The sequence below is a fragment of the Globicephala melas genome, chromosome 1, assembly GCF_963455315.2.
Source record: "Globicephala melas chromosome 1, mGloMel1.2, whole genome shotgun sequence".
Taxonomy (NCBI): domain Eukaryota; kingdom Metazoa; phylum Chordata; class Mammalia; order Artiodactyla; family Delphinidae; genus Globicephala; species Globicephala melas.
In genome coordinates this window covers 31,839,529-31,954,708 of record NC_083314.1, presented here as the reverse complement: position 1 = coordinate 31,954,708, position 115,180 = coordinate 31,839,529, and the positions used below count along the sequence as shown (strand labels likewise).

Sequence of the window (115,180 nt, the reverse complement as noted above, 5' to 3'; positions counted from 1 at the left end):
CGTTGTGCAAGCATGGGGTTGCACTTTCATTACAGACATTGAGGCAAACATTTCACTCCTGGTGATATAAAGAGACCTCCCTATTTTTAGGAACTTACAAGAAACATTATTGCTTGTCCTTACCGGCCAGAAGGAAAAGCGGGAGAACGAGCACACTGCAGTGAGCCCCCATTTCCACTAGATGGCGGTGTACATCTTCCTCAGAAGCCAGGCGGGCAGCGCTCTGGGCAGCTCGTTGGCCTAAGTAAGACAAGGGCCTCTCTTCTTTTGGGAGACAGGCGTCTCCTGTCATTGTCGGCACAAACAGCCCCAAACAATTGCACTGACCACGCAGCCCTAAGCCACGTTCCCGGGCACTGCCGTCTGTTCAGGAGTGAATGCTGGGAAAATGAACCACGCTAATTTGTTTGATTGGGGGCAAAAATAAGATCTCAAGTGACAGTGGGTGTAATTTATTTTTCCAACAAGAATAGGGGCAAAGCCATTTCATCCCCCCCCCCAACTGCTGCCATAAATGAAAGCAATCACCTAATTAGTCCTGAATTACTAACTGGCAGGGTAAAGACCTGCTGGAAATCAGATATATATGGGGGGAACATGGCGGAAGAGTAAGACGCGGAGATCAACTTCCTCCCCACAGATACACCAGAAATACATCTACACGTGGAGCAACTCCTACAGAACACCTACTGAATGCTGGCAGAAGACCTCAGACCTCCCAAAAGGCAAGAAACTCCCCCATGTACCTGGGTAGGGCAAAAGAAAAAAAGAAAAAACAGACAAAAGAATAGGGACGGGACCTGCACCAGTGGGAGGGAGCTGTGAAGGAGGAAAGGTTTCCACACACTAGGAAGCCCCTTCGCGGGCGGAGACTGCGGGAGGCGGAGGGGGGAGCTTCGGAGCCGCGGAGGAGAGCACAGCAACAGGGGTGCGGAGGGCAAGGCGGGGAGATTCCTGCACAGAGGATCAGTGCCGACCGGCACTCACCAGCCCGAGAGGCTTGTCTGCTCACACGCCGGGGAGGGCGGGGCTGCGAGCTGAGGCTTGGGTTTCGGTCGGAGCGCAGGGAGAGGACTGGGGTTGGCGGCGTGTACACAGCCTGAAGGTGTTAGTGCACCACGGCTAGCCGGCTAGCCGGGAGGGAGTCCGGGGAAAAGTCTGCACCTGCCGAAGAGGCTAGAGACTTTTTCTTCCCTCTTTGTTTCCTGGTGCGCGAGGAGAGGGGTTTAAGAGCGCTGCTTAAAGGAACTCCAGAGACGGGCGCGAGCCGCGGCTAAAAACGCGGACCCCAGAGACGGGCGCGAGCCGTGGCTAAAAGCACAGACCCCAGAGACGGGCGGGAGACGCTAAGGCTGCTGCTGCCGCCACCAAGGGGCCTGTGTGCGAGCACAGGTCACTATCCACACCGCTCTTCCGGGGAGCCTGTGCAGCCCGCCACTGTCAGGTTCCCGGGATCCAGGGACAACTTCCCCGGGAGAACGCACGGCGCGCCTCAGGCTGGTGCAACGTCACGGCGGCCTCTGCCGCCGCAGGCTCGCCCCGCACTCCGCGCCCCTCCCTCCCCCCGGCCTGAGTGAGCCAGAGCCCCCGAATCAGCGGCTCCTTTAACCCCGTCCTGCCTGAGCAAAAAACAGACGCCCTCCAGCGACCTACACGCAGAGGCGGGGCCAAATCCAAAGCTGAGCCCCTGTGAGCTGTGAGAACAGAGAAAGGGAAATCTCTCCCAGCAGCCTCAGGAGCCGCGGATTAAATCTCCACAATCAACTTGATGTACCTGCATCTGTGGAATACATGAATAGACAACGAATCATCCCAAATTGAGGAGGTGGACTTCGAGAGCAAGATTTATGATTTTTTCCCCTTTTCCTCTTTTTGTGAGTGTGTATGTGCATGTGCAGGTTTTTATGAGGACATAACTTTTCAGTTCCTATGGGTAAATACCAAAGAGCATGATTACTAGATCACTGTATGGTAAAAGTATGTTTAGTTTTGTAAGAAACTGCCAAGTATCCTCCTAGCAACAAATGAGAATTCCAGTTGTTCTGCATCGTCAACAACTTTGGTATTTCAGTATTTGGATTTTAGACATTTGAATAGGTGTGTAGTGGTATCTCATTATTGTTCTAATTTAAAATTCGCTGATGACATGGAATGTGTAGCATCTTTTCATACACTTATTTGCCATGTGTCTATTTTCTTTGTTTAATCATAGTTGTTTTGTTTTGTTTTTTAACCAATGCCTACTAACTGTTGTCCTCCTGTGTCTACTTATATTGTCTTTTTTCTTTTTTTTTTTTTTGAGCTTTTGATCATTTAGTCTTTTTCCTGGTATGTCCAATTATTTTTTATATTAAAATGGGGCTTAACTTATTTTAGGAAACTATAAAAATGCCTCCACATTCCGGATGTTGTTATCGTTCTCTTGAAAAGATTTCCTTTTGCCCATGGCAGACAGTTACTATAGGGACTGGAAACCTTAGTCCATTCTCAGTTTGAGCTCATTCAAAGCCGTTTTTCAGTCTGTGTGACGGTTGCTCTATTTCTGTCTTGTCCTTCCTCTACGGGTGTTGCCCTTTGGGATTACCATGTGAACGTTTGGATTCTCCCTATTCCCAACTACCCTTGTATTTGTTAGGCTTTAAATGTAATGGTTCCCCCAGCCCTGTGAGACTAAGGATACGTGTAGCTTGTCATTCCATTAGTTGTTGCCTTCAGCTTGAGCTCTTGCCCTTTGGCTTCTGTGGTTAGAGTCTTCTGAACTCCTTGGCTTTTCAGCTCCTAGGCTGTATGAGTTGAATCAGCAAATGCCCCAAGGAGAAAAGCTGCACCAAATGTCAAGCTTGCGTCTGTGTTTCCCTTCTCTCCAGAACTTGGCCCACATGTCTCGGTGTCTTTCTAACATTCGGATGCTGGCGAAGAGATGTTTTCTTACTTTATCCAGGTTTTCTAAAATTTCTTTAGACTTCACCTGATCTTATGTTATTATTGAAGTATCATCTCAATTATCCCTAGGAAGAAAATTTACAATTTTATGTTTTATTATTTTTTCTATATTACCTCAGTTTCTGTAGAAACATTTTACCTGATTCTTCAGTCTAGTTCCTGTGTTACCAGTAAGATGGAGATAGGTGGAGGCTAAGAATATTGGGGGGAAAATCACTGATGAATGATATGTCTTGTTCTTTTTGTTTTTCCTCTCCTTATTTACTCTGGCAGCCTACATTTGCCCTTCTTGATTTAACCCAGTTGCCCAAATAAGCAACCCACTCTGGCAAAGACCTGACTTAACTCTCATAAATGTCTGCATGTTAGGATTAGCTATATGATGAACACCATGCCAAAGCTCTTTGTGTGACCAGTCAGAATGGCCATCATTTAAAAAAAATCTACAAACAATAAATACTGGAGAGGGTGTGGAGAAAAGGGAACCCTCTTGCACTGTTGGTGGGAATGTACACTGATACAGCCACTATGGAGTACAGTATGGAGGTTCCCTAAAAAACTAAAAATAAAACTACCGTACGACCCAGCAATCCCACTACTGGGCATATACCCTAAAAAAAACATAATTCGAAAAGAGACATGTACCACCATGTTCATTGCAGCACTATTTACAATCGCCAGGACATGGAAGCAACCTAAGTGTCCATCGACGGATTAATGATAAAGAAAATGTGGCACATATATACAATGGAATATTACTCAGCCATAAAAAGAAATGAAATTGAGTTATTTGCAGTGAGGTGGATGGACCTAGAGACTGTCATACAGAGTGAAGTAAGTCAGAAAGAGAAAAACAAATACCGTATGCTAACACAGATATATGGAATAATCTAAAAAAAAATTGTTTTGAAGAACCTAGGGGCAGGACAGGAATAAAGACGAAGACGTAGAGAATGGACTTGAGGACACGGGGACATGGAAGGTTAAGCTGGGATGAAGTGACAGAGTGGCTTGGACATATATACAGTACCAAATGTAAAATAGATACTAGTGGGAAGCAGCCACATAGCACAGGGAGATCAGCTCAGTGCTTAGTGACCACCTAGAGGGGTGGGGTAGGGAGGGTGGGCGGGAGATACAAGAGGGAGGAGATATGGGGATATATGTATATGTATAGCTGATTCACTTTGTTATAAAGCAGAAACTAACACACCATTGTAAAGCAATTATACTCCAATAAAGATGTTAAAAAAAATTTAGAGAGTAAAAAAATTCAAAAGAATTGGCCACACTCCTCCAACAGATTCTAACATTTAGCAGAACAGAATTCACACTGAATCTGGTTTATGAGTAAAAGAAAAGTCAAGTTTAAAGTGGATCACAGATGACAACATTTCTTTTCCATGTGCCTGCTTTGGAGCCATATTTCTGCTGACCACTCAAAACCTTCCTCTTGAGTATTCTGTGATATATTAGAACCAGGAATAAGGGATGTTAGTGCTGGAAGGGTCAGCCAGTGGTCTGTGATTTAATTCACATATCCTTTCTGCACCAGACTCTTTAAGATCATTGAGTTAGCCTAAGAATTTTGAAGCTGTAGAATTCAACACAGTACATTACAATATGCCAATATTACTATTCTCCTGCTCTGACATTCTCCACTGATGGACAGATGAAGGAGAAGGAAGGGCAGTCACCAGTAACTGAGAGCAAATGAAACTGGAATATTATAATTCAGTATCATTTGAGTGACTGAATTGGCTGGCAGAGTGTTCTCCAGTTAAGGGTGAGGAAAGATTAATTCTGCACATGACACCACTACTGTATTTATACAAGTCTACTGGGACAGTTGTTTGCCTTGAATTGTTTTCTTCATTCATTTCAGTCAGACAGTTGTGTTGACTGATTTTCCTTTTTGATGTATGAAATGACTGTTTGACTGAATTTACCATTTAATTTCCACTAATGCACTGTAAAAACAATACATTAGTCAAATTGGATTGGCAGGTATGAAAATGTTTACCCCAGAACTAGACAGAAATATAGTATTGCCTTCTACAGAAATGTAAGTCATATGTCCTGGATTTTGGGGAAATGTTCCAATTTTAACTATTTTGCCACATTTCAAAAATGTAGGGTCACTGATCCCATAGTAAAAATAAGATCTGTGAAGTACAGATAAAAATAGTTTTGTGTGACTCTGACAATCACATAACACAAAAGAAAAAACTATTATGAGATAAATTTTACTGAGTTTCATACTTATCAAGAGGTGTTTCTATGTTAAGCTTTTGAGTCTTATTCTAGAAGTTCTTTAGGAACAAACACTTCAAATATATTCATAGAAAACCCTCTTGATTTATAATTCCATTCTTCCAATATTTATACTTACTACGACAGGCCATTTCTCCATGTCCCATCCCATGATTCTCTGCTCCTACTGAACATTTGGAAATTGGTGGCATGAGCAGGAAAGTGAAGCAGTTTTTGAGATTACTGAATAATGCTGATTTTATAAAGACTGCTTTCTTCCATAGTTGACAAACTTATGATGGTACCGATGGTTGGATACTACTCTTAGAGATGAAAAAGGTCTTAAGGAATCTTCCGTATTCTATTCACCAATCTGTGTTCTTGTTCAAAGCAAAATTAATTCCTTTCAAAATTAACATATTAGCTTAATAATAATTTTTAATCTTAAAATAATCTATCTGTGAGAATGGGAATTTTTGGTAGGAAAAAGTGACAGAAGATGGGACAAAAAGAGAATTCATAGAAAGACAAAACAGAATTTTTAAAACAGTGAGTACAAAGTTCTGTTTCCAACTATATCAGTTTACCTTAGGAAAACATACTAGAAAGGCCAGATAAATCATAAGCAACATTTGACTGTGAGCGTTAGAAAGCTACTGAGGTAGCCATGACCTAGGAAAGTAAAATAGAGAAAGAGACTCACTGAAGTGAGAACAATATTCTGCACATGGGTTTCTAGCCCAGTCACTTAGAAACTACTGATGAAGAGCAAAAGTCTGAGAAACCAAATGTGACTCCTAAGAGGTAGAAAAGCCAGTAGATCTTAGGACAATGTTATAGGACTAAGGAAACCAGAGTTGGAATTGAGAAATAACAAGGCAGCTAGAATTTTAAGGACCAAAATCACAGAGAGAGTAAAGATTCAGAGAATGGAGCTGGATTCAGCAACAGTGTTCCCCTGCAGTATTTTCCATGTATAAAAGGTAGACAAGACAAGATGCTAAGAAGTCAAACAAAAGCTAACTGAAGTCAAAGCAAACACTTAGTTGGCTCATAATGCTGAAGAGACAAAATTGGGGTTCAGAACCTATGAAAGATTTGTGGCCCAATAGAAAACTAATGATATGAATTAGGACATTGGAAGTCTCTACATATATGTGTATGTGTGTGTGTGTGTGTGTCTGTGTGTCTGTGTGTTAGGAAGGTTGATGCAACATCTACATTGAACCTTATAAAGAAGGAAAATGAGTATGAAGTTGGTCCAGTGACTGAGGTGATCTTCCCCTCTCCTCCCTACCTAAGAATAGGAAATTCTCTCCTCAAGAAAATACAGTTGACCCTTGAACAATGTAGGGTTTAGAGACGCTGACTCCCTGTGCAGTCAAAAATCCACATATAACTTTATGGTCGGCCCTTCTTATCTGTGGTTCTGAATCTGAGGATTCAACCAACCACAGATCATGTAGTACTGTATTACTTATTGAAAAAAAATCCATGTATAAGTGGATCTGTGCAGTTCAAACCCAGGTTGTTCAAAGGGCAACTGTAATGTCATTCAGATTCTCTACAACTTGTCATATCCCAAGTCTGGTATTCACTGAAGAACCACCAAGACTACCAAGAAAAGGAGAATTAGAATAAAAAACAAAACAGAATCAGAATCATAGATGACCTAAACATTAAAGTTCATACATATTTTGGTAAATATTATCAAGTTCAAGAAAATAGATGACAAGGTGGAGAATTTAACTTGACAACTAGAAAACATAAACTGATTGAAGTTGAACTGATAGAATTAAAAATTATATGAAATTTAAAACTCGGTAGTGGATTGGACACAGGTAAAGAGAGGTAAGTGGACTGGAAGATAGAGTAGTAACAATATTAAAACTAAAGCATGGGAAACGAAGAGAATAAAAAGTACACAAAAGTGCATTTGAGACATATGGGCCACAGTAAACATTTTTATCATATGTGTAAACTGGAATCCAAAGAAAAAAGGAGAGAGAGATTGGGATGAAAACAATATTTCACAAATGTTAACAGCTGAGAGTTCTCTAAAACTAAAAGGAATATATGGAGCCATAAATTCAATAAGCACTAAAAACATGCAACAAGAACAAATACAAAGAAAACCACACCTAAGATCACCACAGTACAATTTATGAATAGCAAAGAAAACATGACATCTTAAAAGCAGCCCGAGGAAAAAGAGATAGATTACTTTCAAAGGAACAATAGGATTAAGATTACAGCCTACTTCTCAGCGAAACTGACTGGATACTAGAAAATAATGGAATAACATTTTTTAAGTGCTAAAGAAAAGAACTGCCCATTGGGAATTCTAGAGGCAGAGAAAATGTTGTTTGGAAGGAAAGATGAAATAAGGAAATTTGCAGACAAGCAAAATTTAGAAAATATGTTCTCATCAGAACTGAATGAATTAAATTATAAAGGGAGACACGCAGGCAGAAGGAAGATTATCACAGATGAAAATACGGACTTTATAAAGAATTATGTATAACAGAAAGGATAAATAAGTGGATAAACCTAAATAAAATCTAACTGCACAGAAAAGTAATAATAAAATATATCAAAAATTAGAATGCATTAAAACAAATGGAAGAGGAAAAAGTAGTAAAAGAAATTTAAGATCTCAGCATTGCTTGAGAAGCAGTAAAAGACCTAATAAGTCATGGTACATGTGTAACAGCTACTTATGTAAAAACAACAAGCTAATACAAGGGAAAATGGAATTTGAAGGAATCTCAAAGGAAGAAAGAACAGCAAAAGGAACATAACAAGGTGGGACAAATAGTAAACAAGGAGTAAACGGTCTATAAGAAAATACATTAACTGTAAATACTCAAATTAAAGGACAAGGATTATTGAAACAAACAAAAAACCTAATTCTATGCCACCTACAAGAGACAAGAGTCAGATTGAAAATGAAAGGATTCAAAAATTATGTCATAACAACAATAAGTAAAATGGAAGATTTTTTAATGTTAACGTAGATTTGAAAGCAAAAAGTATCACTGGCGATAAGGCAGGATAATAAAACCCACTGTTACTTTACAAGGAATACATTATAAATCTAAACTTCAATGCAATATATGAAGGGAAATTCCAAAAAACTAAGTAGAAATAGAAAAATCTAAATTACCTAGATCAGTAACATAGAATCACAACAAGAAATCAGCAGATTAGAGAAGATCTGAATACCATCATTAAAAACTTTGGCCTAAATTTACATAAAACACTGCACCAACAATGATGGAATATATATATTATGCAGAAATTTTTAGGCACATGGCACATTTATAAAATTGATTATATTCTGGTTATAAAACAAGACTCTGAATAAGCAAGAAATTTAAAATATATAACCAATATTTTACCAAAGAGTTGGATATTAAAAACATACTTCTGATCATTATGTAGGTCAAAGATAAAGTCGCAATGGGAATTAGAATTTTATTAATTGAATGATAATGAAAATATGCCATAACAAAACCTGGGGGTTGCAAACAAAGCTGTGGTCACAGAGAAGTTTATGTATTCAAATTATATTCTCTAAATGTAAAAGGGAAAGGAATAAAGCAACTAGAAGATAACTCATCACCCTGAGGTGGGCAGATTCTGAACTGTACCTGGTGGGGAAGGCAGGGCAGAACTTCAGGAGGCCAGCTGAGAGCACGGTGAACACCTTGTCAGGAGCAGTCTCCAAGAAAGAGCATTTAATGTACAAAGGGATGACTAAAATATATTTAAAAGCTAGCACCCTGACTCCTCTTAAGGATGACTTACATTGCTGGGGAAAATATAAGAAGTGCTCGATGTAGAAGGTGAATAGCTTTATAATTCCCAGGAGAACCTTCGTACCAGAACCACACAATGAAGAACTTGGAGTCCCCGTGGCTAATCCAGCAGAGAGAAAAGGAGAAACAGAGATGCGAGAGAAAATAAATGGAACTCTTGGTGCTGCTGCAGGCCCAAGTCCAGGTATGTGCTCTCTATCTCCACATCTTAAATAAAAGCCACCATGTTCCTCAGTCTTTCAGGTACTTAGAATTTCTCTTTAGAACCTGAAAATGGGGTCAGGTTTCCTGTCTGCATTGCTACAGTACAAAATAGAGGCAGGATGTTTGAAATAGTTCTCCATCTGGCAGAAGAGGCCTTAAAGCTGTGAGCCACTCACTGCAAACCAGCAGGACATGAAGGATTCTTGCGCAGATCTGAAGCTACTGGGAGGCCTTTGAGGAGTTAAATCCCATAGTAAATACTGTACCTTCAATGGCCCCTTCTCCCTCTCTGTCCAACCTTCCTCCACTCCCGTGGGGGCCCAAAGGGGTTAAATGAGCACTCTTTGACTTGTACTTGGTGGTCCCAGAACTTGACGTGGGCTTGGAGACTTCCATGAAATGTCTGCCTTCCATCTACTGGCTTGGGTTTCTTGGTCTCTCTGCTCCAGGCGAATTCCTTCAACCTGCTTTTTCCATTTCTGCCAATAATCCCCCTCTCCAGACCTTCCTAATGCTCTTCTGGGGCGGGAGGAGACTTACTGAGGGCAATGTTTATTTCTAGAGGGAGAGGTCGCCACATGACTTCACAGTGGTCGTCCCGTTGATTATTCAGTTTCTGTCTAGATTAGTTGTGGGTGTTTGTGCACCCCAGCCTCACCCCCAGGAGGCTTTAGAACACTGTCCTTATCTCAGCCCTGAGCCTCTCTCTAGCCTCCTTCCCTCTCTCTCCTTACCCATCTTTACTCACAGACTCGCAGGCTCTCTGGACCTCTGAGGAGGATAAGCACTACACAGAACCTCTGCTACAGAACCAAACATATTGAAATGACTCTTTACGAAGATACTGAAACAACAGACAAAGAATACATGACGATTGTTTCTCCTGAGGGTTCAGTTACCTAGGGGGCCTTTAGCAAACTTTGATTGATAAATCTAACCTTTCCTTCCTTGGCAATAGTTGATCACACTGTGAGGAAAACAAGTTAGAGAATGGAAAAATAATATTTGGATTTCAACGAAATAATAAAGATGCAGGGACTATCTTTGACTTTTGCAAGGTGAGAAGAGTTTTTACATTTTGATTATTTGATGGCAGGAATCCCTTTTAAAACAGGGCCAGTCTGCATGATGCATTTAAAAATCAACCTTTTCAAATATAGCCATAACCCCCACGAGATTTCTTGATTTCTCTGGGGTCAGATAAACCATCACATTTCACAGTGGTGCCCTGTACATGAAAGTGATAAACATAATCTGGAAGCACGGCAGTGGCTAAAAATATGGAGCTGGTAGCCATTCGTTGAAATGATTTTTTGCTTTTAATTCATTGCATAAAATGCTAATGTCCAAATTCAGGCAGGTAGATCTTACCAACCATCAAGAGCTTCAACCCTGCTAACAGCTAAGTATGCACTTTTAAACCCAACTTTGACTGTTCCAGAAACTTACTGGGTTTCTTTAATGCCTCTGTTACTATTTCCTTTGTGTCATTTTGTTTTTCTTTAAACACATAGCTGTGTGATCTTGGGGAAGTTATATTATTTCCTTGAGACTTGGTTGCCTTCTCTGTGAACATCTGGGTATAATTTTAGTATTGCTCAATAGAATTTTTGGTGATAATGAAAATATTCTATATCTGTACCATGCATTGCAGTATTCAATAGCTACATGGAGCTAATAAACATCTTTGAAATATGGCAAATGCAACTGAGGAACTGATTTTTTAATCTTATTTTTAAATTTCTTTAAATATAAATAATGCCACGTGGCTAGCATCTGTTGACAGTACAGATCTACGTAATATTTTAAGTACACTCTCCACTCAAAAACTCTACCATTCATTAACTCAACCTAAATATTTTTGCCCTCTGACAAACAGAAAATAATTTATGCTTCCCTTGAAATTATCTGTCAAGACCTTTATCAGTTTGGGGACATTATATTCTTAAAATTGACTTTGCTTTATGAAACTTTAATAATGTTGGAGTTCCCTGCCCTTGGTACCACCTTTGTGATGATGGGAAATATTGTGGATGATCAAGGACCATTTTAAGAGATCATGGAGAGAAACCTCCTTCTGGATTTAAATTCATTATGAGGATGTCAAAATGCTAAATTACTTAAAATAAAACCCATACCGTTTTTATGCTAAGTTACATTCTACATGTAGCTGGAAAAATGTTAAAAAGATTTTTAAAGAACTGCACATCTATTTTTGAAGCTGATTTGGCTGTTCAAGGCTTGCTAGCACTTTATCCATCTCAGTACTATTTCACTTAGTAAACAAATGCAGTTGCCATAATTGCTGCATATGTGTCTGTGTTCCCTTCTAGGCTATATGTGTTTGAAGTTAGAAACTATATTTATATCACAGCCCCTATGTATAGCACAATATCCATTGCTAATTCAGATTGTGTTTTAAGATATGAGACAAAATTTAAGATTTTTATTATAGTCATAAACATCTAGCAAACCAACCAGAAAGTAAAAGCTAATTTTCAATTGGTTGGCCAAGAACAAAAAAGAGAGGAATACCTAGTGCAAAATCACATCTCTAATATCTACTGTTGGATTTAGAGCACACACATGCTAAACTTATTTTAAAATATCTTATTATCAAAGATTTGAGGTTGGACCTGAAAAAATTACATCAGAAGCGAAAATAATCATGTGGTCTGACCAGCCTGAATCACACAAAGTAAGTGTATACTATATACAAAATAGATAAAGTACAAGGTCCTACTGTATAGCACAGGCAACTATATTCAATACCTTGTAATAACCTATAATGGAAAAGGATCTGAAAAAGAAATATATGTATCTGAATCACTTGGCTGTACACCTGAAACACAACATTGTCGATCAACTATACTTCAAGTAAAAAAAACAAGACAAAACAAAGTGTAAAGGGAAGTATAGTTTTATAAATTCACCTCTGATATCCAATGGACCAACTGAAAGACAACAGAAACTACAACTTTCTAGGAGACAGGACATGGCCAGCAAACTAGGCCATCACCCTCGGTAACGGTCATACCTGCCAAGAAATATACAGACTAGGCTGCATTCATGAATACATAGGAATTCTTCATTTATCTGGCATTTTTAGGCAATGAGGTATTGTATGTTAGGAGTTTTTTTTAAATGACAAATTTAAGAGGAGTTATTTTAACCTTCACTCGGTAATTTTTTTCTAAAATTAAGAAATGTATCTACTGGTGTATCTAATGTTTCCTTGATAACTCGGGGTCATCAGTTCCATCAACTTTTGCATGAATAATGTGAATGGAAACAAGACCGGCATGCTTACTGAAACTGAAAATGACATGGCACTGGCTGGAGTAACTGATGAGAGAGCAAGAAAAAAACAAAAATGAAAACAAACCGTGATCAAGAAACAATCAGTCAAGTTCTGACTTTCTGTACTTAGTTTCAAAAAGAGATACCACAAATCCCAGCGAGAGACTCCAGCATCATTAGCTGTCTTTCCCCTTTGTTTCCACCTTCCTTTCCTTTTCCTTCTACCCTAGATTGTTCCAGGAAATGTTTATAGCTGCTTGCCAAGACAAATTCTAACACTTACTTTCTCTCACACAAACTACACAATATGTCCATGTGATAAATAGTGTGGAGATAAAAGACAATTCATCACAGGTACATCTCCTATGAAACTAAAATTAGAAACTAGCTTCTAAACATGCAGAGAGAAGGGCGTGGTGTCAGGCACAAATTTCTTTGCGAATTCCTCTCCATTTCTAATAGACGTTCTTCTTTACCAAGATCCCTTTTTATTGGTGTCCTATTCCAGACTGCTCCACTCCACCCATCCTCATGTGTAAAACACATTCACATTCTTTTGTGACCCTACTTATTTGCCCATTAAATAATCAATCATAGAACTGTCGGAATTAAATATAGAGTGAAATTAAAATACTGGAGTCACTTGGAGGGTTTAGCAGCTCCACCAGAAAATACTGGGCATGGATTTAAAAGAGGCTGCGTGGGACTTGCTCTTGTCCAAGTTCTTTCTCAAGAAGTATCTGAAATAAGCCTAAATTCAGAGTTAATCAGATTGGCCTGCTTTCTCAGGTGGACTGGAATTCATTGCTCTTTCCCCTCAACTCTCTGATGTCAGTGGCACTTTCCGGAGATGAGGTGGACTTCTCTGCCTACTGCAGAAGCGCAGTTCCCCCCGGGCCCACTCCCTGTCTGAATCTCACACTTGAGGCCAGATGCCAGCCTTCCCAGAACATTCGTGGTCTCCTTTCAGTCTTTGACCTGCTCAGGTCGAGTTCCTGTAGTCTCTTTCTCAGCTTGAAACCTGATCTTCCACACCTTTCCCTGACCTCGATGGTTACCTTCCTACTTTAGGCCTCAGGTGCTTTACCTATAAAATGATATATTTTCCCTTAATTCTAAAGTCTTATTTCTAAAGCTCTACAATGTGGTGGCTCCTTGAAAATGTTTCTCTTTGCTGGTTTTAATTTTGTAGAGAATTAAAACCCCAGCCACTCTAAAAGACAGTAAGTTACATTGGATAAGGAAAGTGTGCGTTTGTAGTTAGATTAACAGGGGTGGAAGACGACTTAGTATGTTTTAAGATACTCATGATCCATTCTCGTGAGAGTCGGGGGAAGAAGGGGAAGAGAGTTAATAAAATACCGAACGATCGTGACAAATTAAGTTCACCAAGATGTAGCTGATTAGTTACTACTTGAATAAGCCACACAAATCCAATTCAAGTTGTCCTTTATTTTTCTAAGAAGGATCCCAGTGAACTGAGTCCCATGTTCAGTAACTCCACGTTCAATGGCTTAGTCTTTAAAAACTGTTATGTTGCTGGAAGAAGAAATATTGCCCATCAGTCCTAATTGATGTTTAGCTATCACACACATTTGAAATAAATTTATTACTTTGCCTGATCTCAGTGTAATACATTCCAAAGTGGCAAAGAGCACACGAAAAGTTATGGAGTCTCCATCTTCTACACTAAAGTGTGCAATAAATTACATATTATTTGGTCGTGAAATTCACAAGCCATAGAAACACACAATTAGCAATGTATACAGTGGTAAACAGCAGGTAATGAGAATGATATAAAACAAAACAAACTGTGTATGTTGGCACTGCTGCCAATAAAACAATCATTAAATGCATTCAGATGCATCTACGCCAGGTAAGCTCTTTGAGGGCAATGAATTCTACATACCTGTCAGGATATTATATATAGACCAGTTTCTATGGCCTTTATTCAAAGACTCTGAGAAAGGGTTACTGTGGGTAAATTCAGACCTTTTCTCAATATAGAATTTAGTCAACATGCATTCTGAACAGCAAAATTTCACACTGCTTTCAATTTTCCTACACTAATTCCCACCTCAACAAATGCAGGATTAAGTATAATGGATTATAAGAAGTTAGAAAGGAAAGATGGAAGAAAAGAAGGAAGGTAGAAAAAAGGTGGGTATGGAATACTTCAACATTAATGTAAAGAGTGGACCTAAAACTAACCTGAGGTTACCCTAAACTATTAGCATATGCTATAGAAACTTAAATGAAAAAATAAAAAAACCCAGCAAGGGAAACTCAAAGATTTAGTTTTTTCACTTTACTGCATATACACGTCCATCTTAAACAATCTATGTGCTTATATCCAATAAGAGAGCATTGTTTCGCAAGGCTATTTGGGTTCTATCAGCATGTAAAGGTCGGACAACTCAACTTTAGCAGAGTCAGCCTTCAGGTGAATAATTGCTTCTCTCAGGTTGTGAGCATTTGAATTTTCCAGAAATGTTTCCCAAAAAATGAAAACTAAAAGAGTCCTAGGACAGCGTCCTTTAGTTTTATAGTATCAAGGTTTTTGGAGGAAGAGTATCCTTGTCGATTATCAACACAATGATTCCAAGCAGGTCAATTTATGCTGAGAATATTACATAACAGAACCCACTTCACCTCCATTATACTGACAATGATCTTCCTTACTTCAGCCTTGTGCGTCTTAGTAAAGTTGAAAATATTGAGCCAAGAACAGACTGTGACAATGCCAGAGACTCAGATGTACCTATAGGTGCCTTCAGACAACATCAGCCACCCAGGCTAAAGTTCTGGTTTAAAACATCCCAACATGAATGAATCTCAAAAACCATGTGCTGAGCAAGTGAAGCCAGATCAAAAGGGCACCTACTGTATTATTCAACTTACATGAAATTCTAAACTGGGCAAAAGTCATCTCTAAAGATAAAAAACAGATCCGTGGTTGCCTTGGGGTGGGAGATGGGGATACTTTGGCAAAAGCCTAGGAGGAAACTTTCTAGGGTTTGAGAATTGTTATCTATCTTTATGGGGGTGGTAGTTAAACAAATGTATACATTAATTACAAGTCACTGAACCGTTGACTAAAAATGTCTGCATTTTATTGTATGTAAATGATACCTTAATAAGGTTGATTACAAAATGAACCAAAACCAAAACAAAGCAGAAGAAAAACCTCAAAGGAAATACACTGTTTTCTTCCAGGGTACCAGATTGGAAATGAGGCATTGGTCTGTTCTACCCTCAGATTATCCCTAGGATTATCTAGTCTATTTTAAAGCACTAGAGTCCCCTATAAGGAAAACTCACCTCATGTTTAATTACTTTGATTTCTTCTCTGCCTCTTCTCCCAACACAGTGAAGTCATTTACGGAAGAAAAACCAGCTTTTTCCAACTTTGCATCATCGCATATTCTTTCCAAAGCTATTATTTATGGAATAAAATTTGGCTACACTTTGTAAAAATCTAGCTTTTTGAGCCTTACAAATCTTAACAGTTAACCTATTGCCTCCACTGGAATTTATAAAAAAATTATTTTGAAAATGAATAGCTGAGATTTGACATTTTTGTTTCTTGTGATTTTCTCTTCCCCTAAGAGAGAAGTGAGTAGGAATGAGAAACACATACATAAAGAAAAAAAAATTATCTTGCTGCCTTTCCATGGTTATAATTTATAGGAGGCCCTTTTCAACAATAATCTGTTATCAGAATCAATAAAATATAATCTCCATGAAGGCCAGGCCAGGATATTTGTCTCTTTTTCAGCAGATTGCAATACGAACCACATTCATGGATATGCTTTTTGATGATCTTTGTAATACTGTAACAGTTGACCATTTCCTCATGCCTCTTCACCTTAACTTAAACCTGGTTTTTCACCAATGACCTCACATTTCCTTCTCTATCACTTGGTTGTGGGCCTCTTTTCCAACTCCAACTCCAACTCGCATTTCACTCTGGAACCAAAGGAAGACTCACACCTTCCTCCTTTTTAGTGATGCCTCAAGGTCATTACCATATTGTGATCACCCTGAAGAATAGCCAGACAATTGTTATTTCAGAGCCATCTGACAGTTTGTAGCTCTAAAAATTAACTAAGGACCGCATTTGTCAAAAATATCCTAGTTTAAGATTTTGGTAATACAGCAACAGTAATTCCGAAGTCATTTATGACAATCAGTGTGGGAAGCACCCTCCTTCAGGAAGACCCTTTGCCATACAATACTCTTTCCCTGTCAGGTAATAAGGAAGCATGGCCGTGGAAAGTAACCTTTTCTGTAAAGAAATACTTGGCTTTGAGAAGGCTTGAAGTTCATACATTTTTCTTGAATTAGATTCTCCATTAATTACTTTATCCACAAAGAGGTAATTATCAGAGTTATGTAAGCAGTTAAGGAGATGCTACTCCACATTCTTTCAGCTTGTTGACCTTTCTCATTTTATTCCATGTGGCTATCTGAAACATCAGTGATTTACATGCCTTTCTTTTTTTTTTTTTAACAGATTTCTGTGTGTGTGTGTCCCCATGATGAAAACATCATTAAAGTAAAATATCATGAATAGACTCTTAAGAAGCAGAGTCTACTTAAAGTCCTGGAAAATATGAAAGCACTAATATTCATGGACAACTCTACACTCTGAAAGTTACTCCAAATTTTGTTGATCTCTATTTTGTCTAGGAGTTTTTCAAATTTCCTACCATGATCATTTGTTAGTTTTATAATTACATAATAAAGGCATTACATCATACAATCTTTTGTTATCCATTGCAGTTTTAAAACTATTCCTTTCCTTGTCCTCAGCAGATATGTCATAGATTATTAGTACACAAGCAAAGACTTTCAATGTAACAGTACTTTATAGTGAGAAGAACTATACTGAGCTATCTCTATCCTAAGACAATGCACTAGGAAAGCACTAGGAATTCTTAAGCACTAGGAATACAGAGACGATCAAGGGGCAAGTTCCTTGCCTTCGAGTATACATAATCATTATAGCAAATGTTTAAATAGCACTTAGTATATAACTCACCACAGCAGTCTTATTATCCTCCTTTTTAATAGGTGAGCAGAGGAAGCCACAGGGAAGTCATAGGGTAAAGCCAGAATTTGAACCTAGGTAGACTAGTACACTCTCCACGGCTTTAACAACTAAGTTAAATATATATATATATATATATATATATATATATAAAAAACTCCAAGTATTCCAAAGTTACCACTTATCTACCAAAACTCAAAACGGAGCATACAAACTTGCATAGAAAATAAACACGTAAAAGTTCATAAATAAACCACAATATAACCTGCTCCACATAATATACTGACTGCAGTGTCCTGGGCCTCTCCCATCCTTAGGTAGCCAAAAAGTACAACAAAATAATACTTTTCATCTTTGGAAGCCACACCATCTCTCATACCAACCAACCAATTACTTCCTTAGAGAGAATAGGAAATTAACCTGAATATCATTATATATATATATATATATATATATATATATATATATATAGCATTAGTGATGTAGAATCTTTGTTTAAAGACAATAACTTCAATAGCAGAGGGAACTTTACCATTGCAGCCTTCAGATAACCTCCATATTTCTCAGATTTCATGCTAAATCATAAAATGTCATATTGTGTCTGAAGCTATTTTTTCAATAGTCCATTTTCTTAGATGGACTAGCAAAGCAGCAAATACTGAGGAACATTTTGGCTCCCAAATCCTAAAGCCATTCTGATTGTGCCTGGGTGATCATGGGGACGTCATCGGAACTACCAGAGGACTGGCTGAAATACCAGTGTTCTGGCCAGCAAACAAATTAGAAATTATACAGAATCCAATTTTATTTTTTTGTTATGTAATTCCTATGAGGCTTTTGGGATGTCAATGTAAAGTCCTTTCATGTGTAATCTTTATCCATTAGATAGGGAACAATGCCAATCCCCGTCATAAGTACTTTCACAATCTGACATTGAAAATCCACTGTAGGGCATAGGACCTGCAAATAGGATATGAATCACACACATCCATCCACTCATTCAGACAATCCACAAATATTCATTTTTAAGTCTACTATATGCCAATAATGTACCGGCCTCTCAGATGCTAAACCATGCTAAATGCTGAAACAGACATACTCATTTCTGGCCCTCCTGGAACTTATTACCTACAGAAGTGCCTTCATTGTAAATGGTCAGGTCTCAGCCAATGCTATTATCATCAGCAGGTGACCAAATGATAGAGCTTGCTTTCTAAACAAGCTCCACACTCTGCTTTCAACATTTTTGCTTTCCTTCAAGGCATATAATCCAGTGGTCAATTTCTCCCGGTTAGTGAGGTTTGGGGAAAATTTACCCAGTGAACAATTCCTTGTAGCCTCACTCTTTCCTCACACTCTCCTCTGTGCTCTTGAGCTAAAGAGACCTGGATTAAAGTCACTTGCTCTAACCTTATTATTTTAAAATAGGGCTGCTCCTGCTTTGAGGATTTCCACTGGACCAACACAGCAGCAAAGCAGCACTGAATCAGAAGCAGGTAAATTTCAAAATGACAGCTCTAAACACATCCACTCTCCTTTTGTTCTCCTCCCATCCCTTTGCTCTGAACACCTCTGCCCTGAGGCTTTACCTTTACCCTTCTCTGATTACTGCTCCAAAAGGGTTTCCAAGAGCAGGGAGTTTTAAGGTTTCATTTGCTCCCAAGTCCTTTGTGGAAAAGGATACTTGCTTCCTGATTCTTACTAATTCCACACTCACATCCTTAACACAAAAATCATCATTTAAAAAAAAATTTCCTCAGCTTCATATTTCTTCTGGGCCAACACTGAAAGAATATTTTCAAAGAAACAATATCTTCTCTCCTTTGCTCTTCTGAGCTTCACGTTCTTACCTCCAGTCTCATTTTCAACCCTTATTACGGGATGCATCACAAAAATAGAAGAAAGTTCTTTGTGCTTTCCCTGTACCAGGAGATTATTCTCATTTGTTCTGTCTCTAACGAACAGAATGTGAAATCAACACAAAGCCTGATTATGCGACCTCTTCCAAGGGAAAGGTCTGAGAGTTGTCTATTTACTAATGAAGCTCTGTGTGTATTAAGGGTTGACTGAAGCAATCATCAGGAATTTTCATCCCTTAAATTAGTGCTTTCCACCAGATGCATATCTTTCATTTCGGATAATATAACTTTTAAGTTCAGGATACAACTGGACAAAAGAAAAGAAAAAAAGGTAACCAACACAACATTTGCAGTAATAACACAGTAACAGCTATTATCCTTCCCTGAGGAATTCAGCCTACTTTATGGACACAATTTAGTACAAACTCATAAGAAAGCTAACAAAGCCCCAAACCACTTCACAATAGCGTAGAGAGGTAAAGGTCAGAAATTATTACTGCCAGACCCAGCAGACAATGGCACCTACCGGAAAGAGCACAGGACAGGAAAACCTGGAAGCCTGTGTTCCAGTTTCGGTTATTCCTGTAAGCATTAGTACGATCTGAGTGAACTCAGCCTGCCCTGCTTTTTCCGTTTATAAAAACCTACGTGTTGTTCCTTCATCTGCTGTGTGTTTTTCTGTCTTCTCATTTTGCTTATCTTACTGTGTTTGGGGTCTCCTCTTTGCAGGCTGCAGGTTTGTAGTTCCCACTGTTCTTGGTGTCTGTCCCCAGTGGCTAAGGTTGGTTCAGTGGGTTGTGTAGGCTTCCTGGTGGAGGGGACTAGTACTTGAGGATATGGGGAGGTGGAAGGGTAAGCTGTGACAAAGCGAGAGAGAGGCATGGACATATATACACTACCAAACGTAAAACAGATAGCTAGTGGGAAGCAGCCGCATAGCACAGGGAGATCAGCTCGGTGCTTTGTGACCGCCTGGAGGGGTGGGATAGGGAGGTTGGGAGGGAGGGAGATGCAAGAGGGAAGAGATATGGGAACATATGTATATGTATAACTGATTCACTTTGTTATAAAGCAGAAACTAACACACCATTGTGAAGCAATTATACTCCAATAAAGATGTAAAAAAAAAAAAAAAACCTACATCATCCTCTCAGTAGAATGAAATGCCACATCTGAAAAGTTGCAGATCTCTTTAGGAAAGAAACAAAACTCATGCTTTCCAACCAAAATGGAATAATTCAGTCAATGGAGACAATAAAAATCTGCCATAAAGCAATTGTTTACTTGAAATCTATCTTTTGTGGTATATTTATTGGGGTAAGGAGTGTAAGGAAATCATAATTAGGGTTACCAATTATTCCAGAAATCAAGGTCATTAAGTTCAGATTCCAACTTTGACCCTGACCCAGGCTTACATAGATGTAAGATGTCCCAATACCTCATATCCACCATACATGGGAGAAACAAGGTATGCGGACAGATCCTCTTATAAATATCCCATATGTAGTGGTTTTAATACAGGGTCTCAGATTCATTGCCATTCTTCGCATCCAGCTGTGGGCATTTTCCCTTGAATTTGGGCAGGCTTTCCATGGCTTCAAACAATAGAGCAGGGGTCAGTAAATTATGGCTGGTGGGCCAAGTCTAGGCCTCTACCGGCTTTTATAAATGAAGCTTTATTGGAACACAGCCATGTTCCTTAGTATATGTATTGTTTGTTTCTGTTTTCACATCACAGCAGCAGAGCTAAGTAGTTGCAAAAGAGACTGTATGGCTTGTAAAGCCTAAAATATTGACTGTCTGACACTTTATGGAAAAAGATCTCCAATGCCTGCAACAGTATATAATGAAAGTGATGCTATGTAACATCTAAGACTAGGTCATAAAAGGTCATGCAGCTTTTGCATGATTCTCGTGGAATGCTTGAACCCTGGACACTCATTCTTGGGATACTCTATCTTGAATCCTAACTACCACGTTATGAGAAGTCCAAGCCACATGGGCAGCCATCTATAGGCACTCCAGTCAACAGTCCTTGTTGGGCCCAGTCTTCAAGGGCCAGACATGTGAATTAAAATTATCTAGATGATTCCAGACCCAGCCATTTGAATCCTCATGAGCTGAGGTTTCAGACATCAGTCATGGAGTAGAGACAAGCCATCTCCTCTGTGTACTGTTTGAATTGCTGACCCACAGAACCTGGGCACATATTAAAAATTTTGTTTATTTCACCCCTAAGTTTGGACTTCATTATTATGTAGCAATAGATAACTATAGCACTGTGTCTGTACACAGATCTACATTTCATAGAGCACACTTTTAGATGTGAATGTTGACTGCTCAATTTCTAAGAAAAACGTATACACACATATAGGTACAAAATGTTTATGTATATGTAAATATTAGACCTATATAAACTAATCTATGTTATCCATAAAATGAGGGGGCCTTGATAATGGCTAACATTTTTTTTCAGTATTTATTGTGTTCCAAGAACTGATAAATTCTTGCATTGTATGAATTTTCTTTTAACCCCCATAGCAACTCCCTGAGAGAAGTAATGTTATCTCTATTTTATAGATGAGAAAACTGAGGCAAAAACAGATAACATGCTCAAGAGCACTCAACAAGTAAATTTTAGAGTCAAGATTCGAACCCAAGTTCTCAAGTTTTATATCCCTTACTATTAGTCACCAAGCTATATACTGAGGAAGGGGATGAAAGCTGAAGCCCTTACCTCATGCTCAAAATGTTAGACAGAAGCTTAGCAGGTATGGTTGAAAGAAGATAGGACTAGGAGTTGTAAGTCCAGAGCCTGAGTTATGAAATGAATTCTCCTCTCATCTAGATATAGGTTTGTTTTTAGAAAATGAAGAAGAGTATGCATATTTTGATTGTTAATTTCTGTAATTAATGATTACCAAAGAATGGAATTTTACCAGGGAACTATTTTGCAATGACATAATATATTGATTCAAAATCAAACCTTTATTATAAATTATTGATTCAAAATCAAATCTTTATTAAGTCTCCATTGCATCAGAAGTCTTTCCCACTCTTCATTTCTTTTGAAACCCTTTCCTGTCTACTCTTGCCCAAAGCTTGAAGCCTAATTTAACATTTGGAAATAAAATAATGAAATAGTCATAACACAGCAATTCCAATGCCTACTGAAATGGAAGCTCTAAATAATTTTTCAGATAATTTAGGAAATTAAAAATATTTACATCACAGATGCAAAGACAGACATTACTTGTGTAATAAAATAAATGGTGAGACAAAAAGTTATGGTCAAGTAGATTTGTTTAAATATGAACACTAATCTGAGTTCTACCCCTGTGCTAAAACCCAGTGACAGGTTGCCTACAGCTTCTAAAGGGATAGTTCAGTGCATTGGGCCAGATTCATGCCATAAAATGTGGTATTATTAGTAGTACTAGAAGACAGAGTGTGACTGTCTTCTTTGGGACATAGATGAAGACCCCAAGATAGACAATATCAAGGACAAATTATGTAGAATAAGATATTATCTCAGTCCTTGGAACATGTCATCCAGGATAGAAAAAGAAGTAGATTTATTATCAAGTACATGAAGCCAGAGACAGTAAGCAATGAGTGGTAGTTGGTTAAAATAGACAGGTTTTAGAAGTAGAGGCACGGACGTAGAAAACAAACTTAGGGTTACCAGGGGATTGTGGCGGGGAGGCTAACTTGGGAGATTGGGACTGAAATATACACACTACTATACATAAAATAGATAACTAATAAGAACCTGCTCTTCTTATTAGCACAGGGAACTCCACTCAATACTATGTAATGGGCTATTTGGAAAAGACTCTAAAAAATAATAAAAGTGGATATATGTATATGTATAACTGATTCACTTTGCTGTACACCTGAAACTAACACAACACTGTAAATCAACTATACTCCAATAAAAATTTTTAACAAAATAGGTTTTAAGAACCATAGTCAGGGAGCAGTGTGGATTGGAAAGACCAGGCAAGAAATATTTCTGCATCCTCAGACAATGCTCCCCAGGCTGGCTATTGCAAGGGTGAGCATTTAAGAGATCTTTGACCTAAGGAGGACATGAGATTAACAATCTAACTCAATGTGCATGAATTATTCTCCTCAGTGCTATCAGAAGTCAGATGGCATCCTAGAGCAAGGGTCAGCAGATCTTTTCTGTAAAGGGTCAGATAGTAAATATTTTGGATTTTGTGTACCATATGTCTCCGTTGCAACTGCCCATCTGCTGCTGTAGCACGGAAACAGCCACACACAATACGCTAATGAATGGGTGCAGCTGTGTTCAAGCAAAATGTTATGTACAAAACCAGGAGTCAAGCGAGATCTGATCAGTGGGCCAGAGTGTGTGGACTCCAGTTCTGGGTCAGTGTTCACAGCTGAATGAGTCATGAGGCCTTAAGTTCCAGTTCTCATTGTACTACTTTCTACCTGGGTGAACTAGGGTTCATCCTTTTATTTATATGGGCCACTGTATTAGTCAAGGTTCTCCAGAAAAACAGAACCAACAGCATGTGTATACAATGTGCCCATATATACTGATAGATATAGATCTAGATATTGATATTGATACCTATATCTATATCTATATAAAGATAGAGAAAGAGAGAGTGAGATTTTAAACAATTGGTTCACACAATAATAGAGGCTTGGTAAATTCAAAATCTGCAGGTTAGGCTGTCTAGAGACTCTAGAAAGAGTTGCAGCTCAATTTCTGTAAGTCTTCTGGCAGAATTCCTTTTTGCAACAGGGAGATCTTTGTTTTATTAAGAGCTTCAACTGATTGGATGAGGCCCACCCATATTATGGAGGATAATCTGCTTTACTCAAAGTCCACCACCAATTTAAATATGAATTTCATCCAGAAACACCATCACAGGGACTACCCTGGTGGCACAGTGGTTAAGAATCTGCCTGCCAATGCAGGGGGACACGGGTTTGAGCCCTGGTCTGGGAAGATCCCACATGCCGTGGAGCAACTAAGCCTGTGCACCACAGCTGCTGAGCCCGTGCACCTAGAGCCCATGCTCTGCAACGAGAAGCCACCGCAATGAGAAGCCCACGCACCACAACAAAGAGTAGCCCTCTCTTGCTGCAAATAGAGAAAGCCCACGTGTAGCAACGAAGACCCAACGCAGCCAAAAATATAAATAAATAAATAAAAATTAAAAAAAATACAAAAACACCATCACAGAAATATCCAGAATAATATTTGACCAAATAACTGGGCATGGTGGCCCAGACAAATTGACATGGAAAATTAACCACCTAAGCCATAGTTTTGTCATCTTTTACTGGAAATTTGACTTATCTGAACTATTTTGATACCTAGAAGATACCTTCTAGAGGTAACACCCTCAGGTTTTTACATGGTAGGCAGCAGAGGGAAAGAGCCCATTTGCCCAGTCAGATGACACCTAAAAGGATAAAATTCTGTCTTCTCTCTCCAACCCACAAGGATGAATGCCAAAAATACACCACTTATATCTGCTTTAGCTAACATAGGATAGGTCTGGAACAGATCTATGCTCCCAGTAAGTCTCATGAAATGCTGTTTCATTAAGGAGACTTTACTTGCTAAGATTAGAAGCAAAAGAGGGTGGTGGATGAAAAACTGCCCAAGGATATAACTTCATGCAAGGAAGCAGGAGAGAGAATGGGTATCCGAAGATGTGCCCTCTGAGCCAACACTAATTCCACAGCATCAGGTTGTAATTCAGGGAGCCCAACTGCTGGGGTTCTTTTCCCCCTCTTTTTTTCCCCCAAAGAGGGACAAATCAAGCATACTGACGAAGGAAGAGCATTAGTCACCATAGATAAATTCCTTTTTAGAGGTGATCTCGCAAATGATTTGGCTCAGTGTAGACTGATTTGGCTCCAAAAACCATAAGCTAGAGCATTTCATTCCAGGTCCCTCCTCAAATATCAATGATAGGTAAAAATTTGGCATCAGTAGTTTTTGAAATCTCCCCAGGTGATTATAATATGCAACCAGGGCTGAGGATCTGGAGATGTAGAGAGAATTTAAATTGAACTTTAGTTAAACAGTAAAGCAAGCTCTGACTCTACTGGCTGGAGCTGGACAAGGGATTTAGTGGGATGAGAAGATAAAGAACACCAGGGAGTAAATCAGATGCTTTATACCTGTGCTTAGCTAATTGTTACTCAGATAATTCAGACAATCTTACAGCACCTGAACCCTGAAATTCCTTAGTTCTGTTTTAAAAAAAGTAACTTTTCAAGTAACTGAACGCTGAGAATCATGTAAATCATAAAGAAAAAGAAGAAACCTTATTTTTTGAATTAGTTGATTTCATATATACTCTTTCACTTTCATGATATTAACTAGTTATCTTTCTTTCCATTTTATGTTTGAGGAAAGTAAGGCTTTAAAAATCTCAGTAATTTGCTCAAGGTCACTTGTTAAGGGTGTGGGAGGCAGCATAATGGCTCCTAAAAATGCCTTCACCCTAATCCCTAGAACCTATTAATATCTTACCTTACATGGTAAAGAGGACTTTGCAGATATGACTGAAGTTATAGACCTTGAGATAGAAAGATTATCCTAGATTACCACATGGAACAAATCTAATTGCATGAGTCCTTAAAAGCAGAAAACCATTCCCAACTGTAGAAAGAGAAAGAGAGAGATGTCCTAATAGAAGCAGAATCAGAGAGATGCAACATTTTGGGTTTTGTAGGTGGAGAAAGGGGACTCTGAGTCAAGGACTACCAGTGACCGCTGGAAGCGGATAAAGTCCAGAGGACAGAAACACCCCTAAGAGCCTACAGAAAAGAATGTACCTCTGCCAACACTTTTTTTTTCTTTTTTAACCATCTATATTGGAGTATAATTGCTTTACAATGGTGTGTTGGTTTCTGCTTCATAACAAAGTGAATCAGCTATACATATACATATATCCCCATATCTCCTCCCTCTTGCATCTCCCTACCACCCTCCCTTCCCTATGTCACCCCTCTAGGTGGACACAAAGCACAGAGCTGATCTCCCTGTGCTTTGAGGCTGCTTCCCACTAGCTATCTATTTTACATTTGGTAGTGTATATATGTCCATGCCACTCTCTCACTTCATCCCAGATTACTCTTCCTCCTCCCTGTGTCCTCAAGTCCACTCTCTATGGCTGCGTCTTTATTCCTACCCTGCCCCTCGGTTCTTCATAACCATTTTTTCTTTTTTGATTCTATACATATGTGTTAGCAGACGGTATCTGTTTTTCTCTTTCTGACTTACTTCACTCTCTATGACAGTCTCTAGGTCAATCCACCTCACTACAAATAACTCAATTTCATTTCTTTTTATGGCTGAGTAATATTCCTTTGTATATATGTGCCACATCTTTATCCATTCATCTGTCGATCCTGCCAACACTTTTACTTTACTCAATTGAGACCAACATCAGACTTGTAAGGTAATAAATTTACATTGTTTTGAATCACTAAATTTGAGGTAATTTGTATGAAAGCAATAAAAAACAAATACAGAGGTCATACAAGAGCCAGGCTATATATTTATACTTAAGTATTTCTGAAATGAATTTAACCTTGTGATTGACAGCAGCAGCAGCAGCTTCCAAGGGATCCCACCACACACCTGAGGCAAAAGCAGCCTAATACAAAGCAGTGACAGCAGCAGGTCACTGTCCCACACTTGGGGTAGAGGGGGACTTGATCTACTATAGCAGCAGCATAGCCTGAATGGGAACCCATCCTCCTGTGGCACTAGTCCCATCAACATCAGTCTAATCTGCTAGCATCTGCTGTGCCAACAGGCCCAACATATACAAACCCTCCAACTCAGTAGCATTAAGTGAGCCAGGCTCAGTGTTTCCTGAAACCCATATCCAATGGCACTGGAAAGCCCAGATATCACCTACTGTTATGAAAACATAAAAAAACAATAACAGAAGACTGGGAACTTCAGAAAGAAAAGGGGAACAATGGAATGGGTGTAAACAAATGGGTAAATATAAGAGACTATCATTAGCCTCATGAGTTTCTTAAATTCTATATGATTGTCAAAGCAAAAATGATGACACCATCTGATGGGGTTCTCAATGTAGAGAAAGGAAATACTACAAAAAAATCATACTTTAAAACTGGCAAATATTAAGAGGCCTAAATGGAAGTAAAATTTTGAAACTTCACTTGAAGTAATAAAACACTGATTCCAGTAGGCTATGATAAGTTACATATGTATAGTGTAATGCCAAAAGCAACCACTAAGAAAACTATACAAACAGTATACACAAATGATTCTAAATAAATTAAATTAAATGGACTTATTAAAAAATGTTTAAGTAAAATCCACAAGAAGGCAAAATAAGAGACACACAGGATTGAGAAACTAAGGTAAAAGACAAAACAAAAAATAAAATGGTAGACCTAATCTTTAACATAGCAATAATTACATTAACTGTAAATGATCTAAATAACCAAGTGAAAGACAGAGATTGGAAGAGTAGATTAAAAAATCACAAGCATGATCCAACTATATACTGTCTATAAGAAGCTTACTTTAAACATCATGATATAGGTAGTTCAAAGTAAAAGGATGAAAATGATATATCATGTGAACGCTAATCAGAAAAAGCAGGAATGCCTATATTAATATTAGATAAAGTAGATTTCAGAGCAAAGGAAATTATTAGGGGCAAAGAGGTTCATTACATAAAGATAACAGGAATAATCCACCTAGATGACCTAGTGATACTAAATGTGTGTGCACCAAACAACAGAACTTCAAAATACATGAAGCAAACACTGAAGAAGATTACAGGAGAAAATTTGAAATCCACAATTATTATTTGAGACTTCAACACAGCAATTTATAGAACTACCAGAGAGAAAAATCAGCAAGGATATGGAAGAACTGAAAACATCATTAATCAACAGGATATAACTGACATTTAAAGAACACACTCAATAAGAGCAGAATACATATTCAAGCGTCCATGGAACATTCACTCATATACCATATATTGGGCGATAAAAAAACATTAGCAGATTTAAAAGAATTAAAATCATAGAGAGTATATTCTCTAGCCATAATGGAATCAGACTAGAAATCAATAACAGAAAGACAACAGGAAAATCTTCAATCACATAAAAACTAAACATCACAATTCCAAATAACTCATGGGTAAAAAAGACAGTGTCAAGGAAAAATTTTTAAATGCATATAATAAAAGAAAATGGAGATATAACAGATCAAAGTTTGTGGAATGAAGTGAAAGCAATGCTGAAAGGGAAGTTTATAGTACTAAATTGGGAAAGAAAATATTTCAAAGCAATAATCTAATTTTCTATATTAAAATAGTAAAAAAAAAAAGGAAGAGGAAAAAACACTAAACAAGCAGAAAGAAGGAAATAATAAAGATGAAACAGAAATCCATAAAACTGAAAAGAGGAAAACAGGGGGCAAAAAATCAATGAAACAAAAGGCTGGTTCTTTGAAATAAACAATCTAATCAATAAAGATCTAGCAAGACTGATAAAGATAAGAAGAGAGATGGCACAAATCACAGATATCAGAAATGCAACCAGGGATACCATGACGTATCCTGCAGGTTAATAAGGGACAAGTTATTATGAACAAGTCTACACTATAAATTCAAAAATGTAGATGAAATGGACCAATGCTTCTACACCCAAAACTACCAAAACTCAGCCAAGATGAAATAGATAATCTCAATTTTCCTGTACCCATTAGCAACACGGATTTTTCATTTAAAAACTCCCAAAAGAAATATTCAGGCTTAGATGTTTCACTTTTACCCAAGACTTAAAGAATTAACACCAACTTTACATGATTTGATAAGAAATAGAAGTAGAGGGAACAGTTCCTAATTAATTTTATGAAGCTAGTATTACCTTGATACCAAAACCAGACAGGGATAGTATAGAAAGAAGAAAACTACAGACCAACATGTTTTATGAAATTGGCTGTAAAAATCCTCAGCCAGATATTAGCAAATTAAATTCAGAAATATATAAAAAGAATAATATACCATGACCAAGTGGTATTTATTCCAGTTATGCAAAGTTGGTTTAATACTTGAAAATCAAACAGTGTAATCCACCATATCCAATAGATTAAGGGGGAAAAGTCATGTGATCCTATCCATTAATGCAGAGAAAGCATTTGACAAAATCCAATCCCATTCATGATTTTAAAATAAGAAGAAAAAGAACCCCAAGCAAACTAGGAATAGAAAAGGAACATACTGAAAGTCATAAAGAGGATCTACAAACAACCTATACTGACATTATATTTAACTGTGAAAGACTGGATGCTTTCTCTGTAAGATCAGAAACAAGGCACCGATATCTGCTCTCACCACTTTTATTAAATATATTACTGGAGGTTCTAGTAAAAAAATAAAGCAAAAATAAATAAATACATAAATTTAAAAGTTAAATTTTTAAAAAGTTTATTTAAAAGATAAAAGGACTATTCCTACTATGTTGAATAGGAAGGAACATATCCTACTGAATGTTGAATAGTAATATATCCTATTATATTGAATAAGGAAAAGTAAAACTGTATCTGAAGATGAGATGATAATCTAAATGGAGAAAATACCAAGGAATCCACAAAAAGCTTGAGAAATATTAGTTTGTAAATGTTTTAGAGTACAAGATCATCACAATTTTATCAAATTATATATTAATAACAAATGTGTAGAAGCTTAAATAAAAGTATGTGATGTCATTTATAACTGACCTAAGTAAATACTTAAATATAAGCCCAATAAGACATTTATAGGACCTCTACACTGAAAATTACAAAATGCTGATGAAGAAAAATTTAAAAGTCCCAACAAATAGGGAGACATATCTTGTTCATGGATTAGAAAACACAGCATAATAAAGATGTCAATTCTCCCCAAGTTAAGAGGCTTAACACAATTACTCTTAAAATGCCCTCAAGGTTTTTGTGGATATAGACAAGCTTATTCTAAGATTTATATGGTAAGAAGAGGCTGAAGAATAGCTAAAACAATTTGTAAAGGATTAAAATGGGAGGAATTAATCTACTCAATTTCAAGATTTTGCAGTAATGATGCAGGGTAGATACATAGATCAATGGAATGGAATAGAGAACCCAGAAATAGACTGACATAAATACATTTAACTTGTTTTTGACCGCAGTGCAAAAGCTATCAAGGAAGAACAGACTTTTCAAAAAATGGTACTGAAACAGTTGGACATCCCTCGACAAAAACAAACAAACAAAAAATGAACCTTAAGCTAAACCTCCACACCTTACACAAAAATTAAATCAAAGTGGATCATAATCTTAAATGTAGAAGCAGGACATTTTTAGAAAAAAAAATAGCAGAAAATCTTTGGCATCTAGAACTAGGTGAATAATTCTTGGATTTGACACCAAAAGTATGATCAATAAAAGCAAAAACTGATAAATTGTATCTCATCAAAATGAGTTAAAAATGCTTCATAGAAGATCCTTTTAAGTGGATGAAAACTCAAACTGCACAGTGGGAAAACATATTTGAAAATCCCATATGAGACAAATGACTTGTATCTATAATATACAAAGAACTCTCCAAACAACTTTAAAAAATCCAACTAGAAAATAGGCAGAAGACAGGAACAGACATTTCATGGAAGAGAATATACACATGGCAAAGAAGCACATGAAAAGATGCTCAACATCATTAGCCATTAGGGAAATGCAAATTAAGACCATAATGAGATGTCAGAGAACAATTAAAATTAAAGTATAGTGACAACATCAAATGCTGGCGAGTACGTAGAAAAATTATATCACATCACTGGTGGGAAAATAAAATGATTTAGCTACTCTGAGAAACAGCTTGACAGTTTCTTTTAATCCTAAAAGTAGATTCACCCTACAATGCAGTACTTGTACTCTTGAGCATTTATCCAAAAGAAACAAAAACTTAATTAAGTTCCCACAGAAATTTACACATAAATGTTCATAGCAGTTTTATTTATAATAGCCAAAAACTGGCAACTACCCAAGTTTCTTTCAATGGATGAATGTTGAAACAAATTGTGATAAAATCTTATGATAGAATACTACCAAGCAACAAAAAGGAACAAATTATTAATATATGCAAAAATTGAAATGAACTTCAAGGGAATGATGCCGAGGGAAAAATTTTAAAAAGCCAATCTCCGAAGATTAAGTAATTCATGATTATGTTTACATATTATTCTTAAAATAACAAAACTGTGGAGATGGAGAACAGATTAGAAGTTGCCAAGGGTTAGAGATGAGGGTAGAAGGTAGAGCGGGGGAACTTTGTGAGGTTTTTGTGGTCGCAGTACAAATAATACTGCAATCTTGGTTTTAATCCCTAAAGATTTTTAAAAGCAATTCCTAATAAGAGGTGTCCAGATATTCATCAATGGCAGCAGATTGGAGGTATAGCTCCCCAACATGACAACTTCAAGAGATCGTACTAATTCAACGCATATGTTAATTTAAAAAACGCCAGTCACAATACTTAAATGGTATATATCTTAACGATATTATGCTAAGCATCCAGCTATACCAGAAGGACTAGCAGGATTTTCTGTACATTCAATCTTATTTAAGACAGTAAATCTTATAATAAGACAGTTAAAAAAAGAAAAAAAAACAAAACCTCAGCTACAGTTGGATATTCTCATAGGAAGATGAGGTGAAAATATGTAGCAGCGGTTCAAAAGCTTAAGCAGTGGCACCTAAATTTGGTTGCGCATTAGAATCATCTGAAGCACTTTTTAAAAACCCTCACACCAACAGTTGGTCATCCTAGACCAATAAAATCATTTTAAATCTCCTCAGATGATGCCAGTGTCTAGCCAGAACTGAGAACCAGCGGACTAAGAAGAAGGGGATGTTTCTACAAAGATCTCTTAACAATAAGTCCTTTCACCCAATCAGATTTACCTCCCCGAAACTGGGTAGAGAAGGCTAGATGTTGTCCAACTTGCTTAGATTTAATTAGCACTTGTGACTTGCCCAAAACCTAGATCATGTTTCCCCTACATTTCATGTTATTCTCTAAGTTTTTCAAACCCAGGGCTAAGGGGTTTGCCAGGATGAGATTTTAAGTGCTCACACAGGGGAAGTCCCTGGCAAACCAGGACAGCGGTCCCTCTACATTGAAATGTAAAGCATCCTAAATAACCCTGCCACTGCTCCCAGATCCTAGTCTGTGCCAACCAGTGGAGAAAAGGCATTCTCCGTTACTACCACGGCAAATGCTGCTGTACTTGCCTTGGCTGGTCCCTATCTTTTCCAGGCGCCACTCCCCTTCACCTGCTGGTGGACGCTTTGGCCAGCTGACAATGCAGATATTTTCAAACTTTAATGCGAATAAAAATCATCTGGAGGGCCTGTTATAACAGAGATCACTGAGCCCCACCAGAGTTGCTGATTCCATAGTGCTGGGACAGGGCCCTAAAACTTGAATATCTGACACATTATCAGGGGACGCTGGTAAAGCTGGTCAGGTTGTTACCGAATGCAGGTTCGTGTGTCTGAAGCACAGTGAGGCCAAACAAACCTAAAGGTTGGAGTCTGGAGCAGAAAAAGGTTTATTGCAGGATCGAGCAAGGAGAGGGGTGGCCCGTGTTCCAAAACACCCTGAAATCTCCAAAGGATTTCAGCAAAGCATTTTTAAAGGCCAGGTGAGGGAGGGACGTCCCAGGGAATGTGATCAGCTCGTGCACAATCCTCTGATTGGTTGATGTTGAGGCCACAGGGCAGATAACATTATCCATCCTTAGGTGCCAGAAGGTCTGGGGGCTACGTGCTCATGATCATCAAGGAGTTAATTTCTTCCACTGGGTGGTGGTTTTTAGCATCTGAAAACTCAAGAAATATGCCTGAGATATTATTATCTGAGTACTTCAGAGAGGAACTACAGCAGAGGATATGGGGGATGGGTCTGTCCTAGGAAGGCCCCATAGGGTTCTGCTTGGTTACAAGGTGACCATACGTTGAGAACCACTGCTCTAGTGGCTTGGAATGTTAAGAAAGTAATGGAAGAATCCCTTCCCAGATCTAGATTCTAGTATCGCCAGCTATTTTGGTGGGGGGAAGGGTAAGTTTTGTCCTTTCTTGGACTTCTCGTTCATTTATATCAAAGCCTATTTGAGGCAGTGCGCTCGGCGATCCTGCAGATCTGTCTTTTGCTTCAACAGTGTTTGGAATGAACAGACCCAGGGACGCTCCTTGCTCCAGCCCCCGACCACCCTTCAACCTTTCTTCCTGTCACAACCTTTGGAATCAGCCACTCAGCTATCCAGCCTCCAGGACAGACCAACACCGTTTTTTTGAGATTAGCTCCTTATCACTGATCAACCATGAGTTCCCAGGTTCGTCGGAATTATTCCATCGAGGTAGAGGCCGCCGTCCACCGCCTGTTCAACATGCATCTGTGGACACTTACCTCTCTCTGAGCTTCTATTTCGACAGCAACAATGAGATTCTGGACAGTGTGGGCCACATTTTTCGCCAACTGGCTGAGGAGAAGTGTGAGGGTGCCCAGCGTCTCTTGAAAATGCAAAACCAGTGCTGCGACCGCGCCCTCTTCCAGGATGCGCGGAAGTCTTCTCAAGATGAGTGGGGTAAAACCCAGGACGCTGTGGAAGCCGCCATTCTTAGGGAGAAGAACCTGAACCAGGCACTATCGGATCTGCGCGCCCTGCGTTCCGCCCACGCAGACTCCCACCTCTGTGACTTCCTGGAGAGCCGCTTCCTGGAGGAGCAGGTGAACCTCATCAAGAAGATGGGCGACCACCTGACCAACCTCCGCAGGCTGGCTGGTCCGCAGGCTGTGCTGGGCGAGTATCTCTTTGAAAGGCTCACCCTCGAGCACAAACAGGAGTCTCTGAAGTGCAGCGGCCTCTGAGGAGCCCCTCTGGCGTCAGAGCTTCTGCCTGATGCCCCGCTCTGCAGCCACTAGGCAGCTTTGTAACCGCCCTGGAGCCCTCTCCCAAGCCTTGGACCAAATGGAGACAACGCTTTTTGCAGAAGAAAACAAAAAAAAGCCTATTTGAAACACAAACAGAATAAAGAGTAATAAATAAATAAATAAATAAATATATTCATGTTCTTTTAACATATGAATTGCCCCACTTTATCTGTGTGAAATAAGTTTGTTCCCGTTATTGTGCTGGTTCTCAAGCTTTGCTGCTCGTATGAATCACCTAAAGAGCTTTTAAGAAAAACATTGTTGTCTGGGTCCCAGCCCCAGAGATTTTGATTCAGTAGGTCTAGGGAGGAGCCTGGGCACGGGGAGGTCTCAGAGTTCCCCAGGTGATTCTAACGTGCAGCAACTTTGTGAACCACCTCTTGGCTTCAATCCAGCTAGTGATCAGATATTAAATCTAAGACACATGGGCTAGTGCGTGAGCTCTGTTGCTAGGTGTATTCCATTTTCTTCCTCCTGGAAGATTCGTGCCAGGGAAAATGATTGATAGTTGTGTTACTTCTCTGAAATGGATTGAAATTTCCAATTAGCGTGAACAGGGGAGGGTGAGTGGGTGAATGCAATAAGGTGTATCATTTACGTATTGCCCTATGTGTAAAAGGTTTTTGCAACTGAGGTCTGCCCTACTTTTCATGCTAATGGTAATGCTTGTCCTCCTAATGCAGCTGTAAACTTTAAGCCCATAGGTAGACAGCATCACAAAATATTTACCCCTCCCCACTGGCCCACTCTCAAGCTTCACTCCCCTTCCCCAATACACAAATGTACATCAATGCGCTTGAGACCAATAGCAACATATTGACCTTCAATTCTTCTACTTTGCAGCTTCCCTCTTATCAGGAGATGTCAGCATTTAGTGCAAGGACCAATGCTTGCCTCTTGGTGAGTAATGTAGACAATGCCTCCAAGAGACAAACAGCCCTTAGGGAGGGGGAAAAAGTCTTTCAAAAAGGTTGATGCCCAGAGGAGGCATTTCCAGTCATCTCAGCTTAGAGGTCAAATATCCAAAATAAAAAAAGGTTAAAAAAAAAGAAGAAGAAAGCAAGGAAGAAAAGAAGGAAACAATTTTCTTATCTCATAGTAATAAGGCAGTTTTCCTTAAAAAAAAAAAGATTTAAGTCTTAAATTCTCTTTCCTAATCAAAATGTGCTTTTCTGTCTTTAGACTATTCCTCTTATATCCTGTATTATTCATGATGTGTAATTTCTTGAAATAGCACATGGCTGAAAACAGAAGCTAACCTCTTGTCCACTATGAATTAAATCTTCTTTTCCTAGGACCTGTCTACAATGTACAATTTGGGGTTTGCCAACATAATTATTTTCTCTGAAATAAGTTACAGCATTTTGCCTTTTCACTGTATATAGTTATACAATATATTGTTAACACAACATAGTTAATATTGTCAATATAGTAAATACAACTATAACACACATGATATGATGCCACTTTGGTGATTTTCTTCATCCATGTAATTCTGAAATTTGACAGTATAGTTTTCATATTCTAATGAGCTGAGTATTACCTTTGCAAGGATAGAAAAATAAAATAAATTCATAATATTCTTGTGTGGTTTGCCCCTGGGGTGGATTACCATAATGGGGGATACTTGAGCCTTTCCCCAAGTCATTAAAAAACCTGCAGCGAGCAGCCCCTTGTCCTCTCCAGGGAGTGGGGGAAAGGATCTTTAATCATAATAATTCTGGGGGGAAAAATCTCGGAAATAAGACATCTGCTTCTGTGCCTTGTTGTTTTGCAGAATAGCAATGATTGCTTTAGCAGCTTCTATTGCCATATGTGTACAACAAGTAAATGAACATAAAATTGAATGAACGCATAAAAGAAGGATAAACCCACCCAGCTTAACAAATCCACTCTCTCACCTGCTGTGCCCTGAAACATGAAAGAAAGAATCACGGGATCATAAGGATTAATAAAATAACAGTCTCTCTTAACAATATTGACAGGAGGTATAAGGATAATTTGTCTGATGTGGGACCAACAGCTTAACTGCTTAATTCTTTTTTTTTTTTTAAGGGCAACTCATTCATTTATAGTTTAAAGATTGCAAGACAACATCTGAACTTCTGTAGCACAATTTAAATGTTTTACTTTTTTGATAAAGCAGAGTATAATAGAAAAAACAATTAGTTTCCAGTAATATCTACATCTCTATTCAGAATTAAGTCTTCCACAGACATGTTACCTGGAAACAAAAGCCTGCTACAATAAGCAAAGCTTCAACAGAGCTGCTACTTTTCGGGCCAGGGAAAGGTTCATCCCTATAGGAGGATGATGTGCTATGTAAAATGGCTGCAGGTCACAGCCTTGAGGGCGTTGGAAGTCTATTATCCTATTCCACATTAAGTAGTTTGGTGAACTTCAAACGTCTGTTCATCTGCAAACAAGCTGGCAACTTTTAACTGATATTTCAAGCAGATAAAAAATAAATTAAAAGAAATCCCTACACTGATGTTCCTTGATTTACACTTTAAATGGTACATTAACATGTAATTCTGGCTAAGAATTACATTTGAGACTCCTTGCTCAGGTTTTGGTTAACAGTACAAATCTTTCAGAAATTCAAGTTCTTATTAATCAATAATTTGTGAGCTAGGATATATTCAGGCATCAGCTGCAACTACAGAATACGTGCACTGCCTCCACACTTTGGAAAGACATAATCTAGAACACTACTAGCAGGCAAAATATCTGTTAGTAGACAGCATATATGCAGTAGAGCAAGACAAAAACATATATTCATATGTTGGCTTGTTTAAGCCTCAAGCCCTCCATCCTTTGTTGAAATACAATAATTTCATTCCTATGGTTTTCAATACCAAAAACTCAACCTCCAGGAGGGCTAAAGTCTAATTTGTACTCCAAACCAAGTAGCAGTGCAGTTCGCTACTACTGAGGCTGAATCCATAAAGACTTCAAGACCACGTCCAGAAGACAAGTTATTATATATAATACCCTAGAAGGTCTGAAACATAATTATCATATACATAGCTGGTCCTTCAGAGCTCTTTACCTATAACTGTTTTTTGATGAAAGTTATTTAATGTACTGGAGATAATTGTGACTTACAGATCAAATATTTGAATACTTATACTTACCTGGGATTTCATTTCTGCTGAAAGAAAAAGGAAGAACAGGACTCACTTAAAAAAAACCAAACTTTAGAAATGGAAGTAAAAATCTTATCACACACTATCACTTTTGGAAGCAGCATAGAGGGGCAGTCAACGGTAAAACACTGGTGAAATAGGTCAAAACTCTAGGCCAAAAATCCATTATTATTATCATCAGTGACAGTACCACAACTGTGCCCTTCGTAATTAATATTCACTCCTAAGAATCTTCATTTGGCACCAGATGATGTGTTTAAGAGAAACACTCTGGGAGGTTTTGAATCAGACTTGGTTTTTTGTTAGCCAAGTTACAGGAGAATTTTTAAAGTGGGGGGAAGGGAAGAAGGAAGCAGACCAGGAAAAGAATTTAAGCCATCATCTATAAACCAACAAAGCACTGATAGTTCCAAACATTATGTCAGACACTAAAATGACTGATATAGGCTCAAGTGGTTTATAAAACCTATAAAAAGACTACACCAGCAAAGTCCCCGTATCTGTAGAGTTCAGAAACTAAAACAAGAAATATTTTAGCTTAAAACCTTATCTCAAGAGAATCATATACACTTGACATGAATAAAAATATCTGAAACCAAACATTTTTAAAAGCTCCAATACCCAAAATATAAATAAAAAATTTAATTCAGAAGACTCAATCAATTCATGATAATCACAAAACGGCTGGGCAATCTCTATCTCCCGTCCACACTAACCATCCGTCCCATGGAAGACCAAGGGAGATCAGACCTTCCAGACTTACCTTCCAGACCTTCCAGACACCTGGCTCCTGCAAAATTCTATGGAGACTCCTTGTGGAACAGCAGTTTCCCATCTCTTGTGTCTCTCCCTATCATGATCATGCAGGAAGCAAGTCTGGCTGTGCTATTTCTTATCATTGTCTGTCACCCATCTGCAACATGGTATTGTACAGATAAGGAAAAAGTAGTTCCCTTTCCCCCAGAAGGTTGAGGCTCAGGTACAGGGGTAATTCTCCTGTGCACACAGTCATTATTTAGGCCGACTCAGTGACTTCAACAGGCTTAATCATGTGATCAGGTTTGTTGCCAGCTGCATAATGCTCCCACATCTGTAGATAGAGCTGCTCTAGTTCCATTGTATATTGTTTGGTGTTGAATAGAGGGCTAGATGTTCTCTGCTTCCAGACTTTGCCACGAATTTTCTTCAGGTATTCTAGATCAGTTCCTAGTTTCACAGCTATGTCTTCATATTCTTGTCTATTTTTAGCAATAAGCTCAAGACAGCCTAAACAAGTGAGCTGGGAAGCTGCAACTCGGGAAGCAAGAGTCTCTCCTGGCATAGTCACCATGGGTGTCCCTGACCAAAGGACATCCATCCCTGTGGTGTGTCCATTACAGAGTGGAGTGTCCAAGCAGACATCAGCCAGCTGGCCTCTCCGAACATGTTCCTCTTTAGGAGCAACAGGTGAAAAAATGATACGGTTCAGGGGAAGGCCCATATTTTGTGCATACTGTTGGATATTAGGTTCTCCTACTGCTGGAAAACGCAACAGCCACAGTACACTATTGGGAACACGCTTCAGAATATTTGCCCACATCTGCAAAGTAGATGGATCAATTTTATATAACTGATTGAAGTTACAGTACACAATGGCATCTTCCGGTAACCCGTACTGAGAACGTGTGGTTACAGTAATGGTACGGGGAACCTCTTCTCCAGTGGCAGCCTTATTGTTGATCAGAGTAGTTGCCAGCCCATTGCTAATACTGAATCCATTAATTGTTATCTGAATTTGTCCTCTGTTAATCATTTCAATAACTGCTTCTGCAATAGTATTCATTGGAATGACAGGCATATTAAGAGCTGTATTACTGCTGTCTGCGTTGTGCCCTCCATCAGGATACTTCATCTTGACAATTTTCACATCTGGCAGACTATCAAGAAATGCTTTGAGGTCGATGCCATTCAGCACAATCCGATTGTCATAAATGTGCCCATTGGACTTAAAATCGATGACTGCTTTCTTCTTCAGGTGAGGGAACATATTAGCATGATCACCAATAAAGAAAGTATGGGGCATATAAGCCAGTTTCTCAGAATACTGCTCAGCAACTTCAGCAGGTGAAGTTTCCTGATCAGTGATGATATAATCCATGAAAAGCACACCACTGGTCCCAGGGTAGCCCAGCCACATTGCCTGAATAGGAGCTGGCCTGAGAGCAAAGAGTTCATTTCGAGCACACTTGGTATAACCATTCATATTTACAAGGATGTGTATACCATCTTGATGGATGTGATCAGCTGCTTTCCCATTGCATGGAATCTGAGAAAGATCAATGAAATGATGGGCTTCTGCCATCACCTTCGCTCGGAAGTTTGTGCCATCATCTGGGCTCAGGGCATAACAGAATACCTCAAATTTATCAGGATTGTGCATGCCTGGAATAGACTGCATAAGATGAGAAGTAGGATGATTCCCAAAGTCAGAACTCACGTATCCTACACGCAGTCGACCATCACTGAGCTTCAAGTCTTTTGGATGTTCATACGGTGGTTTATGAAGGACATTTATCTTATCCAAGCAGAGGTTCCCATGCCGCTCAGCAATAGCCTTCCTGAAGCCATGAGAAAGAGGATATAGCATACTATGATGAGGCTGCACAGAAGGCAACCTATTCTTCTCCAGCTGGTCAGCCACAATGCTGACCAACTTCTTCATTCGCTCATCATAGTCTGTCCAATCACAGACGATCTGCAGGCAATGAGCCAAATTACAATAAGCGTCAGGAAAATCAGGTTTAAGCTTCAGAGCAGTGCGATAAGAAGCAATTGCTTCTGGAATATTCCCTGAATCCTTGTGAATGGAAGCCAGACTGCTGTGGGCATCCGCAAATGCAGGGTTAATCTGAATGGCACGAGTATAACACTGCAAGGCTCCCTGAACGTCCTGCATCTCCTTTAGAGTGTTTCCCATATTACAGTAGGCATCAGCAAAGGTAGGACTGATTCGAATAGCCTCCTTATAATGCATCAGAGCTTCCTGCAGTTTTCCCTGCTTCTGCAATACACTTGCTAAATTTGAATGGGCAGCAGCAAACTCTGGGAAGACTTCTAATGCTTTACGATACAAGCAAACTGCCTCTTCAATGTTTCCCTGTTCTCGGTTGATATTGGCTAGGTTATTCAGAGAGTCTGCATGGGTGGGACACAGCCACAGAGCTGTATTATAACAGTCTTCTGCTTCGGCAACACTGCCCTTCTCTTTGAGAGCATTGGCTAGGTTGCAGTAAGCATCAGGGAAATGTGGTTGCAATTCAATAGCTCGCCTGTAGGTGTCTATTGCCAGATCTATCAGGCCTTGCTCATAGTATACACAAGCCAGGTTGCCATGCACCACTGCATGATTTGGACTCAAGCTTATGGCACGAAGGTAAGCTGCCACAGCTCTGTCAAAAATCCGTGCCTCTTTCAAGACATTTCCTAAATTGATATAAGCATCCAGAAAATTGGGGTCAAGGTTGACAGCCTTTTCAAAGTGATGAATTGCAAGCCAAATCTCCCCTTGTGCATTGAAAACACAGCCAAGATTACTCCAAGCTACTGCAAAGTTCGGTTGCGTCTCAATTGCTTTCACATAACATGCTTTGGCTTCTTCCAACCGACCCAGGGCTTTGAGCAGGTCCCCTAGGTCACTGCAAACACTGTACAAATCAGGATTGTACTGAAGGGCAGAGACGTAAGCTTGTACTGCCCCTTCCATGTCGCCTGCTGCTACCAAAGCGGCTGCCAGGTTAATATAACCATCAATGAAGTCTGGTTTGAGACGCAATGCATGCCGGTAATGCTCAACTGCTTCCTGCAACTGCCCTCTTTCCTTGTACACATTCCCCAAATTCGAATAGGCTTCTGCCAGAAGAGGGTTCTGTTTAATTGCCAGAGTACTAAAGTGGGCAGATCTGTCCAGCCTTCGACACTGGAAATGTATAGATGAAAGTAATAAAAGTACTCCAGTACTGTCTGGCTCTTGTCTCCACAGCTGCATGCAGTGTCTCTCAGCTGCCTCAAAATCTCCTGCCTGATATTCCTGATGTGCCAACTCAGCTAACCCTCGGAAGGAAAGCATACGTCTCGTTGGTTCTGTGCTGTCGGCCACGTTGCCCACAGAAGACGCCATCTGGAGCTTCTGGAGAGAGTGAGAAAAGGGGGTAATTGAGTCCCGCTGCCGCCACTACTGGCAAGAATGTTTCTAGAGGTAGCAAACACAAGCGCAGCAGCCGTACCACTGCTTTGGCAGGCTTAAGCGGCGGCGACAGTTACAGGCACCGAACCTTAGGAACTCTGGTTGGCCATCTACCTCTCACGCTCTTGAAATCTTAATTCTTAACCCTGCCCTCTTCCACCATTTTTCTCCTAATAAGGGAATAAAAATTACCTATACATTTGCCTTAGAAGAAATCAAAAGTCAGTAGTCCAAACACTTTTTAAAATTTTGTTTTCTGTCCAGTTGGAAATGAAATACATGATTGAGTTTTCTTCATTATTCACATAGTCAATGTGGAAAACATTAGGGCCATGAATTTCAATACGGTAAGATCAGAAAATTTTAAATTGGCCTTCCCAAACCACTAATAAGTAACCGATATTGTATATAATGCTAAAATCTTAGAGACTGAGTTTGATATTTTAAAAGTTCTGAAAACATTAGCTAATTTCTCCTCATCATATTTCTCATGCCTCAAACCTGAGTATTACTTTTTTAAAAATAATTTTTATTTATTTATTTATTTTTATTTTGTCTGCGTTGGGTCTTCAATGCTGCGTGCGGGTTTTCTCTAGTTGCGGCGAGCGGGGGCTACTCTTTGTTGTGGTGCACGGGCTTCTCATCACAGTGGCTTCTATTGTTGTTCCACAACTCCTTTTAAGGTCCTACGAAGAACCCTAGAAATTAGTTCATGTAATTATAGGTTTTTGCAAAATTGTCAAAAGTGAGATATTTTAACTTCCATCAGGTAAGACCAGTGTCTCTTTCTTTGCCAATTTTCCTTCTATTATATTCCACTATGTTGGATCATATTGGAATGGCCACAGGCTTTTTGTGAAATCTGGCTAAGGAGATGTTTCAAGTGAGGCTATTATGTGATTTTCAGACATCACCATATGTAATTGACTATACACTATCCCATTACAGGAATAACTTCCAGTACTCTTACTGACTACTCTACTGACTTAACTAGCACAAGACACAGAAGCGTAAGGACAAAAACCACCTTACAATATAGCCATGTCTTGCACTTCACAGCTCTTAAAGCATGTGTGTTTGAAGAAGAAAAAAGAACTGAAATGTATAAAACCAGAAGCTATTATACTGTGGAAAATGATTTCAATCAACAGGCATGTGAACGATAAGTCAAAGATTCAGTTCTCGGGATTCCCTGGTGGCACAGTGGTTGAGAGTCTGCCTGCCGATGCAGGGGACACGGGTTCATGCCCCGGTCCGGGAAGATCCCACATGCCGCGGAGCGGCTGGGCCCGTGAGCCATGGCCGCTGAGCCTGCGCGTCCGGAGCCTGTGCTCCGCAACGGGAGAGGCCACAGCAGTGACAGGCCCGCGTACCACAAAAAAAAAAAAGATTCAGTTCTCATCAATGCTTAGTCAAAACGGAAATTTTCTTCTGTCAAGAATATACTCCAGGGGCTTCCCTGATGGAGCAGTGGTTAAGAAGCCGCCTGCCAATGCAGAGAACACGGGTTCGAGCCCTGGTCCAGGAAGATCCCACTTGCAGCGGAGCAACAAAGCCCGTGCGCCACAACTACGGAGCCTGCGAGCCACAACTACTGAAGCCTGTGTGCCTAGAACCCGTGCTCTGCAACAGAAAAGCCACCACAATGAGAAGCCTGCGCACTGCAACAAAGAGTAGCCCCCACTCGCTGCAACTAGAGAAAGGCTGCGCACAGCAACGAAGACCCAACACAGCCAAAAATAAATAAATAAATAAATAAATAAACAAATAAATAAAAGAATATACTCCATCAACAATGTGTGTAATGGAATGGTGTGAATATTTTATCAGAATTCCTGTAATGCACAAACCTATAGTAGTACTGAAATCAGTAATGCATTTATAATACTAAATATTCATGAGGAAGTAATCCATAGAGGTTTTCTCAAAGTTAACAATGAAAATTAATATGGCGTTATCAATAATAAATTGTGAAGCTGAAATAAACTTTTCTAAACTATTAATAACTAAAAGCAAATTCTAATCAACTATATTAATAGAAATCTATGTCTATAAACTACAAAGTTTATTTCTTAAAATTTTATTTCTAAAATACATCAACTGTCATATGAGGAGGCAGTTAAAGAATATATAGCTAAAAGAGTAGGGGAAAAGTTTTATAGAGACACATCTGGCAGTAAATTTTTAAATGTCATTTTTCTAGATTTTGTGACACCCATAGTATTGATATTTGAATGCATTTAAAATATTGTAATTTGAAGATTTGCTACTTCCAGGTAGAATAAAATATTTTGAAGCAAAACAACATTTCCACTGAGAAAAACAAAAAAAGCCAAATAAAATAGCCAGCATTCAATCAAAAAGTTCTAGACAAACCAAGAGATAGAATCATATGACTAAAATTCTAAGAAAAGAACAGATAATACAAAAATATTTATATAAGATATTGTGTTTCTTTATCAGGAAAAGTCTTTATTAAGAAAAGACTTTAAAATCATCAGAATTAATATTATATTTTATTTATTTGTATACTTTATTTATATATTTATGTAAAGAACTTAAAGATAAAGCCCTAGTTAAGGCAGTGACAATAGTAGTAGCAATGAGAGTGAAAAGAAATGGTTATATTCAAGCATATTTTGTCAGTAAAAGTACAAGATCAAATGTCTGACTGCATACATGGAATGGATAGACAGAGTGGGAAAAATCAAAGTTAACTATAGAGGTTCTAGTGAAGATGGGGTTGCCACCACCCAACCCAAGGGGTTGCGATCATCCCCAAGGTCTAGGAGACTCAAAGGTAAGGTCATGGTCAGAGGAAAAGTTAATTGGTGGGAAGATAAAACTCCCAGTCTCTCCATCTCCTTATACCAGTTTTTTTTTAACATGTTTATTGGAGTATAATTGCTTTACAATGGTGTGTTAATTTCTGCTTTATAACAAAGTAAATCAGTTATACATATAAATATGTCCCCATATCTCTTCCCTCTTGCATCTCCCTCTCTCCCACCCTCCCTATCCCACCCCTCTAGGTGGTCACAAAGCACCAAGCGCATCTCCCTGTGCTATGCAGCTGCTTCCCACTAGCTATCTATTCCTTATACCAGTTTTGTTTTTCTGCTTATATACGTAGCAGCACTTCATTCAAGGGGAAAGTCATTGATCTGACTGGTCAAATTAAACAACATAGTTCAAGGCACATTTACAGTGGTTAGTTCCTCCACAATTTAGAAAGTCACGTTCACAATTTCCCTCTTCCTACACCGCGGAACACATTGGCCATTCCTCCAAAGTTTCCACTCCATAGAGCGGACCAGAGATGACATTAGCCTAGAACTGAGAGCTTGGCATGAGATGGTGTCAGCCCCACGTAGAGCTCTGGCATAAGTTATAACCCAACCCAGCTCTACAGAGAGCTCTGCATGGAATCCTGGGAGTAAACTCAGCCATAATAATGGGATTCTGTTTTTCATTTGCTTTTCTTCCTTCTTTAACTTTCCCTGGCCACTCTGACAAACAAACTTTCAGGCATTCCTCGGCCACTCATTAATTTTATTCCATTTAATGTCATCCAGATTCCCAAGAAAATTACTAACAATAAGGAGGGAAATTTGGAACATGGTGAGTTTTAGATGCCTGAAATATACAGGTAATTGAATCCAGTTAAGTAGCCAATTATCTGGATCTCAAATAGGCCAGTAGAATAGCAGACTAAGCTCAATTTAATGTACTCTTACTGGAGACACATGTAAATTCTGGGTCAATTTTGAAAAAGTTAAAAGCACATAGCTGAGATTAAAAGAAAGAAAGGAACACTTGCATGTTTCAGAAAGTAACAGGGAAATTAAATCCAGAGAAAGAAGAGCGCACTGATGTCTGTGGGTTCCGTTCCTTAGTATAGGCCTTATGTAAATAGGGGCTGGAGCTAGAAATCTAACATTACCTTGAGGCCAGGAATTTAGACTCAGGATGGAACAATATTGAGAAGTTGGTACAGATATCCTACAGAAATTTCATGAGGAACTGCTTAGTCCATTAAGAGGGCCAAGGGAGGTGGTGAGAAAGATTGATATCTCTTGAAAACCTTCAGGTACAGAAAACATCAACACCTCTGAAAAGTAGGCCTGTCCTTCCCAGAGTTGTGATGGCCAGGTTGTCACTAACCTGTAAAGCCCTGTATGAATCAGCAACTGCAAGGAGAGTAATTCAAAGAAAAACAGATGCAGGATGGGTGTGGCAATAAATCCTAGGACCCTATCAGAAACAAAATTAAAACCACTCTAAAGGGAAATTTTAACAAACCAGAGCAGATAGTATCCTAACCAGAATAGAATAATGATTCTGAGGAAGTTACTTTAGTTATTTAAGTAATATTCAATGCATTTCCATGGCCAGGCCTTTTTGAAGAATTCTAAAACATATACAAACAATTCATTTACATCTTATATATCCCACCATCCAGAGCAAAATTCACTTAAGTACTGTACTGGTGGAAATTAGGCAGCACTATGGAGAAAATAAAAAGGTGTTTACCATCAAAAAATGTGAACATAAGAAAAATAATGTCTAATTTTTAATTATCTTGTGGTTTATTGAAATCTTTTGGAAACCCAAAATAGAGAAAACCTAGGAGGCAATGAAGACTTAAATCTTTAGAGATTTATCAACTCATCTATAAAAGCTTTATTAATCTCTTCTTTTAATACCATTCCTGAGAGGTATAAATGTGTCCAGTGATAGGGTTGAAGAAGCCTGAGAGAATTTCAATTGTTTACTATTCTTGGTCAGCTATTAAGACCTTTCAGGAGCATCTTGATTTTCATGGCATCATCCAACAAAAAGCAGGATATTTTACAGAAAGTCCTGGTCCACTTTTTGGCTTGCTTTTTTGTTTATGTTTTTGTTTTTTTCACATTGGGCGGTACATTAGGCTACCTATTGCATACTCCCTCATTCATGCATGCATTCATTCAAAACAATATTTACTGAGTTGAGATATTTAATTAACACTCAATAAATGATGTTTAGATGAATGAATGCGCTTTTTATCAAAGTGTAAGTACTGAGAAAAATTACAGAATGTATGATCCCAGCCCCACAAAAGTGTATAATTGTGTTGAGGATATAACATATGCTGATGAAATAACTAATATATCATATTGGACAGTTTCTAAGTTCAAAAATGAGTTTTTATAAATAATCAGAGCCTAAGGAGGACAAAGAAGGGACAGTTCATTATGGGTTGAATCTATCAATAAATGTACATTTCAGATGAGATTTGAGATTGACCTTAAAGAAAGAAGAGGACTTAGATATATGAACAGAGAACAAAAAAGGCATGGTGATAGCATGTGCATAGATAGTGTGGCCAATATTTATGTTCTTCATTAAAGATAGTCAGAGATAACCCAAATGTAACTGTTTCCATGGGTCCATTCTCAGTATCCAAACAAAACGGCAAATCCTATCTTAGTAAAACTAATGAAAAACACAGTCTTTAACAAAGACATCGTGAAGGAAAGGGGGAGAGAAAGGCTTGCATCCCACACCACACAACAAAACTTATTTAATTATTTGTTTCATTTTCTCCCTCTGAAAATTTCCTCTCCCTCTCTCTGTATGTCTCTCTTCTCCTCCATCTGGCCACACTCTACCAACCATCTTTCCAAATCTTTCCAGATCTCTCCATCCTAGTTTCATTATGCCACAATTTAAACATCGCACAGGTCTCCAGGATGCATCCCCATCACTTATTCCACAAAGACAGACAAAGGACACTTCTCAGGATCACGTTTCTTGAAAGGAAGAGGTCACGAGGAGTGATTATAAATAATATAAGGTGGAGAGCAGTGACTTAAAATACCATTTTTCCTCTTAGAATGTGAATACAGGGAACTTCGGGAAACTAGAAAAGCTAGAAAGGATTCATTGATAATTATTTATTTTCAATGAATAAAATAAAATGTAATAATATGGCTAAACTCTGACAGATTAACTTTTTCAAAAGTTGCTTTCACACACCTTCACTATTGGGATGTTTGATAAACACATCTTTCCTTCTTTACTTTTTTCTTTCTTTGCAGATACTGGCACCAAATTTTCAAACAATAAGAACCTTCCATGTGTATGTGTAACTGATTCACTTTGTTATAAAGCAGAAACTAACACACTATTGTAAAGCAATTGTACCCCAATAAAGATGTTAAAAAAAGAAAGAAAGAAAAAAAAAAAAAAGAACCTTCCCATAAGTCCCTTGCCAGGCGAGATTAAGGTATAACAATCCAAACAGATTTTTGAAGAAGATAACTGGTTGAAAACACAGGAAAAGAGCTGGGTTTCTCTTTTTCAACAATCACATAATGAGTAATGTGGGAATTGGTTTAAAAAGTCTCTCTTCATGAGGGGCTAAGGTTAAGATTAGAACTTCTGAGGCCAGAAGAGCAAAATAACTACAACAATCCACATATTTTCAAGAGTTGCCATTTGGATGTGAGGGATTGATTTTTCCCACTATTTTTCAGCAGCCCAACTGGTGTCTTTATTAAATGACATAAGAGAATACAGTGTGGCCAAGAAGGCTTAGATTTCCTTAGCCTCAAGTCAGATATTCTCAATTGACTGTCCACTCAAATTAAAAAGAGAGATTTACAAGAGGAAACTGGATTCAACTGAGTGTACTTTTATTTCAACCCTTTACCTGAATTTTTTGTTTTGTTTTCAATTCTCTGCTGGAGTGCCTACATATATATATATATTTTTTTTTTTTTTTTCCACTTCGCGGGCCTCTCACTGTTGTAGCCTCTGCCATTGCGGAGCACAGGCTCTGGACGCGCAGGCCCAGCGGCCATGGCTCACAGGCCCAGCTGCTCCATGGCATGTGGGATCTTCCCACACCGGGGCACGAACCCGTGTCCCCTGCATCAGCAGGCGGACCCTCAACCACTGCACCACCAGTGAAGCCCTACATTAATATATTTTTAAGAACATTTCCTTAAGTTGAAGTATGCATTCAGTATATTCATTTACTATAATTTAGAAAAGCCAAATGACTTAGGCAAATTTGTTTCTATATTGCCACAGCAGTGTACTGTGAACTAAATGACACCTGGCAGTTCTTTACTCAGATACTAACTCAATTAGAAGGCAGAACAAGGATACCTATCCATTCAGGGAAGGAAAGGTCACTTAGCCTCTGTAGCCGTCTTAGGTCTCTTAACATCACAGTAACAAATTGAAGACTAAAAACCATATGATCATCTCAATAGATGCAGAAAAGGCTTTTGAAAAAAATTCAATATCCATTCATGGTAAAAACTCTCCAGAAAGTGGGCATAGAGGGAACATACCTCAACATAATAAAGGCCATATATGACAAGCCCATAGCTAACATACTCAATGGTGAAAAGCTGAAAGCATTTCCCCTAAGATCAGGAACACAACAAGGATGCCCACTCTCACCACTTTTATTGAACATAGTTTTGGAAGTCCTAGCCACAGCAATCAGACAAGAAAAAATAAATAAATAAAAGTACTTCAAAATGGAAAGGAAAAAGTAAAACTGTCACTGTTTGCAGATGGCATGATACATAGAAAATCCTAAAGACACCATCAAAAAAGTATTAGAGCTCAAAAATGAACTTGGTAAAATTTCAGGATACAAAATTTATATATAGATATCAATTGTATTTCTATACACTAACAGTGAACTATCAGAAAGAGAAATTAAGGAAACAATCCCATTTACAATGGTATAAAAAAGAATAAAATACATAAGAATAAACCTGCCTAAGGAGGTAAAAGACCCGTACCCAGGAAACTATACGACACTGATAAAAGAAATTAAAGATGACACAAATAGCTGGAAAGATATACCATGGTCACGGATTAGAAGAATTAATATTGATAAAATGACCATCATACCCAAGGAAATCTAGGGATTCAATGCAGTCTGTATCAAATTATTAATGGCATTTTCCACAGACCTAGAACAAATAATTTTAAACTTTGTATGGAAACACAAAAGATCCTGAATAGCTAAAACAGTCTTGAGAAAGAAGAACACAACTGGAGGAATCATGCTCCCTGGCTTCAGACTGTGCTACAAACATACAGTAATCAAAACAGTATGGTACTGGCACAAAAACATCGACCACTGGAACAGAATAGAGAGCCCAGAAAGAAACCCATGCACTTATGGTCAATGAATCTATGACAAAGGAGGCAAGAATATGCAATGGAGAAAAGTCTGGGCTTCCTTAGGGATGGTTTCATCAATTAATTTGTTTTCTTAAATGGACCATACTTTTCCATGTTTTGTATACCTTGTGGGTTTTTTTTGTTGAAAATTTGGCTTTCAAATATTATAATGCGGTGTCTATGGAAATCAGATTCTCCCACTTTCCCAGGGTTTTCTGAGCTTTTGATTGTTGAAGGCTGTAGTAGTCTGTTTGTTTAGGGACATTTCCAAACTATTTTTGCAATGACTGTATTCCTTATAGTCCTTATAGGAACTATATTATAGTCCTACATTCCTTATAGGAACAGACACTGAAGTCTCTGTTTCTTTAGCTAATGTTTAGCTTATGTTTTGACAGAGATTTCCTTGAATTTCCTTGAATTCCTGCACCTAAAACAAACAAAAATATACACAAGCACATCCACATGCACACTCAAAACCACACACCTCTCCCCATTGTGCAGATTACTGGATCATTCCAACATTTAGATGACCTGCACTAAGTTCAGAGCTCAGCCCATGGTAAAAGCTTAGAGACTCTTCTGGTGTTTTCGGAACATACATCTTATCTTGAGTATGCATGTGGCTTTCTTAATTTCTCTGGACACGTGTACTTTTTGTATGTTCTAATTTCCCAAAGAATCTCCCCCAACTTTTGCTCCTGCAATCTTAGGTGGTCTATTGTATTTCAGTGCACAGTCTTCTGCCCCAGCCATCTATGCTTTGTTCACCTTGCACTTTTTTTGAGCAATGACCGCTGCTTTTCAGACTGTGTTCCAAGTTAGCTAAGACAGAGATAAGCATCTTGTGTCAGGCCTTCACGTAGCTCCCAGACAGGTTAGAACAGATACACATAATAATCTGAGAGTATAGTCTCTTCTGCTCCCTCCTGAAGCAGGATTGAGGGTCCCATACTAGGAATGGTCTGCCGCTATTTTAAGACTATCACTGCATTAAGACTCCACCACTTTAAGACCATCACTACACTAACAGTGGATGGGGCAAGGGCAAGTAAAAGTGCCACAAATCTTCCCTGCCATTTTCAAATTGCCTCTTCCCTGGTTCAGTATGTGTTTGGTTGCTGTAAATCTTTGGCTGATTTCAGGACTAAGAGAAACTCAAAGAATCCCACAACAAGAAACAGTATAATCAAACTCTCAGAAGCCAAAAGACAGAGAAAGAATCTTTTCTCCCAAAGGAGAAAGAAAAAAGAAATTTGTTACAAAGCAGGGATCCTCAAAAAGATTAATAGCTAATTTCCTATCTGAAACCACAGAAGCAAGAGGCCAGACATATTGAAAGTGCTGAAAGAAAAAATTTGTCCACCAAGAATTCTATATTTGGCCAAACTGGTTTCAAAACTTAGGGAGAAATTAACACATTCCCAGATGAACAAAGGCTGAGGGCGCTTGTTTTACAACTTCCTACCACTGCCCTTTGAGAAATGCTAAATTGAACCTTCAGGTTGAAATGAAAGGACACTAGGCAGCAACTCCAAGCTGTATAAAGAAATAGAAATCTCCAGTAAAGATAAATACATGGACAAATACTAAAGCCAGTATTGTGTTATTGGCTTGTAACTCTACTTTTTATTTCTTACATGACTGAAAAAACAAATGCATAAAATAATCATAAATCCATGTTATTGGGCTCACAAAGTATAAAGGTGTAATTTGTGACAACAATAATGTAAAGAGGAGGAATGGAACTGTAGAGGGACAGAGTTTCTCTGTGCTATTGAAGTTGGTTTCAAATTATATTGTTTTAACTTTAGAATGGTAAATGTAATCTTCTTGATAACCACAAAGAAAATATCAATAGACTATATGCAAAAAGAAATGAAAAGGGAATCAAGAGTTCACTACAAGAAAATCAGCTAAGCACAGAAGAATTCAGTAATGGAGTAAATGAGGGGCAAAAAAACTCATAAGACATACAGAAAACAAGCAGGAAACAGACAGAATTAAGTTCTTCCTCATCAGTAATTTTTGAGAAAGTAAGTGGATTAAGCTCTCCAATAAAAAGATAAACATTGGCAGAGTGCAGTTTAAAAACAACCATAATCCAAGTATATGCTGTCAGCAAAAAACTCACTTGATTTCAAAAGACACAAGTTGATTGAAAGTTAAAGCATAGAATATAATATCCCATGCAAATAGTAACAAAAAAGAAAGAGAGAAAAAGAAAGGAAGGAAGGAAGGAAGAAGGAAGGAAAGAAGGAAGATAGATCTGGGATGGCTACATTAATATCACAAAAAATAAACTTTATATCAAAAACTATCACAAGAGGAAAAGGAGGCCACTATATGTTGATAACAAGTTCAATCTATCAAGAAGATATAACAACTATAAACATATATGTACCAAACAACCCCCAAATATGTGAAGCAAACACTGACAGAATTGAAGGAAGAAATAGATAGTTCTAAGATAATAGTTGGGGCTTCCCTAGTGGCGCAGTGGTTGAGAGTCCGCCTGCCGATGCAGGGGACACAGGTTCATGCCCCGGTCCAGGAAGATCCCACATGCTGCGGAGCGGCTGGGCCCGTGAGCCATGGCCGCTGAGCCTGCGTGTCCGGAGCCTGTGCTCCACAATGGGAGAGGCCACAACAGTCAGAGGCCCGCGTACCTCAAAAAAACAAAATAGTACATTAAATTAAATAATAGTTGGAGATCAATACTTTGCTTTCAATAATGGATAACACATCTAGACAGAAGATCAGTAGAGAGGAAGGGGGACTGAATAACACATTTAACCAACTAAACCTAACAACCATATATAGATCACTCCACTCAACAACAGCAGAATACACATTTTTCTCAAGCGCACATGGAACATTCTCCAGGATAGACCATATGTTAGACCACAATACAAGTACCAATACATTTTTAAGAAACTGAAATCATACAAAGTATCCTCTTTAGCCACAGTGAAATGAAGGTAGAAATCAATAACAGAACCATTGGTAGCCATTTCCCATCATGCCTGCCACACATGAAGGGAAAAACATAATGTACCATTTAGAAAAGTGGGAAAGAGGACTTACCATTGACACAGACTGTGTGCTGTTTCCTGTTGTCAGGGATATAAATAAATTAGCATCATTTATTCATTAGTGTGTTAATTTCTTGGTCAGTCACTGGGCAGCCAGTGTTTCTGCCTGATGGGAAGATTTCCTATACTCAGTGTTGAGTGGAGCCAACCTTGAAAGGGACATTTAAAAGGATTATACTGTGATGGGCTTCACAGTACCCTTCCTCCTATGCCAGTATTTAGGTTGGGGTGTTTCCATGCAGTGTGTACAATCGTAGGCCCCGGGTCACCAGAATTTAGTTGGATTCGTTTTGTTAATACATTCCCTCAGTACTTTGTCTTTTATTTCACTGTTGCATTTACTTCATTCTTTATTATCACTGCAAAACAACTTTGTTTCCTGTTCAGATGCCAAAAAGTGGATATCAATACCTCCTGAGTTTTACACATCACAGATCAGTTTTAGATATCAGGGACAGAGACAGCAACTATTTCCAATGACTTTGAGACATACTTTGAACATGTGATTAACATGTTGAGTGTTGAAATGTGTGTCGAGCTCATTATATTTGCTCTAAAAGGTTTCAAACTGCAAAGATTTAAAAATCTTTATCTTTGAATAGTTTTCCTGTGCTGTCCCTTTGTGTCAGACTGTTAATGTGCAGTCTGGCACCTTCAAATAATGTGGCTTTGTAACCAACTATTTACATGTTGTTTTATCCACAGAGAATCTTTTTTTTTTTAAATAAATTTATTTATTTTTGTCTGTGTTGGGTCTTTGTTGCTGCACACGGGCTTTCTCTAGTTGGGGCAAGCGGGGGCTACTCTTCATTGTGGTGTGCAGGCTCCTCATTGCTATGGCTTCTCTTTCAGAGCACGGGCTCTAGGCGCTGGGGCTTCAGTAGGTGTGGCACGCGGGCTTCAGTAGTTGTGGCTCATGGGCACTAGAGCACAGGATCAGTAATTTTGGCGCACGAGCTTAGTTTCTCCGCAGTATGTGGTATCTTCCTGGACCAGGGCTTGAACCCATGTCCCCTGCACTGGCAGGCAGATTCCCAACTACTGTGCCACCAGGGAAGTCCCCACACAGAGAATCTTAAGGTCAAGACATACACCTCGGTTAACTACATTCCTCCTGTTCAAATTTCCCTCATCTTTACTTCATCTTCTGTCTATGTTTCCTTGGCCCTATTTATATTAAGTGCTTTTGCCATTATATTTGATTGTGTGTATTCCAGTGAGTTACCACAATGCTTTATGAGACATGGTAGGATATAAATGCATTTAAGTAATATATATATATATATAGTTTGCTTGAGTGCAGTGTTTTTTGTTTTCTGTACTGAATTCATTAGCATGGGTCAGTATAAAATTTAGCATAGGTCTATACGTAATTTGTAAACTAATGAAGTCTTAAAAGTGAGGAATTAAGTCTTTTAAATTTAATTATTTATTGTAAAGAGCAGAACAGCATACATAAGCAGGTGCCTAATGAAAACTTGTATTCTAATTTGGAACTCTCATGAACACCTATTTTTTTGTTCTTCTAATGGTATGATTGTAGGCCATATGATTATTTTTATTTTTATTGCTTTAACTTTAGAACAATGAAACATTTGTAAATTTTTAAAAGTATTTTTCTTTTTTTGATGGGGGTGGGATACTGGAGAAATGAAAGGTCAAACACCTATTGAGGAATCCATACTTGTCTATATATTGTGTACTTTTATTTCAATAACTGATTTAAAATTCCTAAAAGGATGTTATAATAAGTTATTATGCCATTTTACAGACTGAATTAAGTGAATTTCAGGGAGGTATGAAACTTGCCTAAGGCTATCCAGCTGCCAAGCGGTAGGAGTGAGAATTAAATCCAGGTATACCTATCGCCAAAGTTTCTGCTCATCCCTTTACATCATCCACTTTTAATAGCCAATGCTTTCCTGCTTACAAATATGACTGATGTTTCCAGATAGTCAACATTGCTTTTTAACCAGATAGAAAAATTACTGTTGATTCTCTAAAGACATATTCCATTAAGTGACTTTAGTTGTTCAAATAATACTTCCAGACAGTAGTAATCATACAGTTGGAGACTAAGAACAGAACTCAGGGATGTGTCTAGCAGTCAGTAAAGACCAACTGGGCTCACTGAATGATATTTACGGTCATTTCCTCTAGACTAACATAATCTTATTAATAAGACCCTAATAATTCACAGTACTGCCCTTACCTGATCGTTTGTTCTTCTCCCTCTATCACACTCTCTTTCCCCATATTATTATTATTTTTGACAATTTTTGGTGAATTAAATTTAGGGATTAGTATTCAGGACTACTAGTCACAAAAGCAGAGAATACTAGCTCATACCAAAGGAATAAAATAGAGAAAAATTATAAATTATATGAATACACACATGTACCAACTATATGTTGCACTTCTCCAAAATCTATTCGGTATCTGCACATTTATTGTACATTAGCAGTAAGACTAGAAATGAGCGTATCACTCTGTTAACAAGATACAGAAAACAGACCCAAATATGGAAATTACTAGCAATGAGAATGGGGAAGAAAGACTATAACAAGGAATGTACATGAAATTTTTGTTTCCTAGCTATGATGCCAAATATTGAACTTTCAACTTGAGAAAAGGAGGCCATAAAAAGTTGTATTAGTTTCCTAGAGCTGCCATGACAAAGTACCAGAGACTGAGGAGGTTAAACAACAGAAATTTACTCACTCACAGGTCTAGAGGCTAGAAATCTGACATAAGGTGTCAGCAGGATTGATTTCTTCTCAAGTATCTCTTCTTGGTTTGTAGATGCCACGTTTTCCTTTTGTCTTCACATGGTCTTCTCTCTGTGCATGTCTAAGTCCTAATATTTTCTTTTCATAAGGACACCAGTCATATTGGATTAGAGCCCACCCATTTGACCTCATTTCACCTCAATTACCTATTTAAGGGCCTTATCTCCAAATACAGTCATATTACGAGGTATTGGGGGTTAAGACTTCCACATATTAACTTGAGCAGGACACAATTCAGCTGATAATAGAAGATAAGAGTAATTTAAACAAGTAAGTAACTATTGTTTACAGTGAGTTGCTTAAGGATATGAATTTACTCAAGAAAAACAAGAAGAAATTACATAACACTGTACATTATACAAAGATATTAAATTAATCATCATAACATCCTGTGAGATGGGCATTAAATTAGACTAAGCAAGATGAAGCAACTTTTCCAGAATTGCATAGTTGGTACTTTCCAGAATTTAAACCAGGTATTTTCCCAGTTCCATTCTACGTTACATATTCATTTCATTATTTAAAATGAATTTTGAGTCTTCATTTTGCTTAGTTTCTGAAGTTATATGGGGATAGAATGGAGTTGGATATTTTCAGTGACATTCACACATGGGGAAGGAAATTGAGTCCAGAAGCTTCAGCAATGTTTCCATGGAGAATGCTAACAACAGAACCAGAAACACTGTTATCCTTTTGGTTCAGTGATCTTCCCTAAAGCACTACAAGAATCAATTTTAAGAAGCCCAATGTTTTCCAAACTTTCACCAATGGGCTCTGTAGGGTCCTCTAACAATATCTAAGAGACTAACTAGTTTCACATTCCAAGCCACTTAAGACAAGGAGTTCTGATTGTTCTCTTTCAGGAAATCATAGCTGGTAATTTAGGATATTTTCTTCAGGGCCCAGTCAAAACCTAATACACAGTAATAATCATTGTTAACGGCATCTTTGACAACGATTAATCAGGTATCAAAGAGGTCTATAAATTCGGAGAAATTATGATCAAAGAGAAACATAGACCACAGATATTTAATTAATGCTCAATTATTTATGAGTTTAACTTTGGTTAACCTAATTTTCCTTCTTCTAGACAATTTCCAATTCATCTCCACAAAAGACCAGAATAATCACCTTCCAATACAAGATTTATTGTGTTCCTTTAATTAAAAGCATACAGTGACTTCTACATTCACTCCACCAAGTTTTGCTAGGAGAGAAAAGGAGACATTATATTTTGTCTTGAATTAGATATGCCACCATACTTGACTTAGCTCATCATACTGGAAACATTTTGACAGCAGATTCTACAGTCTTGTCTTACATCCTCTACGGAATCAAGCCAAGGGAATCACACACAGTTACAGCTGGAAAAACATTTGTTCTGGGTTAACACTTTTAGCCTTTACCACCAAGACTTTATCACCAAGATCTATCTTTACAGTCTCTAAACAGGAGACCTTCTTGCCTTCCATTTTCATATTGACTAGGAAGGTAAAGGGAAGAACTGAGAAGTACCCAAAGGCAGCCAGCACAGATAAATCATCTGTGGAGATATTGTTTCTTTCAAAAGATATAAACATAAGAGGAAGTCCTAGTGTTTGAAACAATTGTGCATAATAAAATTCCATGAAAACCTAGAAATCCAGATGCAGATCAGTAACATATTGGTTAAATAAGCTGTTATGTTCATGCAATGGACAAGTGTACATACATTAAGAAGAACGAGATACTCTTTTCTATGAGATTTTTTCACTGAACTCATCAGTGCTGCAAAAACAATGTTATATAATACTTTTTCTTTAACATTATATCAGGCATCTTCATCTTGTCCTGCATTTATTGCCAGTGTTACTGAAGTTTATCATTTACCTCTTTCTCTTTTAGACATATAATTTCTTTTTATTTTGGAAGCATTCATCAATCCCTATTTTACTCTTTCTTTTAAATTACAAATGAATATTGAATTTTATAAAATATTTTTTGGGGAATATTTCAAGTGATTGTATAGTTTTGCTCTCCTTGGACCTTGTTATATGGTAAATTATATTTTGTTATTTTATATTATGCTATTTATTATATATTGTATTATGTTTGCTAATTACATTTATTATATAATTACATTATAATTAAGGTAGCATTTTGTTTTAGATAGACAAAACAACCAGTGGAATAGGAAGCATCTTAAAATTAGATGCAAGAGCATAAGGGAATTGAGATTAAAATAAAATTCACGTTTTGGATCAGTAGCAAAAATTATTCAACGAAAGTGGGAAAATATGGCTATCATTACTAAATTCTAGATACAGCAGCTAGTTAAAAGTTAAAAAAATAATGAAACTGTAGAAGTATCAGAAACCTGGGAGACTTGAAATAAATTATTCACGAGGAATACCTTTCTAAGATACAAAGAAAAAAGGATACATTTAATTATATAAGAATTAAATTTTTCCCCATGGCAAAATGCACTACAAAGGTCAGAAAACAAGCAAAAGAAGTTGGGAAATATATTTAGAAATGGATATGCCTTCTTTACAACTTTTGAGAGAAGCACTTGTTTCTTTTTCCTTTAACCTGTTATGTGGGTATTAATCTATAATGTAAGTGCATGGTTCCTTTCCTTTAACGTGTAATGTGAGATTTAATCTATATGGTAAGGGCATGGTTCCTTTCCTTTTATCTGTAATGTGAGTGTCAACACGGGGCACTGTTTCCAAGCATAGACTTTGGATGTTCCTGTACTGGTCCCATCACTGACCATCCACAAAAACTTACAAATGTTGCTTTACTTTCCTGGGGGTTAGAGTCTTAGCTAAGAAATGGAAGGAAAATAGAACTTTCCCCCAGGGGTGATAGAAGGTTTAAAGGAGTAAATATGTAAGTGACTTAGCACAGTGCCTAGTACAAGAGAGATCAATATAAGTACTTATCAATTTTTTAAAGAGACAGATGAAAGAAACAAAGTGTGGTGATTTCAATCTATTGATATATATTCTTTTTTTTTTTTTTTTTTTTTTTTTTGCGGTATGCGGGCCTCTCACTATTGTGGCCTCTCCCGTTGCAGAGCACAGGCTCCAGACGCACAGGCTCAGGGGCCATGGCTCACGGGCCCAGCCGCTCCGCAGCACGTGGGATCCTCCCGGACCGGGGCACGAACCCGTGTCCCCTGCATTGGCAGGCGGACTCTCAACCACTGCGCCACCAGGGAAGCCCCTATTGATATATATTCTTGACATTAAGCTACCTTTTCATTCATTGGATGACCTAACTTGCTCATGCTTTTTCTTACTCTAGTGAACTTGGGTAGCTAATATCATAGTTTAAAATTTTTCCTTTTATATTTACAAGTAAATTTGACCTGTAAATTTCTTTTTCCTTACAGTCCTAATCTATTTTCAGTATTAGGATTATATAGACTTCATAAGATGAATAAAGGAGCATTCTTCCTTCACTACTCTCTAGAAGTTTTTCTTTGTTAATATTGATGTTATCTGTTTAATAGAAGTTGGATAGAATTCACCTCCCAAATGATCTGGCCGGGTCTGGTATTTTCTTGGTGAAAGACTGTAAACTATTGACTTAATTCCTTTACTGGTGAAAGAACTCCAGCTATAAATTTCCTCTTGTGTCAGTTTTGGTAAATTTTAGGAGCTAGGAAATTGTCCACTTTACAGAAATGTTCAAATTTACTGGCATTTCATATATTCTCTGTTTGTACTCTCTGCTATAACATGGTCCTGATTCTTTCTGTATATTATTTACTTATGTTTTTGTTTTGCTTAATCAAAGTATGTTTTTTAAATCTTTTCAAAGAATATTCTTTTGACTTACTAAATCACCTCAATTTTATACTTTTTTCTGTTTTATTAAGTTCTGCTCATATCTTTATTATCTATTTTTTCTATGTTCTGCAGCATTTATTGTTTCGCTCTTCTGATGTCAATTAAAACACTTGGTTATTAATTTTAATAAATCTTTTTACTTATAAATAGTTGAACCTTTTTGAAGATTCCAGCTTAGTTGTAAGTATCTAAGGGTCAGCTCCTCCTCATAGTTGCTGGCCTAAGGCTTAGTTCACCCTATAGCAATGTATATATTGACATTTTTTCCCCTCGACTTTCTGTGTTTTGCTACTTCTCACTTATCTTTGCAGAGAAGCCCTTTGAAATAGCCTTAACTTATTTTACAGTCAATAAGTCTTTAAAATAATGTATTTTTTAAGATAAATCTACTTATATAATTAGGCAGAAAATCTGATCTGCCATATTTTTAAAAACAGCATAATTTCACTCTTCTCCATGATTAATCTGCTGTATTACACGACCTTCGAGTTTTTAGCTTTATCAATGCCATGTACTTTAAAAATGTTTTAAAGATCCTACCCAGTCTTTTAAAACATCCTTGCTCCTTGTTTCAGTTCTAGTTTTATGTATATTTTCTGCCTGGCACCTGATTATTCCAATATCTGATGGATGGCCTTGGGAATCTAATTCTGGTATTGATTGTTTTTGCTGATTCTCTCCACTTGTAGCTGATTTCTTCATTATTGTGTAAATTTAGATCATGAGCTCATGTTTAGCTAAACTTTATCTGTGGGAACGCTATAGGCCTGTTTTGAAGGTCTACCTCTCCAGAAAGGGTTTAGTTTTGTGTTTGGAATACCACCGATTTGGGAGCATTTTAAGTTAATTTCTTAGCTTCTGTTTGCAAGATCGCACATAAATTTGCAACCCAAACACTGTGAACACAGATCTGGGGTTTAGAATTCTCAAGATTTCCTACCTGTTTCCTACCCAGAGCAGAGGCCAAGAGAATTTGGTCTTAGTCTCCCTTTGCCAGCAGATATTTTTTCTTCTGGCACACCCTTTCATTAAAGGTGAAGCTAGGGACAGATAGGTTTCTAACTTCCCATCTAGTAGGGATGGAGTCTTACCTCCTGCCTCCCATGTGGTCATGGCCATTTAAAAGCAAGTCTCTATACCAGGTGTGTCATTCAACTACGGCCTGTATTCCAACTCCAGACAGCTGCCTATTTTTTATGGCCTATGAGGTATGAATAATTTTCACATTTTAACTGGTAACATTTTAAATGGTTACCTAAGTACCTAAATAATATCCTCAATTTCGCCTCTTTGGTCTACAAAGCCTAAAATATTTGCCATTTGGCTCCATAAAAACAGGATTTCCAGCTTCTGTTCTAAGCTATCAAGATCTTCAATCCACTCTTAATATAGCTATAACTCTCACACATGTACCACCCTTCTTTCATGGGTCCTGGAAATTTCTACTGCAAACTTCAAAAATCAACCATGCACTTAAAAATAAGTTGTGTACATTTAACCTAGCATACCTAGCCCTTTCCTTTTAGGAGACCTTTTCAAGTAATCTTGTCCACCGTATTCTTCAGAGCTCCATTAATAATGGCAAAAAATTAAAACAACTTAACATTCAACAAATGGGAATTGTTCATAACAATTATTAGAAGCACATAGAGTAGAAAATTATAAACTGTTATTGAAACAGTGAGACATAACTAGTTTTATTCTTAGAGAACTATGTTTATTTAGGTCCCTTCTGTTTAAATAAGTATATTTCTGTGTATGTATGTATATAGTCATGTATTTATACACACATACATTATTTGTATGATATATTTATATAAACATATGAAATACATATCTATACACATACCTTTGATTTATATTTGTATACATACACAGGAATATAATTATATGTATTATATATATACATTGAACTGAAAACTGGTATTATACATATATATCATTTATAAATGTGTGTATATGTGTATGTGTAGAAAAGCAGGTTGAGAGATATGTAAGCATGAGTTAGACAGGGTTCAAGATTTTAAAACTAGTTATGTGTAGGTAGTGAGGTTAAGGCCCATTTGATTGAAAATATTGCATATTTTTACATCAATTGTTATGATGAACAGATTCCTATGTAAATAAAATTATAAATAGCTATACATACTCATATGTGTAATATATAATTAAAATATATATAGTTTTATATATGTATTATATGTATATTATATAGTACAATTGTCTTATACTAATACATTATATATTGTGTTATATAGAATATATTAACTATAGTGTATTATATCAGATAATAATAATTACATATTTATATATTATGATATAATTGTTTTATAATCAATATTACAGGATATATCATATTAATATTATGAACATATTAACCATATAAATACATTTCATTACTCATATATTTTGTATATAATATATGCCAGGCAAAAATATATATTAATATAATACATAATTGTTATACATTAAGGTAAATATTAATATATTATATTTATACATCAATATAATATTTAATATTGGTATATTTATATTATATTTAAAATATACATAGCTAATGCTCTTTAAAGCCATCTGCTACAAGAAGTAGAATGAGACCAGGAGTATGGCCAAAGCAAATTCTAAAAATATTAGATTACTTATATTCATTTATATGTCATTTTCCTGGAATGTGCATCTGGCTATTAGAGAGCACACACAGCAAAATCAACAAAAAGTGCCCAAGAGGACATAGGATCCATTATTTATTGGAACCTCAAAGGAAACACAGTGTTATTCAGTCCCCCATCAAAGAGCCAAGAGCAAACCTTGAAGCACCCAGTAAAAGCCAATTCAAACAAAAAAGCTTTTCCACTTAAACTGGAAAAAGTTAAGTTCCCAAGAGACCCCCTACATCAACCACCGAAGCTCATTTGGCAGTAAAAACAATAATGTTCACCGAACAACAAGAAACCCAAAACAATAGTTGTTTTACAAAAAACAAAAAAAAGCAGCTAATTAGTGTCTTTACTGTTTGAAAGAAGGGGGTGGGAAGTGGGCAGAAGACCTGACAGGAAAGATAAAAAGAAAAGGAAAAGGAAAATAAAAGTTTCCAGTTTGACACTCAAGCTGTCTTCTGCATCCATTTCGTCAAGACCACCAAGTCAATGTGGAGGCATTTCCTCCTTCCCTTTTCTTTTCATGAGACTGATCACAACCAGCACTACATGTGTGAATGAGCTGTGAGTAAAGTACTGAAGTAGAGGAGACCTAAAGTGAAACGTCCTCATGAATGTCCATGTGGCTGAGCAGGAAGTTAACCTTTCATAGATGTGCTAAAGAAGAATAGCTGGGTTTTATTTTATTTACTTTTCCCTGGACTTTGTTGAATGACTGTCATCTACAAGTTCAGGCTACTTTTTGCTGAGGATTAATGCACTGGGAGAGCTGAGAGAACACTGAACAGTAGAGCTGTCTTTTTCTTGACCAGTTCACCTTACTTTTCCAAACTCTAAGTCTTTCCCTAATTCTTTCTCCTTTTTATTGTAGTAAAATGAACATAACACAAAATTCACCATTTTGATCATTTTACAATTCACTGTACCATTCAGTGGAATTTAGTACTGTCACAATGTTGTGCAACTATCACCACTGCCTAGCTGCAAAACATTTTCATCACCCCAAGAGGAAACATACACCCATTTTAAGGAGTCATTCCCACTTTCTCTCTGTTCCAAACCCCTGGCAACCACTAATATACAATATTTTCCGTGTGTATGGATTTGTCACTGCTGGACATTTCGTATAAATGGAACCATACAATACGTAGCCTTTCGTGCCTGACTTCTTTCACTTAGTTGCATCCACGATGTAGCATGTATCAGTAATCCATTCACTTTTATGGCTGAATTCCCTGATCCTGTTTTCTTCATACTGTTTGAATATAAAATTAAAAATATCTTGAGAGTGAAGCTCTGTTTTAATGGCACATCTATGAGGCCAATTCATTTAAAGAAGGTGAAAATGGAGATATTGTTGTGAAATGATAATGGTTGAGAAGCCTCAGCCAATTTGATAATGAAAAGTTTGGGAAATGTTGCAAAAAATTATCTGCTTTATATTAAAAGCCTTTTAAGCAAGGATTCAGGAGATTGTCTTTTTCTTGCAGGTAACTTAAATGAGTCAGAAGGAAGTAACTGCCCTTTAAAACAGATGTTGAAAGGATTCTATTTATTCTTAATAGACGAATGGCAGTACAGGTAGTTCACATCCAATATGGACTCCCTGTCCAAACACTGTTTATCGTTCTAACCACCATTATCGAATTATATTTCTTGAGAGTAAGGCAGCTCAATTCCTGCATATTACTTTTTAAAATTCATCTATCAAATCCATTAATACAGTATAAACAAGAGATGTTCATGCTTCAGTGCAGTTCAAATATCAGGTATAAAGAACCCCCAGTAAGAATCCTGTATCACTTGCCAGAATGTGGTCAGCTCAGGGGTGCTTTGCTAGCTGAAAGACACTTTCATTATTAAGAGGATAGAGGCTGTTTAAGAGGGATGAGAGCCAAAAAACGTTAACTACATGTATGTGTTAAGAACAGTGCCAGGTTGTCTCATATTCTATATCAGTCAAGGCTCACCATTTCACATATGTGAAAAGCAAAGTTAAAAGTGTTTTAGTAGGGCTTCCCTGGTGGCACAGTGGTTAAGAATCTGCCTGCCAGTGCAGGGGACACGGGTTTGAGCCCTGGCCTGGGAAGATCCCACGTGCCATGGAGCAACTAAGACCATGCGCCACAACTACTGAGCCTGCGCTCTAGAGCCCATGAACCACAACTACTGAAGCCCACACACCTAGACTCCGCGCTCAGCAACAAAGAGAAGCCACCACAATGAGAAGACCGCGCACCTTAACAAAGAGTAGCTCCCGCTCACCGCAACTAGAGAAAGCCCGCACATAGTAAGGAAGAGCCATCGCAGCCAAAGATAAATAAATAAATCTATTTTTTAAAAAAGTGTTTTATTAACTTACTAAAAGGCATGCAATCAGTAAATTTGAGCAAGAATTCAATCCCAAATCTGTCACATTGAAGTTTAAGCTAATACTTGAGATTAATAAAAACAGCACTAAATTAAAAGTTCAGAGATATTTTTAATTTCATACTCTTTCACTAACACTCTTTGGAGATAAATCATTTCTTTTATATGGGCCTTAGTTTTCACAACTATAATAGTTGGAAGCTTGACTAGATGATCTGTATGTAGTCTTCCAATTCTAAAATGTTCCACTCATTTGGATTCCTACAATAATTGCCCTTGCAATACATGCATGCTGCCACCAAGGAGCCGTAGAGACTATTAGTTCCTTTTATATCCCTAGTGGGGAGTGCATTTTGACATCAGACTTACCGGTCAATAGTACAACCTGTTAATATAACTATAAAATAACAAAATAATCTGGTATTATTTCCTGTAAAGCAGAAGCTTTATATTGTCTGTGAATAGTATCAGAATCACCTGTAGGTTTGTTCTGTTTTGTTTTGTTTTTAACATCTTTATTGGAGTATAATTGCTTTACAATGGTGTGTTAGTTTCTGCTTTATAACACCTGTATGTTTTTAAACATAGAGGAAATCCAGAACCCATTAAATGAGAATCTTCAGAGACAGGACATGGGCATCTGGATTTTTGGGCTCCCATCATCCGTATATTTTATTTTATTTTATTTTTTGCCTATGTACAATATTTGTCACATCCTCTTGAATCTTTAAAAGTTTCTTTTTGTTTTAAAATTTTAGAATATTCCATAATCTTCACCTACTTTTCATAAGGTATTATCTGTTTTGTTTATTCGATCTTGTGCTTCTCCTGGTTAAGACTTTTTTTTCCCTTTTGTTTTTTTGGGGCCCTGCCTCATGGCTTGCAGGATCTTAGTTCCCTGACCGGGAATTGGACCCCAGGGCCCCAGCAGTGAAAGCGCCAAGTTCTAACCACTGGACCACCAGGGAAGTCCCAAGACTTCTGTTTTAAATGACTTTTTTTCCCACTCTAATTCATTCCTGGGATCAGTTTCATGTTTGAACATTAAACCAACCTTGCATTACTAGAATAAAGCTACTTTGACTGTGATATATGATTGTTTTACATACCATGGATACAGTTTGTGCTTCCGTTTACACATTTTGCATGCATGTTCAAAAGAGAAACTGGCCTGTGATTCTATTCTTGTAATATTCTTTTTAGTTTTGATCTGAAGCTTATGTTGGCCTTATAAATATTTTGAGCAATATATACTTTTCTGTTTCCTGGAAGATTTTTATGTAAGATTACCAATATTTCTTCCGTAAATATTTGGAAGAATGTACTTGGAAAGCCATTTACCCCTGGAAATCATTTTCTGTAAAGGCACTTAATTATACAAACAACTTTTGGAGTAGATATAGGATTTTTAGATATTTTTTTCTTTCTTGGATTAGTCTTGTTAGCTTGCATTTTTTAAGAATTTGTCATTTTGGATGAATTTTCAAATTTATAAATATAAAATTATCATAATTTTGACAGCTTTATTGGGATGTAATTTACATAACATAATTTCAACACTTTAATGTATACAATTCAGTGGCTCTCAGTGTAACCACTAAAAGGCTTGTGTAACCATCACAACCCAATTTTAGATTTCTGTCCCCCCACAAAAAACCCATTACACATTAACAAGGTTTTATCATTCTCCTCAACCCTCTCAGCCCTAGGCAACCACTAATCTACTTCCTGTCTCTACAGGTTTGCTATTCTGGGCATTTCATATAAATGGGACCATACAATATGTGACCTTATGTGAGAGGCTGCTTTTACTTTACATAATGCTTTCATGGTTCATCCATGTTGTAACATGGATCAATATTTCATTCCTTTTTATAGCTGAATGCTATTCTATTGTATGGATATTCCACATTTTGTTTATTCATTTATCCGATTGACATTTGAATTATTTCCACCTTTTGTTTTTAGAAATATGCTTCTATGAACATTCACGTACAAGCTTTTGTGCAGACATAAGTTTTTATTTCTCTTAGGTATATATTTAGTAGTGGAACTGCTGGGTCATAGGATAACTCTATGTTTAACACTTGCAGGAACTCTCAAGCTGTTTTGTAAAATGGCCACACCATTTTACATTCCCACCAGCAATGTATGTGGGTTTCAATCTCTTTTCTTACAGCCTAGCATGTCATCTATGCTGGAAAACTTTTCACATGTAGTTGAGCAGGATGAGTATTTTACTGTTTGGTTGAGTGTTCTGTAAACATTTATTAGGTCTTGTTAATTCATAGTCTTGTCCAAGTCTTCTATATCGTTGTTGATCTTCTGCCTAACTGTTCTATCCATTACTGACCGTGGAGCACTGAAGCCTCTACCTAATGTTGTGTGCAATTATCTATTTCTTCCTTCAATTCTTCATGGATTTTGGTATTTTCCTCTTCATGTATTTTGGTTTTATCTTATTCAGGGAAAATATGTTAAAAATTTTTGTATCTTCCCTTTTTTTTATCATAAAATGTCCCTTTTCATATCTAGTAACTTTTTTGTTTGTTTTAAAGTCTATTTTTCTGGTATTAGTAAAGCCACTTCAGCAATGCTTACGGTTGCTATTTGCATGATGTATATTTTTTCATCCTTTTACTTTGTACACCTTAGACTTTTGAATCCAAGGAGTGTCTCCTACAGAAAACATTTTTTTAAACCCAGTTTGACAATATCTGCCTTTTGATTGTATTGTTTAATTCATTTTCATTTAGTTTTTATTATTGATATGGTAGGATTAATTTATGTCTATCATTTTACCTTTGGTTTTCTACATGTCTCATGTTTTTGGTTTTTTGTTATTGTTGTTGTTCCTCCATTTTCCTTTTATAGTAAGTAGATATTTTCTACTGTAACATGTAATTCTTCAATGATTTTTAACCACGTTGTTTGAGTAATGGCTGCACTAGGGCTTATGTAATACATCTTCTCAGAATCTCTTCAGATTTTTACTAGGTTCATTCCAGATAGAAACAGAAACTGTACTTCTATAGAGCTGTATGCCTTCCCTCTTTTTTGTTTTTATTACATTTTTATATGTTACATACTTAACAACATATTATTACAATTATTACTTCACACGCTTATTTTTTAAAGGAGCTTAGAGAAGAAAGTGTAGCAAATAAATATTTTTGAGTTTGTTGGGTTAATCTGTTTACCATTTCTGGTTCTCTTCTTTTCTTCCTGCAGATTCAGCTTATGATCTACTGTCATTTTTATTCTAACACAGCTTTGTCAATTCTCCAGGAATGTTCTGTAGAATTCTAATGTTAATGATGAATATGTGAATCCCAAATCTTTCATTTGTATTGACCTTATCTCATTAATTCTTCTCCCAACAATGCCATAACTAGAGTTGAGTTCTAAAGTGTACCTTCCTCTTTTCCAATAGAAATGGTCCCACAATTTCAAAAAGTTCTCAAAGGTGAAAAAGCGCACACGTTTATCACGTTTGCAAATGCCAATGAAAATGCTACGGTAACACTGTCCAAAATGCAATATTCTTCTGTGAGAGCACCCAACTTTAAACAAATACACATATTCTAAATACAGCTTAGATCTGTGACATGTTTTGGCCAATGAAGTGTGAGCAGACATGAAGGCCTTCAATGAGCAGCAGAGGCCTTAAAAGGGCTTGTGCGGTTGGGCTCACCTCTTATGTTTCAGTGAACTTTGTGAGAAGACAGGGCCTGGGAGCTGCAGCCTCACAGTTGGGCTGCAGAGGAAGATGTGTGTTACAGACCTCAAACTGACCCAAAACACGGAGCAAAACCAGCCATCTAGAGGTCTAAAAGAGAGCCACTGCAGCTAGCCCATGGGTCCAAGAAAAATAAATTTTTGTTTGTGTAACTGAGTTTGGCGCAATTTGTTCCAAAGCATTATCACAGCAAGAGCTGACTAACACAACATCCTCCAAATAATTGTTATGTAAATGGCTGCCACCATGCCTACATGTAAGGCAAACTGTGTGCTCAAATCGCAAGAATTCTTGAACTCTTGGTGCCTCTCCAACACAATGTACATGGCTAAATTTCCAAAAATAAGTTCACGAATATACCACAAAGATCTCCCTAAACTTGTATTAAATGTAATGCAAAGTTCTTCCTTTTCATTTTCTGCTTCTACATAATTAAAATGTTTTTTATCAATGTAAAATGGCTCTTGCCCTTTGGCTTCTGTCGTTAGTCTTCTGAACTCCTTGGCTTTTCAGCTCCTAGGCTGTAAGATATGAATCAGCAAATGCCCCAAGGAGAAAGGCTGCACCAAATGTCAAACTTGCATCTGTGTTTCCCTTCTCTCCAGAACTTGGCCCACATGTCTCGGTGTCTCTCTAATATTCAGATGCCAGCGAACAGATGTTTTCTTACTTTATCCAGGTTTCCTAAAATTTCTTTAGACTTCACCTGATCTCATGTTACTATTCAACTATCATCTCAATTACCCCTAGGAAGAAAATTTACAATTTTTAGAGAAAAGGGAACCCTGGTACACTGTTGGTAGGAATGTAAACTGGTGCAGCCACTGTGGGAAACAGTATGGAGTGTCCTCAAAAAACTAAAATTAGAACTACCATATGACCTCGCAACTCTACTCCTGGTTATAAATCCAAAAAGAACAAAAACACGTGTTTTCAAAAAGATGTATTTGAAAAGATACATGCACCCCAATGTTCGAAGCATCAGTATTTACAATTACCAAGATATGGAAGCAACCTAAGTGTCATCAAGAGCTGAATGGATAAAGAAGATGCTGTACATATAACCAATGGCATACTACTCAGCCTTAAAACAGAACAAAATTTTGCTATTTGCAGCAAGACAGATGGACTTGGAGGGCATTGTGGTAAGTGAAATAAGTCAAACAAAAACCAACACTGTAGGATATCACCTACATATGGAATCTAAAAAATACAACAATCTACTGAATATAACAAAAGAGATGGAGAGTCACAGATATAGAGAACAAACTAATGGTTGCCAGTGCAGAGGAGGAGGAGGGTGCAATACAGGGGTGGGGAAGTGAGAGATATAAACTACTGGGTGTATGATAGGCACAAGGATGTATTGTACAACACAGGGAATATAGCCAATATTTTGTAATAATTGTAAATGTAAAGTAACCTTTAAAAAGTATATAAAAATTGTTTAAAAAAGAAATCATACTGAAAATTGGAAACAATTTAAATGTCCATCAACAGGAAAATGCACATATAAATTATTGTATTTCCCTTCATGGGACTCCTACATGGTGAGGAAAGTACATGAACTAGACAGATCTTTACGTGTCAGCATGGATGAACCTAGCAAAGATAACACTACATAAAGCAAATAACAAGAGAAAACATAGACTACTATATGCAGTTTAAGAATACTTAAAAAGATAGCCTAAATAGAAAGACATCCATGCCAGTGATGGAGACCAAGTTCAGAAGAGTGGTTACCCAGGGTCAGCTGGGGAGTGGCTGTGTTTGGGAAAGTGGTCACACCAGGCTCTTCAACAGGAATGGTAATGGTTAACTTCACATGCTGGCTGGAGGACAGAGGAGTGTCTGCGATCTTATAATGTGACCACGCTGCATGTAAAAGCCATTGCTGACCACATCTAGGGGATCTGATGCGCGGTAGCTGGTAGTGGGTGGAGGCATCCAGAAGGTGGTGGTAGAAGAGGAACGTTGTACACGTAACGCCTAAGGCCTGACCAGAGGACGACCACTGTTCTAGAAACTGGACACAAATCCAACTTCTACGGCCAATCTTAGAAGACAAACTGAGGCATATTTAAAATTTTAACACTTTATGTGAGCAAAAATAGATTCAACTCAGGCACCACAAAGCGGAAGAGGTGAGGAGCAGTCCAGCCACAGGAGCTGCAGAGATGTTTATTTTAAAAGGACAGAAGCAAAGCAAGGAAACGAGTGATTTGCTATGGCTTTAACGCCTAGTTGGTGGTTTGTGACTGGGTGTCCTCAGCGGTGTTCGTCACCCTGGGGCGTTGACAGACTTAGATTTTGGTTGGTTTACGTAGGCGGCCACATCACTAGAGCCACCGCAGGCTAACGGCCTCCTTGCAGGGTTAATTTACTAACACCAATTGTCTGAGTCCTTCCTCTTACTCAGTCACTTCACTTCCTACGCCTCAGTTTCTCTTCTGTAAAGTGGATATTCAGTAGTAAATTCTCTGTGGAGTTGTCAGTACAAAACAGTGATTATTAGTAACCACGATCATGTTCTGAATGCATGGAACACGTCACCATTTGCCAACCACCGTGTCAAGTCAGCAGAAACTACAGAAATTAAGAGCTCTCCGCAGAAATTCACACATCCGTGCACCAGGTAACGGACCACAGGCAGACGTTCACTCAGCCTTTCATGTGTCCCTCAGAGAGTGCACGCTCTCGTCTGGGCGGGGCGAGCACAGACACTTACCGGGAGTTTACTTTTAAAATGAGTTGATACAACCATGTCTCACTTTTGTTTGGATGAGTCAGCAAACGGTTTTTGTTAATCCCAAATTCTCCACACCTCCTACCTTTCACGCTGCCCTGGTCTCGAAGCTCCCGCCCCTGCTCCTCAGGCCGCGTCCCCATAGGAGACGGAATTGCGGGCAGACGTACGCCGTGCGGGCAGACGTACGCCGTGCGGGCAGACGTACGTCGTGCGGGCAGACGTCCTGTAGCCCCGCCCCCACGGGCCCGCCCGGAGGCTTAAACCGCAGCCCCGCTATACGGAGGGCCTTGATGAACGCGCCAACACCGGGCCGTGCGGGGGCTCCGGAGCGCGGCATGGAGCGACCGGCCTAGCTGGAGCCCGTGGCCCTATGTCTTCTGGCTGCGACACGGGTCCTGCGCACGCTACAGGGCCGCAGCTGCCGGGCGGTGGGCGCCCGAGGGTCCGGAAGGCGAGCCAGGGCCCCCAGGCGGGTGTGGGCATCGTGTCCGCAGCCAGCGTCCCCGAGGCCGCGTCCGGGCCATGATCACTCGGTGAAGCTGCGCCGGGACAGCGCGGCCGACTCCTTCTTGCGCTCTGAGGACCTGTGCGCGCTGCAGGGCTCGGTGCCTCTGTCCTCCGTGCGCGCTTCCCTGCGGGAGGGCCTGCTGGACTTCAGGCCGACCGCCTCCGGGGGGCGCACTGGGCGCCGCTCCTGAGCACCCGCTGCCCCTGATCTGTATCCAGAGCTTCTTCCAGCCACGGCTTGTCGAGACAGGTTTGTACTTCCCGCTTCCAGAGGGCCTCGTGTGGGCGCTGAGAAGCGGGGTTTTAAATGCTGCAAGGTGGAGGGTGGGCACTAGAACCGGTGCCCAGTGCCCGGGTGTGCGTGCACTAGACGGGGCGTGCGGCCTAGGACTCCTGCCAGATCGGTGACCCCGGCCGAGTGCCTTAAGGCTTCAAGGTCTCAGTGTTCTCATCTGTAGCATGGGCTTAACAGGACCGTCTGTGGCGATTACAAGGATGCACTGTGTTAATGCTTCTAGACTCTACAAAGTAGAACACTTAGCACAGTTTGGAGCATCGTTAATTGTTGCACAGATGTTACCTGGTCTGTTGAATGACTTTGCCTGGTACACACCAAAGCGATTAGGAAATGGATATATCCCAGCTTCACTTCCTTTCCATTCAAACAGGGCTCAGGAAAAAAAAAATTTTTTTTCAATAGTTGTATCATATATAGTGGAAAGAGCACCGGTGTGAAGGCAGCTTAGGGTTTGAATTCCAGGACTTATGCTCTCTGTGGCCTGCGCAGGTTTCTTTTGCACTACATTCCCCACACTTGTAAAATGACATTAATAACCACTCTTTCTGTGGGTTCTTAGAATTAATTAAGCAGGTTATGTGTGTAAAGTAGCCTGGCACTTGAATGAGTGGTCAGAACCAAGGGCTGCTGGAGACGATGCTTCTGCCCTAGGTAAGCTCCCCTTCTACTGGGTGACAGGTAAACACAAGCACAGTAGTCAGTGCTCTGGAAGAAGTGAGTTCTGGTGCTACAGAGCACAGACTCTCTTTTTTTCTTTAATTTTTATTCTATATTGGAGGATAGTTGATTTACAATATTGTGTTAGTTTCAGGTGTACAGTAAAGTGATTCAGTTATATATATATCCATTCCTTTTCAGATTCTTTTCCCGTACAGTTTGTTACAGGATATGGAGTAGAGGTCCCTGTGCTATGCAGTAGGTCCTTGTTGATTATTTTATATATAGTCGTGTGTATATGTTAATGCCAAACTCGTAATGTATCCCTCCCCGCCATCTTTCCCCTTTGCAGAGCACAGAAACTTGGAAGGGAAAGTTCAGGGTAAGCTTCTTGGAGGAAGTGCCATCCTTTCTAAGGATATGTAGAAGCTCCTGGGGTGGCAGGAGAAAGCAGTGTGTGTTGAAGTTTGAGAAATGTAAGAAAATATGGCAAAACTAATGTGCAGGACTGGAACTCAGGGTTTGGGAAAGAAATGAGAGTTGATACTGAAAACTTAGTGGGGCCCAACAGAAAGGCACCTTGTTTGTCCTGTCAGAAGTTTGGATGTTTATCCTGAAGGCTGCGGGAAACACCAAAGAACAGTGAAATGGAATTCTGGTTTAGAGGCTCACTTGGACCTCCATGTGGAAGGCAGTTGATTGGGTGCAGGGTGAATTGGAATCTAAGGGTCCCCCTTAAGTTATAAAAGGTGGGACCGGGTTTTGCAGATCTGAGAATGGGTGGGGCCTGGTGACCAGTTAGAAAAGGCAGGGCAGCAAGCGTGGGTGACAGTTTACAGCTGCATCTTTTTGTGAGATACAGAGCACAGTAGAAAGGGATTTGGGGTGGCGAGAGGATCTTACTTTATCTTCAGTGCTTTAGAGGGGCCTGGTAGACAGGTCTGGGCCCAAGGTTCAGATCTGTGCTCTTTCGGAGGACAGGTGTTTGAAGGCATGGTAGAGACTTAGGTTATCCACAAGAATATCCAAAGAATCATAGGTCTGAGAGCTTTTTAAGTGGGTATATTTGAGGATGTTTATAAGCTGCGAGAAAGTAGCCAGCAGAGGAAGGGTGTAAAGATCTAGGAGAGGAAGTGATTGTTCATTTGTTTTTGAAAAGCTGAACACTTATCGTGTGCCTGGCCCTTTTCTAGGATCTGGGGTTCACACCATCTGTTATCTCTTCTGCAAGGATAGTTCAACTCATCCCCTGGTGAAGAGAAGTCAGATTATTCTTTGCATCCCATTCAGGTATAAGAACTGTTCCGTACCTCTGAAGGGACTTTACTTAACCAGAGTAATAAGTTAGAAATCAAAAGAAATTATAGTTGGAAGGGACCTGAAAGGCCACGGTACTTAATTTTGCCTAATATTTTACATTGAATGTAAGAAAAATTTATTGTAGAGCCCATTCTCTTCAGAGGTCCTTCACTGAACTTTCTTTATGTCTTGCATCCAGTGGGTCTAGCTTGTAGATTTTGGCCTCCTCCTAAATTTGCTTCTTCATCCATATTACATTTTTCCCAGACTGTGGCAGAAACTCCTGGGTGGTTTCGCGGCCCCTGGGTTCAGTTCCTCTAAGTTCATCTGCCTACTCAGGTTAAGTGATCTTCTACCATAAAAAGATATGCCTAAAATAATGCTGCTAATGGCTTGCCCACACAGAGTTAGTGCATACTAGCCGCCCAGCGTGTGCTCTGCCCAGAGGCGTGTAGTCTGAACTACGTTCGGCCAGGCCTCATGGGGCTCTTTGGCCCTGAGGAAGCAGAGCTTTCTGTGGTCACTCCCTTTTATCTAATTGGTCCTTCAGCAGCGTGGCTCCTTTTTCTAATCAGCGGAGGCACCCTTACTCAGCCAGTGGTAACCCCAGGCCTCATCACCTGTGGGATACAAGCCATGCTCTCTCCCAGGCTTGCTTCGGCCAACATCTCTATTTTCCTTTCTGTCTCTTCTCACACTTGGACCCCTAGCCTTTAGTCATCCCCACCTGCAGTATTTACTGTGCCGAGCAGGTGTCAGGCTTGAGTATCTTTTCACAGATGTTCCCTCTGCAGTTAATGCACCTCCTACTCCAGCTCTGCATAGCCTCATCTTTCTAGATTGTACTTCAGGGTTATCATGAAGCTGTCACTTAGATATAACTTTTTGCCTCCATAGGAACCTCTGTGCCTAAAGCTTACGTTTATTTATCTCATGTGATTGAAATTTTAAGTCTATACATCTTCCTCCTTAATGAAGGCTTTAAGGGCAGGAGTCGTTTCTAATCCTTAGCACAGAGCAGATGCTTTTTATTTATTTAGATGCTTTTTAATGATGATAAAATGTATGGTTTAAGTCACTCATTTTACAATAATTTTGCTTTAGGTTGTGACAGAAATAAAGTTTACAGAAGTCGTGTTCCTGCAATAAGAAATAAAGATGTGACCTCCAGCTGTGTAAAGCTCTTAAATGCTGTGTAAGTGCGTCGGGTGCGCTAAGGAGCCTGGAGCTAAGTGGGCTAGTTGTGAGAGAGAGAGACTTAACTATGTTAACAAAGGTAAGCCTTCATTGTGTCCTGCCAACATTTGGTAGTTGCTTTTGGGGCAAACTAAACCAATAAAAGTTTAAACTGTTCCTCCCCATTAAAGGGATTGAATAATTGGCTTCTTTGGTGCACCTGTGTCTTGTGAATTGTCCAGTTGGAGATGGAGGTTTAGAAAGTGAGTTTCAGCCTTGTTTAAGTCTCTTCGCATTAGACTGGTCTCGTGATTTCCTACACACCATGTCTGTCTACCTTTTCTTGGTGTTGTTCATACCTGGATTGTCTCCTGTACCTGCTCAAACCTTGGTCCATTCTCATTTGTACCATGGAAGTTTGTCATGCTGGATACTGTCAGAATTAATCTTACTTAAGTTTGTGTTAAGCCACAAACCACATGTTTCGTATATTTTTTGTTTTTTCTGTTTGTTTATATTTTTATGGTTTCTCTTCAAGAAATATTATGGGAAGGGAAATAGCAAGATGTAAGAGCAAAAAAGTCATCATTCTCTTTAAATTGTTAGAACATCTATCTGCAATCATAATTATAGTGCACTGTGGTATGTGTTAAAATAGGAAATATATGTAACATCCCATAGGAGCAGCAAATTCAGTGGTGTTGGTGAGGGTGTGTCATGGAAGTAATCACAAAGCAGGTGACTCTTGATTAGGGTCCTGAAACATTAGTGTCCCTTCCCTGTGTCCAGTAGTGGTCTGGAGGGGTCAGGAAGCCTGCCTTTCAATTTGAGGGAACAGGGGTTTTGAGGTCCTCTCTCTTCTATTGCTCTAGTATACTGCATAGCAGCTAATAAAATACCGGGTTTATAGTTGACCCAGTATTTTGATGAGCTGATTGCTCATCAAGATTGGCATGTATCATTGGAAATGAAAATCAGAGGAGTCTTATGCTCTTTAGGTTTTTCTTTTTTTTCCTTTGTCTCAAAAGTATGTAGTACTTTGCTGAGTGGTTGGGAAGAAAGTTTGCAGTATTCAGTGTATTCAGTTTTAGTACCTAAATAGAATAGAACTCTTGCTGTAAACTGGAATAACTTTGTTACTGACAAGTTTTAGAATGCATCAGTTCATCAATTACCTGTTTGGGAAGATTGTAGTTAATGATTTTAAGAATGTGGCTGTAAACCTCCAATTGACTCAAGAAAAGCAAATAAGTCAAGATTGACAAATGTATAGGCTCTTCATCTTACTGTGTGTGTGGTTTTTTATTTTTCCTTTTAGTTACTTGTCAAGGTATAATAAAGAACTCTATCACTCTTAAGACAGTAAACTTCACGGGGTATAATTTGACATGGCAGGGAGAAGATTACATGGCCAAGATCTTAAAGGTGATTTTATGTTTAAACTTTCATGAAAACATGTGATTGAAGCACGTTAACATATTGATACAGATGGCAGTTAATTTTTGTCTTTTAATACATGTGAGTGCAGCTTCTGTTTTGTTGAAAGAATCTGACCAAATGGTAATGTGAATTGCTGTTGCATAAAGTATAGTGTTGAATCCCCAGTCTTTGCACTTGAGTTTAACAACTCTGTGGTTTTCTATCTTCTTCCTGAGACACTATCTCAGGTCCATCCTCATCACACAGAGTGGTAAATTAGAGAATGATTAATATCACCATTTACAGAAGTGAGACTGAAATCTCAACCATCTTGAACATAGGAACTGAAGGGGCCTCTCAGCAGTTCAGAGAGTTATTACCAAGCCAGTCGGCTGAATTCTGTTCAGTTTTCTCTGTAGCAGAGCCCTCCAGGTCCTTGTTTTGAGCTTATTTATTTTTATACACAATTCTGTGTGGTTACTGTACATAATACTAAATAGTTGTATTAACTGGGTTTAACTGGTGATGTATTTACATCAAGATCTAACTTCGTTTTGTTGATATCTTTTTAGGGGCTTGCCATTCATCAAAGCTCATGATGTATGTAATCAGTTGCTGGTGTGTAGCTATCATATTTATGATATGTAGGGCTTGAATTGGGAGAGGTGGATGGTCATTCTTCTTGCTTTTTAAACTGACAGAGGCTTACAGGAAGCATTTCCCTCTCTGAAATAAATCTGTGTAGAACTTGTCTGGTCGCTCTCCCAATGCAACTGTGTAGTTGTGTGGGTTTGGCACACAACTGGCAGCCTTGTGGTTATGTCTGTAAACAAGGAAGCCTGTTCTCCAGTCCGCACATCAGCTGTTACCCAGTGAAATGAACTTGACTGCCATTTCTGACCCCTCACGTGGAGCTGTCATACTCAAGAATGTTCATATGTTTTCAAGAAACGTTGTTTGCGGGCTATATGTACAAATTCCTGATCTAAAAGCCAATATAAAGCAACATCTACCAAACCTCTGCTCTCTCACCAAGGCCACACACATTCCCTCACTCATGGCCTCACGGCAAGCTAATACTGTCAGTATCAGATTCTCCTTCCCAGTGGTCCTGGGAGACTGCATAGTTGCTCTGTGAAAGGCACCACTGCTGAGGTTGAGAGAAGAGCATCTTGGGTGTCAGTCCTGCCCTTGCATGCCCAGAGAGAGAGGTGTGCGCCTCGCTCTCCTGTTGGGATTTTCCTTTGCTGCAGGCTTGCTGCTTGTTGTCAAAATGATGTCCTAGTTACTTGTCTTCTGCATAGTTACGTAATCCCAGCACACTTCTTTATGATCTGTAGAATTTTGTGGGGTTGTGGCCAGGTCAGGTTTTAAATGTTTGGAAATGTCCAACTGAACAACATTGCAGTGGCAGTGAAGCTTGACAGGAGAATTGTATTACTGTTACCCTAGTTTTGGCTTAAGGGTGATGAGAAGATGAAATTTTTGATGGGTCAGTTTTAGTTATGTATGTGTATGTGATTTACTTTTTTAAATTCTAACATCTATTATACACAGCTTAGATATGTTGACTTTCTGATTATTCTTCTGATTCTATATCAGTCCCTTTACTGATGTATTTTCCTCTGAAAAACTACATTTTCTTCCAGACTGTTTTTGTCTGATAGTGAAAAATAAATTTTTCATTTGCAGTCTAAAGTTGATCTGAGAAAAAATGGTTACCTTGGATCTTCCCTTGGCTTCTGTGAAAGAAACTTAATAAAATAATATGGGCAATTCCCATTACTAATCCTAACTGTGTACAACAGAGGTCTGTACAGTAACATAGCAAAAATAAGTTACTTAGTCATTGCCTGTTTTAGACTAAGGAGCAGTGAGAGACATTTATAAATAATGATACCTCAGATCACTTTTGTTAAATGTCCTCTAATATTTGCATATTTGGTATCTGGCTTATGTTGTCTTTTATACAATCTTGTCTTCTTTCTTTGCAATTTAACAACTCTGTGGTTTCCTATCTCCTTCTTGTGACACTCAGGTCCATCAGAATTTCCTGTGACTGTGACAGTAGAGGGTCCTTCCTCCTCAGAAATCGAAGAGGTTGATGATTCCTCAGAAAGTGTTTGGGAAGAGCCAGAGAAAATCAGTTTGAAACAAGAAGCATTGCCAGTACAAAGGTATCACTTTAAAGCTATAGAGAAGATTATTTTTCAAACGGAAGGCTGATTGCAACACGGCACAGCTTGTGTGAGGGTTCTGTTTTCTCTTCGCATCTGCGTTGTATCTCCTTGACTGGTTAAGCTTAGACCAAGGTGAATGGGGGACATTTGAACTCTAAGAAATAAAAATCAAAACATGTCGTTAGTAATATATTTTCCTTTCTTTAGAACCTTAGTATATTAGATTTAGGGAGAACCTTAGTGATCATAAGATAAGGAAATTGAGTTCTGAATGAATGTAGTCAGCTGATTCAGTGCTCTTGTTTTACAGATGAGAAAATTGACAATTCTAGTTGAACTGTCTTTTTATAAGAGGAAAATAGGGCCTCATTTTAAATAAAAGTAAAGTTGAAAAAAGTTTTGATGTTGATATTCTCCTTTCCTCAAATAAAAAATATCAAGAAGCTACATTCTATTACCAAATAAACCTGACCTCTAATGTCATTGCATACTTTTGTTTCTATGGACAGAAAAGAAAAATTGATTTTCATAAGAAATTTTTGCACCTAAAAAATAATACATTTATTTTATTTCAACTTTAATACAGAGCTGAACATTTCTAGTAAATAAAGGAACACCATTTGGGGGGGACCTTGTCTTTGTGCTACAAAGTCCATGTTTAATTTTTAAAAATTATTTAATATGATTTTCTTTTCATATGAAACTTGACCGGTTTCAGAACTAATTATCCCATTATTATAGGACTATGGGAATTAACTCTTTGATTTTCAAAAGAGAAAGTCAGATTTTAATTTTTTTAATTAAAATCAATATAGAGAAATTTTAAGAAAAAAACTTAGAAAATTATGAAATGTTAGAGTAGGAGAAATCTATATTTCATGTAGAGTTACCCCCTTTCATTTTATAAATGAGCACCTACAATTTGTAGCACGTAAGTGGTTTATTAGTAAATGGCAGAGTACGACAAGACCCTAGAGCATCTAACCCGCATTCCTTGTCATTTTAGATGTGTTGTATTCATTTCCTTCACGAGTAGACCAGGAGATTGTATTTCTAATAGCAATGATAGACACTGGGGAAGACCAAGAAGTTTACACACTGGGACCACAGAATAGCAGATTCAGAATGCACTGAGAACCCTTTCAGCTCTTCTCCGTTTTGACAAGACACTACAAGGATGGTATCAAAGTGTTTAATTATATAAGCCCACAACAATCAAGAGATTTCAACATAGTTTTGAAAGACAGAAGACAAGTGGAAGAGTGTGAAACCGAAGCAGTAGAACAGAGGAAAAGCATCATCTAGAATATGCACAGGGACCACCTGCAACTGAGGAGGATTCTGACCCCACCTGCAGAAGTAGCCCCATGCTCAGATGCGCATGTAGGAGAGAGGGTGGAGTTAGTTAAAAGTGTGACTGAAATAGGGGAGCTCATTGAAGGGTTGTGTTTGGAGGAACGGACTCCCAGCCCCGCCCTCACGCTCCTGAAATGAGATGCTTTCATTTTGAAAACAATGAAACTGGGGAGAACTAGGGCAGCTAGTGTGAGTTTTTACATCCTAGAAAATTGTGTTTGGGGGGGATCCTATTACAGTTACTCCCCGCTTTTTCCTGCATAAGAAACCAATCAGTCGTTGACTTCAGGGAGCTTTCTGCGCTCATTCTTAAATAGAAAATAACTGTCATTTGCCTGATAGTTGAGTAAAGCTTACAACATGAGAGGGGGAAAAAGAGTGAAAACATATCCTGGTAGGACCAGGGACAATTTAGGGAACAAAATAATTTAAGAAAAAACCCTAATTAGTATCCTGAGAGAGGTTTAAAAAGAGCTAGCAACTATAAAATAAGACTAGGGTGTTAATTAAAAAGAGAATGGTCAGAAAGCAAGAGAGGTCTCTTGGAAATGAAAATATGGTTGCTGAAATAAATTCAGGAGGAATTTTAAAAATTTCTCATTATATAAAAAAGAAAGACACAATGGAAAACGTGATAGCAATATGTTAGAGAGGCTGCATCTGGGAGATGCAACATGTTACTATTAGAAACTCCAGACCCAGAAAAAAAATGGAGGGAAGCTGTCAGGGGCAAGAAAATTCCCCACAGCTGAAAGTAGACATCAGGCCTCTGATTGAAAATAGTTACTCACGTTTTGAGCAAGATGAACAAGAATAGACTCGCACCTAGGCACCCTTCATTATGAAACTTTAAAATACTGAAAAAATAAATTAACATAGAATAAAATACTGACAGGATACATCCATTCCAGAGAAAAAAGTACTGGTCACCTAAAACAAAAAGTTAAAATCTGACTTTATCATACTTGTCATCAGCACCATGGATCCTGGAAGGCATTAGAAAGAAACCTCCAAAGTTTTTCAGGCACATAATTTTCACCCTAGGGGTTTGTATCCAGCCAAACTATCAGTCATAAGTGGAGGCTGAAGAAGATATTTTGTACACAAAGAAATTTGAAAAATTGACGTCCTGTGCTACACCTTAAGCTATTTATAGAAATAATCCAGCAAAATGAGGCAGTAAACCAAGAAGGAAGGTAATAGGGGATTCAGTGCAGAGAGTAGCTAGTCTAGATTGGAGAGGCTTCTGTTGATTGTGTGATTGAGAGCTTAGAAACACCTTGAGGCATATTGTACTTACTAGGTATTCGGCACTGTTGGAAGGGAGGAGGGAGAGGAAGAGGAGAAGGAACTTGAACTCCAGAGGATAAAAGGCTATACGGACATAAACATGAAGCAAACTAAGCTATGGTTGATTTTTAACCTACTATTGGTGAGGAAGAGAAGAATCCACTTAAACTTGACACTATAGATGTCCCCCTTTTCAGCGACACACGGGGCTAATGACCACCTATGTAATTTGTTGTCCACACCAGAACACTTCAGTAGTGTAAGGAGGCGCTCTAATGCTGTAACATCAGGACAACAGGTATAAACTGGAACAGCCCAAGGCGGTTTGGGGTATGTGGTCACCCGGCACAAGGGCAGTGACACTGACACAGTATGGAACGAGGTGTAGTCTATACACAGAGACAGTACATCTGCAGTGGGCAATATTAATTTAATTGTAATAATGGCAATACTGTCTTGGTTTGCAGCTTTTATTGTCAACTTGCATGTAATAACAAATAACTAACCTAAACTATATTTAGTATGTATTTGTATTAACTTGGTATGTACTGAAATGTATTGTGTACTAGTATATGCTTAGTATGTATATATTAGGCTTTAAGTGTTTTAGCATATATTAACTCATTTAATCCTCTGAATAGCCTTATGAGGTTGGTGCTAATATCATTACCACTTTTTTTTTTGGTATGCGGGCCTCTCACTGTTGTGGCCTCTCCCTTTGCGGAGAACAGGCTCCGAACGCACAGGCTCAGCGGCCATGGCTCACGGGCCCAGCCGCTCCGCGGCAAGTAGGATCTTCCTGGACCGGGGCACGAACCCGTGTCCCCTGCATCAGCAGGCGGACTCTCAACCACTGGGCCACCAGGGAAGCCCCTTTCCCACTTCTGAGAAAAGGAAGCTAAGACAGGGAAGGAACTTGCCGAGGCTGTACCTAATTTAGGGTTGGATCGAGGCTTTGAGTTTAGGCTCTCCGCCTGTTCTATTAAACCTTACTCCCTACTGACTCTCAAATAACAGAAGACTTAACTGCACATAGAACAGAATATAAATTTCAACTTTGACAACGTAAAAGCTAGGTTTGAAAGGTAGACAGGAGGTAGAAAAAAGGGAAGATGGTATGAATGTCCTCATTTTAGAAAGCGTGATGTTGAGAGAGGTTATAGTTGATCAACAATGTAGGTTTTTAAGTATATCACTACAAGTCAAAGAGATCATGAGCAGTGGAATAACTCATGATGACATAACTTTACTGAGCAGTGTGGACATAGGAAGAGTGTAAAGGAAATAAACCCTTACTTAGTAAAATAGAAAGTGAACAGATAATGTCTCAAATTTAGTCAGAAAATAGTCATGTAAGAGTATTACTTGTAAATGGGGAAGAATTCAAAATAACAATAGTTGGACCTCCCTGGTGGCGCAGTGGTTAACAATCTGCCTGCCAAGTCAGGGGACACAGGTTCGAGCCCTGGTCCAGGAAGATCCCACATGCCGCGGAGCAACGAAGCCCGTGCTGCACAACTACGGAGCCTGTGCTCTAGAGCCTGCAACACAACTACTGAGCCCACGTGCCACAACTACTGAAGCCCACGCTCCTAGATCCTGTGCTCCACGACAAGAGAAGCCACTGCAATGAAGAGTAGCCCCTGCTCACTGAAACTAGAGAAAGCCTGCACGCAGCAACAAAGACCCAACACAGCCAAAAATAAAAAAATAATAAAAAAATAACAATAGTTGACGTAAACCTCATACAAAAGGAAATCCAAACAGCCAGTAAACACAGAAAAGTGTACGACTTCATTAAGTAATAAGAGAAAAGTGAGTCAAAACCAATGAAACCAGATGCTAATCAGTTTGACAAATACATAAATAAAGTGTGGTACTATCAGGTATTGTAGACCTGGAGTACTATGGGAATCTTCTACTCTGTTCATACTGGAGTATAAATCGACACAACCACTTTGGAAAGCATTTAGCACTCTCCATCAACTGAAGGTATATAAATAGCCTGTGAGCCAGCAGCCCTCACCCCTGCCCTGTGTAAATGCACCAGAATAGCCGGTACAGCAGGATTCCTGTCCATGATTTGCATTAGCACAAACTGAAAACAAACTGTCCATTAAGAGTCAAAAATTTAATAAATTATGCATATTCATACAGTGGGAAAACTATCAAGCAATAAAATTGAATGAACTAGAGCTACAGGCTGCAATGTGGATGAATTTTTTAAACCAATGTTGAGTGAAAGAAATAAGAAAAGACTTCATATACTATGATCCTCTACATAAAGTTAGATGTTGACAAAACTAAACTCTTTTGTTAGGGATGCATGCAGGTTAAAGGAAATGATTGTCAAGAAATGAGGATGGTGTTTAACTGGGAAGAGGGAAGGAGATTGTGATGAGAAAAGGATATGGGGGGCGGGTTTGAGATGCTGACAAGTATCAATACTTTCAGATTCCAGTAGTGGTTATGTAAGTATTCTCTTTTTATTTGTCACATTGAGAGTTTTGTCCTCTGCACTTCTCAGTACACATATCGTATTTTACAATTAAAAACCTGAGTAAAGAATCGGTCGCTTCTTGACAGCTGGATGTGGGAGTGGGATGAGACCATTTCATTTTAAGCCCTTCACTACTGTTTGCGTCCACATGTTATTCATTCAGCCTTAATTGGACATATGCTGTGTACCAAGCACTCTTCTAATTTTATATGTGTTTTAACTCATGTAATCCTCACAAGAGCTCTGTGATGTGGGAGCTTATCTCCATTTTATAGATGAGGAAGTTGAGGCCTAGAGTTATAGAACTTGTCCAAGGTTATATAGCTAATGGGTAGTGCCAGGCCCATTTGCCTCAGAGTCTGAATTTTTACAATACAATCTAAAAGAGAAATTTAATTACTAATTATAAGCCAAAAAATTGCACATTAAAGAAGATGACAAGTTTTCATCTATCCAGTTAGAGAAAAACACACAGTCTGTCTTTCACACACCTACATCTTGTATTGGCAGGGATTTTCCTTATTAAGCAATTATTTATTGACCATCTATTGTGCTGGCACAGGTGCTGGGGATAAACACTTAATAAAATACACCCCCTATCTTCAAATAACTTGCACTCTAAGTGAGGAAGGAAGCCAACAGTTACAGTAGAGGTTATATACCAAGTGATACATCGCTGATGGCAGTGTAAAATCTCAGAAATCTTTTGGAAAGAAGTTTGGAGACAGGTACCTCAGAGCCTTAAAAATGTTCATTTGCTTTGACCTCAAACTCATTTTTATGGATTTATTGCAAGAATGTTATTCTCAATACAGAAAAAAGCCTTCATGCATAAAAACGGTTATTTTGTCTTATAATATTGAAAAGTTGGAAAGAATTTAAATGTGTAAAATGCTTAACCAGTAAACCCACTCAGTGGAATATTTTGTTGCCCACAAAAAAAAAAATCAAGGTTATGAATCCCCTGATTATATGAGAAATTATTGATTTCAATGTTAAATGGAGGAAAGGTGAACATAAACTTTGATATCCAATACGATGGGAGCTTTGTCCCAGAAAAATCACCCTAACCAGTGTACAGAAGGGAGGAAGGGAGAGCAGATGACAGGAAGGGAAATTATTCCAAAGCCTTATCATTAGTCTTACTTAAGTAATAGAATATCAAGTAATTTTACTTTCTAATTTTTTTGGTTCCATATTTCCATGTAAGGGATATGAATTATTAATACTTTGTAGTAGGAGGACACACTTTTTCACAAAAATTCAACACTATTCTAATTCTCTCCACTAGAGGGAGAAACTATTCCAAGTAATTGCACTGTGATGTGCTATTTTGAACCTGTCAGGAAGTTTTACTCTACTTTCCTCTGACTGTGGTGAGGGTTGGTTTGTTTGCTTATTTGTTTAGAATTTCTTTGAAATTGGTTTTAGAAGATTTATTAAACCATTATATTGAAAGTAGAGGAATTTTTCCATTTTTTCCCCTTTTTCCCCATTGAAAACTTGGCTGGCTTTAGTAATGAAACATTAAAGAATTTGAAGTTCTTAGACTGTCAGTTTTTTAAACATGATCTGAATATAAAAATATATGTTCATTGAGCAAATTTTTGAAAAAATGAACAACTCATTGAAGGAAATAAAAGCCACCTCTGCATGTACACACACCTAATCTGCTCTTTTGTCTTAAAGAAGTATCAAAAATATTTTGTCTTGTCACTAAATACTCTTCTACATCAGAGAATTTGATTAAGCTTATGCATCATCTCCCAGGAAAAACGCACAGATGTATTTTGAATGTAGAACTCCTGAAGCCCATTCATTAACTCTGGTTGAGACCTGTTGTCATTCTTTTCTTAGTGGCTTCATAGCGCATTCCTTCAGACGGTGAGCTGTTTTTGTTTAAACCAATCCCAATTTGGAGGCTCTTAGCTTTCTTCTAGCGTTTGGTTATAAACAATCTTATGACATCATGTTGGTAGATAAATCTTTGCCCACATCTTTGATTTCCTTAGGGTAAACCCTTGATGTAGGAGTGTTGTTAGGTACCAAAAGCTACTCTCCAGAAAGTGATACCAGCTCCTCTCCCAATGATGGCATATAATAGAGTTCCTCATTCTTTAAGTGATTGTTCAAAGCAGCTAAAATGTATAAATATACCGTACTGTTTTCATAAGTGTAGGTATTCTGATTGTTTATCGCTGCATAGGAAACCACCCTGAAACAGTGGCCTAAAACAATGAAAATCGTTTATTTTGTTCACAAACCTGGAAGTTGAGTAGAATATTAATTCTTTTACTACACTCTTACTGACTGAAAACAATACCTGTTTAACTAGCTAACAGTTCTGTAGGTCAGAAATCCAGGCACAGCGTGACTGGGTTTCCTGCTCAGATACACACGGGAACATGTGAGTTCCCTCCTGAGAGTGTTAAAGCACGTGAAATTTAAGTGTAAAACATTGAGCCCCAAACGTTGGATGTTCACCATAGTTTGTGTGGGTCACAGAGCTGAAATCAAGATGTCAGTCTGGCTGTGTTAGCATCCAGAGGCTCTGGGAAAGAATGCCTCCAGGCTTCTTCGGCTTGTTGGCATAATTCAGATTCTGCAGTTGCAGGACAGAGGTCCCCATTTCCTTGCTGGCTGTCAGTCGGGGGACAGTCTCAGCTCCTAGAGGCCTCTCGCTTGCCTTCCCTGCTGCAGCATTTGACTTCTTCAGAGCCAGCAATGGAGAGTCTCCCTCTTGTCCCTTTTGTACTTCAATTCGGGAAGAGTTCAGGTCCTTTTCATGGGGTGCCGGAGCAGGCCATATCCACCTAGAATAATCTCCCTATCTTAAAAAATCAACTGATTTTGAACCTTAATTCCGTCTGCAAAATCCCTTCACTACAGCTAGATTTAGAGTTTGATTGGGTAAGTGGAAGGTTTGTGTACTTCAGTAAGCAGGAGTCTTAGGGGCTCTGTTAGAATTCTGCCTAATGCAAGCAGTGTCCCCACTTCACAGACCGAAGTGTCTTATTTCCTGAAACTCCTAAGGGAGTTTATCAGTGTTCATTTTATTTCAGTGACCTTGGTGAATGGGAAGACGACCACCTCCGTGAGCAGGAATGGCACCCAGCTTCCTGAGTCCACAGTGTGGCTCTGCTGCTTAGTGGTGTGACCTTGGCTGTGCTGCTCTACTTACTCTGCTTCTCTGCCTCTGTTTCCCTCATCTGTAAAATAACATGGAGTTAGTGATCGTTTTTTCCTCGTAGGGTTTTTTATTTTATTTATTTATTTTTGGCTGCGTTGGGTCTTCGTTGTTGCTCGCGGGATTTCTCCAGTTGCGTCGAGCAGGGGGTTACTCTTCGTTGCGGTGCGGTGGCTTCTCTTATTGCGGAGCACGGGCTCTAGGCACACAGGCTTCAGTAGTTGTGGCACATGGGTTCTAGAGCGTAGGCTCAGTAGTCGTGGCACACGGGCTTAGTTGCTCCGTGGCATGTGGGTTCTTCCCGGACTAGGGCTCGAACCTGTGTCCCCTGCACTGGCAGGCGGATTCTTAACCACTGTGCCAGCAGGGAAGCCCCCTCTTAGGGTTTTGATGATTAGATTATCTAATACCCAGGGAACTCCAGGAACAGTGCTTGACTGTAAATTGCTTTAAAAGTGATTACTTTTTAAAAACATGCTTTTGAATCTGCAATTATGTAATTCAGGTATGTTAAGCATGTTCATTAATAGGACTTCCTGCTATAAAGAGACCCACAAATAAAAATAGAATTTTTCTTTCTTGGTCTTAACTTCTTATTTCTGACTTACTATGTTATACGCATATGCCTTTTATGGTGGGCTGCCACAAATTTATGTCGGAAGGAGTGGAATTTAAATAAATCTTACCTATGCTAATTTGTTAGATTTTGATAATTCATTTCACTAGCATGGTATGATATTACCAGTAGCAGACTAAAATCTGAGTTCACTTCTGGCTCTGCCCCTAAATCCTGATGAGACCAATAGCTGGAAAGGCTTTGGGATATTATACTATGAATTAGTTATAATATTGACTCTGTTTGTTTAGGATAACCTGGAGGAATGCCTAAAGCAGTTAAAGGAGGAAAGAGTAATGAGACTGAAGGCTGATAAACGAGTCAGTGAGGTAAACAGATTTCTTATTCTGCTTTAGAGAGTGTTTTGGTTTTATTTTGATTTGATTTTAAGCCATATACACATAATTTGTAAGCTTTAAAACTGTAATATGTTGCAAATTGGTTGTGTCATATGGACTTTTGCATTTACTGGTATTTAGTGATCATATGATCTATATTCCAGAAAGCATGTTTTTAAAAATGGGAAAATCTGGTTTTGTGTGTGTGTGTGTGTGTGTGTGCGCGCACGCGTGCGCATGCGTGCTTTTATATGACATTAGCTTATTTCCTGTTCATGATTCTTTGATTCAGGAAGGCACTTTTTGTGCATATACTGTATATACAGTAACATAAAAGACACGATGAGACTCTCCTGGCAATGAATTAGGAAAGTGAATCATTTAAATAAATTTAAGATATTGGAAAACTTCTAAGAATGCAATGAAAGATAAAAATATATACTATGAGAATTACATTAGGGAATGTGCATGAAAGCAGGGCATAATCTAAAAAGTTCTATCCAAATATAATTTATCACAGGGTGAGTGTAGGGAGGAATTTTTGAAAGTGCATCCATTGGATTGGCGGACACTCATTCAATAAATGTTGAGCACCTGCTCATGTAAGGCAAAAGGGGCATCATGAACATTAATGGCCTTTCTGAGAAATACTAGAGTTGAGCTTACAGGGGGTTTTAAGTGCATAGATGATGAGCGGAAGGGGAAGAGTGCACGGGGGGAATATTTTCAAGAAGCCAAAGAAAATATTGGTGATTGTACATTTAATAAATTGGGTTGGGTATGATTTAGGACTTTTAAATGTAAGCATTAGATATTTTGCTCACTAAAGTTAATCCTTAACATTCAGCAGAGATGTAATATGTTTTATTCAAATCAGATTCTATATTTCATTTTCTAATTTAAGAGAAACTTAAAGCAGGTCATTTTCTAATGTGGAATGAGGCTCCATTATGAATTGAACCAGTTAGAAATGTGATATTTTGTGAAAGATCGTTAATAAAACGATAACTTTGGTTTATTTATATACCACCTAAGCGTTATATAGGAAACTTTGTTGGGTGCCTGTGGGTTTTGGTTACTATGTGATACGGTCTCTGTCTTTACTGGTGGAGAGTTAGCTTAATTACAAATTAAATACAGTTTGAGTGTTTTAGTTTTGTTCCTTGAAAATAGGCAAGACTACTTCTGATGACAATGAGAAAAAATCATGTCAGACATTTTTAGTCTTCTTTTATAGCTGGAACATGAAAATGCCCACTTAAGAAATATGAATTTCTCTTTGTCTGCAGCCCTTCATGCCCACTCATTGACAAGCATGATCCTGGATGATGCAGATGTTTTGGGCAGCATTGAGAATTCTTTTCAGAAGTTCCATGCTTTCTTGGATCTCCTTAAAGTTGCTGGGTTAGTTCATTTCTCTTCATGGCGTTCTTCTCTTTGCGACTATAATGGTAGTTTGCTGAGGAACTGGAGCAATTTTCATCACTTCCGTGGCCATATTTAGTGTAATTATAGGTAATATAGTTGACTTTTTAAAATAAGGAGTTAAATTTGTTAATAAATGCAAATAGGGAAGCCTGCTTTGGTAGAGTGGGGAGCTCATTATAAAAGAGTAACCTGTAAATAGAGTAATTAGTAGGTGTAGTTTTTTGTAAGACTAAATTGAAGGCAGTTTTCATTGAAAATATTCGGGAATGCATAAGAATTTTCCTATCTTTCACTTATTTTGCTTGTTTGATAAGTTTGAATTAAAGTTATTTTTGCCTTAGACATAAAAATTATTATTAATCTGCAGGGGAGATATAGGTCCGTGGTTTTCAACTGGGAGCAATTTTGCTGGAAGAGGGAAGTGGAGACTGATAGTTGATGGAGTGGTGTTTTGTCAGTGAATGAATTGGTGTTGGTGTTGGGAAGGAAGGAACAAACACATTCTTGGAAACTGGAGGAAAGGTGGTAAAGAAGTGTGGGAATAGAGGTGTGACTGGCAGTGGATGACATGCATGGTACATGTTGAAGCTGCTAGTGAGACAGTGGGATGTGTCTTAGAGGATGAATCTGGAAAGGGCTGAGATTTGGGGGGAGAGAGAGGCTTGTAGTCTGGAGTAGGATGTTGGCTTTTAAGATTTTAGAAGTATTTCATGATTGTAGGTCTGGGGAAATCTAAACTGCTCTTATGTGATTATAATAACCTTTGTCTTTTCTCCTTTTCTCCTCTGGTCCAGGCTTGGGCAGCTGGCCACAATGGCTGGTATAGATCAGTCAGATTTTCATTTACTAGGTCGTCCCCAGATGAATTCTACTGTTAGTAGTCCACGTAAAGAAGAAAAGAAGGGACTTGAAGAAGAAAAATCAGAATCAAAACAGGGTGCCCCAGGACAAATGCAAAATACCCAAGTAAGTGGACAGAACAGCACTTAATGATTCTAAGAGTGATTAGCAAAAAGGAAATGACCAAGTCAGGGGGAAAACAATAATGATCAGTCTCTAATAGTTCACATGCTCAGGAGCTAGAAGACTCTGGAATCCTTTCCAAATCTGAGATTAGTAAATGTGTGCCCATTTCATGACACTGTATTGTTGTAAATAAGGAGACTGGAAGTTCTTTCAAAAATTTATGAGTTAAAGCAAACTATCCTTATTAGAGAAAATATTCCAGATTTTAAATTATATAAATGTCTATTCTATTCATATTTTACTTAGGTTTCCATTTGTATGCAGTCAGCTTACAATGAAGGTACACATACTGATATAATTTTTAAAATAAGTAATCCAGACATAGCTAATAGGTAACATATCATAGTGACTCACCTGGTTATGGAAATGGGAGGGGAAACCTGTCAGCTTTTCCTCTAGCCTTGCTTGGAGCCCCCATCAGCCAATCTCAGACTGGTCTTGGGAACTGACAGCTTGAGAACACAGTCTGGTCACAAACTATATACTGTTTGCATGTGCCTGGAGGATAGAAAAGAACTTAATTATCTTACAGAATAGGGTTTTATTTTTAGTGAGGGAAAGGAAATGGGTAGTAAGTACCCCAATCACCAAAGTCTGAAAATGTAGCGGACATAGTCTTGGATATAGCTAGGTTAAGCTACGAATCACTTGGCAAGATATAATTAGAAAAAAACTGGCTCTGAAATCTTCTGAATATTGACTGTGTTAATAATAAGATCACAGAGTAACATTGAAGTTTTGAGCTCTACTTTTTAATGGTTGGCTCTGTTCATCACTGAATTTTTGTCTTGTCTTTTGTTTTTCCGTCCAGTTTCAGAAAATTACAGGTGACGCTAGGATTCCTTTGCCTCTTGACTCCTTCCATATCCCAGTGTCTACTCAGGAGGCCTTAGAAACTTCCAAAGACAACCTGGGGTCCCAGTCACAGAGCAGCGGCAGGAGTCTTTTGAAGATTCATTGCTAGAACATGTTCGCCCTTCAGCAGACGTCATTTCTGGAACTGGAAGTCAAAGAAAAGAAGAGGAATTATCTAGAAATAGCAGGTCTTCTTCAGAGAAAATGAGCAAAGCAGGTGAATATACCAAAAAATACTCTGCTAGGAAACAACCTCGGAAGGACCTGCATTCCTGCTCTGACTCACCTGTAAAGCAGAAAAGCAAAGAAATTGGGCAAAATAATTCTTTGGTTAATAAACCAATTAAAAGTGAGTCTTCAAAAAAACATTTCTATTAAGAAAGAGAGTAGAATAGTGACTTTCATCAAAGACAACTAAAAGTAAACTCAATCTACTAGAACATTCTGAAAGTGATACTCCTGGATCTGATTGTGAATTTCAAGAAAGCATCCATAACTCTATCATGCCTAACATAGGTCTAAATCTTTTAAAATTATGTTTTTGCCTTCACATTTTAATAAATTACTTATGTTTTTATTATAGCATATGGTGGTTTCAGTTACTTGACTGGAAGCCATTAGAGAAAGATTTATCTATACTTTTTTATTATAATGAAAGTTTTGGTGTACTTTTCCTTGTGACACTTTGCACCGTTCATTCAGCTAGTGTTTACTGAGGGCTTCATATGTACAGTACTTTTCTGGGTGCTATTGCTTTCAGCAGTGAACAAAATAAAGCCTTTATTCTCCTGGAACGAGCACTCTGTGTTGGGAGAAAATATAAACAACAAAGCAGGGTAAGGGTTAAAAAGAGATGGGAATAATAAATGGAATAGTTTTACCATTTGGTTAAATGTCAAACTATTATAAATCACATGGCCAGAAGCCATTGAGGTATTTTAATTCACAATAACCAGAGAGCCTCAAACATTTACCAAGGCACTTAACCGTGTTTATGGATTACAGCAACGCTCTGAGGTAGGGAGCTGTTACCATCCTCATCTATAGATGAGGAGTCTGAGGAGACATTATGTGAGTTGCCCAGAATTACACAGCTGTAAGTAAGTGGAAAGCTGCGATGTGACCCGAACCCATGCTCTTTTTTTTTTTTAAATGTATGGACTTTATTATGTTTCATTTGTTTCTGATTTATGTGAATTTTTTCTTTAAAGATTTTTTCTGATATCGACCATTTTTAAAGTGTTTATTGCATTTGTTACAGCATTGCTTCTGTTTTATATTGTGGTTTTTTGGCCACAAGGCATGTGGGATCTTAGCTCCCCCACCAGGGATCGAACCCTCACCCCCTCCATTGGAAGGCGAAGTCTTAACCACTGGACCACCAGGGAAGTCCCCCTTCTGTGACTATTTTTATGGCAATTTTTTTAAATTTTATTTTTTATTGACGTATAGTAGAATTACAGTGTTGTGTTAATTACTGCTGTACAGGAAAGTGACTCAGTTACACATTTATATACATTCTTCTTCATATTCTTTTCCATTACGGTTTATCACAGGATATATAGTTCCCTGTGCTCTACAGTAGGACCTTTTTGGTTTTTTTTAAATACATCCACTTTTTTTAAAATAAATGTATTTATTTATTTTTTTATTTTTGGCTGTGTTGGGCCTTTGTTGCTGCACGCAGGCTTTCTCTAGTTGCGGTGCTCAGGCTTCTCACTGTGGTGGCTTTTCTTGTTGCAGAGCACTGGCTCTAGGTGCATGGGCTTAAATAGTTGTGGCATCGGGCTTAGTTGCTCTCTGGCATGTGGGATCTTCCCGGACCAGGGCTCGAACCCGTGTCCCCTGCATTGGCAGGTGTATTCTTAACCACTGTGCCACCAGGGAAGTCCCATGTAGGACCTTTTCGTTTATCCATCCTGTATATACACCAGTTTGCACCTGCTAATCCCAAACTCCCAATCCAACCCTCTCCCACCCCCTCCCCCATGGTAACCACCAGTCTATTCTCTATGTCCTTGGTTATGTTTCTGTTTCACAGATAGGCAGAACCCAGGCTCTTAATTACTTTGTTATCCTGTTTCCTTGTTAAGAGAAGAAGGGTGTAAGGAAGGCACCGAGCGAGAAGGCAGTGAGCACTAGAAGTGCAAAACAGTGGGGCTGTCAGAAAGCACACCTGACTCCTTCCCCCATCGTGAGCAGAATTTTTAAACGGCAGAGTATGTGATGACACATCTCTGGATTGAATTATGTCTCCCTGTAAAACATGTACAGATAAGTCTTTAGTTCATTCAGACTGAAAGGTGAGAGCAGAGAACAGCTGGAGTGTCAGATTTCTTCTAGAAGTTCCTGCCTGATTGTTACTAAGAGGGCTCCTACAGTACTAGTTAGTTCATTAGTCATGGGTTGGGTGTTAGAGGAGTGAAACGATGAGCAAAATGTAGCGTTGGCCCTTTAGCAGTGGGGTGAGAGGGGAAGACACACAGCAGATGTCTCATCCTGCACGTGACATGCTGTGATGGGCATATTCAGGGCGTTTGGTCAGTGTTTGTGGAAGACGAGGGGGAGCTGTGAGGCAAAGAAAAGTCATCAAAGAGGCAGTCCCTAAGCTAAGTCTTAAAGGACTTGTGAAAAACTGGTGAGTCAGCCGGTGAAGGGAAAGGACACTCAAGGCAGAGAGGATAGCGGAAGTCCAGAGCCGTGAGTGTGCGAGGGATGTGTTACGGAGCCACAGGCACAGGCTCTGGAGGATCAGTGCAGTGTCACCAGGCAGTGGCAAGTGCCCCTAAAGGAGGCCGCGAGGAGGAGGAGAGCGGGTCTTAACCACCCATGTGCATGGAGCTGGCTTCCTCAGAAAACAGCTAAGAATGGAAAAGACACGTTCAGGTGGCATTTTAGACCACTGACGTCTGTATGGATGAGGAATTTGAAGAAGCCTGGAGACAATTATGCCCCACTCTTCTGAGGAGCAGTGTTTTTATTTTCAAGAGGGACTTTCACACTGCCACCTCCTCACCTGTCCCTACTGAAAGGTTTATAGGCCGGCAGAAGGGAGAACCTGGCTTAAGTAAAGTTAATCAGGTTTCTTTACTGTACAGATCCTCGGGGCTGCTGTAGGCTAGTGTTCATTCTGGATCATCACAGCAGGCATATGGTATACAGCCATCCTCAAAGCTATTTGACTCTAGTGTCCTTTTTTAACAGAAGTGTCTAACAACTGGTTCCACCAAACAGCAATTTGGTAACTTCTAGACCAGGTAATAGCAAGAAGAAAGGGGTCTGAAATAAGGTATAGATGAAGAGAGGAAATAAGTTCTAATTGTATTTAGGAAATTACAAGCAAGACTTGATTTTGGGAAGTAAGGAAGAAGTAGGAGGCAGAGGCTGAACCCCCATCTGTGTGACTGAGGTTGGGTGGTGGTATCATTGAGTTTGGAAATAGGGGATAAAGAACTGAATTGGGAAAAAGACTTTAGTTCTGGACATGTTGAATTGTAAAGCACGTGTAGAATTCAGGAGACACACTGGTAGATAACTGGACATGCACGTGAAGACATGGAAAGATAAAAATTTGAGTGTCATCAGCACATATCAGCACTCATTAAAATCATGAACATGGATGAGAGTTCAGAGAATTGTGAGTACTGACAACGTTTAAGTAATAAGCAGAGAAGGAATTCTGGGAAGGAGAGAGGTGATAGAGTTTCAAGAAGGAGGAAGTAGATGACAGTGTCATCCTTCAGAGAATGTGAGTGTCCATTGGATTTGGGCAGTTAGGTCCCCAGTGACCTTAGAGCAGTTCAGTGAAGTGGTGGACAAAAAGCCAAATGGCAATAAATTGAGGGTGTAGGGCTGCCTGTGGGGGCCAGTCGAGGCTAGTGAAGACAGTGGGAATAGGCTACTCTCAAGGAGTTTGGATGAAAAGAGAAAATAATTCGCAAAAAAGAATTTTTTAGAATGAGAAGGACATATTTTACATGTTGAAATGAAGGAACCGATAAAGGAGATTCTGAAGATGTAGATAATAATTTAGAGAATTGGGGAAACATGGACATATGAATAAGAAAAAAACTTTGCACAGTCTATAAAAATCACTTGTATCCTTCGAGTTGGGTGGATACTGGTAAGTTTGGGAGGAAATAAACATAAGAAGAGATAGAAGTTAAATGAGTTTATACTGATAGCCTCAGTTTTCTTTGACCCAGATTTTTCAGAGACACATATATACCCATACATAATTACAGTTTTAAAATTCTTTCATAGTTACATGTTTTATTAATCACGTCTGAGAAAAGTCATTGATTTTCATTTTGTACTGCATTATCTTGTAAGGACAAGATACAGTGACAACTTCCAAGCGTTTTGCATATCAGAGCTGAAACAGAAAGTATCTCCATAATTGAATTTTCACTTATTTGTAATAAGTTTATCCTTAGGAGGATACTTTCATAGTGTTTGATCACAGATGAGTTTGGGCATTGCTATCACTCAATAATGTTAAGCATCTGTCAGGCTCTCTCCTATACTATATATTATTTTTTTCTCCGTGAAGCAAATATTTATTGGCGGCCTGTGGCAATAAGATACACCTAGGTCCTCTTTCCTTGGTATATTCACAAAAGCCTCTGAAACTAAATTTTGAAGTCAGGCCATACTAAGGCCTGGCATAATAAGTTTTCATCGTTAACAGTTTTTTTGTGTTTGTGGGGTTTTTTTGTTTTTATTTTTTTGAAGCAAGGATAAGACACTGTCTTAACTCAGTAGTTGTCCATTGATTAATAAATCTGAGAAGACATTGATGAAGCATGGTATTTTGAATATCTTTTCCACAGCATAGGTAATGGGCCATCCTGAAACTCTGGTGAGATGCTTATCATTTTCAGATTTTGGAGTGGCAGAGAAAACCCTATTACACCTTGAATTATCACTAGAAACATGAATTCAGCCAAATAAAAACTGTGCCTCTGCCTACTGAGGTTGTCAATTTCCATCTTAACAAAAGTGAACATTTCTCCTTTAGATTAAAATCAAGAAAATCCCCTCTGTCCAGGATTCAATAATGGGGTGCAAGAAAGAGGAAACTGAAGCTATTCCCTCTTTACACCTGAACAGTGAATTCATTCTGATATCAAATATTTTTTATGATTCTGTTATGACCAGGTGCTTTATTGTGTTTAGAGATCAAGTTACTGTTCATACTTGGTAAGTAAGAAAAATCCATGTTTTAGGACTCTGAATAGTAACTTTATATATTGTATATATATATTAAAAATAAATATATATATATTATATATAATATATATTCCACCTATTCAACAAAATTGTAATTTTCATCATCTCTTACGAATGATGAACTGTATTCACTCTTTGGAAAGGGCTTATAGGGAATTAAAGTCTCCATATACTTTCTATATAAGACCATAGAAACCAAGTTCTCAACTGGGAGCAAACTTAGGTTTTGCTATGAAGGTTTATGCTTGCCTGGCCTTAGAGTGACAGGCCACGAACTCAAGGTGGAGTATTTTTCCTCTAAGTTACTTTTTCACTGATGCCACCCTGAAAAAATTTGGAGGGAGTATTTTTTGAAATAGCTTTATCTCAGTAACCCTTTAAAAATGCATCAGGGTATGGGGAACATAACTGTCAAAATGTTCAAGCAACTCTTGTCGATTTAAGTGTAATTGATCAGGAGTAATTCAGGAAGGAGCTGGGTACAAAAGACAAAAGACCCGAGGCTATTTCATGTATTGTTTTTGGCTTATTGTACAAAACAGAGAAAGTCTCATACACTCATGCAGTCAAGGTCCCCTACTGTTCTCTCCTTTTAGTAGAAATAAAAGAGAGCTAGTTTCTCAATAGCAGCATTCTATCCTTAAGTGGGTACACAGTGATATTCTAATGGTCTCTGGAGCAGAGAATAATTCCGTGGCAGGTCTGACATCCAGTCACCGGGTTCTCTGTAACTTAGTCTTTCATGGCCAAGGACTATAATCATTATTTCCATTTGTATTTAGCATCTCAAAATTGAAAGGATTCCATGGACAACAAAACAGTAAGTGATTTCATGAAGTGTTTTAGTATGCATAAAATAATAAATTATAAAAATACAAATCATCAGTAAAACTTTTTCTTTCCGGAGAACTATATTCAGAAATTAATGTAAGCATCTAAGGTGCGCATGTTTTTCAACCATGATCATGTGTGTGTGTGTGTGTGTGTGTGCGCATTCCACTGCTACAGGAGACATGCAAAATAATATCAGATTTGCTACTATATGAAGTACTGGTTTCTCCCAAAAACTGTGCGCTCGCAGGGTTCGTTCAGGAAGGTGAGTGCCCTACCACCACATCACAGTCATATCTCATCACCTTCGGCAGGAATAATTTACAGTTTAACCTTACATGCAGGCATATTAAATTAGTATTACTCATCAGAACTTGCTTATTAATAAAACAAATTGAATTAGCCACTGGAGAATCATGTTTGGAAGTTCAATGACAATTTTACATTTTTAATAAAGGCTCAGAAATATTATTGCAGAGCAGGTGGTACAAAAAACTGTGGTCAAATTTGACATTCATTAATAATTGAAGTGTGGAACGTAACGTGAAAATTGATATTGATTTCTTTCGTCTAATATTTGGAAGAGTTCTAAAAGGTAAATAAAATGAGATAACAAGACATATCAAGTCTCAATGATTTGTTTGATCACCTCCTTCCCACATATCACTCCTTCACCTACCATGTTTTGAATAATTCAATGCCATAGTCTTTCCATTTCAGTGCATTATAAAACACACTCAAGCTGGGTTTCAATCATATTAGACTGAAAGCTGAACTTTTTATGAAGGATTATTTAAAAACAAATGTGTCTTGAGCCCAACAGCCTTTGAAAGCAAACAATTCTGGGAATTCAGTAAGGAAATGTCAACACGGTGGAGAACTTTTGGATTCAGAAAATTCAGTAATCCTACTTGATGTATGTTAACCGTATCAATATTAACAACCTTCTGCTTGATTTTAGCACTGATTTGAGAGCTGAGTTACTACTGGTCTTGTATTTTAACTAGTTGTGAAAGGACTGAGAGAGTTGTTCTTGGGTTGAACTTGACCTGCCTCTGGGAATGCTCTCTTTTCTATCCGTCTTGAAAAGCTTTATGCAAGTGCATTTCTCTGCCTTCCTTCTTCTCATCTTCACCCCTTGGGAAAATGAAAGATGCTCAAATATAGATGTGAACACTGCAGATGCTCTGTTTGGCAATGGTGTCTTTCAGCTTCCCAGTGAAAAATTATATTGCTGACCACCCATTTGACTAAAAAGTGACTCATTTTACTGACAGATATCTGGCTTGAGATGCCAAAAGAAAGGTCAGTTCAAATTTCCTTTTTAATTTTAAGTCACAACTTTGTGTTGCAACACTACTTGTTCAAAAGTTAGATCATGAAGGTTCCTTCCTATGACCTCCAAGTAATCAAAATGTTCTTCAATAGGCTATATTAAAAGCAAGCAGAATATTCCTAATTATCAATCTTTCTCTTGTCATATAGTTCTTGTAATTTCAAGGAAGAGAAACTCAAATGTAAAGTGTTACAATAGCCAAGCCTACCAGCACTGTTATCTAACCATTCAGCAATTTTCTCTGCCAAGTCACTCTGAACCTTAGACTACTGAGAATGTGTTTTAAATTAATTTTTAAGGTTCTCCTCTTTTGAGTTAAAAAATGGTCACAATTTTTATAAGTAAAATTAAAGAAAAAACACAAAATAGAACATCTGAGATATTTCCATTAGGCATTATCTATATATAAACATATATATATATAATTTTAATACCTATACATATATAAAGGCACTGGGATAAATCTCCATCTTCTGTGCCAGTGGGACATAGGTCCATTATCTTAGGAATAGGGAACTCCTTTCACAATGGAAGTGAGGAAATTGGCTGGACCATCCTTCTTGAATATAATTCCATGAAGCCACCATTTAAGGTCGTCTGGATCTTGGTTCATTCTAGCAATCTACTACTCCAACAGTGTGTAGTTCATCAAATTCAGGTCTTTCTGAAGCCAGGCTAGAAATACAAAGTGAGGTGGACGACTAAGATAACTGACCAAAAAGGAGGAAAGGAAGACGAGCAAAACAATTTCCCAATTTCATTTTTCCCATATTCTTTGTGCTTGACAAGGGAAAAAATATTCGGGTCTGAGTTTCTCTCATTCTTAGCCATTGTTGGTTCAAAGTCTGAGAAAAAAAAAAGGTAAAAACGAAAATATGGAGTCCAGAATTCCGTTAGCTCTCTTGCATGTAATATCACAACTTAAAAGTCCTTCCAAAATGGAGGGATAAACTTTTAAAACTATAGCCCAATCTTTTCAATCTAAACAAGTAAACACTAAAAATATATTTTAGAAATCCAGCAAACACACTAACCACAGTCAAAGCAAAGGAAGGCTTATGGCTTACCAAATGACAGTGGCTGTCTACAAGAGAGAGAACGATAATACTCCAAAATTCTATCTGACCTGGCAGAGCTCAGCACAGCTACTATTCTTCTTTCCTAAAATCAAGACATAAAGAAATTGAATAAAACTTGCCAAAATGTCACCCGGTGCTTCCAAAAGCAGATTAAAGAAGGGAGTGTCCAGAAATGAGGATGAAGAAAACTACTTAGAGAAGCCCCTTCTCCTATCAATGGGCCACCAGGGTTTATCTGGGTAATAAAATGATAATAGGCCTTTTTGTCATCTTCTTTTTATAATTTATATATTTAAATTTCAGTTAACATTTAAAAAATATCCATCAGAATGACAGGCATTTCCAGAAGTATCAGTTTTTTTAATCCTCACCCTTTTACAAATGTGAAAACTGAGGCTCAGTATAGCTGTCAAGGGATTTTCCTAAATCATTGAAGCTGTAAATTTGGGACTGAAGTCTAAATCAGTTTCTCATTTTATCTTGGCTATCTTCTTAAAATTCTGTTTAGGGACATGGGGAGGGGGAAGGGTAAGCTGGGACGAAGTGAGAGAGTGGCATGGACATATAGACACTACCAAATGTAAAATAGATAGCTAGTGGGAAGCAGTCACATAGCACAGGGAGATCAGCTTGGTGCTTTGTGACCACCTAGAGGGGTGGGATAGGGAGGGTGGGAGGGAGATGCAAAAAGGAGGGGATATGGAGATATATATATACGTATAGCCGATGCACTGTTATACAGCAGAGACTAGCACAACATTGTAAAGCAATTATACTGCAATAAAGATGTTAAAATATATATAAGAAAGCTATACTATAAAATAGATACAGTGATAATATATCTGAGAGGTGGAATTATGGCTGCTTTTTATTTTTTTAATCTATTTTTGGATTATTTGATTACATGATTTCTCTATAAAGAATATGAATCTCTTGTGTAATAAAAGTTATTCGAAACCAAAAAAACAAAACAAAACAAAATTCTGTTTAGGAAGAGAGGATAGAATGAAGGTTTGAGCATAGAAATCATTCTGGAAATCACTGAAGATAGTGGGTCTGTAGTGCAGTTTCATTTGTAGTGGGTTTGGCTTATATTCTTATATTTACTTTTATTTCTATACAACTATCAAAGAAGGAGAAAGAAGTTAGGTAATATTTGCATTTGCAACTAATCAAAGCAGAATTGCTTTTAGCTTTAACAAAAAGATCGTCTGTGATCTCAGATTAACATCTTTATTCTTAAATGGAGCATATATAACATTTATTGGCTAAGATTATTTGCAATAAACAAGACTGTTTACTGTTTACCACCTAGCAGATGACTATTTGTAAGTCTCACTGAGATGCTAAAACCTTATACTGAGCTCTCATTTTACCAGAGTGAATTTAAATTAACTTCAGCAGCCAGAATTAATGAAACCGGGTAAATGATACAAAGATATTCCACAGGGTATTCTGTTTTAATTAGAGATAGAAAATGTGAGTCATTAGAGGTCTTAAAAAATGTTGCATTGTATTACTTTCTCATATTTTGAATCTAGGAATATAGATGAAAACTTCAGTTTTAATGTATATCAGCTCTGAATTTATATTGAGTGAATAGTAAAGAGTCTGAATGAAGAACATAATCTGGAGGCATTCAGGTACAAGTCCTAAATTTTATTAGAAGTTGAGTATCTGTTAATTAGCAGGCAGCTATATAACTTAATTATAAAGCCATTACAATTCAAACATTGTAGCACTACCACATGAATGAACACATATACAAATTAAACAGAAAAGAATATCCACAAATAGTTCTTAGTATGTCTGGGAAGTTTGATTGTGATAAAGTCAAGTTATAATGTTAAAATTGATGCCTAGAAAACTACACATCCATTTAAAACTCAAGTCTGTACCTCACACTACATACCAAAATAAATTACACCAGTTGCACATGTAAGAAGCTTGCAAGTTGCCACTTTACCCTAACAAGATGCGTCTTTTACAAATGCTTTCTCCCACTCTGTGGCTTGTCTTTTCATTCTCTTGATAGTGATTTTCACAGAGCAGAAATTTTCTATTTTAATGAAGTTTACTTTATCAATTCTTTCATTTTTGGAGTGTGCCTTTGGTTTTATATTTTAAAAGTCATTGCCATACCCAAGGTCATCTAGGTTTTCTCCTATGTTATCTTCGGGGAGTTTTACAGTTTTGTGTTTTACATTTAGGTCTGTGGTTCATTTTGAGTTAATTTTTATGAAGGATATAAAGTCTGTGTCTCGGTTGCTTTTTTTTTTTTTTTTTTTTTACTATGGACATCCAGTTGTTTCAGCACTATTTGACGAAAAGACTATCTTTGCTGCATTGTATTGTCTTTGTTCTTTTGCCAAAGACCAGTTGATTGTATTTATGTGGGTCTATTTTGGGGCTCTTTATTCTGTTCCATTGATCTACTTGTTGTTTCACCAATACCACTCTGTCTTGATTACTGCACCTTCATAATAAGTCTTCAAGCTGGGTAGTGTCATTCCTTCAACTGTGTCCTTCAATGAGGTGATAGCTATTCTGGGTCACTTGCCTCTTCATATGGACTTTAGAATCAGTTTGCCAATATCCATAAAATAACTTGCTGGGATTTTGATTGGGATTGCACTGAATTTCTATAGATTAACTTGGAAAGAACTGACATTTTGATAATACTGAGTCTTCCTATTCATGAACATGCAATATCTCTCCATTTATTTAGTTATTCTTTGACTTCATTCATCACGGTTTTGTAGTTTTCCTCCTATAGAGGTTGTACATATTTTATTAGATTTATACAGAAGTATTACAGTTTTGGCAATGCTAATGTAAATAGTGTCGGTTTATTTTTAAACCTATTCCACTTGTTCATTATTGGTATATAGGAAAGCAATTGCCTTTTGTATATTAACCTTAGATCCTGCACCCTTGCTATAATCACTTATTAGTTACAGGAGTTTTGGGTCAACTCTTTAAGATTTTCTACATAGATGATCATGTCACCTGTGAACAAAGACAGGTTTATGTCTTCATTCTCAATCTGTACACCTTTTATTTCCTTTACTTGCCTTATTGCATTAGCAAGGACTTGCAGCACAATATTGAAAAGTTATAATAAAGGAGGACATCCTTGCCTTGTGCTTAATCTAGTGGGAAAGCATTGAGTTTCTCTCCAGTAAGTATGATGTTAGCTATTGGGTTTTTTGTAGATCGTATTTATCAACTTAAGAAAGTCCCTCTCTATTCCTAGTTCACTGAGAGTTTTTCTCATGAGTGCACGCTGGATTTTGTCAAATGCTTCTTCCACATGTATTTATATGTCTTTTTTCCTTTATTTGTCTTGGTTGGATTATATTAATTAATTTTCAAATGTTGAACGAGCCTTACGTACCTGACACAAATCCCATTTGGTCATGGTATATAATAGTGTTTATACTTTTTTTGGCTTCAATTTGCTAACATTTTGTTGAGAATCTCTGACACAATTTTTATCACATTTCTACTATAAAAGGTTTGGGATTCTAATGAATTTAAGCTATTAATTGGTCTTATCAAATTGTGCTTTTTATTCAAAGATACACCATAACAGAACCTTGAGGGAATGGATGGTGAATGGTAAGGCCTGAATTTACACTTCTTTTATTCTTTATACCCTGAATCCGTCTCTCAACAAGTGTTCACGGTTGATGTTTATTTTTTTGGAAATTAGACATAGCTCACTCCATTCATTCATTCAACAGATTCTACAGCAGAAGGGAGGCTCCTAAGGAGGTAGGGTGTATTAGTGGGGCTGCAGGTTATTACAGGGAATGCAAGCAAGGCCTCAAAATGGAGACGGTGATATTTGAGAAAAGACCTAAAAAAGTAAGTGGATGAGTACTGTAGATAGTAAAGACAACAGCAATTCAGGTAAAGGGAACAGCAAGTGAAAATGTCTTCCTACTATACTTGTTGAACATCAAGGACTAAAGAGTATAAGGTGTTTGGAAAAGAGTGGGCAAGGAGTAGAGGTGGAGGAGATGAGATCAAACATATAATGTGGAGGGTAATCATGTAGCAACTTTCCAGCATTTTAAGAACTTCAGCTTCAACTATGATGAAGGGGAAAACACTGAAGTCACATAATTCTTCTGACTTAGATTCTCAAAGGGTTCTCCAGCCACTGTGTTAAGTACACAGTTCAGAGGGATAATAATTAAGATGACAGACAACGAAATCTTAATCCTGAGTGGTAACAGTGGAAAAATCGAGAAACTGTCAAATTCTGGTTCTATCTCAAAGATAGGGCTGACACATTTTGCTTGTGTATTGGATGTGAAAGGAGAGAGAAAGAAAAACGTTAAAGATGAATCACATTTTGTAACTGAGCACCAGGAAGAATGGAGCTGCGCTTTTCTGTTTTGGAAAGTCTACAGAAAAAGCATGAGTGATTATGTGTGTATTTGATTGCAAGCTATATTAAGTTTGGGATGTCTATTAATGACAAAACAGAGATATTCTGTTAGTAGCCAGTCTTGTTAGGTGGACCCAGTCCGTAAATGACAACCATCAACCTACCTAATCTGCTCAGTTTGAAGCCCCATAAAGGATTTGGGGGCATTAGTGTGAAGAGGGCTTCCTTTTGCGTTTGTGTGTATGTGTGTCATTTGCTTTGACACTGTGGTTAGGCTAAAGTAGCACTATTCTGGGCTTTCATCTTTGGCAACTTTTTTCTCACCAAGCTTTTTTATTGGGTTGACGCCGAATGAGTATTTGCTTGATTCTTCATGTCCTGATTCTTTAACTATTTTCCTAGTTTGGACAGCCACAAATTTGGTTAGTATTTGTTAATTTCACCCTTCAACTTGGACACACTTGAAGCGAAGTGAAGTCCCACCACACTGATGGTAGACTCCATCTGAGCATGCTCAAAAGGGCACAGAAGGTTGTCCACGGGGAGGGTACTATCAGAGGCTGATTGACAGTATCTGTGTTGTAGACCAACTTAAGGGCAAACACATGCGGTTCTTACGCTTTCTTGCTCCTGATAATAGGCAATGGTAGGCTCTGGAACACAATGTTTGAACCCAGCAGGAATAGTGTTGCATTATATGTGACATGACTAAGATAAGGGGTATATATGTTATCTAGCATATATCTTCTTTTTTATGCTACACAAATACAAGGCTGTCACTTTCTGAGACATTAAACTTTCTCTGGCTGTGACAGATTAAAAGCAGATGCCAAGTTAGAAACATTTCTGAATTAGGTGATTTGGGTTCCTTGACCAGGTTAAAAAAAACAAAACAAAACTGTTTTTCTTCTTGGTTTCACATTTAAACAATATGAGTTAGTCTAAATTACATGACCAAAAAATCGAACTACTAAAATAACAGGCTCTTATCATTATTATTTTGATATAATAAATAATAGAGGGATATTGTTTTACTAATAATTACCAGCATTTAGTAACGACAAGCCAAACATTAAGCCTTTAGGAAATTTGTGAACTCCTTCATTTCTTACAATAACTCTGTCAGATTGGTACCAGTATCTATCCCCATTGAGAAGAAACTCAGATTCAGAGGAAGACACTGAGACACAGAGAGGTTAAATGTAACTTGTCTATAACTGCCCTAGCTGCTATGCTAGTCGGCTTCATCAACCACTATCACATTTCTTTAAATGGACTTCAGATTCAGATAAACAATTTTTCCTGGTTGCATGGAAATCATTTAACAGGCCCACACTGCAATGCTTGAAATGCAAGTCTGAGCCCAAATCTGAGAACCCTAAACCATGTGATCACTAAAAATACTGAGTATCAATTCTGAGCCTTATAATACGAGTTTGCATTTAAAATAACAGGCCCTATTAGGAATAAGTGTACAAATGGCATTCTAGGAGGGAATATATCCAACAGGTGTTTTAAATTCCTTTAGTGGCAGTGAAAAAGTATGAAGGCATTTCCTGCAATACTAAATGAGCTGATTTGCTTTTGGTGGGTAAACACTGAACTTTGTTTACAAAACTTAACCTGAAAGTATTTTCTAAGTATCCTGCTATTACTCAAAGTTAGCCTTGTTATCTCCTTTAACAAACAAGAATGGTAAGACACAGTCTCAGTTAGTATAGTATGGATAAATCATTTGCAGTCTTGGGTAAACTTGTACCTTAACAAGTGTCTTCAATTTGGGGAAGACATGATTTCACAATTGCCATTCTCTATGCATATTATTGCCATATAAACTAATTTCAGTAAAAGAAAGCTATAGTTAGGTAGAACCTTTCAGAAAGTGATGCAGTCACTCAGGAATACTTTATAACCTAAACCGACTGGACAGTCAGTAACCAATGAATTATCCTAATGCTGATTCATCTCAGAGGTCCTTTATTCCAATGACTTTCGCTGCTATCCTTCTCTTTTCCCTTTGGGATTAAGAACTACGCATAAAGTCTTAGTTACTCTAAGGTTCACCTTGTACCTCTCCTGTCATACAACTCATCACTTTCCCCACCATCTGCCGCCAAATGCCAAAAAGAAATCTGAGTACTCTGCGGTCATGGCACAGGTATTTCTAAAGAGAGGAACACCTGTTCAAAAATCACTAATCCGAGAATAAATATATGGGGAAATGAACTGGGGACATGAGTGGAATCAACTGAAACTGTGAGAGGCCAGCAGGGCAGATATGTGTGTCTCTATGTGCCTTAAAGAATAATGCTCTCTATGAGAAAAAATGCTTTAATGCCCCAAACTTTAATCCAATTAATATCTGGGAATATATTTCAAGACCACTTGTATATATGTGTATGTACATAATGTTAGCATTGTATATTATTTGTGTTATGTTCTCCCTTATATTCATGAGAATATGTTGCCTTTAAAGTTTAAACTTTCTTGTTGATTTTGTACATGGATGAAGGTTCACACAGTAAGATAAGTTCAAGGATTTCTTTCTCCAGTACCATTGATATGAATTCCTACTACTTAATTTCTTTTTGATAGATTTTCAGATGACAGTCCAAGATAGTTCTGCCAATGGAAATCACAGGACTACCAAATATGGAAAAGACTTTGGAACACTTACAGTGTGTTTTCATGGTCTGCATCAGAATTCTACAGAAGGCGTTTGGCTGAATTGGCAGTGAAATGAGAATGGAAAGTTAGTGTGTCGGTTACTTTTCAGTGTGGTGTTTTCTTCTCTACTATTCTACTATGTATTAGAAATTACGTAAAAATCAGGAGAAGAGAAATGGTTAAGAAAAAATATAATCTGTCATGTTAAAGACATTCGGCACTTACCTAGACTCACAGGTAACATGAGAGAACATGAGAGCTGGCTTGTGAGAGCTAACCTTGTTCCATTTCCCTCAGTGTCTTCATGAAAAGCTTTGAGGCTCAAAGAAGGAAGTGACCCTGCCAGGTGCATACCATGAATCAGTGATGAAAGGGAGACTCCTTGGCTTCTGTAGAGCCATGCCTCTGTGCACATGGTATTAAAGAAGCATTAATTAAATGCCCCTTTACCTAACAACGTGGAGCTTAATCATAGGGTTTGGGCTTCTTGTCTCTTCTTTTCCTTTGCTTTCTCTTTTACATCCTTGGGGGCCTTAGTTTTTAGTTGCTCTCTTGAACTGGATTTACAAGACATTTATTTTCACTAGCCCTTATTTTTTTGGATTGTAGGCTGAATTTTTAAGAAGTTGGGGAAGGATACTGAACTGCCAAAAGTTAACAGATTATTGGCAAAGATATAAAAATAATTAGAATGCCAATTTCCCTGGGTATTCCCTGTGTACTTTAGGGGTAAAAATAGTATTTGTAAAGTGATTTCAAAATGTGCAAATATTACCTGTGGGATATAACCTACGGGTGAAGAGCACTAACTCTAAAATTAATTTGCCTGGATCTTTTTTCCCCAGCTCCACCACTTATTAGTGGTGGGAGTTCAGGAGTGGTACTTCTTTGTGTTTCACTTCCTCTTTGAAAATCAAGGGCTTAATAACCTCACCCATTTTACGGGGCTGTGGCGTGGAGTTAATACATGTAGAGTGGTTCGGAATCCATGCCACTCTTAAGTCTTTTAAAATCAATCTTACTATTGTTGTTACTACTATTATTAATTTGTTAGCTGTCCTTGAAAAAGTTTGCCAGCAGTACTCACTTGCTTTTCTTTTTGCTGTATATTCTCTACATCCCACTTAAGCGTTCTACCAAACCTTAAGAGGCTCTTTTCAGATATTTTACACCTCTTTACTTGTTTGTCACAGCAAAAGTAAAAGGAGTGTGGCTCCCCTTGATCAAACAAACCAGATCTTTGGTTTTCTCCCATTCATACACATTGGTGAACAGATGTGAAAAAACGACTCCATGGGGCTTTCAGTCTGGAGCCAAACATCCAGGCTCTGTTACTCGACACTATTATGCACACATGTTGGTCCCTTAGGACCCAAAAGAATCTCAACTAAGCCCATCATTGTTTCAGGAATATGACGAATGCTTTTTGTGAAGTAGTTGAATGTAACAGAAATACAAGAAAAGGCAGAGGTGTTTCGTATCACAACTTTTTGAGAAATGCTCACAGCTCTAAGATGTAGCTGAGAATTCCGCCATCAGCTAATCCTTTCAAAGTGACCATAAATTTCACCATAAATACATTTTTTCAGCAATGGCAATAACGCGGTGACTATACTGCTCAATTCCTCACAGTGTCAGCATTAAATACATTAAAAGGGTAAGTTAAAATATCTGTCTGATTGCTTCTGACATAACCCCGAGATCTCCTTTATTTCTGTACTCCATCAATTATAATGTGGAACATTAAGACAAATTATTTCTAAACACTAACAAGGAATGTAGCAACAAGTGGCAGACAATCAAGGGGAATTTTGCCGTAGCGTGGTGCTTATTTTATTACAAGCAGGAGTGCAAACCCAAAGGATGTAATTTAGAGGAAATGCTGTCCTATCTATTCTCTAGGAACTAGAACAAGGAGACTGAGAGAAGATGATTCTGGGTAAATCAAACTGTTTTCTCCTAATTACAGCTGACTAATAGGGAGCAAACTCCCATGGAAGGCTGTGATCTGCTTGAAGACAGCTACGAGGTTGCCCTGGTTAGGGTCTTTCATATACAGTTATTCAAGCTCAGACTTGATTATCTGTCAGGGATGCTACAGTAGGGAGAGTTTTGCCGTAGCTCTGAGACTCAGCAAGATCACTTCCAACTCTAAAACCTACAATGTTAATTTAATCACCAACACCAGCCATCATTAAGAGCGACCTTAAATAACTCCAAATCTGTTCATCTACTCACATATTCTTTACACAGTCAACAGACCTCGAGTGATTACTACATGCCAGACACAGTTCTAAGACACAGAATAAGGGATAAGAAAGGTAACAACCTCTGTCACTGTGGGGCTTGAGTTCTTTGGGAAGAAGTTCATCTAAATACAAAGAGACACCAAAGATAATATTTGTTTTTATTATTATTCTGTGAAAGAAGTAAAGTAATCTGATAAATTGGGACTAAGTTAGGCTGGTAGGACAATCAAGGAAAAACTATCTTTAAGAGATGAGTGCCAAAGAATAGAAAGGAATCATTTATGGACAATTTTTCTGGAAATAATATTTCCAAAACATGGGAAAAACAAATACAAAGGCCCTGAGGCAAGATGAAGCTTAACTACAATCAAGGAAAAAGAAGAAGCTAAATGGTTAGGTCAGGAGATAACCACAGAAATTTACACCAGCTGGTCCCTAACTTCAAGTCTACGTGGATATATTCTTGAGGTGAGTTAGACATATATATCATCCAAAAAACAAAAAGAAGTTGACTCCACAATTACCCTGGAAATTCTGAGACTCTTTACAAAGGCACCACCGTATTAAAGTTCACAGACATCATTCTCCAAACTCCACTCTGGCCATCACTTGCAGGCATTTAACAGGGGTGTTTAATATCCTCTCTAAAATATTGGGCAGAAAGAACAAACATCCTAGCATGTCTGCACCGTGCACCTAGTGTCCCACAATTGAAAAGTAGCTGGAGCTCACCCTGCTGATGGCTTTGCCGGTTTTTTTTTTTTTTTTTTTACCTTTTATTAAGAGTCCCACCTCTTTTAAGAACTGGGATATATTTTTTGAGGGAAATAAACTGTAGGAAAATTCAACTGACAGAGATCATACTGTACTTGACTTTTCTGTTCTTTGCTACATTTGTTTGTTGAGACAAACGTCTGTTCTTAGCCTTTTTTTAATGGCTCTGTTAAATAGAATGGACACACACTACACTGCACATACTTAAAGAACACAATTTAAGTTCTGAAATATGCATATACCCATGGACCTGCCAACACAATCAAGAGAAGGAACATATCCATCACTTGCAAGTGTTTTTATGCCTCATTCATAAAGCCCCTTTTTCCCCTCACATTCCACCCCTCCACATCCCCAAGTGACCACTGATATGCTATATCACTCTATCGTTAGACACGTGTTTCCAATTTTCTAGAAATTTACATAAATGGATTCACACAGTGAGGACTCTTTTATCTAGTTTCTTTCACACAATGTAATGTTTTTGAGAGTAATTCATATTTTTGTGGGTATCAATAGTCAATCACTTTGCTGAGTAGTGTTTCACTGTATGAGTATACCACAGTATGTTTATTCATTTGCCTGTTAATGGGGGCTCGAGGTTGTTACAATTCTATTAAAAATAAAGATGCTGTGACGATCCATGTACAAGTCTTTGTATGAACATATGCTTTGATTTTTCTTGCATAAATATCTAGGTGCAGAAAGCCTGGATCATACCGCAGGTGTATGTTCGACTTATAAGGAAACAGCCAAACTGTTGACTGAAGTGACTGTACCATTTTCCTTCCCACTACCAGTGTAAAAGACTTGCAGTTCCTACACTGCCTCACCAATACTTGGTGTGGTTGGACTTTTCTAATTTTAGCCATTCAATATGTGTGTAGTGGTATCTCCTGGGGCTTTCATTTTCATTTAGCTAATAATTGATTACATTGAGCAGCTTCATGTGCTTATTTGCATCTGTACACCTCCTTGGCAGGATCTCTTTTTAAATATTTTTACCCATGTTGTTAATTTAAAAAAAATTTTTCTAATTACTGAGTTTTGAGAGTTCTATACGTGTTAGAGACACAAGTCTTTTCAGGTATATAATTTGTAAATATTTTCTTCCAACCTGTGGCTTTTCTTTTATTAATAATGGCTTCCAAAGAGGAAACCCAATTTATCACTTTTTTTCTTTTATGGATCTTGTTTTTGGTGTCATCTCTAGGAAATCTTTGCTTAACTCAAGGTCAAAAGGATTTTGTCCACGTTTTAGAGATTTATGTTTTGATCTACATTTAGTTAATTCTTCATGTGGTGTGAAGTAGGGATCAAAGGTCATACTTTTGCATATGGCTATCCATGCACAGTATCCGTGTGCTATATGCTTCTGGCACCATTGGTCAAGAAGACTATCCTTTCTCCTAGAAATTCGCTTTGCAGCTCTGTTGAATAATCAATTGTCCTTATATGTGTGGATATGTTTCTGGGATCTACATTCTATTTGATTGACATATTATATGTGACTCTTGGTTATAATATATTCTTTCACGGATGTCTTTCCACTTGCTCATGTAAATAGTCTCCCAGTAATATAGCCTTACCATTTTACTGGACATACCTAGGTATACCTGAGATGCATTTGATAAATCGATGGAACTTGCACTCAAACTAGGGTTACTTTCCAAAAACACTTAAAATATTCAGGTGTAAAAACTATGTACTCTACAGCCTTCCTGCCTCAACCAAGAGTATGTTAACGCAGACCCACAAGCTATTTTGCACGTGTATGGGGCTATAGACTCTGGGGAGTATGAGAGTGGTATGTGCTGTCTATCCCAAAAGATCATCATAGGACGCAAAGGAAACATTAAGGAAATAGATAGGAATCGTCAAATGCCAAATGTTAAAATATTTCTCATGTGTTTTTAATATTTACATTGAGATAAATAAGCAAATTATTATAAAATAAAATACAAAAATTTAGAGAATATTTCAAAATGCTCTTTCTTGCCAGATGCAACCAGATACTAGGAATAAATAGAGGAATTTTCTGGAACCAGCTTGTCTTTCCTTTTTTTTTATCGGGATTGAGTGATGGGGTTGTATTTTATTCAGTCTATTGTACATGTGGGTGTGAATAAGATGGAACTTCTCTCAAAAAGAGAAATGAGCAAAGAATATATGTTGTCAACTTGCCTAAAACATTTTTTCATGTTCTGACTCATTTTTCTTTGTATTGGCATTTCAAGGGATTTTGTTTTTTAATTTGACTATTACGAAACCTTGATAACTTCAGTGATATCCCATGAAGATGTTGTTTTTTAATTTGACTATTAAGATAACTTGATAACTTGATAACTTCAGTGATATTCCATGAAGATAATATAAACAACTGTAATGGAAAATGAAAAGATGATAATAGCAACCAGCACTGTGATATTTCTTGTCAGTGTTCTTTACTATTTAGAATAGTAACAAACCCCATATTAATTTGACTTTTTGAACTTTGGCATTTACTTTGGTGGAAGAAGTTCCTTTCACTTTGCTTATTATCTGTTTGCAATTAAAAACAATTAATGGGGGCTTCCCTGGTGGCGCAGTGGTTGAGAGCCCGCCTGCCGATGCAGGGGACACGGGTTCATGCCCTGGTCCGGGAAGATCCCACATGCCGCGGAGCGGCTGGGACCCTGAGCCATGTTCGCTGAACCTGAGTGTCCGGAGCCTGTGCTCCGCAACGGAGAGGCCACAAAGATGAGAGGCGCACGTACCGCAAAAACAAAAAAAGACAAAAAAAATTAATGACCATACTTTTATATGACCATCTTAGAGTTGTATAGAGGGAGGATAGTTATGCAACTATTTATATATCTATGGGTTCAAGGAAGTTTAAAGGCTTGATATTTGAGTCCTGTGGAATGTAGCCTCCTTTCCCAGAGGGAAATGAACATATACATGTACTAAATGTAGTTTAAAATAAAGCAACACCTGTTCGTAGAGGCACCTTCTATTCCAGGCATGTTTAGGTATAGGGAAGGGGAACAAGAGCTATAAAACGTAAGTCTTGTCTATAAGGAGTTTACAGTTTAGGGGGGTTGAGGGCACTCAATGACTCAATGAGGATGAGCCTGATGCAGGTGACTACAAGGTCACCCTTGGATAAAGTCTGCTTTAGGAAAGACCAGCTTACTCTTATTCTGTTAAACTCTTTAATGCGGTGTCCAATAAACCTGAATATCAAGCTCAAACGCCACTTTAGGAATGTTTCCAGGGGGGTAACAGTCAAGAAGTTAATATGATTCCTACGCACTTGACACAACTCACCAGAGGTCTTGAATTCGGTGAGCACATTGACCTCCTTTAAGAAAGATCACCATTTAAACTTCGAATGCTAAGTTCTAAGAGAATGAAGTAAGTAATAAGCGATATTCAGGTTCAGAGGTGGAAGAGAAAAGAGGTCTCACCTTGAGTAGAACATTTTGGTGGATTCTCCAAACTGGCAAACAATGAGGAGAACATTAACCAAGTAAGACTCTGAATAAGTTGAGAATTAAGATGAAAGCCTCAGATGGTGGTCAAAATGTCCCCTAGATTTAAGGATACACTTAGGCTGAAAGGGAAACTATTGAAAAAGATACAGAAAATGTTAAATATTTCACAAAAAATTTATTAGAATAAAACAACTTAGCAAAGTTTGCAGAATATGAAATCAACATATACACATCACTTGCATTTCTGCACATTAACAATGAAGAATCTGAAAAAGAAATTAGGAGAACAATTCCATTTACAATAGCATCAAAAAGAATAAAATACTTAGGAATAAGCTTAACCAAAGACATGAAAGACTTGTACACTGAAAACTGCAGCGTTGGGCTTTCCTGGTGGTGCAATGGTTGAGAGTCCGCCTGCCGATGCAGGGGATGCAGGTTTGTGCCCTGGTCCAGGAAGATCCCACATGCTGCGGAGCGGCTGGGCCCGTGAGCCATGGTCACTGAGTCTGCACGTATGGAGTCTGTGCTCCACAACGGGAGAGGCCACAACAGTGAGAGGCCCGTGTACCACAGAAACAAAACAAAACTACGGCGTTATTGAAAGAAATTAAGGAAGACATAAATAAATGGAAAGACATCCTATGTTCATGAACTATTGTTAAAATGTCCATATTATACAAAGCTATCTACAGATTTAATGCAATGCCTATCAAAATCCCCTATTTTTGCAGAAATAGAAGAAACGACTCCAAAATTGATATGTAACCACAAAGGACCCTCAACAACCAAAGCAAACATGAAGACCTCACACTCTCTTTTGAAATGAAGTTTTCTTGTTATTGTGGGTTAAAAATCCAAAGTCCTAAATATCCATAAATTATCTCCTAAATTTACATTTTGGTTCATTCTCAGTGACAGGCCTTTCCGTGCCTGAGTGGCAGTGAGGGCTGCTTCAATATCTGTAGCTTGGACTTCTGTCACTGACATGGTGTGGGTATCTCAGAGCCTGGCTCTTTTATCAGTCGATCAAATCCTGCATGAACCATGCTCAGAAGGGCCCCACGCTTGCTTGGTTTCATGCTGTGCTATTGCTGTCTTGAAATTCTTAATGATTTTATCTTTGAACTTATGTTCTGTAAGTAAAATTTATAGGACAATAAAATATACACATGAGCAGAGGAGACATGTGCAATATGTGTGTCTCCACCATTCCTGCTGCCCCATTCACATCTAGTTTTCACCCTGCTTATGGTGTGCTTTCCATGACACGCTTATTTGGTACCCATTTGGAGTCTTACTGAGTTCCACCAGAATTCTGTGCTACTGCTCACATCCAAGACTAAGTGAAGGTGTTAACAGCTCCAGGAGGCCATGCTTTCCATTTGAATCTGAACTTACTTCTAACACAGAAAGAAAGCAGTTGTTTTTTAAGAAACAAGAATGTCCAAGGAATCTTATCATATCCTTTCTTACTCGTGTTACTTTCCAATATTAGCCAAACATTTCTGCTGAAAAAGATGACATATATGAAAAAGAGAAGAGAGAAAAATATGCTAACAGATTCCTAATTACCCAAATGCCCCATATCAGTTTCAGTAGGTATCATTATATATTATGGAAATTTTTCTCAGTGACAGAGAAAGACATCCTGGCTGAACATCCCCCTGCCCATGAATCAGAGATGATGGTCTCAAGCTATCTTGAAGGCGTTGGAGCCCACTTTATCGGTTACTAATATTAATGGAGGACAAAACTTAAT

The 115,180-nt window shown here is 38.2% G+C and overlaps 1 long non-coding RNA gene and 3 pseudogenes across 1 annotated transcript; 3 read left to right on the top strand and 1 right to left on the bottom strand.

The window, feature by feature from the left end:
* The first annotated feature begins 1,630 nt into the window (after positions 1–1,630).
* Positions 1,631–11,058, top strand: LOC115861703 (uncharacterized). Its single transcript, XR_004042856.2, has 3 exons — positions 1,631–1,874; positions 9,068–9,201; positions 9,972–11,058. It is a non-coding gene; the product is annotated as an uncharacterized lncRNA (long non-coding RNA).
* Positions 11,059–33,827: 22,769 nt separating this feature from the next.
* Positions 33,828–34,375, top strand: LOC132598340 (ferritin light chain pseudogene; annotated as a pseudogene).
* LOC115861701 (UDP-N-acetylglucosamine--peptide N-acetylglucosaminyltransferase 110 kDa subunit pseudogene) lies at positions 34,118–41,743 on the bottom strand (annotated as a pseudogene).
* Positions 41,744–68,190: 26,447 nt separating this feature from the next.
* Positions 68,191–91,824, top strand: LOC115849906 (centrosomal protein of 78 kDa-like; annotated as a pseudogene).
* Positions 91,825–115,180: the final 23,356 nt, after the last annotated feature.